This window comes from Talpa europaea, assembly GCF_964194135.1.
Source record: "Talpa europaea genome assembly, chromosome: 7".
Lineage (NCBI taxonomy): Eukaryota > Metazoa > Chordata > Mammalia > Eulipotyphla > Talpidae > Talpa > Talpa europaea.
Window position 1 is genome coordinate 134,801,415 of NC_140074.1, and position 128,254 is coordinate 134,929,668.

The 128,254-nt window shown below is 63.3% G+C and overlaps 6 protein-coding genes across 6 annotated transcripts; 5 read left to right on the forward strand and 1 right to left on the reverse strand.

Annotated features, from left to right (window-relative positions):
• Positions 1-1,982: 1,982 nt before the first annotated feature.
• Positions 1,983-8,473, forward strand: TMC8 (transmembrane channel like 8; the record flags this gene model as incomplete). Its single annotated transcript, XM_084238092.1, has 15 exons — positions 1,983-2,173; positions 2,256-2,377; positions 2,655-2,804; positions 2,994-3,076; positions 3,454-3,590; positions 3,765-3,912; positions 4,275-4,445; positions 4,698-4,828; positions 5,549-5,672; positions 5,931-6,028; positions 6,184-6,367; positions 6,494-6,624; positions 6,713-6,871; positions 7,231-7,309; positions 7,982-8,473. 15 exons carry the CDS (start codon positions 1,983-1,985, stop codon positions 8,237-8,239), a joined length of 2,166 nt encoding a protein of 721 aa, XP_084094218.1. The 3' UTR covers positions 8,240-8,473.
• A 3,112-nt stretch (positions 8,474-11,585) lies between these two features.
• Positions 11,586-20,164, forward strand: LOC311174009 (protein IL-40; the record flags this gene model as incomplete). Its single annotated transcript, XM_084238094.1, has 6 exons — positions 11,586-11,622; positions 11,927-11,959; positions 17,329-17,625; positions 18,796-19,065; positions 19,177-19,273; positions 20,138-20,164. The coding sequence occupies 6 exons, from the start codon at positions 11,586-11,588 to the stop codon at positions 20,142-20,144; spliced, it is 741 nt and encodes a 246-aa protein (XP_084094220.1). The 3' UTR covers positions 20,145-20,164.
• Positions 20,165-20,940: 776 nt separating this feature from the next.
• Positions 20,941-23,751, forward strand: SYNGR2 (synaptogyrin 2; the record flags this gene model as incomplete). Its single annotated transcript, XM_084239447.1, has 4 exons — positions 20,941-21,039; positions 22,659-22,896; positions 23,273-23,412; positions 23,497-23,751. 4 exons carry the CDS (start codon positions 20,941-20,943, stop codon positions 23,692-23,694), a joined length of 675 nt encoding a protein of 224 aa, XP_084095573.1. The 3' UTR covers positions 23,695-23,751.
• A 2,563-nt stretch (positions 23,752-26,314) lies between these two features.
• On the reverse strand, positions 26,315-33,911 carry TK1 (thymidine kinase 1; the record flags this gene model as incomplete). Its single annotated transcript, XM_084236229.1, has 7 exons — positions 26,315-26,515; positions 26,618-26,737; positions 26,947-27,036; positions 30,874-30,967; positions 33,035-33,145; positions 33,742-33,773; positions 33,846-33,911. The coding sequence occupies 7 exons, from the start codon at positions 33,909-33,911 to the stop codon at positions 26,315-26,317; spliced, it is 714 nt and encodes a 237-aa protein (XP_084092355.1).
• A 540-nt stretch (positions 33,912-34,451) lies between these two features.
• On the forward strand, positions 34,452-45,109 carry AFMID (arylformamidase; the record flags this gene model as incomplete). The annotated part of the gene is made up of 11 exons (XM_084238095.1): positions 34,452-34,691; positions 35,701-35,791; positions 38,424-38,528; positions 38,608-38,656; positions 40,885-40,970; positions 41,058-41,130; positions 41,334-41,431; positions 41,659-41,737; positions 41,810-41,951; positions 42,094-42,198; positions 45,077-45,109. 11 exons carry the CDS (start codon positions 34,452-34,454, stop codon positions 45,107-45,109), a joined length of 1,101 nt encoding a protein of 366 aa, XP_084094221.1.
• Positions 45,110-58,146: 13,037 nt separating this feature from the next.
• On the forward strand, positions 58,147-63,689 carry BIRC5 (baculoviral IAP repeat containing 5; the record flags this gene model as incomplete). The annotated part of the gene is made up of 4 exons (XM_084238544.1): positions 58,147-58,257; positions 58,663-58,772; positions 59,904-60,021; positions 63,600-63,689. 4 exons carry the CDS (start codon positions 58,147-58,149, stop codon positions 63,687-63,689), a joined length of 429 nt encoding a protein of 142 aa, XP_084094670.1.
• Between the last annotated feature and the right edge of the window lie 64,565 nt (positions 63,690-128,254).

Genomic DNA, 128,254 nt, shown 5'->3' on the forward strand with positions numbered 1-128,254 from the left:
CAGATGCTGTGAAATCCCATGATGCCTCGGCAGCACCCTGGGTGCCCCCCGCCTCCGCCCGGTGAAGGAAGGGCTCCCCACCCGGGGTGGTGGAACTGGGGTGCAACGTCTGCTGTTTATCAAGCACGCGTGCTGGGCCCACTTTGCGCCCGGAGCGGGGGGGCTGAGGGAGGGCGGCCTGTGCCTGCTCCGTCGTGCCCCAAGCCAGCGGTGGGGCCCCTGCTGGGGTCACAGGCCCCTCGGCCTCCTGGGCCCACCAGCCCCCTGCGAGTTTGGCCACCTGGGCAGGAAGGGGCGGGCCCGCCTGGAGGGGAGGGCATGTGGGCTAAGCCAGGAAACCAAATGAAGAAACAAATGCAAATGCAACCCAATGGAAAAGGGCCCCCCACAAGCTTGGGGACCAGGGGGGACAGGGCTGGGCCTTCCAGCAGCCACATGGTCCTCAGGCTGGACCCAGGTTGGTCCCGCCCCGCCGGGTGGCTCCCAGCCCCATTACACATCCAGGGGCTCAGACCCGACTTGAGGCTCACCTCCTCGGGGCCTCCCCAGATGGAACCCCGTGAACCCCCCCTTCCTACTGCTGCCCTCGCCTCTCGGGTCAAATAGATTTGCCAGACTGTCTCCACTCCCCAAGTCTGGGGGGACGCCCGCACCAGCTTGGGGCAGGCGTGGAGCAGAGGCTTGGAAGGCGGGGGGGGGGGGGGGGGAGCAAGCCGGGGCTCAGATCGAGATGAGGGACCCTGAGATACGGGGGGAGGAAGTGGGGGGAGAGGGGGGAGCAAGGCGACTCCACGGGCGGCTTGGGACGAGCCCCGGGCCTTGCTGTGGGCCAGGAGCTGGGCCCGGCCTTGGCGTCAGCGCTAAAGACAGAGGCGGGAAGTTGAGAAACAGCCCCCCCAGCTCTGGAAACTCAGCAGCACCCCGGGGTGATGGGGCCCAGCCCAGGTCACTATCGGCCCTCGGGGCCCAGCCAAGGCTCCTGCAACCGGCAGATAAGGACCCTGGCCCCACATACCCGGTGCTGCCCAAGTCAGCGCCCCCACTGGGGCCGGTCAGACCCGGGTCCCCAGGCGGGAGGGGGGCAGGGTGGCGCCCCGGCCACCGGCCAGGCCTGGGAGAGCGCGGGGCAGCCCCTGGGTCCAGCTCGGGAAGCCAGAGTGCGCCCCTGCCCGGGAAGGCAGCCTTTGCAGGGGCTGCGCCCCAACTCCCACACAGCTGCCCGCCCGGCGTGGAGGGGGCCCGACCCCAGCCCAGCGCCCCTGGGCTGCAGGCCAGGAGGCCGACCCACCCGCCACTCACCTGCCCATCTGCGCCCCGCAAGCCGCAGGAAGTGCAGGCCCGGCTGCGAGCAGAGGAAACTGGGGGAGGTGGGGGACCGAGCACAGCTGGAGGCAGCGGGGAGTTGGGGTTCCTGTCACGTGACCTCACTGGGCTCCCTTACTGCCCTGCCCGAGTGGCGGGAGCCCGAGGAGGGGGCTCCGCCGGGACTCAGCCCCCAGGTGAGCGGGTCGGGGGTGGGGGTGGCGCCCAGGCTGCGGGCCCGCAGAGCCCCGAGGAAGGGCAGAGGCCCCTGCCCGCCGGGCCGCGCCTCCCCCGCCGGGGTCCTGGGGCGCAGACCCGGTCCTGAAGGCCGGACATAGGGGCCAGAGGAGGGTCCCCGCCCTGCACGCCCGGGTGCCTCGGGACACAGGGTCCTGGGGTGCCGGGCGGGGGCCAGCGGAGCAGGTGGCCTCTCCGGAGGGCCAGGCCTGGCCGCAGGTGTGGAAAGGGCCGGCCTCGCGCCCCCGTGTCCGGGCCGGGCCTTGGCTGCGACCCGGGCGCTGTCCCGGGGCGGGGGGCGGGGGGTGGGGGGGCTGCAGCCGGCGCCCCCCACGACTCTCATTTCTGGGCACCGCAGGCCAAGACCTTGAGGCTCGCCCGACGGACCCCACTTCCTTCCCCGGGTGCGGCTGCCGCCGGGCCCAGCGCACCCCGCGGCGGAGATGCTGCGGCGGCGGGCGGCGGAGCCGGGCCCGGGGGAGCCGGACCCCGCGGCCGAGCCGGACCCCGCGGCCGAGCCGGACCCCGCGGCCGAGCCGGAGCCGCCGGGGGAGGCGGAGCTGCGGCGACTGTGCGCCTCGCGGGCCCCGGCGCGCGCGCTGCCCTACGCCCTGGCGGACCGGCGCCTGCTGCGGTGCGTGCGGCCGCGGGGCGCGAGGACAGCCGGGGGCGCGGGCGGGCGGGGGCGCGGGGTGACGGTGCCCTCTCCACCCCAGGCAGCTGCGGGCGCCCGCGGGCGCGGGGCGTCGGGGGGCCGCGGGCCGGCGGCTGCGGGAGGCGGCGCGCGCGCTGGCGCGGGGCTGCGGGCTCTGGGAGGCGGCGCTGGCCGAGATCGGGGGTAGGTCCGCGCCCCCCCCCGCCCCGCCCCGCCCCGCCGCCCCCTCTCCAGGCTGGGCCCAGGTCAGAACCTGGACGGGGGGCGAGGGGGGATCCGGTTTGCCACGGCCCGAGAGCCCCCCGAGAGCCCCCATCCTCACGCCCGCCCCGCCCCCCCAGGGCAGGGCCCGACGGGCGACAGCACCCCCTGCTGGCCGCCCCGGGTGGCGCCCCGGAGGCCGGGAGGGGGCCCTGGCCCCGCCCCCCGCCCCCGGCAGACCCCGCGCCTCCGCCCGCAGGCCTCTTCGGCACCGGGATCCAGTCCTACTTCACCTTCCTGCGCTTCCTGCTGCTGCTCAACCTGCTGACCCTGCTGCTGACCACCGGCGTCGTCCTGCTGCCCCTGCTCTGGCTCGGCCCCCCGGGCCCCCGCCCCGCCTTCAACCTGAGTGAGTGCTGGGCCCGGCAGGGAAGAGTGGCTGCGGCTCACCCGCACCCTGGGGTGCTGGTCCAGGCCCAGCGCCCCCGGGGCTCCTGCTCCGGCCCAGCCCTGGACTCTCCCAGCCCAGACGCGCCGGCCGACGCAGGCCCGCCCTGTGCCTCGGGAGCCCCCCGCATCGGCCCCTCTTCCCCGACAGCCGCCCAGTGCCCCGGCGGCCACCAGCCCCAGGCTGGAGCCCCGAAGTTCCACAACCCGCTCTGGAGCGTCTTCACTGGCAGGGTGAGTGGCTCGGTCCTGCACGGCGAGGGGCACTGGGGGACCCCAGCAGCTGGCCTCGGGGGACTCCAGTCTCCCAGGACACGGGGGACAGTCTCACGCAGATGGGCCCGCCGGGCCAGGGAGGGGTCAGAGAGCTGAGGCCGCAGCGCACAGCCTGGGGCCCTGGACAAACGCCCACGGCCCGAGGCGGGTGCTGAGGGGCCGGGGGACACGCGTGCAGACTCTGGGACAGACACCGCTGCCCCCGGCCTGGGCGAGCTGCCTGCCCCCCGAGCTGCTGTGAAACCAGGGCGCTCTGACTCCCTCCGCGAGGGCCGTGGGGAGAGCCGGGCCCTGAGAACGGGGCCCGCATGGACTCCTGCCGGCCGTGTCCCCAGGCCTTCAACGACACCTACCTCTTCTACGGCACCTACCGGGCAGGGCCCGAGGGCAGCTCGGCCTACAGCATCCGCCTGGCCTACCTGCTGAGCCCGCTGGCCTGCCTGCTCCTCTGCTTCTGCGGGACGCTCCAGCGGTGAGGTGCCCCCCGCCGGCCCGCATCACCCCTCCCTTGGGGTGCTGTGCCCCAATCTGTAGGGGAGGCCCTGAGCCCTGCTCCCCAGCTGCAGGGTTCCCGCCCCAGGGAGGCTGAGGCGGTGGGGAGGGGGCGGGGGTACCCCTCCTCCACAGCCCCCCTGCGACCCTCCAGGATGGTGAAGGGGCTGCCGCAGAAGCTGTTCCTGGGCCAGGACTACAGGTCGCCCCTCAGCGCCAAGGTCTTCTCCTCCTGGGACTTCTGCATCCACGGCCGGGAAGCGGCCGCCATCAAGAAGTACGAGATCAGCCACGAGCTAAGGGTGTGTGGGGCCCGGTGCTGGGGCCGGTGCAGGGGCCAGTGGGTGCGGGGGCCAGTGGGTGCAGATGCCAGTGTGGGGGCCAGTGGGTACGGGGGCCAGTGGGTGCAGATGCCAGTGTGGGGGCCAGTGGGTGCGGGGGCCAGAGGGTGCAGATGCCGGTGTGGGGGCCAGTGGGTACGGGGGCCAGTGGGTGCAGATGCCAGTGTGGGGGCCAGTGGGTGCGGGGGCCAGGGGGTGCGGGGGCCAGGGGGCAGGGTCCCGGCGCGGGGCGTGCGCACGCGGGGGCGAGCAGGGCGGTGGAGTGGGTGCCCGCTGCGGGCTGGTGCGTTGGTGCGGACACGCCCGCCGTCCCCGCCCCGCAGGTGGCCCTGCAGGAGCGGCGGCACTTGGCGCTGGTGCGGCAGCAGTCCCGGGCCCGGCGGGCCTGCCTCCTGCTCAGCTACCTGCGGGTCAACGTCCTCATCTTGGCCCTGGTGGCCGGGGCCATCAGCGCCATCTTCTGGGCCACCAAGTACTCGCAGGACAATAAGGAGGTGACGGGCCCTGGGTTCTGTCCGTCCCGGACAGCGTGGGCGGACACGGGCGGCCCCGCCGGGGAGGAAACCCGGCTCCGGACGCTAGAGCGGTTTGCCCGCGACCTGCGGTGCCCCGTCCCCGCGCCCGCTGCCACCGGGAGAGCCACGGCCGGCGGGGTCTGCGCCGCCCCAGTTTCCCCAGGTCCCCCAGGGCGCGTGGGCGTGGGGGGCGGCTCGAGGCCCTCCATGACCCCCACCCGCGTCCCGCAGGAGCCGCTGCTCCAGTACCTGCCCCCGGGGGTCATCGCCCTGGTTAACTTCCTGGGCCCCCGGCTGTTCGTGTTCCTGGTCCAGCTGGAGAAATATCCCCCCAACACCGAGGTCAACCTGGCCCTGGTCTGGTGAGGCTCACGGGGGCGGGCGGGCCAGGGCCAGGGGCCCCGAGCAAGGAAAGGCAGGGCCCCTCTGAGCAGCCCCGGCCCCTCCGAGGGGCCAGCGTTGCGGGGTGCGGGGCACCAGCTTCCCAAGTGGGGACACCGGTCCTCTTCAGCGCCCACCCCACGCTCCCGCCCGGCCTTCCTCCCCACCCCGGGGTGCAGACCGCCGGGTCTACGTGCCTCCCCAGGCTGCGGGCGGGCAGCGCGCTCAAGAGGGCGACAGATAGAAACTAAGTCCCACCGAGCTCCGCCGCCCCCCTCAACAGCAGCCCTGCCCCCGGCCCACCCCCGCCCCGGCCTCAGCTCTTAGGCGCGAGCTGCTCCGGCGGGTGTGCCCGCGCCCTCCAGGCGTGCGCGTCGGGGAGCACGTGCGCAGGTGGTCGCGATGAGGGACCTGGATAAAGGGGTGAAGAAAGGAGGGTGTCACCGCGTCCTGGGAGCGGGGAGCCCGGGGCTTCCCCGCGGGGGTTTTGCACGCCTGGGGAGGGGTCAGACCTCCCCCGAGCCTTGCTCCCCCACTGTCTACAAGCAGAACCGCTCCCCACGGGACCCCAGGGACCTGGGGGCCCGGGGAACACCCTTTGGGAAACCACGGAGCGGGGAGGAGGCTGGGCCCCCCTCGGCGGGGCTGGGTCGGGGAGCGGCCCTGCCTCCCGCGCCCGCCCGACGCCGCCCCGCCCGCAGGTGCGTGGTGCTGAAGCTGGCCAGCCTGGGCATGTTCTCCTTCTCGCTGGGCCAGACCGTGCTGTGCGTCGGCAGGAACGGGACCGGCTGCGAGCCCTTCGGCTACGACGCCTGCGAGTACCAGGTGGCCGCGTCGGGCCTCCCGCCCCCCTCCGAGAGCTGCCCCCCGGCCCTCGCGGAGCCGCGTCCACCCCGGCCTCTGTCCCTCTGCCGGCCCCTCCTGCGCGAGCGCTGCGGGCCCAGCGGCCCCTCACGCCCCACCCCCGACCGCGGGGTCCCGGCTCCACCCTGGCTGCAGCCTCACCGGGCAGTCGCGCCAGGCTCGGGCAGGGGCGGGCGGGTCGGTGGCGGGAGCCGCATGGTGATGCCCCCTCTGCCCCAGTGCTGGGAGAACGCGGTGGGGGAGGAGCTGTACAAGCTGAGCACCTTCAACTTCCTGCTCACCGTGGCCTTCACCTTCCTCGTCAGCCTGCCCAGGAGGTGAGCGCGCGGGCACCCCCGGGGGCCAGGGCTGGCTTCGGGCCGGTCGGCGGCCACGGCCCAGGGCGAGCGGTCCCGCGCCATCCGTGCGCGTGGTGGGGGGCCCGAGGCCTGGCTCTCCCTGGACACCCCGCTGCTGGACACCCCGCTCCCAGGCTGCTGGTGGAGCGGTTCTCGGGCCGGTTCTGGGTCTGGCTAGACCGGGAGGAGTTCTTGGTGCCCAAGAACGTGCTGGACATCGTGGCGGGACAGACGGTCACCTGGATGGGCCTCTTCTACTGCCCCCTGCTGCCGCTGCTCAACAGCGTCTTCATCTTCCTCACTTTCTACCTCAAGAAGGTGAGGGGGGCGGGCTGGAGGGAGCACGGCGGTGCCCTGAGCCCCATCTGCAGAGCTGGCATCCGCGCCCCACGTCCCTCCTTGCGTCCCGATGGGGCTGAGCACCCGTGTGTTCACTGTCCCCAGTACACGCTCCTCAGGAACTCCAGGGCGTCCTCCAGGCGATTCCGAGCCTCCAGCTCCACCTTCTTCTTCCAGCTGGTGCTCCTCCTAGGCCTGCTTCTGGCCGCCTTGCCCCTGGGCTACGTGGTCAGCAGGTGAGGGCGCGGTGGGCCGGGCGGCCGGCAGGCGGTGGCGCCTCGCCCAGGGCCCGGGCCCAGCCCCTCTCTGGCCGTCTCTCCCCAGCATCCACTCCTCCTGGGACTGCGGCCTCTTCACCAACTACTCGGCCCCCTGGCAGGTGGTCCCCGAGCTGGTGGCCCTCCGGCTGCCCCCCGCGGGCCAGCTCGTCCTCCACTACCTCAGCTCCCACGCCTTCAGCTTCCCCCTGCTCATCATGCTCAGGTGTCTCAGGGAGGGAGCCGGGTGGGTCCCTCCTCCCGTGGGCACCCCTGGGCAGTCCGGCGGGGGACGGGAGCCAGGCAAGAAGGGCCCCGGGAGGCCGCCCCAGGGACGGAGCGTGGCCCACAGAGGCCTGGGCCAGCCCCGGGGGCCTGCCCTGGGACACGAGACCACGGGGGAGCTCAGTGCCTGGCGGCGGGAGAGCAGCCGGTCACCCCTACTGCCTCGCAGACGGGCGAGCCTGGGCCGGGGAGGAAGCGGCGTCTACGCACCCCAGGAGAGATTGGGGTGCAGAGGGACGACGTAGCGGGCGGCGCCCGCCCTGCGCGGCGGGACTAACCGTGCCCCCGGCCCGCCCGCAGCCTCGTGCTGACCGCGAGCGTGTCCCAGGCCCGGGCCGGCGCGAGGGCCGTGCAGCAGCTCCGCAGGCAGCTGGCGTGGGTGAGCGTCCCCGACGGGCCTCGGGGTGCGGCCCGGGTTGGGGGTTACAGACGGGCAGGGGGCGGGGAGCCAGACTGGTAGGAGTATGACTCTGGGTTTGGGGCTCAGCAGGTGCGTGACCGGGCTGGGGGGGGCCAGTGCCCCGAGGTTACTCCTGGGCTGGGGCGGGGCTGAGAAGGGGCGTGGCCACTGGTGGGCGGGGCGACGAGCACAGCACCTAGGATGCGGGGGGCGTGGCCCCTGGCTGCCGGGGCGGGGCCTTGAGTGGGCGGGGACTTTGGCTGGGAGGGGCGGGGCCTCGTTTAGGGGGCGGGACTCTGGAGGGGCGGGGTCTATAGAGGGGCGGGGTATCGTGTAGGGGCGGGGCCTCTGGAGGGGCAGGGTCTAGTGCTGGCAGGGGCAGTGGCAGGAAGAGGGAGGGGCTCTGTAGGGGCGGGGCCTCGGGCTGCTGGGGTGGATCCAGGATGGGCGGGGCCTCCGGAGGGCGGGGCCTTGGGTGGGCGGGGCGGGTCCTCGGGGCGGGCGGGGCGGGGCAGAAGGGGCGGGGCCTCGGGCTGCGACGGCCACGTGCTTCCCACCGGGACAGCGGAGCTGCAGCTGCCCAGCGGCGCCGTCTCCATCCCGGCGGGCGGGAGGAAGCCCCGCCTGTAACGTGTCTCGCTCCCCCCGCAGCAGGTCCAGGAGAAGTGGCACCTGGTGGACGACCTGTCGCGGCTGCTGCCCGAGCAGTGTCCCGGCGACTCCCTGGGGCCCGGGTCCCCTCGCCGAGCTTCGCGCCCCCTGTCCCTCTGCCCCGGGTTCCCGTGCCCCGGCTCCCCAGGGCCCCGGCCCCCCAGCCCCGGACCTTCCCTGCGCTCCCCGGGCCCCGGGCCGCAGGATGCCCCTGAGCCCAGCTGGAGATTCCGCTTCCCCAGCGGCTCGGAGCGGTAGCTGTGGCCGGGCCTCGGCTCGCAGCGTCCGCGGGTCAGGCAGGCAGCCCCGCAGGTGCCCGTGGCCTCCCGCGCCTGCCCCCGGCGACCGCGCCCTCTCGGTGGGCCCGACCCGCTTCCCCCCGCGGGCGCGCACACCGAAGGGCTGCAGGAAGAGAGCGTGCGAACTTGTATTTTTGTTGTGTTCCTTTAAGTTTTCTATTTCTGTTGAATGTTTTATAAGATACATAAAATACTGATATAATAAGCCACGACTGCGTGTCCGCCTCTGCAGCCAGCGGGGGAGCTCTGACACTGCGTGCTGCGGGAGGAGGCCACATAAAGTCCAGGCTCCCGCCCCAGAAGGGGCAGGCCTGGCGGTCCGCAGACACCCTCCACGCCTCTGGCTCGGCTTCTGTGCCCAGGGCACCAGGCGGTCCTCACGCGGCCCCCGGGTGTTCCTGCGAGCAGACAACAGACACTCTCAGAGGGTGTGAGCAAGACGCAGAGCCGGACAGCCCAGGCACCCGCTCCACAGCCGCTGCACCAGCAGGCTCCGGGGCCCCTCCCAGCCCACCTGAGCTGGGAACGGGCCGTGATTGGTCTCTCCCGGTGGGACTCATTCCCAGTCAGCTGCCCCGCGCCGGCCGGAGGGAACGGGAAACCCGGACAGAGGACCCCTGGCCAGACCCGTCACAGAACCTGTTCTTCACTCTCCCCACGTGTCTCCCCTTCCTTGAACCGACCTTGAGGAAACCCTAGGAACCCTGGGGTGAGGTGCCCCGCAGAGCCACGAGGGCTGGGATGCCCCTGGGGCTGAGGTGATGAAGGACCACCTCCAAGCCTCCCACCTCTAACCCCATGGCTCTCAAGCTCAGGACACCCGAGGCTGCCAGAGCTGGTTGTGTGCCAGCGGCTCCCACGCGCTCAGCCAGGCTCAGCCAGCACCCGGCTGGGCCTTCTGCAGCCTCCTGGTGACAGCTGAGAGACTGTCGGGGGGGGTGTTCAGAAGCCTGGGGACGTGCTTTAAAAACTCTCCTGCCACAGGGGCCTCCCTGGTGGCGCAGCGGTTGAGCGCTGGGTTGCGAAGCTGCCCGCGGCCTCTGCGGCGCCGGTTCAATCCCCGGCAGCTCCCCGGCCACCAGAGGAGGGTCCCACATGGCGCGCAGACCTCTCCTGCCTCCCGCTGCTCCCCTCAGCAGTGTACCTCGGTCCTTCTGCCTGCTCTGCTCCCCGCTCTGGCTCTGGTGAATCTGTTATAGGACAGGGAGAGGGGCAGCCCAAACCCCGCAAACCTGCCTATTCTAAATGGGTTCTGCCATCCGCCGCATCAACACAAAACATATGACACTTTAATGGGAAGGAACTTTAATAAAAACTAGGAAACAATACAGGTAAGGCAAAGAGTCTAGTTTCTAAATGAAGCACCCAAAGTTACCCATCCCCTCGTGGGTAAAACTCCATCCATATGGGGTCGGCCCAGAGCAAGGCCCCAAAGCCTGCCACAAGTCTAAAACATCTTCCAGTGGGGACCCACAGCAAAGGGTCAGAAATAACCAGACAAGCCCGGAAGGAAAAGAGCAAAATCAACATCAAGATAAAAACTGCCATTGTCACCTCCCCACGGGTCTCACCCACATCTGTGTCACCCAGTCCACGACCAAAAGACAAGCACAGTTTCTTTACGTGTCTCTAGGCTCCATGGGCCTCCTCCAGGTCTCCTGGCTCCATCTTGCTCCTTCCTTCCTCAGTCTCTTCTGCAGCTTCTCTTCTTCCTGCTCAGCTCCACCCTCCCTTGGGTGGGGCAGGGAACCTCCCCCTTTCCTGGGGACCACCCTGTTGCAAATCCTCTCACCCTCCCGCGCTTCTGACTCTACCCAGTGCATGTATAAACAGAACAAACAAACAAAACAAATAAAGAAAGAAATAAACATGCCTCTATAAAAAAAAAAAAATATATATATATATATATATATATAAAAAACTCTCCTGCCACAGGGGTGGAGGGGCAGGAGGGCACGGGCAGTGCGGCTGGAGACAGGGCAGGAGGCTTCATGGAGTCATCAGAGGATTGACTGGTTCCTCCTGTCCCTTCCGGACGCAGAGAAGTGGGCAGGGCCACAGGTGAGTCCGGGAGAGCGGGTGGAGGCTGACTCGCTGGCGGGGAGAAAGGCCACTGGGCCGGCAGGCGGCAAAGCTGGTCTCCAGGAGCTCTGGGATGTGGCACTTGGTTCTGCCCATGGAGCTTCCTGCTGCTCCCGGGCAGGGTCACTCCAGCTTCCCCGCACACCCAGACAGCAGGTGCCCATGAGGGGGCAGAGGCAGGGAGGGAGGAAGGCACAGGGTGGGAACCGGCCTAGTGTGCTGTCCCGGACTGCGGGTCCCTTGGCTAGCAGGGGGCAGACAGCCCCCCGGGGAAGGCAGCCATAAAAGGATGTCTCCTCACAGGCTAACTGAGCCTGGCCAGAAAGGGACCAGGGGTCCGGCAGCCCCAGGCCTGGGCTGGAGTGAGGGGCCCAACTGGCAGGGCAGGAAGGTGCCGGCGGCCAGCCGTGGGCTGCTGGGTCCTGGCGCCACCTCACCTGCTTTGCATTCTGCGTGCAGAGGCGCCTGCTGCCGAGCCCCCGCTGGCCTGGCCTAACTGCGGTTTCCGGTTCCGGAAGGCCAAGCTCATCTCCAGCTTCCCTCCAGATCTGGGGTGCTCTGCTGCAGCTGCTGGCCAGGCCGGGCCACCGTCCGTGTTGTGGCCGCACCTCCTTTTAGACCGACTGGCATCGGATCCAGGCCCCTGGGGAGTCAGTCACCCATTGTCTGTGGGCCCAGGGGAGGGCCCCTCCTGCTCCTGAGCGCAAGGCCGCAGCACTCCAGGACGGCCAGTGTCCAGCACCAGCCCCTAGCGGGTGCCCGACAGGTGGCACTAATCCTCGCGTGAGAGGGGTGCGTTGTCTCCTCCCTGCTTCTTTATTAGGGGTCTGGAGGCCAGCTCACTGGGGGGGCCAGACTCCCCACAGAGCTTTGAAAAGACCCCCGTGCTTCCATGAGGCCCACCCGAATAAAGAGCATACTCGACCGTCATAGAGCCGGCAGGACCTCCTCACCAGGCAGCACCCTGGGTGAGGACCGGAGGCTCCCCTGCAGCTCCACGGGGGGCCGGAGGTAAGCACTGGTCGCTCCAGGGCCCAGGGGCCTCCTAATGCCCTGAGAGTTGCGCAGAGAGAGGTGTTGTTCTGGGCCTGCTGGGCCCCAGGGTGCTGTGGCTTCCAGGTTATCTCCTGGCTGCAGGCACCCACCCAGGAGCTCCCCAGGGGCCCCAGGGTGGGGGTGGCCAGAAGACGCTCTCCCAGCCTGGCAGGACCCGCGCTGCAGACATGAGCCCGCTGCTGCTGCTTCTCTTGGCTGTGCTGGGTGAGCCCACGCTGGGGTCCTGGGTGGGGCCGCTGCCGGGCCCGGGGGTGCCAGGGGACGCAGGGGTGGGGGCAGAGGCCTGGACGCCTCCAGTGGCACAGGACAGAGAGGGAAAGACTAGGCCTGAGTCCCAGACCAGCCGCACTGCCACGTAGCCCGGTCACCGCTACTTCACTCCTCTGCAGAAGGGGCTGGTGACGCTAAGCGTGGTCGCCGAAAGCGCCTCCGTGCGTGACCGTCTGGCTAAGCCCCGGCCTCCCGGCGGCCCCTACTCCTCCTGCCACCACCCTCTCCTGTCTTACAGCTCCCAGCAGCCTCTCCACGGAACCGGAGATAGGTGAGTGCCCAGCAAGCTGGAGGGAGACCATGGGGTCAGAGCCCCCCACCCCATGGTGGGCGCCTGGGCTGGAGGGAGGTGGCGGTTGGGGGAGTCTGCTGGGGGAATTGGACGATTCTGGGACTGGCCTCAACCCCTGCAGGGCCCTGGGGTGAGAGGAAAGGGGGGGACTCCACACTCTGCTTCCCCTTGGCCTGGGGGACAGTGGAGATGATGGGCGTCCTGGAGGGTGTATCCGGCCACTTGCCCCATCCCAGGCCCCTGACCTGCCGCAGTCACCCCATAGCTCCCCTGGGTGGGCGTCACCCCAGAGAGGGCTGGAGACAAGCCGGTGGGTGGAGCGAAAATGGGGAAGTTTCGGCTCCCTCCGAGGCCAGTGGAGGGGGGGCATCAAGGTCCTTGAGACCAGCAGCCCCGGGGGGTGGGGAGACAGAGCCAGGGAGGGAAGCTCTTGGTTCCCCCAATTTTGTCCCCTCCCCTTTGCTGCATCGACCCCCTCCCTCGCCCTGTCCTCTCCCACCCTCCCAGCCCGTGTCTCCAAGGTGAAGGTGACCATCGCCTCCTCCTGGGCCGGCTCCCGTGGGGGCTGCTCCCCTCCTGCGTGGTCCTCACCCTGCTCACGGTCCCCAGGTCTGTCCCAGGGGGCATCCGCCTGGATTCCTCCGCAGGGCGGGCCTCTCTTGAATGCGCACAGGCTGAACTGCCATTTCCTCATTTGCTTTAAAAACAAACACCTCCGGTGTTTCTGCTGAAGAGGAGCAGAGCCAGGCAGGGCCGGCCCTCCCCTCAGGCCCCGACTTCTGCTCCGACTGCGGGCCAAGGCCTGCTGGGCCAACTCCCAAGGGCTGACGATCAGTCCTTCATTCACTCGCGCATTCATTCAACAAACACGGCTGAACACTGGTCAGTGCCAGCAGTGTCCTAGGCCCGGAGGGCGGACACGCGAGATGCAGACACAGAACTGAGGTCCCTGCCCTCCTGTGGGCGCTTCCTAAGGTGGGGCGCATGATCAAGGCAAGCCCGTGCCCCCCCCCCCCCCCCGTGGTGCTACAGGTCCTGGAGGGGAGCAAGCAGGGAAGGGGGGTGGGGACAGAGGGCGGCCTGCTCAGATTTACCCTGTGTTGAGACGAGGCGGGAGGAGGTCAGGGGTGGAACCCAGTGAGCCATTAGCGGGTCCCGGGATCCTCGGAGGGAAGAGCTCAAGGACAGCCGCAGGGAGGGAGCGCGCGGGCGCCGTGGCAGAGGCCGGGTCTTCGGCCTGAGCCGCTGGGGGGGCTCCCGTCTACCACGGACCATGACACGAGAGGAGAGCACACGCGAGGGCACTGCGGGATGAGGACGGTGGGCTGGTCTTGGGGTGTCTTGAGATCCCCAAGACTCTGGCCAGCGTGGGCGTGATGGGAGTGAAGGGCGCCAGGGGCCAGGGTCTTGGGGGGCGGCCGCTCCTCGCTGCCTGTGGCTGGGGGGGCAGGTACCTGAGGGGCAGGTGACCTCTGCTGGAGTCTAGGGGTGGGAGGGAGGCCCAGAACATCAGGAGCTGTCTACCCCGTCGCCTTGGGTCGGGGGAGCTGTGGGGACCCGCCGGAGCCCCGAAGGCGTGCCGTGCGAGGGCGGCTGGTTTCCGTTCACTGGCAGAGCTTGAAGGGGTGTGAGTGCCACGACCCTCCGCTCCTCGGGGCGCACGGGGAAGGGTCAGGATTGGGAAGGGGGGGATCTAGGGGGCCGGGAGCTGCAGCACCGTAGGGGCTGGGGCAGGAGGATGGGGTGGCCCAGGAGCTGGGGGGCCCAGCTCAGAGGGGTGGAAGGACAGATTCAGACTCATGTCCCCCTGAGAGAGCAAAGGAACGCGAGGGACTGCCCTGTTTTCTCCTAAACTCCGTCCGGGATTTCCGAGGGAGGCCTTCAGCCACCTGGAGGGGCCCCAGATGAGTGTCCCGGGGCGGCCCTAGCAGAGCACCCCAAACCGGGCAGTCAAACAGCAGAAAGGGAATCTCTCGAGTGTGGAGGCCGGAAGTCAGAAGTCAGGTGTCGATGGCTTGTCCCGGCAGGAGGCCCCCGGGTGTCGCCCGGGCTAGCCCCCTGGGACCGCTCTGTGTGCCGGGGTAAAGGCGCACCCCCCACCCCCTGCCCTCAGCCCCGACGTCAGCAGCCTTCTGTGCGGACGCCTGTCTGTGTGTCTCCCCCCACGGGCACGCCTCGTCCAGTGGGAACGGCCGGGGAACTTCCGTAAGGGCCACTTCCACGAGGCCCCAGGCGCAGGCCAACCCGGGGCTTGAGTCCCTCTCTCTGGAGAGCACAGTCCCTCCAACAGGAGGCTGCTCCCGGGTATCAGAGACAGGTCTGGAGAGTGGGGGGGCCCCACAGGGCCTGGACACCCGCCGCTCTCAGAGAGGCCCAGCCTGCGTGGTCTCGGCGGCCAGCCTCCATTATAAGCATGTCCTTGTCGCACCTCCAAATCTGGAGGGTGCCACCCCATCATTCAAATAATCTGAGACAGTTGATGCCTTTTAAATGCGGTGGCAACCCCTCCTTCCTGGAGGGCCGGATGCACAGGCAACCAAAAGGGGAAGCCACAGGCCTCTAGGCAGACCAACCCGAGCCGCCCACTGCCCAGCACAAACCCAGCCGCTGCCCCCTGCATACATCAGGCGCCGGTGCACGGCCGTTGGCAGGAGCTGAAGGCAGATCAGCCTCTGGTTCCACTTCTATTTTTTTTTAATATTTATTTATGCATACAGGGACTGGGGTGCAGCCAGAGGTGTGGGGGTGAGAGGACTCACCAGAGACAGAGCGGGGAGCAGAACAGGCAGACGGACTGAAATCCACTGCTGAGGGGAGCAGCGGGGAGGCAGGAGAGGTCTGCTGCGCCATGTGGGTGGCTCCCTGGCGGAGGCTGCCGACAGCTTCATAGTGCTGCGTCTTAACCCCTTGCGCCACCCGGGAGGCCCTGGTTCCACTTTTATAAGTCAAGATCATTTCCCTTCATGAAGGTCGCAAAAAGAAAACCTCTTGGACCCCAGTCTTTCCCAGGGAGGCAGGATTTTGGCCTCCAGGCGTCTGTGGGCAGCGAGGAGGAGACCCCTGAGTCCAGGCCGCGCTGCAGTATTGGGGGGTCTGCGATGGCTCCTGCAGCCTGCGCTGGACTCTGGGCAGAGCTCGCGTCAGAGACGGCGCCGCGGTGTGTTTGAAAAGAGCATTTCACGAAGGTGGGGCTGCGCGTGACGTTTACAAAGAGCCCAGATGAGGGAATATTTGAGGTGTCTGGGCAGCACTGGCAGGGAGGATGGCCCGTTCTAGAAGGCTCTGCCTGGTGTTGGGGCACAGTTCTCACTACTATTGGTTACAGGGCAGAGAGGGGCACCCCGGGGCCCCCAAACCTGCCTGCTCTAAGTGGGTTCTGCCATCCGCTGCATCAAGACAAAACATTCTAGGGCGTAAGACCTTTCATGGAAAAGAACTTTAATATAATCCGTGTTCAGTAATTGGTGTGCAACAGAGAGAGAGAGAGAGAGAGAGAGACTGAAGTCCCAGAGCCAGCACCGGGCGCCCCCCCTCGTGGGCAAACACCCAGCCGAGCAGGGTGGGTGCAAAGCGGGGCCACTGGGGCCTGCAAACTTGCCACCAGGCTAAGGCTCCTTCTGGGGGAACCCCCTGGGAAAGGCGCAGGGGGGCAGGCAAGTCTGGGAGGAAAAGAGCAAAGTCAAAGCCGCCATTGTCAGCCTCCCCCGGCCACCCACGTGTTTCCAGGGTCTCCGTGTCCCCAGCTCCCCGCGAGTCCCAGACCGGGCGGCCAGCGTGGCTTCCTCACGGGCCTCCGCGCCCTGCGCCCCCTCCAGGCTCCTCCCCGCTCTCCTGCCTCCCCCCCCCCACCCCGTCTGTCCTCCCTGCCCTGGCCGCTCCAACTTCCTCGGGTGGAGCCAGGAACCTGGGGGTCACCCTGCTACCGACTGACATCTGGGGTGGAAGAACAGAGTCTCTTGGGGGCCTGTCTTGTGCGTTACGGGGCACGCACTGGTCTGGAAAGCGCAGCTCTCGGCACCCTGGTCACACCCGGCGCCCAGAGGCCAGCACGTCTGGCCGCGGCGGGCTCGGAGGACCCCGTGTGGCCGCGCCAGGCCCGGCTGGGAGACTTGAGAGCTTCTCGGGCTCAAAATCCACCCCCGGGCCTCCTACAAGGCACAGAGATCCTTCCGAGCAGAGGTGGCCGGAGGCGTGAGCCCTGCTGGGGCAGTGAGGGGGCTTGCTGCAGGCTCTCGGGGTCTCCCGTTCCTGTTCTTGGGACGTCCCGCTTTGCTTTGTGAGGGCCCCTACCTCGGTGAGCCCGCCCTCCACGCCTGGGCCCCCAGCGGCGCGTCCCGGGGGTTAGGTCCTCTCTCTGCTGCGGCCTGCTCGCTGTCCCTTCAGCCCAGGCCTTGGCCTCTCTGGGCACCGGGCACCGGCACCCGCTGCCCCCTGGCTCCTTAGCAGGGCCTGGCCTGAGGCGGCCCCAGTGGTGAGGGTGGACAGGCATGCACACGCGGCCAGCTCCCCAGGGCCCGGCTGGCTCACTCTGCCTTTCGTGTCCCCACTGCTGTGAGGCGCCGGCGGCTCTGCCGTCCCCCCGTAATGGTTGGCCGGACTCAAGGCCACACCCCATCAGGCATCAGAGCCCCAGGGGGGGCGAGCGGGCCCCTTGGCCTTGCAACTTGCCAGCCTCCCACCCAGGGCCTCAGGTCATGTTGTGGTAACAGTAACATATTCTGCACAGAAAGAGCCTAACCCCAGGTGGGAGACCCTTCTCCAGCAGTTTCTTTTTCTTTTCTTTTCTTTTCTTTTTTTTTAATATTTATTTTAATTTATGTATGCATCCAGAGCTGGGGTGCAGGCCAGAGGTACAGGGGGTGAGAGGATTCACCACCGAGTGGGGAGCAGAAAAGGCAGATCCACTGAAATCCACTGCTGAGGGGAGCAGTGGGGGGACAGGAGAGGTCTGCTGCATCATGTGGGTAGCTCCCTGGCCGGGGATCAAACTCAGGCCGCAGTGGTGAGAGCCTGAAATTGACCCCCAGGCCACAGGGAGGCCCCTCAGAGTTCTGACAACTTTATGGCTGGGTGTCAGTCCACGGTATGGGAGGCCACAGTCTCCCTTTGTGGTGACGGATGTGTGGGTGGTTCCACCTTCTGGTGGCTGTGCCCGGCGCTGCTATAAACACTTGCAGACGCATCTGAAGAGCCCCCGTTTTCCGTCCTCCGGGGCGCCGTCTTGGAGTGGAATGGAATCACTGGGTCACATGGTAACTGATTTTTGAGGAACCGCCAAACCAGCCTTTACTTAAGCTGCTTGATAAATGTTGGTTTCCTTCTTCCTCCTCCACCTGGCCACCCCCCAGAAACCACTCCTGATGTCTTCATTGCCTACAAAGTCCTGGAGGTTTTCCCCAAAAGCCGCCGAGTCCAAATAATGTGCCACTCACCCCAGGCGCCCCCACCCATCACCTACTCGCTCTGGGGGAGCCAGGACATTGAGGTGGCCAAGAAGGTGGTGAAGACGCAAGTCCCGGCCTCCTTCAGTATCAACATCACACTCAAGTCCAGAGCCGACCTGCTCACCTACTCCTGCCAGGCCTCCGCCGGGGACAGGCGCGTGGCCAGCACCAAGCTGCAGATGTACTGGGAGCTGTGGACCAGTGAGTGCCCAGGGGCGGGGTGCAGGGCCTAGAAGACAAGTGGGCACCTCTGGGGAGGGCATCATGGGGTCAGGGGTTAGAGGGCAGGGACAGGACTGCTGTCTCCAAGGCCACTCTGAGTCCCTGGGGACCTGGTCACAGGGCAGGGTGGCTCTGACTGGGCCCTGTGGCACAGTCTCCTGGCAAGGCCCTGCAGAGGCTGAAGGGAGAGGCCACAGAGCTGGAGGGCAGACGTGAGGCCTGGGCCTCATCTGCGGAGTTCTGGCCTCGGTCCAGTACAGCAGCTCCTTGCGCAACTTGCTTCACCGGCAGCTGCAGGGGGATGTCTGGGGAACCACAGCTCTTGGCTGTTGCCCCTGGGCCACCAGGCTAGCAACTGGCGAAGGCCGGTCTCAACCCCCACTCCCACCCTACCACCCTGCCTTCTCCCCATTTCTATCCTGATCTAAGCTCAGCAGTCCTTCCTGGGGACAGCACAGGAGTGTGGCCGCGGCAGTGGTGGGCCTGAGGGCCCCTGCACCGCCAGGGGAGACGGCCTAGGGGCAGGGTCTGGAGCACCCTCTCCCAGTGTGGCATAACAGGCCCTGTGGTCTTGGGCTAGTCACACCACCTCTCCGGACCTCAGCTGTTTCATCTGCGAAGCAAGGGTAAGAGTACCTACCCCAGAGGTGGAGAAAGGACGGCATGGAAGCCTCCAGTAGGTCACACGTATGCTTCAAAGGTAACTCAGCACAGCTGTTTAAAATCTAAGATTGAAGACCCTGGGGCTTCTAGAATCTAGGATCTCTGACAGTTCTCGTCCCGAAGGCACAAGTATTCCAGTAAAAGAATACAAATTGGGGTGCCAGATAAATTCTGCACAGGACATACTTACACTGAACAATTTTTCATCATTTACCCGAAGTTCAAATTTAACTGTGTTTTCTATACTTCTGCTTGCTAAGCCTGACAACCCAAGTACACGTCACAAGAATAAAAACAAAGGTAAAATTGTGTGTTATACGCTGCAAAGAGGGCAGAAGCCCAGACAGGAGGCAGAGTGGGTCATCCAGAAGGCTGCCTGGAGGAGGCAGCAATCACAGTTAAGCCTCCAGGTGCAAGAAGGGAATGGCGCGGGAGAGGGTGTTATAGACTCCCAGTCATGCCTGTGCCACCCTTTCACCCTGCCAGAGCCCGTGTCCCAAGTGCAGGCTGACTTCACCCTGCTGGGCAGCGTGTCACCGCCCAGGGTGCAGATCTCCTGCCAGGCGTCCTCGGGCAGCCCACCCATCACCTACAGCCTGGTTGGAAAAGATGGGCACGTCCACATGCAGCAGAACCCCGACTACGGGCAGCCGGCCAACTTCTCCTTCCCCCTGACCCAGACATCAAACTGGCTCCAGTGCCAGGCTGCCAATGACATCAGTGTCCAGCGCAGCCCCCCCACACTGGTGCCCCCAGGTGAGAGGCCTTCTTGGGTGTTTGGGAAGCGGGGGCTTCTGGGTAGGCCGGTGGGAGGGCCCACCCTGGCCGAGGACAGAAGCCCAGCGCGGCCACCACGCCTCCCCGCAGGACAGCTGCCCCAGGGGGCCGCCGTGGTGCTGGCCGGCAGCCTCTCGTCCATCGCAGCAGTCACCTCCGGGATGCTGGGCTGGAGCACGTGGGCCAGGTAGGGAGGGTGCCGGGCATGGAGGGATGACGACAGCTGACTGTGCGTGACTGCCAGGGACCCTGGCTGGGGAGCGGGCAGGGCTTGGGCTTGGAGGGCAGGGCTGCCAGCGGGGCAAAGCGCTGTGGGCTGACACGGGTCATGGACGCGGACTCAGGACGTTTACTCGGCTGCTGCTGTGGCGACGCCGGGAGGACCTGCACGTGGGCGGCCAAGGCCGCGTAGCCAGCCAGGCCCTGGGGGAGGAGGCACGCTCCCAGGCCTCCCGGGTCTCGGAAGGGACACTGGGTGGGGGACGATGCCCTCGGGGGCCCGCGTGGGCCAGGGGCTTCTGTCCTCTGTGGGAACCCAGGGGTCCCTCTGTCCCCACTGGCGACAGGAGGCAGATCTCCTGGGGCCTCTGCCCAATGCCGTCACTTTATTGGCTTGGAAAGTGACCAGGGTCTTGGTGTGGCCTGCCTTGCCCGTCTGGCCTCCGTGGTGCCACCCCAATTGGCTCCTGTCCCCAGGTCCTCCACTGGAAAGTGTCCAGGAGTCTGTCCTTAGCAGCTCCTTGTCTTACCGCTAGTCCCTTCCCCCCGTCCTGCCCTTTCCAGGCGCAGGGGTGAGCCCTGGGCCCCTGAGCCTCGGTTTCCTTCCTGTGACCTGGGTGGACAGACCAGGCCCCCCTCGCCGCCGGGTGGCCAGGGGCAGCACGTGCCCTCAGGTGACTCAGTGCCTCCTTCATTTAGTGGGGTGATTCAGCCTAACCCCCTCCTCCTGCCTGGGGCACCGATGCGCTGGGCACCATAAAATCCTCGGAGGCCTCGGGAGGGGCGGCTGGGAGCGCTGACCTCACCTGGAGCCTCGCCCCTCTGCCCGCAGGCTGTGACGAGACCCCCTCAGCGCGCCCGAGAGTCCCGAGAGTCCCGGCCCCGCAGAATTCGAATAAAGAACAACCTGCCGCCCACCCTGGAGGCGCGGGGTCCGCCCGCAACACTGGCCGAGTCTGGGGTCTCAGGTCGGGTGGGCGATGGAAGGGGGTGTCTGTGCCCGGCGCCCAGCGGAGCCCGGGGAGCAGGGGGGAGCCTGACACGGCCCAGCTGCGCCCACCCCAGGGCCGCTGCCCAGCGACGCCCCCCTTCCCCGAGAGAAGCCCCGGGACGGGGCCCCGGGCGGCACCGCTCGCCCCAACCGCCCAGCTCGGAGGACTCTGCGCCCCGGGGCGCGCCCCGCCCCCCTGCCCAGCCCGGGCGCCGGCGCGCGGCCTCCTCGGGGGAAGAGCCGGGGGCGCCGCCGCCCCTGCCGGTGCCCGGGGAGCCCCGTTTCTGCCTGCGGCCACTGGAGCGGGGCGCGCCGCCCCCGGCCCGGCTGGGGTGGGGTGGGCGGAGGGGCCGGGCCGGGCCGGGGTGGGGTGGGCGGCGGGGGCGCCGGGCCGGCTTCCCGGGGGCGCGGCGGGTCCTGCCTCCCCTCCGGGCGCGCGGCCGCGGCCGCACTTTGCCCTCGGTCCCTGGGGCGGCCCCGCCCGGGGCCGGGGCGGGGCTCTGGGGGCGGGGCCGGGCTCTGGGGGCGGGGCCGGGTCTCGGGGGCGGGGCCGGGTCTCGGGGGCGGGGGCGGGGCGGGGCGCGGGGCGGGGCGGGCAGGGCGGCGGCGGCTCCCGGCGGTGCGCGGCGCGGCGCGGCGGCTACATGGAGAGCGGGGCCTACGGCGCGGCCAAGGCGGGCGGCTCCTTCGACCTGCGGCGCTTCCTGACGCAGCCGCAGGTGATGGCGCGCGCCGTGAGCCTGGTGAGCGCGGCGGGCGGCGCGGGGCCGGGGCCGGGGCCGGGGCCGGGGCCGGGCGGGGCGCGACAGGTGCGCGCGGGCGGGCGGGCGGCGGGCCCCGGGGGCCGGGCGGGCGCCGGGTGCGGGCGGGGGGCCGGGCGCGGGGGGCCGGGCGCGGGCGAGGGCGCCCCGCCGGCCTGGAGGCGCCCGGGCCGCTCCGGGCAGGTGGCGGCCGCGCCGCGACTCCGCGGGGCAGCACCCGAGGGGCTTTCCGCAGCCTCTTGGGGAGGCGGGGGGGAGGGGCGGGGGGGAGGGGCGGGGGGCCGACCCGGCGCCCGAGGCGGGGCCCCCCCGTCGCCCGGGCGAGGGCGCGCCGGGCCCGCTCTCCCGCCCCCATCTGGCGGCCCGGGCGGGGTGCGCTCCTCCCGGGCGGGCGGCCCTCGGCGCGGGGGGCGCGGGGGGCGCGGGGCCGGGTCTCGCTCCTGGACACCCGGCGCTGGAGGCCGGAGGGGGGCCAGAGGCTGCGCCCGCGGAGCCCACACCCTGCCCCCCGGGGCTCAGGCCTTCGGGGTGCCCGAGTGGCACCCGCGCCCCCTCCCTCTGACCCCGGGGTCCGACCGGGCCGGTGATGCGGGGAGCGCGGGGCTGGCAGTGCCAGGACGCCGCCGGGCGTTGCTCCGCATCCTGGAGTTCCGGCTCCGGCTCCTTGGGGGTGGGGCTTGGGCTGCCAACCCCAGGCCTGGTCGGGGCCATGTGCCACCTGGGCAGGGCAGGGAGCGGCCAGGGCTGTCCTAGAAGGAGCCAGGTGTCCCGACTGCCTGGCATCTGCTGGCATCGCCGGGTGGCGGCCCGGAAGTCTGGGGAGGAGACAGGTGACCTGAGCTGTTCCCAGAGGCCGAGCCCCCCCCCAAGTTGTGGCTGGCAGACCCCACACCCACCCTGGGACCTCACACCTCCTGGCTGTGCCCACTGTCTGCCCGCCAGACCCGCCTGGAGAGTCTCGCTGGCCGGCCGGGTGCCAGGCAGGAGGCAGACGGGGCTCCCCGGAGGGGAGGGGCCAGGCTCCGGAGGCCGGAAGTCCCTGTGGGGAGAAAGCTGCTCAAACTGGGGGTGCCGGCCTGGAGCAGGGAAGAGTGGGAGCAGACTCAAGGGGGTGGGAGCCCCGCGGCAAGGTTTCAGCCCAGTGCACAGTGGCATGGCTTTCCCGGGGCGGGGAGTCCAACACCGGGGGCTCGGGGCGCGACAGGCCAGGCCTGGGTGTCTGTCGGTCTCATTGGTGTTGAAAGTGGGGGTGAGTGGATTGCCCTTGACCCTCATCCTGTGCCTAGACTCCATGACACCCCCCCCCAGGCTGCTGGGGCGGGGCAGTCCCCTCCCAGGAGATCCCCGTCCACTCCCCACACCCTCCCCCACATCCCCATAGTCCAGAAACCACCCCCCCCCACCCCGTCCTGGCCCGGCCATGCGCAGCGCACCAGGAAGCCGCTTGCGCATCAGCTCGCCCCCCCAGTTCACAAGGGGCGGCAGTTCCCCCTCCCAAAGGGCACCAGCAGCCATGGAGGGGCCAGGGCCTGCCCCCTGCCGCCCGAGGGCACCCGTGGGCCCCGGGGGCTTTCCTGGCCACTCACCCCCCGCCCCCCCAGGTCTTCGCCCTGATCGTCTTCTGCTGCATCTTCGGCGAGGGCTACAGCAACACCCACGACTCCAGGCAGAAGTACTGCGTGTTCAACCGCAACGAGGACGCCTGCCGCTACGGCAGCGCCATTGGGGTGCTGGCCTTCCTGGCCTGCACCTTCTTCCTGGTGGTGGACGTCTACTTCCCGCAGATCAGCAACGCCACCGACCGCAAGTACCTGGTCATTGGCGACCTGCTCTTCTCAGGTAGCCCTGCCGCCCGCCTCTGAGCCCAGGAGGGGCAGGGAGCCCGCGGCCTTCCCAAAAGCTCTAGGGGTCGGCAGTCCCGGGCCCGTGGGGCTCTCTGGAGGGGCGGGGGCGGCCTGGGGTCCCACCCCCATGCGGCCAGACTGACCTCCCCTTCAGAGCCGGCTCTCTGGCGGTCTGCGGGGGTGCCGCCTGACCGGGCGGCCCCAGATGCCATCCCCTCCCCACCCCGCTTCCGCCCGGGGCCTCTCTGCTCCTGGAGGCTTCTGGGACACCCAGCCCCAGGCCTCCCTCCCCTCCCAGAGAAGGGTCCGGTTCTGGAAAAGCCCCAGCCTCCTCCGCGGAGCTGACCCTGCCTTTCCCGCCGCCTCCCCAGCTCTCTGGACCTTCCTGTGGTTCGTTGGCTTCTGCTTCCTCACCAACCAGTGGGTCGCCACCAACCCGTCAGACGTGCTGGTGGGAGGCGACTCGCCCCGGGCCGCCATCACCTTCAGCTTCTTCTCCATCTTCTCCTGGGTAGGTGCGCCTGGCTGGGGGGCCCGGGCGTCGCTGGTGAAGAGGGCGGAGGGCTGAGGAAAGCCCATCTCTGGCTCCCCACAGGGTGTGCTGGCCTTCCTAGCCTACCAGCGCTACAAGGCCGGTGTGGACGACTTCATCCAGAACTACGTGGACCCCACTCCGGACCCCAGCACGGTCTACGCCTCCTACCCGGGCGCGTCTGTGGACAACTACCAGCAGCCCCCCTTCACGCAGAACGCGGAGACCGCGGAGGGCTACCAGCCGCCCCCCGTGTACTGAGCTGGTCGGCTCGGGGAGCAGGGAGGGCGCGGGGGGAGGGACCCCCCCTCCCTAGACTCCTCTCATGACACCTGCCTCCTGGAGCTGCCAGCCCCCTCCTGCAGCCCGGGGACCCCAGCCTTCCCCACCTTGGCTGCTGCCCAGAGCCTCACCCCAAGTGCCTATGTCCGAGACGCTTCCCCCACCCCCGCGAGATGGTTTTTAGGAAAGGGTTTTAGCCAGATGCGCTGCTCACCACTTTATGATCCCCCACCCGCCCCCGGCCCCCTGGGTCGCCAGAGCCAACATGCTGTTAACAAGCGCCTTCGCTTCTCCTAGCCCCCGGGGGCCAGCCAGCCCGCCCGGGCCAGGGTGGCTGCTGTTCTTGGGGGTTCTCTGCCAAAGATGAGGCCCAGGGGGCCTTCCTCCTCCCTGTAGCTGGTGCTGGGGGCCCGCTCCTCCTCACTCAGGGTTGCGCCGGCTGCTGTGCCCCTGCGCTCACTGCTGCGCTCGCTGCTCGCTCTCAGGCCCGGGGTCACCACCCTGCCAATGGCCCTGCGCTGCCTCAGAACAGCCTGGGGTGGGGCTGGGCTGGTTGCCCACCCAGGGGCTGGCAGCACTGCCTTTCTGCTCCTGCCTGTGGCGGCAGGAGGGGCTCTGCCTGAATACAGCACCCGGCTTTATGATGTGCATATTCTGCCAGGGTCAGCTGGAGAGCGGGGCTGCCCAGCCCCTCGCTGTCTGGAGTGTATTGAAAAGCTCGGGGGTTGGGGGAGACACGGGCACCCTCGATTCTGTTGAACTGGTTTGCAGATGAATAAACATTTTTTTCTCATTCTTAACTCCCCCTTGTCATAGGTCAGGCCCCGGCCAAGGGTAGGAGAAATTCCAGTCTGGGGACAGCCCTGGCAGCTTGCCCTCCAACGTGCGTAGCCACCAAGCCCCCCCCTTTGGGGTCTCATGCCTTGCACTGCCCTGTCTCCATCAGCATCCCAAAATAGCAGCCGTGCTCAGCTTGTAAACAAGAAGTCTTTCTGGACTGCCTCACCACTGCGCCTGGTGCTGGAGTTGGCGCAGGGCACCTGGGAGCTGCCCATCGAATGCCCCTTCCTGGTAACCTGCTCCTTCCTGCCCCTCAAAGCAGAGCGAGGGGCACCCTCGCTCCCTCCTGCAGACAGGGCTCCGCATGGCCAGGGATGTGACGGGCACGGGGGAGTGAGCGCCATCTCTAGGGGGGAGGCCACCCCTGGCACCACCTTCTGAGGGAGCTGTCAAAGTGGCCTTGAGTAAAAGCCCAAGGGGCATTGCGAATTAATGTCCCGTGGCTAGACTGGAGGGGGGGCATGCCCAACCGGAGCACGGGGGACAGGGAAGCCGAGGGGGTGGCAGGGCGACCTGGAGCCACAACCCCATCAGCCGGGCTCGATGCAGTCCGGCCACCCCGTCCCCGCAGGCTCCAGGCTGCCACGAGCTGCCCACGGCCACTCCAGGCGGTGGTGCCGAGCAGGGCTTTGTGGCTCCCAAGTCACCAAGTGTCTGTTCCACAAGCAAAACCTGACCTCACAGCCCCGGCCGAGGCCCCGCCTTTCCAGCCTGAGCCTGGCTCAGCCGCCGTGCTTCCCGGACCCTCCCCGGGCGGGAGGGCCTGTGATGCGCCTCCGAGGACGGGCTTCATGGGCTCGGTGAAAAAGAGATGTGGCTACGAGGTCAGCAGCTCAGAAAAAGATCTGGAAAGAAATCCCCACCCAAATCACACCAGAGCGGTGAGACCCGGGGAATCCCAGGCAGTTGAAGAGAACTGGATTTTAACATTAGATACAAATTTCACACATTGCAGCAATCACGTCCTGCCCCCCGCCCCCTTTAATGACTTTTTTTAAATATTTATGCACACAAGAACTGGGGTGCAGCCAGAGGTACGGGGGGTGCAAGGATTCACCAGAGGCAGAGCGGGGAACAGAACAGGCAGACGGGCTGAAATCCACTGCTGAGGGGAGCCGCGGGGACACAGGAGGTCTGCCGTGCCGTGTGGGCAGCTCCCTGGTCAGGGATTGAACTCTGCCGCAGTGGCTGCGGACAGCTTCACAGGGCTGCGTCTTAACCCCTGCTCCCCAAGAGAGGCCCCCGGGATCCGAGCCCCACCAGGTGGACCGTCCTGGAGGGGACGGCAGAGCAGGAAGGCTTCAGTGTGCAGGGAAGTGGCGGGCACAGGTGCAGCCGTCCGCTGGCGGGGAGTCGCTGGGGCAGAAGGACGGGAGCCCTCGCCGGATGAGGCTGGGCGCTGAGCAGAAGTGCTGGTGCGTGGACTTCCCAGTGAGAACAGAAACTTGCAGCGAAAGCCACAAGGGGGAAGCAGCCGGGCGCCCGCATCACTGCAGCCCCCGGCTCTGCCCCTCACCCGGGGGAGGAGGGGGCTGTCGGCGGCCAGACCCCAGCCACTGGCTGGCAGCTCTGCGCAGGGTGCAGGGTGAGGGGAGCAGCAGCTGGGAAGTGAGCAAGGCCGGGGAGGCGGAAGCCGTAAGTCGCGTGTGGACCTCATCCCCGGACTTCCTCTTTGACGGGGGGTAGGGGTGGGGTGGGGGGGGCACAGCCAGGGGCGGCCACAGGAAGGGAAGCTGGTGCGCTGGGGTCCGCTGCCGCCTCAGTGGGCAGGGCCACACTGCAGGATCTGGTGGGCGGCGAACAGCTTTCTGGCCCCAGTGGCCTCCCCTGGCCTCCCCAGCACGGGGCAGTTCTCTTTGTTGTCGCCACTGTCCAGCGCGGCGGGCGGGGCCGAGGGCTTCTTGAAGTAGCAGAGGCGGCACACGGAGTGGTACTTGTCTGCCCCGCCGATCACCTCAACCTGGCCAAGGGACAGGGCGGCATTGGCCACAGGGCAGAGCAGCAGGGGACAGAGCCGGGTCGAGCACAGCCCCCCAACCCCCCAGCAGGCCGGGGGCGCTACCTCCTTCTCGGTGCCCAGCCGCTTGGTGTAGGCGGCCTCCCGGAAGCACTCCATGCACACGGCCGTCAGCTTCACCACGCTCTCGGCCAGCGGCACCAGGCTCAGGATGCTCCCGAAGGCCTGCGCACCGGTGGAGACAGCAGGTGTGTGGTGACCCCGCAGGCGAGACCCCGGCTCTCGGGCACTGAAGCCAGGACACTGCCTGACCTGGCCTGTCCCGAGCGTCAGCGAGGCTGGGACAGACGCTCCCGAGGTGACGCGGTACGGATGCGTCTCTGCCGAGCCCCGAGGCCTCGCCCCCCTCCTGGACCCAGGGCCAGACGCCTTACCTTCCGCTGGAAGGTGCCATCCAGCGCGGCCACGATCACCGTCTTCCCGGCGTTGGCCATGGCCTCGCTGAACTCCACGATGTCAGGGAACTGGGGGGGCGGTAAGAGCAGCTCAGACAACCCCAGACCAGTGCAGGGTGACCCTACTCAACCCAGCCCGACCGCAGAGTCTGTCTCACTCCCTGCCGCCCATGGGCGCATCCACAGCTGCCCCGGGGCCCGTCCCTGTGCCACGTGGGTTGCACCATGTCCACAGCAGGACGGGGTCCACTCGGGCAAGCACCGAGGCTCCAAGGCAGGCCGGCCGGCTCCCAGGCGTGGCCTCTGCTCTGGGTGGGCCTGTTGGCTGTGCGCCATTGGCTGTCACTGCACACTCGGAAGCCGTGTCTCCCCCACCCCCACCTGAGAGTGGCAGGGAGGCCCTCGGGTTGTTGGAGACTGCAGGCACCCAAATGCCCGGGAATGTGCCACAAGGGGCCTCGGGGTCGGCTTCCACGGCCACGTCCTGGGTGGCCGGGCTAAGGACAGGGCCCGTGTGTCTTTGGGTTGGTGAGGGGCAGGGCCCTTTGCTTTGGATGCAGGGTCTCCCCGTGCCCTGCTTGGCTCATTGGCAGAAGGCTGAGCGCTTGGCAAGACCAGGATCAAGAAAGGACCAAAAAACCCAGGGTGAATCCCCTGGGGCTTGGCAGAAGCTGGGTGGACCCCGCCATGACCCACACAAGACAAGGAAGAGCCGCCAGCAGTGCTCCAAGGCAGAGAAGCCGGGAGAAACAGTCATAGCCCGAGACAAAGGCCCCCATCAGTTCATGTCCCCCAGAAAAATATGCTCCCCCCCAAATAGGTAGAAGCCCTTTCAATGCAACTTACAAAAGGGGAAATTAAGAACAGTCGCCAAAGAACGTAGAAGAGGCAGCTGCAGCAGAAACGAGGGAGACAGCGGGGTGTGGCTGTGTGCCCAGCATCCTGGTTCTCCTGGGGATCTAAGGTTGGGGCTCCACACACCTCTGCCCCCTGCTGGCCACTCTCCAGTCCCCTTGCAGTCTCTGCAGTCTTCACACACATACCCCGCCACCTTCAAGCTGGCGCCCCCTCCACCAGGGCTGGCTGGCTCGCTCCCCACTCTCCTGCACCCCCTTCCCCCATCCCCACAAGCATCCCCACATCCTCTCCCCCCACTAGGATGTGAGCCCAAGCGTGGAGAACCTGGGTGTATTCCCAGCACCTTGAACTTACTGCATGAGTGACACTGGCCCCTGTCCAGCAATTCCACTGAGCAGAGGAACCCCAACACCCCGTCAGCAGGTGCCACGGCAGCCGTAAGTGCCACACCCACCCCGTCTGTCCACAAGGACACGTGCTGGCGTGGATTGGCACCGCCCAGACAGACGCCCGCTGGGAGAGGCGCACACACGCTGCAGGTGGCCAAGATGTAGCAGCACCCCTGGTTTGGCTGCTTCTCTGGGGCGGCCGGAGAAGAGCAGCCCAGGGTGGGAGCCGGCCTGGCCTCACAAGCCCTGGTGGGCAGTCAGCACCCAGAACACGGGCCTCAGACCCGGCCACCCCGTGTCTGTGGCAGTCAAGATAGAAACAAGTCCCCTTCCCAAAGAGTCCGAGCAGACGGACGGAGCGCTGGCGCACCGGTGCCCCTCAGTGGCTACCGCAGGGCCCACAGCACCTGCCCCCAGGTGAGTGTGAGATTGGCGATGGCGCCGCCCCTTCCTGAGGGCGCCAAATCAGGAGCCAAGCTGGCCTCCGAAGCTCCCCCAGCAAGAGCCAGCACAAGCCCCCACCCCACTAGCAGCGTCCTCCGAGCCCGCCCCACGTCCCCAGCGCTCAGTCCTAGCCCCTCTGACTGAACACGTCACCCCTGTGGCATAGAACACAAGAGCCTTTAAATCATGGTCCGGCCACCCCCAGCCCACAGGCCTCTGCACACCGCTGTGGAGCTGTTGACCAACACCAGGGTCCCCGCGGGGCATCGGCCTGGGGAGCTGGGGCGCCACCCACCGCCGTCATCCTCAGCCTGGGCCTGGGGGCTCAGAGGCCTCTCTCCCAGTGCCAACAACCTCCACAGCGCGCCCGGCACACCCAGCCGCAGGCCCTCTCCCAGGAAGGCTGACAGGGCGGCCCTGTTCATGTGTGTGTTGGGAGGCCGCCTCCTGCCAGAGCGCGGCCCCGGGGCGGGCAGACGGAGGACGCCGAGCACGAGACTCGCTTGGCACAGAGCGGAAGATTTACGTGTCGCCAGGAAGGAGGGAGACACAGACCGGGGCAGGACAGAGGCTCCTCACTGGGGACGTGGATGTCAACCAAGCAGAAGCCCGAGACAGTTCCCACTGCGGGGCTGGCCCAGCCCTGCAACCAGTTTTACAGCCAGGCTGGGGAGCTGAGCTGTTACTAAGGCCCTGAGGTAAGTCTGGAGGGAGGGCGCTCAGTTCCCTGGCTGCGGGCATGGAGCCTGGGGCTGCGACTGGACAGGGCGTGAGGGCCCAAGCCTCCTGTTCTGGGCACCGGGGGCAGCTGCACCCCTCAGCAAACCAAGCGCGCATCTGTTTGATTTCCAGTGTCCTCTAACCCCAGGCGTGGGGCGGGGCTACGCAGGACAGGCACCCTAACTCCAGGGAGGTCGGCGTCTTGCTGGACTCGCGGAAACTGGCACGGGGTCCAGCCACCACGGGCGGCCTCTAAAGCCACCTGGACAGTGGGTGAGGCTGGCTGGCAGGTGTTTCTGCCAGAAGCCGGAACGTTGGGGTTATCGGGTGCATTTCTTTCATTCAAGACTTTGCCCTTGTGGGAACGAAAACCCCCAAAGCCCAGCAGGGAGACTTAGCCCACAAAAGTCAACCTGCAAACTCAGTTGGGGACACGCTTCTGAGGACACAGAGGGGATTCCATGAGAAGGCAAAGCAGGAACAGCATCGTGAACAGCAAACTGTTCAACAAGAAGGGCAGATGTGACTTCCAGTAGCAGATATTAAAAAAGGAACCAGTGGGCCTCCCCAGTGGCGCAGTGGTTGAGCGCTGGGTTGCGAAGCTGCCCGCAGCCTCTGCAGCGCCGGTTCGATCCCCGGCTGCTCCCCAGCCACTGGAGGAGGGTCCCACATGGCGTGCAGACCTCTCCTGCCGCCCGCTGCTCCCCTCAGCAGTGTCCTTTGGTCCTTCTGCCTGCTCTGCTCCCTGCTCTGGCTCTGGTGAAGTCTCTCACCCTCCCACGCTTCTGACTGTACCCGGAATAAAGATTTAAATAAATCTTTAAAAAAAAAATTAAAAAAAAAAAATAAAAAAGGAACCAGAAATCCCAGACATGAGAAACAGTCGTCAAAACGGAACACACTGGAACAGCACCCAGGACACCTCAGAGACAGCCAGGGACATCGGGGTGACAGCGGCTTCCCCACCACACCAGGAAGGAAGGCAAGACGCCACATTTAAAAGGCACACCAGATGCAAAGAAGGATAAGTAAAAATAAACACTCCTGGCACATACTGTCCTGAGAGCCGACCACTCACCTGCCCGGGGAACTAGCGCTGGAACAACAGCAGCCTTCTTACAGGCCGCGAGGAGCACAGCTGCTTTTCCAAAGCAACAAGGAAAAATAAGAATCCTCCTACCACGGAGGCACCTGGCACCTCCTCTGGCGCCTCCTCTGCCAGAGAACACAACAAAGACCTTTTCCTACCGAACCGGGAGAGCACTCCCTCCACACACCCTGTCTGCAAGAGCTACTGCAGGAGGTCCCTGACCAAGAAGAAAATTAAACCCGTAAGGAATGAGCAAGAAGCAACCATGAACTACAGTCCCTTATACACCATTGTGGAGGAATCTGATTTCTTTTTCGTTCACTGTACTGTAAATACTGTGCCGTTTGAAAAAGGGGGTCAGTGAGGGGCTCCTAGGAAGAGTGATACCCCGACAAGCCAACTCACAAACTGGCCTTCATCGATGCCTATGACAGCCACGGCCTGGGATTCCTGGGCCACATCCCGGAGCAGGCAGGCTGGCAGCGCCTCCATGGTGTTCCTGGGGAGAAAGCCAGGGCATGAGCAAGGGCAGGGAGGCAGGCAGGGACCAGCCCTCATCACCACCCCTACCTGCAAAGCAGGCCGCGCTGTTTGCCTAGAGCTCTGGAGCGCTGAGAGGTTAGCAGGGGTGGGAAGGCTCTGAGGAAAACAGAGGCCCTTGTTCAGAAAACCAGTTATTCCACACCAGTCATTTCACTTGACGCTCTGGACTAGAAATTAGCCATGCCTGATCTGAAGCTCCGCCAGGCCTCAGAAGAGCCTCAACACCGTGGCGGGGACGAGGTGGCGTCCCGGGGCACAGCACCCAGGGCTCACGATGTGTTTCCATTTCTTTTAAAAATCAGCAGAACGACTAAGCGTACATAACTCAGACTGCATTGTATTTGCCTTTATATCCATGTAAACTGAAGATGCAATTTAAAATTTTTGCCCTTTTATGGAGGCAGGGGCTCGTGAGCCCTAACATGCCCGGGCTGAGCGCCAGCCCCGGATTCAAGACCCTGAGCCCCGAGGCTCCTCCGGAGAGTCCTCCCGAGACTCTGGCACGCCCCCCAGCAGCCGCGTGGCCTGGGCGTGCCCCAGTCACTCAGCTTCTCCGGCAGATGAAAGGATTTCTCCAAGGTCACCCAGCAACTCACTGGCAAGGCTGGGATAGGCCACTGGGGCCTCCCGTATCCCGCGGGAGATTCCCGCCCAGCAGAGCTTGACCAGAAATTGTGTGCCTGAATGTTCCAGTGCTTTTAAATGATACCGTGGCCCACAGCCAGGGCCCTTTGAAAGAGGCCTGTCCCAAAGTTCTGTCTTTCTACAATGTTTCCTTCCCCTGAACTGGCCCTCAGGGGAGCCTTAGCTTCTTGAAGTTTCAGCAGTTTGTAGGCACATTTATTTAAAAACAAACCTTTACCACCACTGCTTAGTGATCACCTTGCTGCAGTCCCACCTCAGGACCCGGGAAGAGCATGAGACAGTATTCCATGGATCCTAAATTCCCTCCCTCAAGAGGGGGAAGTGGAGGCAGGCGGGCAGGCAGCCAGCCAGCAGCGCCAGCTTAGCCAGGGCAGCATCCTGGGCTCACGGCCAAGGGTGGTCACAGCCGCAGCAGCCCAGGCCACCTGGCCTCTCAGCCCACTAGGGCGCTGGTGACCCTCGGCAGAGCGTGGACTGAAGCCCCTCTGACCGACCCCGGCGGCGCTTCTAATCACTGCAGCGTCCCCTCTTCTGCCTGTCCTGTGCAGTGGACATGATGTTTTTAGGCTCGAGGACGCAAACTGGGAGACCGCAATGACCAGCAGCAGCCAGCACAGCCAAGCGTCACTCCCATCCCGGCACCTCTCACCTGCCATCTCTGGAATCTGGGCCCCACCCTGAAGCCACCCCTGTGGCTGAGGTCACAAGCCCTGGCGTGGCACAGCGTGGCTTTGCTGCCGGAGGCCCAGGTGGTCAGTCTAGAGGACATGGTGTCAGGAGCTTAGAAACATCAGGCCCTGACCCCAGTTTAACCTCTGACCCACGGCAGACGAACTTCCACAGGGCGCGGGCAGATCCCACCGAAGAGGAGGCGTGGCGGCCACAGGCCAGGAAGAATCCACAAGGAGCGGCCATTTAAAATGAAATTAAATGAAAACCAATGCACAGGCCGAACAAAACCTCTGCGTCTGGGAAGTCGGGGCTCCCTCACCCCGGCACAGGCACTCTCGACATTTGAGGTCAGACTATTCTTTGTCAGAAGAGACCACCCACCATGCTGGGCAGCATCCCTGGCCTCTGCCCACTAGAGACCAGTGGCACCTCCCCCGCTCCAGTTGTGACAGCTAAAAACCTCTCCAGCCAATGGACTCTGGGGTGGAGGGATCGCACCCCGTTAAGAACCGCCCTGCTAGAGTCGCATGAAAGGCCAAGTCCTAGGCCATCTTGCCAAGCAGCCTGGGGAGCGCTGGGGCTTGGCAGCTTCCGTGCCAGGGATCGGCACTAGAAACCCCTCCCGGCCGCCAGGAAGGACGCCAGCTCTCCAAGGCCTTGGGGCGGGCCAGGGCAGGGCCAGGGCAGGGCCAAGGCGGGGACTGACCGGTCATGGGTGGAGAAGTTGCTGCTGTAGCGCGTGTCTTTGGCGTACTTGATCACCAGGCACTTGTACTGGGCGATCTGGAAGCGGCGGACCCGCCTCATCAGCTCCGTGCTGCGGGAGTGGGCAAGGAAGACCCCGTGAGGCCCCCTGGCCTTCTCCTGGGGCGCAGCGGGAGGCCCTGGTGGAGACCAGGGTCCCGCTGGGGCAAGCCCAGTGAGGGCCCGCGCCACAGAGAGGGGCCCAGAGACAGGGGGGGCAGGTTTGGGGTTCGCGTGGGGCCTCCCCCCTCCACCCCGGGGGGAGCTGACCCCACTAACAGTGGGCAGAGAGTGCTGCTCCGGGCGGGGCAGGCGGGGCCACCCAGGAATGGGGGCCACGAGCCCCGCCTCAGCCCCGGGAAGTCTGCAGCACACAGGCGCCAGCTCCCGGCTGCTGGCGGGGAGGGGGGCGGCCGAGCTGGGCGGCAGCTGCGGCGACCCATTGGGCATGTGGGGGCGCCGAAGGCGGGGTGCACAGAGCCGCGGAGACGCGGCCTGGGGGGGCTCGGGTGCCGGGCGGGAGGGCTCCAAGGGGGCGGCTCCGGGAGGGGCGCGGGCCCTTCCGGGGGGCCGAGGGGGGGCGGCGGCCGGGGGCGCGGGGAGGGGCGCCCCGACGCTGGAGGGAGGGGCGCAGAGCAGGACGGGCCCAGCCCCCCACGAGCCCCTCACCTCTTCCCTGAGAACATGGGTCCGAGGATGACCTGCGGGAGAAGGGGAGGTCAGCCGGGCCGCCCCGCCGCCCCCCCGGCCCGGCCCGGCCCGGCCGCGCCCACCTGGATCTGCCCCCGCGTCTTGCTGGGGGAGCTGGGCAGCACGGTGGGCAGGTTGATGCAGCTCATGGCGCGGCAGGAAGCTCTCGCGCCGGAGACCCCGAAGCTCCCGCGGCCGCGCCAGCGCGGGCTCCGGGCCGGCCAATCAGCGGCCGGCGCCGCCCCGAGCAGGCCGCGCCCGCCGGCGGGCGGGAGATTCGACCGCGCGGGCCCCTGGCGCGCGGGTCCCGGGCGGGGCGGGGCCTCGGACCCGGGGCGGGGCGGGGCCTGGGGCGGGGCGGGGCCTGGGCGGGTATGGGGCGGGGCCTCTCTTGGCCCCGCCCACCACCCACTCCCATAAAAGCGCGGGCGCCACGCGGGCGCGGCGGGGCAGGATGGAGGCCCCGGGCAGCGGCGGCCGCCGGGCCTTGGCTCCCTGGCAGCAGATGCCTAAAGAGGTAGGTGGGCCGCTGCGGGCCCGGGGCTGCGGGCCGGCTCAGGGGCCACAGCGACCTCTTGGAAGGAGATCGCGAAGCCGCCAGATCCCCGCCCGCGGCCCCAGGGTGCCGGCTCCCCGCGGCTGCCTCTCCGGCCCGGCCTCTGCGGGCCAGGGGCTTAGGGGTCGCGAGAATGCACGGCCCGGCTCTGAATAGCCGTAAACCCCCCGGAGCTGCGGCGAGTCCCCGACCCGAATCTCGGATTTCAGGCCTCGCTGCTCCGCTTTCCGAGGCTGAAGAATGTGGCCGGGCGGGGCTGGCGGCTGAGGAGCAGCCTGCCCCAGCCCTGGTGGCTGTCGCTCGGGTTGCCTTTCCTAGCTGGCTTTCCCGCGCCTTCGCCAGTGGTCCTGGCACATCTGAGAATCCGATCAAAGTTAGGAAATGACCCCCAAGAAATGCCACCCTGTGAGTGTCTGTGCCTGTCTGTCCCCCACACACTGGCCAGGCCATCGGAGGACACTCCGGTCCTGCTGCGCTGCGGTGCCGTGGTCACCAGTGCCGTGGCGGTGGCCGTGGCGGGCAGCCCATGGCGCAAGGTCCCCACGGTGGACTGTGTGGATGCCCGGCCCCCTGGGCGGCAGGAAGAGAGGTGACCGCATGTGCAGGGGCAGCTTTATTTCATGAACTTGCCTGGCCCTTTATCCTTGTGAGGCCATCTGATTACTGACACCCCCCACGGAGGGAGCTGAGCCCCGGAGTCAGTGAGTGACCCCAGTTAAAGCTTCCAGGACTCTTAGCCCATCTGGCTCCAGCACCCAAACCCTCCAGGAGGCCCCGGCCAGCCTTCGCCCTTTCTCCTTTGCCTTTTTTTCCTCCCGAACCCGGGTCCGTGTTGCTTTTGCATTAAGCCTGAACACCGCAGCCTGATAGCCCCACGCTCCGGCCCCAGCTTCCCTGCTCTCCTCTGTGGTTAGTAATCTGGACAGTCAGCATTTCCCAACTGACCTTGTCCCTCCCCCTCACCTCTGCACTTTGCCCTCTGTCCGGCAGCCAGTGACCTCTCCAGGAAGGCCAGCTGCGCATCACCTGCACATCCCTGCCATGGCTGCCCCAGCTCCCGGCCCCCAGGGAGGACACCTTATGTGACCCCATCTCCCCTCCCCGCTTCAGAGCTCTCTGTGGGTTAAAGGTGTGACAGTCGCTGATGTGCCCCAGGGGCTGGGGCTGTGGATCACAGATCACGTGCTGCAGCAGCGTATCCCAGGCACCTGATTCTTTAGCTGGCAACAGTCGGTTGGGGCTTGAAGGAAGCCGAGGGCCCCTGGGGAAGCTGACATGTCAGGGAAGGAGCTCTAAGGCAGAGAGTTGCCTCAGCCAGGACGCACTGGGGGTGCCCTGTGTTGAAACAAATGCCTCCCGGAGCCTGGTGCTTGTCCCCGCAGGAGCTGGAGAAGCAGTACAGCCCCAGCCGCTGGGCTGTCAGGCGCGGCGCAGAGGAGACCTTGAGGACCTACACACAGAAAGGAGTCCAAGGTACTGGGGGACAGCGGCCACGTGGGTGGACTTTAGCACGCGGCATGTCCAGCTGTCCAGAGATGTCCCCAACCCCAGGCTCTGTGCGCGCCTCCTCTGCCCAGGCCGGGTGCCAGGAGCCCTGGCTGCCAGATGGCAGAAGGCACGAGAGACTGAGGCCTCCTTGTTTCTCCTGCTCGGCCAACCATGCCCGGGCCCTCGGGGTGCAAAGTCACGGGTGGTGGAGTAGACAACAGAAGGCCTCCTCCCCCTTGGCTGCTGAGGGCGGGACTTTACTATTGATGAAAAAGCCATGACACTTTATTTAGTGATTTATTGTATTCCCACGGCGTGGCAACCGGTGAACTAGAAGTCTTGGCGTTCATTGCCATTTCTGTCCTGTGTCTCCCGTGTGTGAGCTGAACGCCTGCCGGTGTTGCACGGCGCTGGGGGATCCAGCTCTGAGAGGGTGTGGGGGCCAGGGACAGAGGCCGGCCTCGCCGCTCGCTCGGGAAACTGCATGTTGGCAAATCTGCTTTGTTTCCGCAGAGTGAGTGGAACTCCCGGGGCAGGTATGTCTCTACAATGACGTGGCCCAGCGGGGGCTGTTTCGGCAGGTTTCGCTACCGTCCCTGGCCCGACAGATGTGGCTAGTGGCCTGGTGGGCATCCCTGCCGTGCCAGCGCCCGGCCGCGTGTGCCTCTGTTTGCTCAGTAAACACTGCAGTATCCCAGCGGGCTGTTAGAATCAATGCTGTTGGGACAGCCAAGGCTGCACGAGCTTCTAGAAGACCTGCTTGTCAATTTCAATCTAGAGAGGGACGAGCTGATGCCAGGGGAAGGAGTGAGGCCTAAGACACTGGACTTTGGGGATCGGGCGCATGTCCTCAGATGCCCTCCGAAGCAGTTGCCTTCCATCTGCCCTGTGGCCAGCCCGAGCTTCACATTCGCCCCTCCCCTGCCCTCTCTCCCATTGGCCCAGAGGTGGTGCCGGCGCCACTAACCACCCTCATAGATAAAGAGCAGGGCCAGGTAGCGGGGTCGGGGCCCGGTCGGGACCAGGTGAGGAAAGGAGCTCTGCGCGCGGTTGGGACCCGCCTCCGCTGACAGTGTTTGTATTTTGTTCATCAGGGGCTTTTATGGCATTAATTTTGATTTTTTTTAAATATCACATTAAAATGGCATTTGTATTTGTATTAGTCTGCTCTGGGGGGCTTGACAAGATGCCGTAGATGGACAGCGTAGTCATCAGGACTTTATTCTCACAGTTGCCAAGGCTGGAAAGTCCAAGGTCAGGCGCAGCCAACGGCTTCCCTCTTACATCCCTTTTTGTGGCTTGTGGATTTGCCAACACACAGCTGCCCCGGCTGAGAAGCAGTGGAGAGGATAGAGCGAGGCCTCTTACGCGACGGCTGATCCCGCCCCAGCCCACCTGTGAGGCTCTCCGTCTACAACTGCATCTAAACCCGACCACCCCCAAGCCATCACGTTAGGCTTGGGACTCAACCTGGGACTTGGGGGAGGACAAGTCTGCAGCCATGACAGTCATTTCAGAGCCTGGGTCCTCCTCCCCGTGTTGTGCCCCCTCCACCTCCCCCCAGCCTGGCTCCTGCTTCCTGAGGTGAGGTCACCCCAAGCTCACTCAGCTGGGGACGGAGCAGAGCGCCCATCTGGGAGCTGAGCTTCTGGGTCAGAGCTGGGCAGCCTGACCAGTCCGTGGGTGTCACGTGAGACCCCTGGGGGCGTACCCAGGCCTCCTCGGTGCCGGCTCTGGCGGACCATGGACTCAGAGGCGCCCTTGGGAATCAAACTGGCAGAAGATGGCAAAGGACCATAAAGCAAAAATAATGACAACGTCTCCTGCTGCCCCAGAAAACCTTTCCACAAAAGCAGGAGAGACAGCAGGCTTTATTCTTGATGTGATGTGCCTCACAGGCCACCCGCCCAAGCGGTCGCGGTGTTAGAGCAACAGCCCCTCCCGCAGACCAGGCAGGTGTGCGCCACGGCCTGCCTGTCCTCGAGACCGTCATGCCCGACTGCAAGGACTGCAAGGCAGAGCCTTGGGGCGCATTCGCCGCACCTGCCCTGACCCTCCGCATGGCCAGCAGGGTGCCGGCTGTGCGCCCAAGGGCTGCTTTGCCCTTTGCCATGGCTGCAGGAATAAGGGGCCTCGGGCCTCGGGCTTACATAGCAGGAATTTATTCTCTGACAGTTCTGGAAGCTGCAAGTCCAACATCAAGGTGTCTGCAGGGCTGTGCTCCCCCGTCACGTGCTGGGCAAGGGCCTGTCCAGGTTGTGCCCTGACCTCTGGTAGTTCACTGTCTGGTGCCAGCATAACTCTGTGTGCGTGTGTGTGTGTGTCTGGGGGTGTTCTTTTTGTAAGAGCACTAGTCATATTGGACCAGAGGCCCATGCTAATGACCTCGTCTTGCACCCCAAGGTGCCTGCTGGGGCCCCAGGCTGGCGTAGGAGCCACAGGTCGTGGCCCCTGCAGCCCGGCAGGTCAGCAGGAGGACGGGCCGCCATCTCTCCTGGGCGGGACTGGCGGTGGACTTGGCTGGTCACCCAAGGGGCTTTCAGCAGAAAGATATCCCCCAGAAATGAACAGACTGTGGGGGGCCGTCCTGACAGCGACCTGTCTGTTTCCGACACAGCCACCGAGAGGGCCCGGGCCACCAGGAGGAGCCTTCTGAGTGTCCCCTACGGAGCCAGGGAAGGGGAGAAGCTGGACATCTACCTTCCTGAGGAAGAGTCTGAGGGTGAGGGGGACTCGGGGGGTTTGGGGGGCTCGCCCACACCTGCCCGCTCCCCTGCACTCACCCCTGTTCTGCCTCACAGCCTACCCGCTCCTGGTGTTTTTTCACGGAGGATACTGGCAGAGCGGCAGGTGAGGGGGAGTTGGGTGGGTGGAGGGAAGGGGGGAGCACTGTACCTGTCTGCTCCTTTCCAGGGCTGCTATGCCCAGCGTCACGCCCAGGGGCACCGGGGGCTCCCATGTGAAGCTGATGGTCTCCCCATCCCAGGGAGCCGGGGGCTCCCCAGACTCCGGGGGACGCTGCTCTTCTGGGGGCTTCAGGATCCCTTGGCTTGTGGCCCCGACACCCCAATCTCAGCGACCTCCCCACTTGGTCTTTGTGTGTCTACGTGTGACACGTGTACATGCCGAGAAGTGATGACACCCCTCGTCTAGTTTCCACCTTTCAACGGACCCCCTGGCCCCCGCCCCCCGCCGTGATCACCAGCCTGTTCTCTGCATGTGCGAGTTCATTTTTGTTTCATTTTGTGGGTTCATTTGCTTTGCTTCTCTGTCTTCCATACATGAGTGTCTCCCTTAGCCCAGGCCCTCAGGGCCACCCGTGTTCTCCAAATGACAGTTGTCACCTTTGTTTAGAGTTGAGTGGTGTTCCACAGGGAAAAAAATATATATATGTATTTATGTATGCACACACACACACACACACACACGCCATGTCTTTATCCACTCATTTGTCAAAGAGCACGTGGGCTGTGGACCGGTCTTGGCTGTTGTAAACATCGCCGTGGTGATTAGGGGAGCAGCTGCCTTTTCAAATTTGTGCTCTGTAGTCTTCAAATCAGTGCTCCGGAGTGGGCAGCTGGAGCATTTTTTTTTTTTAAGATTTATTTATTTATGCATCCAAGAGTTGGGGTGCAGGCCAGAGGTACAGGGGTGAGAGGATTCACCAGAGATAGAGTGGGGAGCAGAACAGGCAGATTTACTGAAACACACTGCTGAGGGGAGCAGCGGGGAGACAGGAGAGGTCTGCTGCACCCTGTGGGTAGCTCCCTGGCCGGCCTGGTATGAACTGTGCTGCAGAGGCTGCCGATAGCTTGTTAGCGCTGTCTTTAGCCCCTGCGCCACCAGGGAGCTCTCTGGCCTCCTCAGGCCCAGTTCTGCTCCTGGTCTCTGGAGGAATCTTCTGCTTTCCAGAGGGACCAGTTTCCATTCCCACCAGCGGGTGCAGAGGCCCTTCTCTCCCACATCCTCTCCAGCACCCCCTGGCTCATGGCTCTGACAGAGCCGGTCTCTGGCCAGGCGCGGTGGGTGTGGCCCAGGCTGGCGTTTCCCTGGTGGCGAGTGGTCTGGGACCTTGCCTGGCACCATCTGCGCGTCTTCTACAGGGAAGGGTCTGCTCAGAGCCTCTGAACGAGGTGGTTGGTTATCGTCTGTTGTGGAGGAGCACGAACTCTTCAGACGTATGTTGGATGCTAATCCACCGTCAGGCGCACAGGCCTCCTCCCTGGGCAGCAGGCTTCCTGCCTATTCTCTGTCGTCCCACTTGCTGATTTTCGCTCCTGTTTGCCCCGTGGGAGAGCGGGCCGCACACGCTCGAGATGGCCTTGGAGCTGACCGCTGCGCCTGCCCCCAAACTCTGTCCACTCTCAGTTCGCTTCTGTGTGCGGTGTCCTCTCCTGTCTCTCGTGACGTCGCCGCCCTTAGGCTTAGGGGTCATCCTAAATCCAGGCCATCTCATCTCAAGATTCTTCATTACATCTGCATGGACGTAATTCCAAGAAAGTCGCTTCCACTGGAACTGGGGGTTAGGGTTTGGGGGCATTGGGCGGGGGCATGGCTGAAGGTCATGGCTGAAGGTCATGTTTAGTTTGCTCTCTGTTCAGAAGCAAGGCCACAGGGACCAACCGGCTGGGGCGTTGCCCAGGAAACCTTTTTATGGCTTTCAGTAATGAAAGAGAGCCCTGGGCAAACGGGGCGGCTGGCCTGAGATAAGCAGAGGGCGGTTGGGACCTTCCAGGACATTCCCTAGATCTTACCAAAGTGTTGCTTGTGATAGGTTTGTGCACCTTCACCTCGGCAGGTACATTTACGCACCTTTACCTTCACCGTGCAAAGCTCTCTGGCCTCCTCAGCTCCCCAGAGCAGCATCCCAGAGAGAGACACAACATCTATTCTAGGCGAGAAACCCACTTAGAGGTGAAGGCAAGGCCCCAGAGCCCCACGGCAGCACATGACGTGGCAAGGGGCGAGCCGCCTTCCTCCCCACGCGCGGGGGCCAGCAACGTGGCCTCTGGTGGACAGGGCTCTGGGGCGGCCAGCGGCCAGGCTGCCTCTCTGGTCGTGTCCTCGTCTCTCTGCAGTAAAGACCAGTCTGCCTTCATGGTCCAGCCGCTCACGGCTCGGGGCGTGGCCGTGGTGATCGTGGGCTACGACATTGCCCCCAGAGGTAAGGAGCGTGGTCTGGCGGGTCGAGGGCCAGGGGGCTCTAGGGGAAAGCACGCTGAGGGCCCTGACCCGGCCGTGTGTCCCACAGGCACCCTGGACTTGATGGTGGACCAGGCGGCCCGGAGCATTGTCTTTGTCCAGGAGCGGTTTCCGTCCAACAAGTGGGCATCGCTGCAGCTTCCCCGTGTCAACGGTGCCAGGGGGAGGACGGTGCTGGGGGAGGACGGTGGACTGAGCCCGTGGAGGAAGCCAGTCCGCCTCCACTGGCCTGTGATGTACCAGGCGACTTGGGACTCCCTGGTCCTGGCCTGACGCCTTTTGGGAGACTGAGCGCAAATCCCGCTTTCTGCTCTGATCCATTCAGGGGTGTTTACCTGTGTGGACACTCAGCTGGGGCCCACCTGGTCTCCATGATGCTCCTGGCTGACTGGACCAAGCACGGGGTCACCCCCAACATCAAAGGTTTCTGTGGGAACCACAGTCCCCCCACCCCCCCGTCTTTGTGGGTTTGCACCAGCTGCTGGAAATCCCAGCAGCCATGAGCAGCCCGACCTGGGAGCTGGGAACCCTAGAGGCAAAGCTTCTTTGCTCCTTCTCTGGCCCCGGAGGCTGGGCCTGCTCCACCTTGCCCTGCCTGGTGCCTGCCCGAGGGGTGGGGGGCGCTGGCTACCTGCTCTTCCCCTTCCCAGGCCTCTTCCTGGTGAGCGGGCTCTACGACCTGGAGCCGGTCCTGCACACCTCTGAGAACGATGCTCTCGGGATGACCCTGTGAGTCCCCTCCCCGCCCCCCAGGCCAGGGGCCAAGGCTCCCTCCATCCTGACTCGCCTGCCCCACACCAGGGAGGATGCCCGGAGGAACAGCCCGCAGCGGCTCCTGGAGGCGTCCCCGGTGCCACCGGGAGACCCGGCCCTCCGCATCCTGGTGCTTGTCGGCCAGCACGACTCCCCCGAGTTCCACCGGCAGTCCAGGGAGTTCTATCAGGTAGCCCCAGCGCCCGCCTCGGGCTGGAGGTTGCGGGCCCCCAGGTCTCATGATCTGCCTCTTCATTCACCCAGTGGACGCCAGGCGCGGATACAGACACAGGCTGGCCTGCAGCCGCGCCTCCTCTTGCCTCCCCCGCCAGCTGCTGCACCGGAGGGGCTGGAAAGCCTTGTTTGTGGAGATCCACGACGTGGATCACTTTGAAATCATTTGGAACCTAACGCAGACGGACTACGTGCTCACGCAGGTTCGCCCTTCCCTTCCCTCACCTGCGCGGTTACAGTTGCAAGGTGGAGACGCCTTGAAAAGTCAGAGGGTAATTTGGGGAAAATATTTGCCACGACTTGGGAGATTGTCGTTTCTGGTTTTTTTCTGGGAAAAGTGTGCACTTGGTTAGTTTCGCTTTTTCATCAGCTGCCACTCAGGGGGCCTTTTCTAGCATTCAACCGTCACCTGCCTGGTGATATCCTTACTACATAAAGAGCTCACTCAAATCAATGAGTTCTTCTCTTTAAGAACAGAAATAGGGCCTCCCCGGTGGCGCAGCGGTTGAGCGCTGGGTTGCGAAGCTGCCCGCAGCCTCTGCAGCGCTGGTTCGATCCCTGGCTGCTCCCCAGTCACCGGAGGAGGGTCCCACATGGCGCGCAGACCTCTCCTGCCGCCCGCTGCTCCCCTCAGCAGTGACCTTCGGTCCTTCTGCCTGCTCTGCTCCCCGCTCTGGCTCTGGTGGATTCTCTCACCCTCCCGCGCTTCTGACTGTACCCAGGGCTTGGATAAATCAATAAATAAATAAATCTTAAAAAAAAAAAAAAAAAGGACAGAAATAAATAGAAAAAAGTGGACAGAGAATAAGAGAGAAATTAAAAGAAATAGAAATAGCCAGTAAACATGGGGAAATCCAGCTGTAGTAGTAATCAGAGAAATGTGACCATCCACCTTCACCCCAGAAAAGCCCTCGTGCTGGTGTGGGGGAGGGGCAAGGAAGGGGAAGTACACGCTGGCCCCGTGTTTGGGGAGCACAGTCTGGTTGACATTTCAGATCCAAATCCACTGATCTAGCAATTCTGCTGCTTGGTGTTTTGTCTTTTTTTTTTTTTTTTTAAAGATTTATTTATTTATTTACACAAGCACTGGGTACAGTCAGAAGCACGGGAGGGTGAGAGAATTCACCAGAGCCAGAGCGGGGAGCAGAGCAGGCAGAAGGACCGAAGGACACTGCTGAGGGGAGCCGCGGGCGGCAGGGGAGGTCTGCGCGCCATGCGGGACCCTCACCCGGTGGCCGGGGAGCAGCCGGGGATCGAACCGGTGCTGCAGAGGCTGCGGGCAGCTCAACCGCTGCGCCACCAGGGGAGGCCCTTGGTGTTTGTCTTAAGGGTAATCAAAGAAACACACCAAGACGGTCTTTGCAGCTTTATTAATGTTAAAAACTTGGGAGCACCTTGAATGCCCAAGGAGGTTAAATGATGATATGACCAAGTAACAAAATGAAGTTTATGAAAATGCGTTATGCGGTATCAGATTCAGGTGTGAGAGCAGATGCAGGAGAAACCATTGACACGGAGGCCCTGGTTTCCTAAGGCAGCCAGCTGGGCTGAGCCTGTGACAGAGCAATTTTCCAGATATTAACAAGTGTGTTTGTTTTGTTTTGTTTTGTTTTTTTTCAAAGATTTATTCATTTATGCACACAAGAGCTGGGGTGCAGGCCAGAGGTGTGGGGGTGAGAGGAGTCACCAGAGACAGAGTGGGGAGCAGAACAGGCAGATTGACTGAAACACACTGCTGAGGGGAGCAGCGGGGAGACAGGAGAGGTCTGCCTCACCATGTGGGCTGCTCCCTGGCCAGCGATCGAACTCACGCTGCAGTGGCTGCGGACAGCTTCACAGTGCTGAGACTTAACCCCTTGCGCCATAAGGGAGGCCCAACAAGTGTGTTTTTAAAACCCATTTCCACCTTGTTTAGCTATGGCCATTTGTTACTTTTTTAACCGGGGAGAAAAGCAATCACCCATATATGCCATCTCTTGAAAAACCTAAGAAGTCAATGTTTTAGGTTCTGAGGGGCCATATGACTGCACAGCCAGACACAGCTCCCCAACTCTGCCATCTGGAGCAAAACTCACCTTAGACAATTCACGAATGAATGAACGTGGCTGTGTGACAATAAAGCTATACTTATGGATGCTGAAATTAGTATTTGAGATCATTTTTACATGTCACACAATAATACTTATGAGTTTTTTCTTTTTAAAAATATTTTTTATTATTTTTTATTGAGCTACCGTTGGCTTACAGCACTGTATATGGGTCTATGTACACATTTATTATTTTTTTTTTAAATGCCTGTGGACTTTTTTTTTTTTAATAGAGGCATGTTTTATTTATTTATTTATTTATTTATTTATTTTGCTTATACAAGCACTGGGTACAGTCAGAAGCACGGGAGGGTGAGAGAATTCACCAGAGCCAGAGCGGGGAGCAGAGCAGGCAGAAAGACCGAAGTACACTGCTGAGGGGAGCAGCGGGCGGCAGGGGAGGTCTGCGCGCCATGTGGGACCCTCCTCCGGTGGCCGGGGAGCAGCCGGGGATCGAACCGGCGCCACAGAGGCCGCGGGCAGCTTCGCAACCCAGCGCTCTACCGCTGCACCACCGGGGAGACCCCTATGTACACATTTAGGTACATACATTCACACCCCCAGATGCTGCTACCATGGCACATCCAACACCCCAGTCCCATAATCCTTCACCATAGTCCATGGGTTCGCCATCCCTGCCCCCCACTTTCCAAGGGATCTCAACCTCCCCCCATCAGATTTCAAGGGTTTGCTTTAGTTTTGTCTGTTCCTTTGCTTTGTTTCTTTATTTTCCACGTATGAACGAGTGACATTTTCCAGCTCTTTAACCATGTGAAGCCAGCCGGGGCTCTGGGGCAGCGAGGCCCAGCAGGCAGCCAGAGCGAATCCCCGAGGCTCTAAGCCGTGTTGGGACATTTCCAAGGAGAACTCCTGGGCACGTTAATTTCCACGGCACCATCACTATCGCAGCCTGTTCCTCCCCGCCAGTCCCTCCCGAGAGCCTCGCAGGGCCTCTCCAATGCTGGGCTTTTCTTGTCTTTTCTTCCTGCTACAGATGATTTTGGACACAATCTTCCAGGAGTTCTGATGGCACCTGAGCCCCAGCAGTGGCACCCTGACTGAGTGGCTCCCGGCAGCCTGACCGCACCCCATCCCAGCCCCCCAGCTGCGTGCTGTTCCTCGCACGGAGCTCACCACCTACCCCACGCTGCCGCCTCTTTCCCCAGTTAAGAATCCTTGATTATGGCCGAAATAGGAAAGAGCTGAACCATCTATTTCTTGGGAAAAAGTACGTAAGAGCCATCAGGAAGAGACCTGCCTTCACCACTGGGGAAACCTAGACATATGGTCACACTACAAAAGATAAGGTGCTGGAGGATACAATATACCGACGAGAGGTGCTCACGGAGACCGTCTATACTTGCGAGTCAGTGGGTGGGGGTACAGAGACCGCGTCTCCCTCTGGGGAGGGAAGTGGAGTTGGCTTTATCTGGTTCTTTCTATCTTTCGGGATCAGAATGTACTGAGTGTCTAAATGAACTGTGTATATGAGGTATTAAAATGGTCAAAGCCCTTTCAGGGTGCAGGCAAATAAGAATGCTCTCGTAGAATCCACTCTAGATTTTGCAGGTGGACTTGTGAGCACGTCACGTGCTTAACATTTGGACTCATTATTTGTGACGAATCCCTGTGAGGCAGACAGCTCACAGCTGCCGGCTGTCCCTCCATGCCCCCCCCCCCCGCCCCTTTGAGGATTGCTCCCTCGGATTGTGAAAAGGACAGTTTAACAAGGAAGCACGGACACCTGCATGGGGTGATCTAGTAGCCCTGGAGACCTAAAGACAGGAAAAAAGGCTGGAAGGAACCTGGTCCCAGCGGTTAACCCGCAGGGTGAAATGGTGGCAACTTGAACTTCCCTTGTGCTGATGGGAAGTTGTATCACCATCAGCACTTTAATGGGATGCCAGCGAAACATCTGATCGCCTGTAACAGGCAACATCCGTGTAAGGTGCTGATTTTGACGGCTGTGCTGAGGCCGGGAGCGGGAAGGCCGCTGGGGGTGAGAGGCGTAGGGCCTTCCCGTTACTCTTGGGCGGTTCAGGTAAAACATACGCACAGAGAGGTCGTGTGTGTGTGAGTGTGTAACCTGCGTGTGGAGGAGGAGGAGTGGAATGTGGGAGCGATGGGGCAGGTGGGCCAAGGTGAAACCCGGGGAAAGGAGAGAGGGTTGCTGAGGATGGCGCATCCCGGCCTTGCGGTTTTTACTTACAAGGGGAAAATAAAAAATTACTTTAAGTCATAATGTGCAGGACTGAGGGTCAGCAGCCACCGGGTCTAGAGGACAAAGCGGCTGGAAGGCGCCCCTCCAGCTGCCCCTCCGTTCTGCGAGCCCCCGGGGGGGCGCAGACCCTGTAGCTGCAGGGCTGACCCCATCAGGTGCTGCCATGAGCAGGGGAGCGGGATTCTGGCGCCGCCTGCCCCAGCTCCCTGCCCCGCCACCCCCTTCACCCCCAGCCTGGTCTCCGTGGCTCTCCTGGGGGTTCCTCCTGCGGTGGCTTTGCCCCAGCCTGCTGGCAGGCGGTCCCCTGGACACCGGGGCTGGGGGGTCAGGCCTGCCTCGGACCTTTAGTGCCCCTTCCCCTCCCTGGCCCTTGGCTCTTCCGCGCATTGGGAGTTTTCCATGAGGTCTGGGAGTCCTGTAAAACTCTCTCATTTCGGGGAGCAGGGTGGGCAGCCGGGGTGCTCTTGAAGCTACTTGTCCATTTCTCCCTGGAGCCAGATTTCCCCTCCTGCCTCCCTGTTGTTCCCAGACTCTTGCTAGTGTTACGGAGCAGCCCCGATATAGAACGGGGTGCCTGGCTGTGGGTCCTCACCTGCGCGCTTCAGAGGGACTTATGAATACTCCACTGCAGGCGCACACAAGGTTCATAACAGGCTTATTTACAAGGGAAGGGCAAATGAGGAAATGGACAACTCAGGGCGAAAAGAGGGAAATAAAGTCTTTACTGCGTCCTACCCGATCCGCGGACCTGGGAACCCAATGGCACTCCAAGAGCTGGCCGAGCGCTGGCGGGGAGCCAAAAGGGAACCCCCCCAAAGCCCACGTGTCTGGTTTTATACCAAACCTGGCTGCTTAACCCCACCCTTACGTTCCAGCAACCTCCCCTCTGGTGACGATGGGATTTGTCTTTCCCAATGTCCTGACGGCTGTGGTCAGGAGTGGGGGTGGGGTCCACAAAGCCTGAATGGAATTAGCTCAGGACATCCTCTCCCCCTAACACTAGCAGCCCTGGGTCTCCATGTTCACCCATAGGCTCTTCTGACCAGAGAAGGGACAGGCAGGCAGACACCACCCCCCCTCACCACCCCGGGCTGAAGCGAGGCAAGAGCAGGTCCCCCACACCAGGCCAGTCAGTGGGTGATAAAGGTGTATTTCAAAGCGCAGAGCTGACAGCTGAGGACCTGTGTGTTGGGGGAGTGGGGGGTGGGCAACGGCTGGACAAGCTTAAGCCCTGTGGGCGCCTGCCGCAGGCCTGCTTCTGAGGGGCCAAGACTGCGACTTAAACTCCAAACCAGAGCAATCTTCAAGGACCATTGTTTGTTAATCCCACTAGAACAAGCCTTCCAGGTATGGCAGAAACAAAGAACTGGGGCCTCCCTGGTGGCACAAGGGTAAGAGACAACCTACAACCTACGAAGCAATCCGCAGCCACTGCAGCAGGAGTTTGATCCCCTGGCTGGCCAGGGAGCTACCCACGGCGCAGCAGCCCTCTCCTGTCTCCCCGCTGCTCCCCTCCGCAGCGGATCTCAGTCAACCTGCCTGTTCTGCTCCCCACTCTTCTCTGGTGAATCCTCTCATCCCCCGCATCTCTGGCCTGCACCCCAGCTCTTGTATGCATAAATAAATAAATCTTTTAAAAAACAAAGAACCACCTAAACTGGAAAACAAAAACCAGAAAGAAAAAGTGGTAGAAAGTGATACCGGAATTGTCAGGCCTAGTCGCTGAGCCAGGAACGGATCCCAGGCTGCAGGGGCAGCGCTGAGTCCCAGCCACGAGACCCCACGGGTTGGTGTCTCACGAAACCGCAGCAGGAACTTCGCAGACGCTCAGGCCAGCAAGCGAGAAGAGGCAGGTTTGTTTAGAGAAAGAAAAAGTTTATTGAGGAGAAAAGGAACAGAAATAAAGTGGGACACCCGGGCCGGTAGAACCGGCCTGGGAGGGGCCAGGAAGCCAAAGTGGAGTCAGTGTCCCAGGGAATGTAGACCTGCTTTCCCTCATTATCCTACAGCTCCACCCGTCTCTCTGTGATGGGTTAGTTCTTGGCCGTTTCACTTAATTTGCTACTGAGCGGGGATCTTCACATTCCTTATCTAACAGCTTTCTCTTTCCCCATTTGTTACTTCTTTATCTTTATGGCCCAGTCCTCAGAGGAGCATCTGCATTGAAGTTAAACAGCTGCCCTTCTAAGTTGTCCATCAATTAAACCACTCTCCATTTCTCCAATTTCTGCCTCCCTTTACCACCTGAAGGAAACCAAGGCCCTTGTTAACAGTGTATTCCTTGGTTCTGGGATGTTTGTTTTTCCAGGTGGAATTAGTTACACTCCTCTTGCTGCCCTTATCTCTGAAGCCTTCCTCAATTCTCCGAGGTCCCCTCCTGCAGTGTCCCTAAAACTGCCTAATTACCCTAACTTGCCCTGGGTCTCAAAAGGATCCCTCAACAATCTAAAACTTCTGCCAGAAAAAAAAATCACATCACAAAGTCAAGAGACAAAAACAAACTCAGAAGAAAGGGCTGGAGGGAGACGACCAGCGAGGTTAAGTCTCTGGCGTATAACCTGCCCCCCAAGCAGTAGCAGGAATGCTAGCCACGCAGCAGAAAAGTGACAAGGACAAAAGGAAAATCCCCTTTCCCTTTCCAATGAAGAGACACCACTGAAAACAGGGCTCGCTATTTCAGATTCTCAGATTGTCAGGGGGAAAAGGCTGTCCTAAAGCTCATTCCACAAAGGCTTCGTGGACTCCACCCCCACCCCAGGCCAAAGCCAAAGACACTGGGAACTCCACATCCCATCCCCACCCAAGGGAAGGTGGCTGGGACCTGAGGGTGGGGTTCAGTAGCCAGGTGGGTATAAAGGCAGACACGTGGGCTTTGGGGGGGTCCCCCATTTTGGCTCCCCGCCTGCTCGCAGCGTCCGGCCAGCGCTGAGAGTGACTTTGGGTTTCCAGGTCGGCGGATCGGGTAGGACACATGAAAGACTTTATTTCCCTATTTTCTCCCTGAGTTGTCCATTTTCCTTATTTCCTTTTCCCTTGTCAATAAACCTTTTATGAACCTTTTGTGTGTCCTGCCGTGGAGTATTCATAAGTCCCTTGTAAGCGCGCGGGTGAGGACCCACAGCCAGGCACCCGTTCAGTATCGGGGCTGTCCTATAACAAGATGAAGACCAAAAAGCTGGGAGCTCGCAGTGTGGGAGGCCAACTCCCGGGGCGGCAGAGAGAGGGGGCTTTCTTTTTCCACCTTGACCCTGAGAACCCCGCCCCTCGCCTTCCCTCCCGGAGGTTCTCTGTTCAGCTGGCCTGTTTTTCCCTTGCTGTTTCACAGAATTGCTCAAGAGTTTCCTCTTTTTTTTTTTTTTAAGATTCATTTTTATCTGGGGCTCCCTGGTGGCTCAAGGGGTTAAGTCTCAGCACTATGACACTATCCGCAGCCACTGCAGCACGAGTGCTACCCCCGGCCAGGGAGCTACCCACATGGCGCAAAGACCTCTCCTGTCTCCCGTCTGCTCCCCTCAGCAGTGTGTTTTTATTTCTTTATGCATACAAGAGCTGGGGTACAGCTAGAGGTACAGGGGACGGGGGAGAGGATTCACCAGAGACAGAGCGGGGAGCAAAACAGGCAGACTGACTGAAACACACTGCTGAGGGGAGCAGCGGGGAGGCAGGAGAGGTCTGCTGCACCATGTGGGTAGCTCCCTGGCTGCGGATCAAACACATGCTGCAGAGGCTGTGGTTAGATTGATGACAATGTCATCAACCTTCTTCCACCCCCACGCCTCCAGCGTCCCCCAATGTTAGACGCCAACCCAATGTTAGTCCTTCCGCCTGGCCACCAGGGAGGCCCCTGAGATGTGCTCTTGTTACAGAGCAGAATGAGGGGCACCCCAGGACCCCCAAACCTGCCTGCTCTAAATAGGTTCTGCCATCTACCACATCAAGATACAACATACTCTAGTGTGTAAACCTTCAGTAGAAAAGAACTTAAATACAATCAGTGTGCGATTAGTGTGCGATTAGTGTGCAAATTCAAGACAAAGGCAGCCATTGTCAGCCTCCCCCAGTCCTCACCCACGTCTGTTTCAAGTGTCTCGGCATGTCGCAGGCCGAGCAGCCAGCGTGGCTTCCTCACGTCTCTGCACCCCATGCCCCCTCCAGCCGTCTTCTCCCCAGCTGTCTGCTTCTCCTTCAGCTGCTTCTCTGGGTCCTCGTCCTGCCTCCTTTCTAGCGCCCCTCCATCCTTCCTTACAGCAGGCGGGGGGGGACTACACTGCGCACGCTTACATGCCAGGATGTCATCATTTAACAGAGTTAAAACCTAGTCTCTGCATGTTGCTCAGCTAACAATGCTGGAGACACAAAGTAGATAAGAAAGGGAGAGAGATAGTGTTGCCATGGGAACTTGGCCGCCACATGACTGCTGCGGGCCTATCAAGAGTCCAGGAATGTGGAAACAGAACAAGCAGAACCAGACAGGACACCTCCTGTGGGGAAAGCCCCCCAAACCTGATGTCCCAGCAGAGAGCAACCCGCAGAGGCTGACTCCCCCAGTCATGAAAAGCCCACGAGAGCAGGTATAAGAGGGAGTCCCAAGTCCTTCTGTTAGGGGGAAATGATGTCCTGAGCTAATCCCATACAGGCTTTGTGGACCCCACCCCCACTCCAGACTAAAGCCATCAGGACATTGGGAAAGACAAATCCCATCACCACCAAAGGGAGGGTGGCTGGGACCTGAGGGTGGAGTTGGGCAGCCAGGTTGGGTATAAAAACCAAACACGTGGGGCCTCCCCGGTGGCGCAGCGGTTGGGCGCTGTGTTGCGAAGCTGCCCGCTGCCTCTGCAGCGCTGGTTCGATCCCCGGCTGCTCCCTGGCCACCGGGGGAGGGTCCCACATGGTGCGCAGACCTCTCCTGCCGCCCGCTGCTCCCCTCAGCAGTGTACTTGGGTCCTTCTGCCTGCTCTGCTCCCCGCTCTGGCTCTGGTGAATTCTCTCACCCTCTCGCGCTTCTGACTGTACCCAGTGCTTGTATAAACAAATAAATAAAACTGCCGCGGACCAGCCCAGTGGTGGCGGGAGATCGAGACATTCTCAGGAATTGAGTGAGAACGAGCAAAAGGTGGTCGAAGGAATTATGGCGAGGGACAAGAAAGAATGACACACAGACACACTCAAGGGAGAGTGAAAATCTGAGTGCAAATTTATTGAAAGCATCATGCTCTTTTTATACATTTTCATAGACATTGTACATTATGTGGTTAATCATACACCAAATCATTACATAACGAAGACAATATGCACTAAATCTAGATTCTGATCCCAAGCGCCGATAAATCAGGTACTGACCGAGACCTCTGCAAGAGGTCCCATTTTTCTCTACACTGGTCATGACCTTTTGGCTTTTGTAATTAGCCCTAGCTTACCCATTGACCCAATTATTCAGAATTCCCCTGTACTTAGGATCTATGTCAACCTACATATTTTTGTTATTACTATCACTGTTTATACAGCACAACCTAATTCCATTATTGTAGGCTCCCCACACCCACCAGATTCCTAATGCATTTTCCGTAAGCAGTCAAACTAGTTTTACAGTAATAGTTTAATAGAGCTAACACTTATTATTGAGGAGCGAGTGTGACCTCAGCAAATTGAGCAGGTTATTGAAACTCAATGCTATTGTCTTCTAGCGGTCATTTTCCATAAAGTTAAAAGGGGGGACACTTATAAATCCCCTCGGGGACTGCGCCTGTCTTAGGTCGTCAGGAGTCACAAACCGAAGGTCTGTTCCTGATCTTACCCGTCATTGGCTGACCAGTCCAGTGCACAGGGGAAGAGGGTCTTACGTACTCTATTTGTGATCATCCACAGTACAGCCACTCTTTATTTCATTCAATTACTGGCGATCAATGGTGGCAACAGTGGCATTGCCAAGCATGGAGGCAGGAGCTGCCACATAAAACATGACACAAAAAAAAAACCAAACACGTGGGCCTTGGGGGGCTCGCTATCGCTCGCCTCCCTGCTTCATGGCTCCTGGCTGGCGGCCAACTCTCAGGGTGCCATTTTGGGTTTCCAGATCGGTGGGTCGGGTAAGACTCATTTAAAACTTTGTCTCCCACTTTTCTCCCTGAGCTGTACATTTCCTCATTTCCCCTTCCCTTGTAAATAAACCTTTTTTATTAACCTTTCACGTGCGCCTGCAGTAGAGCATTGATAAGTCCTTTTAAGCGCGCGGGTGAGGCCCCACAGTCAGGCACCCCGTTTTGTATCGGGGTTGCTCTACAACAGTTCCTGCACAGGCTTGTACCTCCCGCCTGGCCCCTGCTCTCTCGCAGGGTGTTTCACTTCCTCCACTCTGCCTCTGGTGAATTCTTCCGCCCCCAGGCGTCCGGCCTCACCCAATGTTAGACGCCAGACAGGACACACACACACATCTGGAAGCCTGTATGCGACCGTTTCCTCCTGGGGAGTAAGCCAGAGGTTTGGGTGAGGGAGAGACCTTATTTCACGAGTTTTGTTTCACAGTATTGACGTGGTGCTGTCGAATGGAGGAGGATCTGGGTGGGTCCTGTATGGAATTAGCTTTAGGACATCCTTTCCCCCTAACAGAGAGATGGCCTGGGAGGTAGTGTCCAGCATTCACATTTTAAGATCTTAAATCCATTTTGTTTGCTTGATCAGAATGTGCTGCTGTTAGGGGGAAAAGGCTGTCCTAAAGCTAATTCCATACAGGCTTTGTGGACTCCACCCCCACCCCAGGCCAAAGCCAAAGACACTGGGAACTCCACATCCCATCCCCACCAAAGGGAAGGTAGCTGGGACCTGAGGGTGGGGTTCAGCAGCCAGGTAGGTATAAAGGCAGACACGTGGGCTTTGGGGGGTCCCCCCATTTTGGCTCCCCGCCAGCTCGCAGCTCCGGCCAGCTCGGAGAGTGCCTTTGGGTTTCCAGGTTGGCGGATCGGGTAGGACGCATTAAAGACTTTATTTCCCTATTTTCTCCCTGAGTTGTCCATTTTCCTTATTTCCTTTTCCCTTGTAAATAAACCTTTTATGAACCTTTTGTGTGTGTCTGCAGTGGAGTATTCATAAGTCCCTTTTAAGCGCGCGGGTGAGGACCCACAGCCAGGAACCCGTTCAGTATCGGGGCTGCCCTATAACACTGCCTCTGGGACCCCAGCCCTCCCTGTCCTCAGGGCTACTGTCTCGGTGCCCAGAGCTCCTGCCCACCAGCCAGGTGTCAGGCCAGGCAGGCGCCTCTCACTGGGGGGCGAGTCCTGGGGCCAGGGACACACCGGAAGTAGGTGTCTGCTGCAAACAGCGGGCAGATGTCAGGATGAGCTCATGTGCTTCGAGTGGGGGAACAGCGGAGCCCCCCAGGCAACAGCCCTGCCACCGCCCTAGCTGACAAGCCGATGAGGACAGCACCCCTCACCTTCTCTGAACCCGGCTCTAAATAAATAGGGGACTGCCCCAGCTGGGCCTGCAGCTCAGGTGTGCGCACTCCAGGCCCTCACAGACGCGAGCATCCTTTCTCTCACCCCAAGCATCCTTTTTTCACCCCAAGCATCCTTTCTCACCCCGCCCGCACAGGCACAGCCTACTCTGAAACTCCAGGGAGTCCCCATAAAAATGCAGCTTTGCCTCTGTGTAAGCAGCAGCTGCTCTTTCCCCTGGTTCCTGGCCTCGCGGTCTCTGGAGTGAGAAGGGCGCCTTCTGTCCTAGCGAGGCGGGGTGTCCCTGCCCCGGGGTGCGGGGTCCTAGGTGAGGGCGCGCGGGGAGGCCCCAGGGAGGCTGGAAATTAAATAGGGAAACCTCAGGGGCCTCGCCGCGGGGCGACCCCTAGAGGGCGCTCGCGGAACCACCCGCCTCATTTGCATGTTCCCGCCCACAGGCCAGTCCCAAGAGGAAGCCGCGCCCCTTGCACTTCAACTGGAGGAAGCGTTGCCCCGCCTAGCAACAGCTCCACCAATGAGAAGCACCGCAGTCCAGCCAATGAGACGCCGGCACCGCCTGCTCTCCTCCAATGAGCTCGGTCAGAACAGCCCCGCCCCCCTGCTGCCTATATAAGCAGCTCCTCTCGCTTTGGCGCGCGCGTGGGGCGGTTCCTCTGGGCATTGGGGCGAACTCGCTTTGCTGGCAATTTAGCCGTTTGTGTTTTTGAGAAGGCGACTTTTTATTTATGCTTTGGCCGAGCAGCTGGTTCCTTCTCGACAGTTAAACGGAAGTCATTGACGTCAAAGATTAAAGCAGACATTCCCAGGCCAAAGCCAGGCGGCCAGAACCCTTGGGCCAGAACCTGCCTGGGTGGCAAAGGGCCTGGAAGGCTCCGCAGTTTGACTCCACCCGAGAGGAAACGCCCCTAGACACCATCAGAAGTTTGGTGAGTGAACATTTTGCAGAGATTCTTTCATTTCCCCAAATGCCTTCGTAAGTCACCACGTGCACACGGCGGGGCGCAGGGGCAGGCGGCCTCGTCGGGAGGGTTTGCGGCCATCAGAGCGTCTGGGAGCCCAGCCTGGCGACTGGCCATACAGCACAGGCGACGGCCAGCGGCTGAGGTCAGAGGCTGTTCTTCGAGGACTCTAGCAACTGAAGCAGCAGCTGCGCCCAAGCGTGACTCTCCCTCCGCTACAGGCTGTCTTTCATTGACAGCTGACAAGGCCAAGCCTTGATCAGAACCTTAGAGCCTCAGCCCCAGTCATCAACCTCCGGGCAGGGGGAGGGGCTGGAGCTGCTGCTAACCCCTGTGGTCACCGATTTAACCAGCCACGCCTGTGAAACCACCACAAGATGGTAAAGGGGGAAGTTGGGAGGGCTTGGGGTTGGTGAACAGGTCGGGGGACAGGGAGGTGGTGTGCCCCGTGAGGGACAGAAGTGCCTCGCCCACCACCCCCCCCCAGGGCGTTCTCTTAGCCGGTTTATAGTTTGCTGTAAACTTAAGCTGTTATAGGGCACCCCAGAACTCCCAAATCTGCCTGCTCTAAATATGTTCTGCCACCTGCTGCATCAAGGCAAACATACTCTAGTGTGTAAGACCTTTAATGGAAAAGAACTTTAATTAGTGTGCAACAAAAAAAGGACAAAGAATAGTTTCCAAATCAAGCCCCCGAAGTTACCTACCACTCATGGGCAAATGTCCAGCCAAACACTGTTGGCCCAAATTAGGGCCACTGAGGCCCGAAAGCCTGCCACAGCCTAAGGCACCTCCCCGCGGGGGCCCACAGGAAGGGGCAGAAGGGGCCCAGCATGTACGGGACAAAAGGAGCAAAGTCAACATAAAAGCTGCCGTTGTTAGCCCCACCCGCAGGTCTCATCCATGCCTGTTTCAACCGTTCCAGGACCAAGAAGCAACTGCAGCTTCTTCACATGTCTCTCTCTCCACGTGCCTCGTCCAGGTCTCCTGGCTTGCCATCCTGCTTCCTTCCTCCCTCAGTCTCCCCTCCACCTTCTCTTCTTCCCTGGTCAGCTCCGCCATGAGTGGGGGACCTGGAACCTCCCCTTTTCCTGGGGACCACACTGTTACAAACAACAACTTGTTTCTCACCTTCTGGAGGATCCCTGGTGGGAGGCGGACAGGCCTCGTGTTAAATCTGCAGAGATTCAACAAGTGAGATCTGTGGGCATCACTTACACTGCACAGACCTCAATGTTCTCATTTGTTAAATTGGTAAGTTGCAATACATCACAGATGGATGAGGATCATTTCTATGAATTGCAAAAAAACTGATAAGAAAACAGAAATGACTCAGTAGATAAGGATGCCAAAAAATACACATTTGCAAAAAGGTAAATATCTAGTGCTGGGAAGTAAACTGGCCAGTAGGTAGGTTCAGCTGTATCTTTTTGCAAAATAATTGAACACCAGGTGTTCAATTTTTTTAAAGTTTTTTTTTAAGTATTTATTTTAGTTATGCATACAAGATCTGGGGTGTAGGCCAGAGGTGTGGGGGCGGGTGAGAGGATTCACCTGAGATGGAGTGGGGAGCAGAACAGGCAGATCTACTGAAATCCACTGTTGAAGGGGAGCAGCCAGGAGACAGCAGCCGGGAGACAGGAGAGGTCTGCTACACAGTGTAGGTCACTCCCTGGCCTGGGATCAAACTCTTGCTGCAGCACATAGCTTGATAGTGCTGAGACTTAACCCCTCCCTTGCACCACCAGGGAGGCCCCCATAGGTGTTTTTTTTTTTTTTTGGTGGGACCCTTGCCGGCGGCCGGGGATCGAACTGGCACTGCAGAGGCTGCGGGCAGCCTTGCAACCCAGCGCTCAACCACTGCGCCACCAGGGAGGCCCAGGTGTTAATGTTTTAAAGGCACAGTCTGCCTAGAATTCACTTTCAGAAATCTAGCTCATGAAAGCAAAAGTACCAGTGTTATAGGGCAGCCCCGATACAAAACGGGTTGCCTGACTGTGGGTCCTCACCCGTGCGCTTAAAGGACTTATCAATACTCTACTGCAGGCACACACGAAAGGTTAATAAAAGGTTTATTTACAAGGGAAGGGCAAATGAGGAAATGTACAACTCAGGGAGAAAAGTGGGAGACAAAGTTTTAAATGCGTCCTACCCTATCCACCGATCAGGAATCCCAAAATGGCGCTCCGAGAACTGGCTGCAAGCCAGGAGCCGTGAAGCCAGGAGGCGAGCAAGAGAGTGAGTGACCCCAAGGCCCAAGTGTCTGGTTTTTATACCCAACCTGGCTGGGACTGCGCCTGCACCCCGGAACGGGTGAGGCCACGGGAGCTCCCGGGCCCCGGGGCGACCCCCGCGCCCGACCCGAGCTCCGTGAAGCCAGGAGCCGTGAAGCCAGGAGGCGAGCAAGAGAGTGAGAGACCCCAAGGCCCACGTGTCTGGTTTTTATACCCAACCTGGCTGCTTAAGTCCACCCTCAGGTCCCAGCCACCTTCCCTTTGGTGGTGACGGGATTTGTCTTTCCCAGTGTCCTGATGGCTTTGGTCTGGAGTGGGAGTGGCGTCCACAAAGCCTGCATGGAATTAGCTCAGGACATTGTTTCCCCCTAACACCAGGACATTAGGATCTTCATGCCAAGGACTTGCTGTAGGTATGTTACGTGTATGGCCCGAGACTGGAGACCTGAAGGCGGGGAAGGCGCCCCAAAAGGGGCCTGCCTGCCTCAGGCAGGAGTCTGTTGATACTTCAAGCTCCCCTCCTTTGGTGACCTACTTAGAGCTCCAGGTATTGATCCCAGGATGGCTAATTCCTGGGAAATCTGCTGCAAAGGGAAGAACTATGCTCCAAGGTCATTTCTGGACTTTCACGAAGCTTCAGTAAAAAACCTTGATAAGAAGCAAGTTCAATAGCCTCTCTGGATGAGGGTGGAGGCTCAGCTGTGTTTTTCATCTGTGACATTTCCCCCCCCCCCCCCCGCGGATGCGGGCCCTCCAGGGGGATGTGCCAGGACCAGCATTTTAACCTGGCCGGTCCAGGGGCAGCTGGCCCTTTCGGGGTTCAAAGAATGGGGCGTCCACAAAAATGAGGGCTTGCAAGCTGACAGGGCCTAATACATAAGTGCGCCGAAAGGGGCCACTCCTTGAACCCATCACGGAGCTTCCGTCCATGCTCAGCTCCCCGTCCCCCAACTCTTCGAAGGCAGTGGGAACAGCGCCGAGTGTGGGAAGGGGCGAGCGGAGAGCGCTCCCCAAGGGCCCCAGGAGCAGAGAAGCAGGGCCCGCGCGGCGGGAGGACTACAACTCCCAGCACGCCCCGCGCCGCCCGGCAGCGCTTTCCCATGAGGCCGCGGGCGGCGCCTCCACACGGGCGTTCCCGACAAGCCCCGCGCGACAACCGCGGCTTTTGAATCGCGGCAGCGGCCGGCGGCGGCGGCGGGATGGGAGCCCAGTCGCTGCCCCCCGCCTGGCGGCTCTACCTCAAGCACCACCGCATCGCTACCTTCACGAACTGGCCCTTCTTGGAGGACTGCGCCTGCACCCCGGAACGGGTGAGGCCACGGGGGCTCCCGGGCCCCGGGGCGACCCCCGCGCCCGACCCGAGCTCCGGCCCTGCGTGGGCGCCGGGCCCCGGGGGGCCCCGCCCCGAGCCCCCCGCGTCCCCGGGGACCCCGCCCCGAGCCCCCTGCGTCCCCGGGGGGCCCCGCCCCGAGCCCCCCGCGTCCCCGGGGGACCCCGCCCCGAGCCCCCCGCGCCCCCGGGGAGCCCCAGCCCCGAGCCCCCCCGCGTCCCCGGGGGACCCCGCCCCGAGCCCCCCCGCGCCCCCGGGGGGCCCCGCCCCGAGCCCCCTGCGTCCCAGGGGGGCCCCGCCCAGGGGCCACGACCCCTCAGGCCGGCCGGGCCCCGAGGCCCTCCCCGCCCTCCCCGCCGGGGCCTAAGCTGTCCCTCCCTTGCAGATGGCCGCGGCCGGCTTCATCCACTGCCCCACGGAGAACGAACCCGACTTGGCCCAGTGTTTCTTCTGCCTCAAGGAGCTGGAAGGCTGGGAGCCAGACGACGACCCCATGTAAGTCCCCCGCCAGCCTCCCAGCACCCCAGGGTGTCTGTCCTCAGTGCAAGCTTTCCTTCTGACCAGGGCGCCCCCAAATCACCTGCATTTCCAAGGCGCCTGTGATAGAGCAGCTGCAGGGGGGCGAGTCCCTGCAGGCAGCCGCTTTGGCGCTGCTGGTCCAGCTCATCGAACCTGATTTGGCCACACACCCTTCAGGGTGGATGTTGAACATTTGTGTAGGTGCCGGGCGCCCTCGGGGAGCTCAGGACACGGGATCAGCCTGCCTCTCGCCTCCTGGGATGTCCAGGTGCTTTTCTCTTTGAGAGTTTAAAGACTAGCCTTGTGGAGCTGTGATCCAGCCCTGCCAAAACGCCCCTTGAAAGAGGCACACTCTCTCGTTGCTCTGGGTCTTGTCCTCTGAAATGTTAGTTATTAGAAAAGATCCCGCATGTGTTTGGTCAGGCCGGAGGATCTGTCTGTCATGTGACACCCCTTTTCCCTCGCCACGCTGACCCTGTCATAATGGTTTGTCCCCACAATCTAAAACCCCCTCCCCAGAGAATCACCGAGTTGTTTCTTCTGGCCAGCAGAGTCTTGCTGCTTTTCCTAACGTGTCTGCTGTTACTCAGATTTAACAGGGAGGGTCTGGTGACCGGGCCGGCGGTCACTGGGAAATCCTGGGGTAGGACCTGTGGAGTGAATTATGTGTCTGATGTGTCATTATTGAATGTCTTTGTGGACACTGGTGACTGTCTTCCGCCCCACGCGGCCCAAGGAGCACTGAGACACCTGGCTAGTGGCGCCTTTGTCAAGCCAGTGGGTGACCTGACGCTCCCAGGGGCATGAGATTGCTTCAAACGGTTCCCCAGGGTGTCAGAGGGATTTGACGCGTGACATCTTAGACCGTGTGACGTCGCAGATAACGTGCACCGGCCACGAGCACGTGGTGGGCGGTGTCCACAGAGCAAGGGTGCCGGGACAGCTGTGTGGCTGGTGACCCGGCGCTAATCCTGTCCACTCTACACCCTGCACTTGCCGCCGAGCGAGGCTGCGTGTGGGTGGTGGGGAGTGGCCCGTGAGTTAAGAAACGTGCTTCCCCGGACCTGGCTTTTCTCTGTTGACACTGTCGTGCGTTGATTTTTCTAGAGAGGAACATAAGAGGCATTCGTCTCGCTGTGCTTTCCTTTCTGTCAAGAAGCAGTTCGAAGAATTAACCCTCAGTGAATTTTTGAAACTGGACAAAGAAAGAGCCAAGAACAAAATCGTATGTATGCTTGGGAGGCAGAACCGCGTCAAACCGCCCCGCCTTGAACACTGAGCTCCCGGCCTCACGCGCGCGGCGCGCTGTTCTCTTCAGACAGCGTTTCCAAGCCCCTCCGTGTGTGTGTGAGGATGGAGAAGAGCAGGAAAGCTTCTGTCCTGGAGCGGGTCTTGGGTCTGTGCAGAGAGATGGGAGGCCCCCGCAGGGAAGGTATGGTTGGCCCTGCACAGCGGTGGTTGTGCTGCCCTCCTGTCTTCGGTGATGATGGGGGAGGCCCTTTACATGGTCTTGCGTTCTCATGTCAGTGCTGGCGGCAGGGTTTGGGGTCATGGCGTGTTTCAGGATGGGCACTGCGTGAACTGGGGGCAAGAGCTGACAGCGCAACCCTCAGGGGAGTTCTACAGTTTCTGCCTGAATGGAGGCGCTGGGCTATTGGAAGTAGAAGCATGGAGAATTAGAGAAAACCTGGACACTGGGTCCACCTGGATTCTAGATGTGCGGTGTGGCCTTAGTGTAGCTCCCGTTTGGGTGGGCACTTCCTGGGAGGTGACTCGTAGCCTGAAGCTGGAGGTCGGCCGGGCAACCTGTCTGTGCTCGCCTACCCGCAGCGGGACAGGGAGCGGGCCTGTCCTGTGGACTGTTCTGGGCAGAGCTCTGGGCGGGGTGGGGCAGCCTGGTTCTCTGCTACTCCCCCACCTGCCGTTCAGGTCAGTCTTGGCCGCACAGTCCTTGCTGCGGCTCAACGGCTGCAGCCCAAGGGTTCGGCTGAAACTTCCTTTCTAGAGACTGAGAGGAAATCATTCTGCCCAACACAGTGACTCTCACATGCTCTTACATACACTCACATACTCTTACATACCTTTTTGCCAGAAAGGGGAAGAAATTGGTGGTCAGTAAAGCAAGTTGTGGAAGAGCCAGGCTGGAGGGGAGATTTGAAGACAGTGTTGTACTTTCATTTTGTAACTGTTTTGTTCTCCCCAGATCAAAATACAGAAAATGTTTATGTTTTTATTTTTATTACTTTAATTTACAAAAATGATATAAGCCCCTGCACCCTTCACTGGTGTGTCCCCTCCCAGAACATCTTCAGCGTATACATTTTACACAGAGACTAAAAATAAATATTAGAAATCAGGACTAGAGGCCTCCCTGGTGGCGCAAGGGGTTAAGGCACAGCACTGTGAAGCAATCATGGCTACTGCAGCACGAGCCGATCCCCGGCCAGGGAGCTGACCCACAGGACGCAGCAGACCTCTCCTGTCTCCCCGCTGCTCCCCTCGGCAGTGTATTTCAGTAGATCCGTCTCTTCTGCTCCCCACTCTGTCTCTGGTGAGTCCTTTCACCCCCTCCACACCTCTGGCCTGCACCCCAACTCTTGTGTGTATAAATAAATAAATCTTTTTAAAAATTAATTTATTCTTCTAAAAAGAAACGCAGCCCCCACCTCTCCTGCCCCGAGCCCCAAGCCCCGTCCTGTGGGATGGATGGTGAGGGCTGGGTGGGAGCTGGGTGTGGAGAACGGGCGCAGCCTGAGGCCTGTCTGTCACACTGGGGCCACCTGGGTGGGCACTGGAGGGCGCTGGCCTGCAAGCCTGGGCTGTTTTGTAGAAAGAAGGTTGGAAGCCGCTATTTTAAAGGACAGATGAGGTCAGTTCCGTGGCCGCAGTGCATTGTGGAGGACTGGCATGGTCAGGTGTTCCGTGGAAGTTGGTCGGTGAAATAACTGGCTGTAGGTAGCGTGAACCGGGACGCTGCTGACACGCTGTGAGCCTCCGAGGCCCAGATCTCCATCGGGTGCGACTGCTGCTGCTTTGCTGACAGGGCCCTGAGCTGAGGGGTGCGCTGCAGGCTGGGGGGCTGACCTGGAGAGCCCCGGGGCCAGGCCCGTCCCTGCTCCTGTGCTGCTGCATCGAGGCCCGTTTTTACAAAAGATGGAATGTGTTAGAGTCAGTGTGAAAATAAATCCTTTCAGGAGCTGGACTTATTCCCCCGGCCCCCCATTTTGGGAGCCAACAGACTTCCCATGTGTCTGGCCTGTTGGCCAGAAGGACAGTCATGTCGCTGAGCTGGGGTCCTCCTTTAATCTCCTTGATTTCTCAAACACATGGAAAAACAAAAGACTTATTGGGTTAAACTTGTCTTTCTAGCAAGACAAACAGCTTAACTCAAAAACTGACTTTTCAATACGTACAATTAGGTGTATCTTAAATTTGATCCCATTACTTTAACTGCTTTAGAATTATTAATTAAAAGACACATGTATAAACCAAACAAATAATAAATAAATAAATAAGACATGCCTCTAGAAAATTAAAAAAAAAAAAAGATTTATTTATTTATACAAGCACTGGGTACAGTCAGAAGCACAGGAGGGTGAGAGAATTCACCAGAGCCAGAGCGGGGAGCAGAGCAGGCAGAAGGACCGAAGGACACTGCTGAGGGGAGCAGCGGGCGGCAGGAGAGGTCTGCGCGCCATGTGGGACCCTCCTCTGGTGGCCGGGGAGCAGCCGGGGATCGAACCGGCGCTGCAGAGGCCGCGGGCAGCTTCGCAACCCAGCGCTCAACCACTGTGCCACCGGGAGGCCCAGTTGCCGTGTCTTGATAGAGTGGGGGTGGAACTCCACAAAGCCTGTATGGAGTGTGCTCGGGACAGCCCTTCCCTCTGACAGGAGCACCTGGAGGCTGGAGAGTTTTCTGTTTCAGGAAAAAGCGGCTCTTTTTAATTGGGCATGAGGAGGGGACTTTCCCCACAGGAGCTACAGAAGCGGGGGTGGGCGGGGGTACAGGCAGGGGTGGGTGTGGGTGTGTGTGTGTGTTACAGGGCAACCCCGATATAAAACGGGTTGCCTGACGGTGGGTCCTCACCCGCAGGCCCACACCAAAGGTTAACAAAGGTTTCTTGGCAAGGGAAGGGAAGGAGGAAATGTAGCCTCAGGGAGAAAAGAGGGAGATAAAGTCTTCAATGCGTCCTACCCGTTCAGCCCGCCTGGATTCCCCAGTGACCTGGGAGACCAAGCCGGCCTGGCCAAGAGCAGAGCCAAGTGCCCGAGACCCCCCAGCGTGGCTGGTTTTATTTACACACAGAGAAAATGCTGCTTAGCTCCGCCCTCAGGGCCTCGCAACCTCCCGGTCATGGGATCTGTAGTTCCCAGAGTCAGGGTGGCGCGGGGGTGGCGTGGGGGTGGCGTCCACAGAGCCTGCAGGGAGCCTGTCCCGTGTCTTGATAGAGGGGGGGTGGCGTCCACAGAGCCTGCATGGGGTTTGCTCAGGGCAGCCTTTCCCCCCACATGTGGACTAGCTGGTGACCCTGAGCTGGGTCCTGGCTCTGGACCTCAGCTTCCTGTCCGTTCCGGGGCCGCGCCCACCCCAGGGCCCCGAGCGGTCGCCTGGCCAGTGTGAGTGGCGCAGGCCGAGCAGCGTCACCCTCTCGGGAGTGCGGGGGGCGGTGGGGCGAATGGGCACTTGCCCACAGAGCCCAGCGCCTCCCCAGGGGCCCCCAGCAAACGTTCCCTTTCTTGTTTTTACCCCTCCCCGAGTGACAGCGCCCTTGCTCCTGTTCACACGCTGCGCTTCATTTCCAGGCGAAGGAAACCACCAGCAAGCAGAGGGAGTTTAAAGAAGAGGCCAAGAAAGTGCGCGCCGCCATCGAGAAGCTGGCCTCCGGGGAGTGACGCGTCGCGGGTCCCGGCCCCGTGGGCGGGTCCCCAAGGCGCACCCCGTGTCACCACCGGTCCTGGGGCCCCACAGCGCCTTGCAGAGGAGAACTGTGCTTCGTGAAACTGGCTTTAAACTTTGTTTTGTCTTGGAAGTGGCTCCAGAGGCAGCCTGAGGCCTGCTGTGCTGCAGGGGCAGCGGCCACTCCTTGTCCTCCGGGGTGCTTGCTTTGTTATTCCCGGGCTGCGGGGATGCAGAGGTGCGGGGCGCATGCGAGGGAGGCCCTTCCACCGGCCACGTCCAGCCTGAGAGGGGTGGGGGGGGGCAGACAATTGTGGGGGCCATTTTCAGTCGCACCGCAGTGCGCGTGGGCCTGCCAGTGCGGCGCGCGTCTCCTGGCCACCTCGCGTGCTGCCTTTGGCGGCCCCTCCGTGCAACGCGCTAGCCTCCCTCTACTCCGAAGTGGCTGCTGGGGGGTCACGTCCCTGCCCGACGTCTGCAGGCGCGGCGAGGCCAGGGGTTCCCGCGCCTGTTTCTTCCTCCTGCCAGCCCCACGTTGGGGAGCGGGGTACCGGAGGCCGAAGCCCTGGCTGCAGTCAGGGCCCTTTCCACCCGCGGCCGGCCGAGCGCGCTTCTCTGCCCGCCTGCCCGCCTGCCGCCAGGGGCCTCACGGTGCCCGTCCTCGCCTAGAGCATGCGGTCGGCTGGGCATCGGCCTGGCGAGCCTCGCCCGCACGGGTGGCGGGAGAGGCCCCGGGAGGCGATGTGTCGCCGCGCCCCGCGGGCTGTGGGTCTGGAGCCCGGCGCCCGCCAGCCTCTGTCCTGGTCTTCGGAGACCTTTTTGGGAAACTTTTAAAAAGTAGATAAACTTGTTTATGTTGTTTGTCGTCCGACGAGATGTTCGAGCTTCAGCGCAGCGGGCCTGGGCAGCGTCTGGGTGGTCGTGCTACGACAGCGGCCCGACCCTCTGGTCCCGGGCGCCTGCCCACGCGCGCCCCGCCCCACCCTCGGCTCCATACCTGGCGGCGCGGCTCTGTGTGCGGCGGGGAGGGCAGCCCTGGGCCCTGAGGTTCTGCGAGGTCCGCTCGCGCTGTTGCTCCATAGAGCGGCCGAGGCCGCGCTGGCAGGGGAGCCCCAAGCCGGTCCTGGTCTTCGGGGAGCAGCGTGAGCTGCTTTGGGGTTGGGGGACAAAGCCAGGCCGCAGGAGACACCAGCCCCGGAGGCCCAGGCCCTCTCCCCACCGCAGCCCGTTCCCCACTCCCAGAGCCGGGTGCTGTGGGGTGATGGATGGGGCGCCCGCACCCCTCGGGCGCAGCAGCGCTGCGGGGCCTGCCCCGGCTCTGGCGGGATCTCTGCAGTCCTGTTGGTTGGTCCTGAAAAATAAAGCCATTTCATTTCAAACTGCGGCCCCCGCTGCAGGGCTTTAAATACCTGCCGTGCCCCGTGGGCCCTTGGCCTGCGGGCTGGTCCTCCCGCCCCGGCCGCGGGGGGAGCCCCTGCACGGAGAGCACCACACTTCTTGAGGGGTGCGCTTGGGGCCACGGGAGCCGCAGGCCGGGAGAATAGGGCGCTGCGTGTCCTGCCACCTGCCCCTGCTTCCTCCTGGGCCCAGCGGGGGATGCGCTGTGACGGGAACATGGGGCCTTTCCAGGGCAGGCCGGAGTTCTGGCTGTCATTCCCCCACACACACCCCCCGCCGGGGCAGGAGGGGCCCCAGGGGTGAGGCCCAGGTCTGGGAGGGGGAGATGGGCAGTGGGGGACGGCTCTTCCCTGCCCTCTGCCTTGTTCCAGACTGCTGGTGGGAGGAGCGAGGGCAGGCAGGGGGTTGGCCGGGCTGAGATGGGGCCCTGACTCCGGCCCTGGACTGACAGTGACAGTGGCAGAGCCCCATGAGGCTTTGCTGGGCGCTGGGCCCAGCTCTGCCCACGCTGCTGTCCCGGCACGTTGCGCCTGGGGGATGTGCCAAGGTCAGCGGGAGTCATCCTGGGTTCCCTGGTCTTTTGGTGCTACTGTCCCACCCAGCCAGCCACCAAGCGCCCCAGGCTGGCTGTTATCCCTGCGGTCCTGGCCGGTGCACCTGTCCCAGCCAGCATGGCACTCAGGACCGATCCCCACGACACAGCCCAGGGCTTCCCCCAGGGACGCTGGGCTCTTTGGGAGGCCCAGAGAGGGAGGGAGGCAGCAGTGGACCAGCAGCTCCGGGAGGGACGTGGGGGGTTCTGGTCCAGGCACCTTTGGCCAATCTAGGTGTTCCGATGGCCCCCCGGCAGCGCCTCCTGGGCATTGGCTGGTTCCACCAGGGCAGGTGCGGCCAGCACCTTGCCAGGCACCCGCCCCGCCCCGGGCTTCCCGGAGATGCCAGGCTTCTTGGATGAAGTCCTTGGGCCCCCCACTGGGGCACCCAGGCCCTGGGAGGAAAAGGAGTCCCTGCCTGCCCTCCCCACCCCCATGTGTGACTGTTGGGGAGAAGGTTGGAGGATGGGGAAGGGCTGGTGTGGCTCACTGGGGAGGTGTTAAAGGTCCAGGGGCAGTGGCTGCCTGGTCTGGGGCGTGGGACTCAACCCCACCCCTCTGCAGGTGCCGGGAGGAAGCTGGGGCTTGGCTGTCTTGGGGGGTGTGGGTCTCTCTGCTCTTGGGAAGCAGCTTTGGGGATGCCCAACTAACCTTGTGCAGCCCCTAAAGCGGCCCTAGCCATTGATGGGCACCCACAGTGTGTCAGAGGGGACTAAACCCCAGGGTGGGGCTCAAGGGGGTAGGAAGCTGGTTCATGGCGGGGGTCAGCCTACCTGGTGAGGGTGGTCAATGGGAGGATCCGACCCCCCCAACTTCTATGGGTGTTCTTCAGGCAGCTGAGCTTGAAGACCAGGTCCTAGGGGTGCCCAAGGCTCCGTGTGACAGTCTCCTCCAGCTCGCAGAGGTCCAGGGTGCTGTGGGCAGGCCTGGGAGGGGTTGCGATTGCACCCCTGGGCTCTGCAGGTATCATGGGGTGAAGGATCAGGTCCAGAGTTCAGCAGTACCTGCTCCGTCTGCTCCTCCCCAGCTCTGGGCCCTGGAGCTCGCGCTGTGGACGGAGCAGCTATCCCTGCTGAGGGCGGGGTGGAAGGGACAGCGCCCCGAATTCGGGAAGTGCTCTGGGTGCCCACAAGGGGGCAGCAGGGTGCTGAGCAGGGCCCAGTGTCCAGGAGGCTGCAGCTGCCCCCAGGTGGTCAACCTGGGGACTGGTCCTGCCTTCCTGGGGAGGCCACCACCCCGCGGTCCCTGCAGGCCCCTCCTGGCGCTGGGAAGCTGGTTTCCACTAGGCGAGCAGAGCCCTGTGCTGGCCAGAGGACGCCCAGGGCCCACGTGCGGATGTGGGTCCTTACCTGGGCTGCCCTGCCCTGCTCGTAGACATGGAGGGGGCCCCTGCCTCAGGGAGCTGGGAGCCCTGGCAGTGACACATCAGAGACAGGTGGGGGAGGGGGCAGTGTTGGCACCAAGTCCATTGCACCCGTCTGCCCCAGCCCCTTCAAGACGCCTTACTGCCACGGGTTGGGAAACCCTCCCGCTCGCAAGCCAGGTCTAGGACAGCAAACCTGTGCCTCACCGGGCCTGGCACAGCCATCCCCATGCCCCGTGGTTTTTGCAGAGCATCTTCTGCCTGAGGTCGTGACCTCGGTGCTGCCCCTTGGGGGACAAGCAGCCCAGGGCATGCACCTGTCTGGCAGGCAGGGATGGGCACACCAGGAAGCAGAGTTCAGGAAAGGGGCGCTGCGGAGGTGTGGCAGTGTGTGGGGGACGAGGACAGTGCAGGACCCCCAGCTGGAGAGGGGGGGCGGCTGCAGAACCCAGAGATGGGGGTGAGGTGTGGAGCGTGCAGGGAGGAGGCCGCCCTCGGGGAGGGAACTGGCATGTGCTGCTCACTCCCTTGTTTCCTGCCAGGGGAGGGTCTGGGGCTCCACTGATGTCCACGAAAGTCAGCCCCCCAGCAGAGAGGGGAGACTTGTGCAGAGAATCTGGATAAAGTCCCCGCGCTCACGGCCATGGTGAGGCTGGCCGAGGTGCTGGTGGGCGCAGGCGAAGTCCGCCCCGCCCCGGCAAGCCCTCGTCCGCCCCTGCAGCTCCGAGGGGGCGGGGGCCGAGGCGCCTTTCCACAGGGGCTCTCCCTGGATACTCGAGCCCGAGCCCCCGCCGGGGTTGCAGTGAGTGTCGGAGCGGGATGGGAGCCCCGTCTGCCAGCTGCAGTCTGTGGTCTCGGTGACCGCATATGTGGGTCCAGAGGTCCCTCATTCAACCCTCTGCACCCCACCTCCTCCTGGGCCACATTGAAGCTCTGTGGTTTGAACCCTCTGTCCCACCCAGACCTCACACCTGTCTCACTTCCTTTCCCATCAGTCCCCCTGCAGGTGGGGCCCTGCGGTTTCTCTGCTGACTTCCTCTCACGGAAAGGAAGGACAGGAGACTTGGGGGGGAGGGCTGGGGGAGCTGTGGGGCTCTGGCCCCTGCTTTAAAGCTGCTGTGGCTCCCTGTGGCCCGTGGCATCAAATCCAAAGCCTTTAGCATGACATTCAAGGCTGGTGGGATCTGACCTCTGACCCCTCCGGGAACAGGGGTGCCCCTCTGCACCCTACACTCCAGTCCCCCCACCCCCGCCTGTATCCTGGACTCCTTCTCAGCGCTGATTGCATATGCAGTTGCCCTAACCCTGCCCAGGGGTCTCCCTTCCCTGCCCAGGGGTCTCCACTCAATCTTTAGGAAGTCGCCTTCCCTGTCAGTCACCCCCACCCCAGGGTTCCAAGGCGCTTGGCCAGCACCTCCCCCACCCAGAGGCTCTGCTTGTTTACACTCAGGGCGCCTGCTGAGCACTGGGCTCGGCATCTGAAGTTCCGGGCAACGTGGGCGTCTGCTGGACCCTGATCAGCCCGGCAGTCACCTGACCCCGACAGCCCTCGGCACTCACGTGGTGGCCCCGTGGCTTGCGCCTGGCACGGCTGGCTCGCCGCGGAGGCAGCCCTCAACCAGGGTGAGGGCATCACCGAGCTTCGGAGACGCTCCCCAGGTTTTAGAACCCGGTCCTGGGAAGGCGGCCCCCCCTTTCTAGATTCGTTTCTGCTATTCCTCACGGGGGCAGGCGGGGCAGGACGATGGCCGCAGGACAGTGCAGAGGCCTGGCTTGAGCCCTGACTCTGCCATGCGCTAGGCCGGCGGCCTGAGCGCCTGCTGGGCCTGCCAGGGGCGCGGTCTGGCTCGGAAGAGCGCCCGTCGCGTTGGGCCGTCGGGCGACCCTTGGGTGCGCACGGCCGCCACCTGACCGCTGAGATGCGGACTCTGCTTCTGGGCCCGAGAACCTGCATTCGCAGAGCTCCTCGGGCGGTGGGGCGGGCCGAGCGGCCGGGACCGCGCCCGCTCCCGCCAGCACCACGGACAGCGCCCCCGGCGCCCCCGCGAACCCCTCCCGGCCTCCAGCCCGGCTCGGCCCTCGCCACGGCTGCTCCTCACGACCGCCTCGGCCGTGGCGCGCCCCAGCCGGCCCGGGCCGGGTCACCCCGTGGCCGCGCGGGTCCACACGCGCGCCGGACCCCCGCGCGCCCCCCGCCCCCGCCCCCAGACCGCTGCCCCTGGGCCGCGGCCCGGCCAGTCCGCGAGTATAGAGGGGTCAGCGCCCGGCCCCCCACCCCGGCCCCCGCCCCCCGCCCCCCGCCCCCGGGCACGACCCGGAGCTGCGGGTCAGCGAGGCGCACTGCCCGGACCTCGGCCGCTGACCGGCCGCGCGGCATGCCGGGAGTTGTAGTTCGGGCTTCCACTCGCGAGCATCCCCCAGCCCAGGCTCGGCGGGCCCCGCGGCATGCCGGGAGTTGTAGTTCGGGCTTCGTCGCCCCGGGCTCTGCGCGAGCCGGGGGTGCGGGAGAGGGAGGGGGTGCGGGGGCGCTGCTTCCCCAGCATGAAACGGGCAAACTCTGTGGAGCAGGCGCCCTGTGGCTCTTCCCTCGTCCCAGGCGCTCCAAGCGCTTCACAGATGTTAGCGCAGTGAAGCCCCACCGGCTCCAGGGGGCTAGCGGGGTGCTTCTCTCAGGCGGGGGCCTCTGAGGGGAGCAGAAGTGAGTGGCGGCCCTGGGGCAGGGCCCCCAAGGGCAGCCCCCCTCTGTGGGGGGGCGTGACAGAGGCCAGGTAGACAGTCAGGCGGATGATGGCCGCGTCCTAATGTCCCTCTTCCTTCCGGGGGCCTGATGGGGAGCAGAGTTAAAGGGGTTCATGGAGCATCACCCCTTCCCACCCCTGCCTTTGAACTCTAACCCTTTGGGAGCCATTCAGCCTTTCCGTGCCTGCCTCTTTGCTGCAAAAGGGACCCTTTGGAGGATTCCATGACAAGGTGCGGGGTGCTGACCCCAGGGCCCGGCTAGTGGTCAGCCCTGCGCTGTCGGGTTCACTGCCTGGCCCCTGCTGTCCTGGTTATTGGTTGCAGCTGAGGGGCGCCCCCCAGCACTGGGCTTGGCGCTGTGTGTGGGGTGCCCCTGATTCAGGCCTGGCTGGGCTTCTACTAGGGGACCCTCCCTACAGAGGGAGAAGAGGCCTCCCCAGTGCGCCCTCCTGGTTGCGGGCCACAGGCGTCGGCCCCTCACTGGAGGAAGTTGAGGCGCCCACAGCTCTGGCCCCGGCCCCGCTCATCCCACTGGACCGTCATCAGAGCTCTGCCGTTGCCAGCCCCGGTCGGGTCTGGGAGGCAGCATGCACTCACACACGCGCACACGCCCTCACGCCTGTGCACATGCATCCCGTCCCAGGGCACGCTGGGCTGGTTCGTGTGTGTCCGTGTGTGTTTCTGTGTGTGATGTGTTGCACACGTGTGCGTGTGTGTGCATGTGCACAGGCATGAGGGTGGTGTGTGGGCGTGTGTGAGTGCATGCTCAGGCGTGTGCACTGTAAGTGCTGCATGCACGGGCATATGCTCGGGTGTGTGAGGGAGTGGGTGTGTGTGCGCGTGCCTGTGCCTATGAGTGTCAGTGATCATGTGCTCCTGCGTGTCCCGGGCTGCAGCTGAGGCGCGAGTGTTCCTGTTGAGAAGTGGGGCGCGGCTGAGCTGAGGAGTCAGAGCCCCTCGTGCAGCCCCCACTGGACAGACCCCCTCCCTCCTCCTCTTCCCAGAAGGAGAGCCCCGCCCTGGACAGCTGCCTTTCCCGGAGGTCATAGGTCCTGGGTCATGGTGTGGTCTTCCACGTGCACACAGACCTGCCGCCCACTATGTACCGGTGGCCTCCTGCGCCCAAGCCACTGCTCTTGGCCAGGACTTGGCTCCTGTCCACCCAGTGGTGGGGTCCCTCCCGCCCCCTCGGCCCCCCCACGGCCGGGCCCAGCCCCTGCCGCATCTCTGTTCCCCCCTGTGCTGGCCTCTCCCACCGGCTGCGCCTGCCCTTCCTTCTGCCCAGACCCAGCCACCAGCACGTGTCCCTGGGCGCCAGGTCTCCCCAGAGACACCCTTCCTCCGGGAAGCCCCCTGAGCCAGTGGGGGGAGGCCCTCCTTTTGGGGTCCTGGCAGCATCCCTCTCCCCCACCATGGGCGCCAGCAGGGACCTCAGAAGTTTCCTTTGCGCCCAGGGTGCCTGGCCACAGCCCTCAGCAGACACGGGCCACCTTCCCTGGCCCCGGCCCCGGGGAGGCCCCGGGGAGACCCTGGGGAGCGGGGTGGACGCTGCTCCTGCTCCTGCCTGGGTCTTTGCACAGGGTCCTCAAGATAGCCCCCGCCCCCGCTTTCCTGAGCTGCCAACTGGCGGCTCCCCAGCGCAGTGAGGAGACCCGGGGGGGCTCGTGTGGGGGTTGGAACGGAGGCAAGTCCGGGCTGGCTGCACATGGCACCCCGGTTCCTGGCGCCCCTGCAGGTGCAGCTCTGGGGGCACAGTGTGCGGATTCCTGTAAGGCGGGGCCTCTGGCAGGAAGCGAGCGAGCGCAGCCGCTGCTGGGAAGCCGGCTGGCCCCGCTGAGATAAAGGAGGCAGCAGATGGAGCTGGAGATAGCGCGGGGGCTGGGAGCCGCTCGGGGAAATGTCCTTTCCACCCCGGCCTCCTGGCCCGGCGCCCGTGGGATGCACAGGGCGCCGGCCTGGGTCCGACCCACGGCCTGGTGTCCAGGGGGGGATGTTTGCGCCTCCACAGCCACCTCAGACTTGGGGGGACTACGGGCAGAGTGGCGGCCCGGGGACCCCGGCAGGGCCGTGGGCGCGCACCACATCAAGGCCACGTCATGAAGGAAGGAGGGCTGCTGGGGGGCTCCTCCAAGCCCCTGTGCCCCCAGCCGGGCGGCGAGCCGCAGCAGCACAGCGGAAGGTCCCCTGCAGAGCCGTGCCGGGGCGGGGACAGCGGGGACGGCGGGGGAGGCCCTCAGTGGGACGTGGCCCAGCAGGAGCCCACCGTGGGCTGCACGTCCTGGCAGCCGGGAGGCCCTGCACGCGCGGGCCAGGCCAGCCCCAGAAGGTGGCCGGTGCCCCCTCAGCCTCTGGCCCCGGGTCTGGGTGCTCCCCGCTGGGACCTCAGAGACACCCGTGTTTTCCAAGTTATGAGTGTCACACGGCCCGGCCCGCGGGGGCGCGGGGAGCGTATTCGCCCCCTTTACAGACACCTGTGAACGCGCAGCGAACTCTGTCGGCTCTGCGGGCCCGGCCCGGGCGCGTCCAGCGTTTTGCTCCGCGTCCCCCGCGCTTTGCTCACGCCGTCCCCGGGCTCCCCCCCGGCTGACAGCGCGGCCTCTGTCCTTCCTCACGGCCGGGCCGTGTCCCACGGTGTGACAGCCAGGCCCTGGCCCTGACCCCGGCCCGGCCCGTCCTCCAGCCCCTCCTGCCGCGGCCGGGCGGGTGTCCGCGTGAGCGCGCCGCGGGGCAGCTGGAGGGCGCCAGGTTTGGAGTTGGAAGATTGATGCTCTTTGGGGAGAGGCCCAAGGGGGGGCACTGCCGGCCCCGCGGTGTTCCCCTCTTTAGCCCTTAGAGTAAACCTGGCTCTTCCCAGAGTGGCCGCGCGGTTGCGCCCGCAGGGCACCTGCTTCTGTCGCGCGGGCCGACCAGGCCGGTCTCCCTGCGAGTCGAGGACAGCCGGGCTTCGAACTTGGGGATGGTGCCCCCGGGGTGGCCCCTGGTCTGCGGCGGGTCCGAGCGGCTCTGGGCCCCAGGTCCCTGCCCGGCGCTGCCAGGGGCGGGCAGCCACTTCCTGGGGCGCAGCATGGATGCCTCGGCGAGGTCCCCGGGGCGGGGCTGCCGAGGCCTATCGGGGCTGCTGAGCCCGCCCGACGCCTGGACACCCTCGGCCCCCCCGCGGCGGCCGCCCGCGCAGCCCGCAGACCTCGCAGCATCCCGGCCGCGTGTGGGCCGCTCCTGGCTTCCGGCCGCCCCTTCGGGTAACGGAGGACGCTGCCCGCTTTCCTCCTCTCGGCCCTGAGCTCCCGCCCCGAGGAGCCTGGCGGCCTCGCGCAGTGCTCTGGGCTTGTCCACCCGCCCATCGCGGAGCGTGCCCAGCTGCGGCTGGTCTCGCTGCTGCCAGCGCTTGACGGGTGACCGGGTCCTCCGCGTTCCTGCTTGAACTCACGGCCCTTCCCCTACGACGGGCGCCTTCTCGTCCCCCGGGCCAGTGGGGTCCTCACTTCCTGCCACGGTCTTGCCTTGGCGTGGCCGCTGGCTGGGGTGCTACCTGGCGGTCGCTGCGCCCAGGCTCAGACCAGGCCAATGCGGGGCATGGCTCGGGGAGCACCGGCTTGGGGAGGGGCAGTCCAGGCGGGGCTGGGGAGGTCTTGGCCGGGGGCGGGCGGAGGACGCGAGCCCACCCGACCTTGGCTTTGGGCGTGAAAGGCGGCCCTGGGCAGGGGAGCCCCGTGGCGCCTGGTGCCAAGCAGGCCCTGCGATGACCCCTGGCTGCTCCTCTCTGGGGGGCTGGGGGCCCTTCCTGCACCCAGCACTGCCCCTTCATCCCTCTGGCCACAGTGGGGGGGGAGGCTCTGCTGCCCCTCAGGACCCTCCCAGACTGCCAGGCAGAGGGGGCTCAGCCTGCTGGGAGTGGGGTGCTCGGCAGGGCTGGATCCCTCCCACAGAGACACCTGCGCATGGGGCCAGTGGGCTCCAGGAGACTCTGGATCTTAAGGGCTCCTCGGGAGCCTCGGGGGACTCGAGAACTTGCGGGTGAGGAGCCAGGTGTGGGGCTGGCACCCGGGGGTGGGTGGAGCAGCTGGAATCCCGGGAAATCCGCTGGGACAGCAGCCCCAGGGCTCCCTCTGCTCTGCTGGGAAGCTGCCAGCCTTCCAGGAATCAGCTTGGGGGTGGGGATGGGGAAGTCTGTGGGGAGCAAGCAAGTCCGGGGGTGGCCCCCCCTTGGAGGTCTCCCTGGGGTGGGGCTGAGGTGGGACAGGCAGTAGGGGCAGGAGGTGTGGGGACTGGCCCACGGGGCCCTCTGCAGAGCTGGGAGAACGCCTACATTTGGGGCTCCTGCCCGCTGAGCCCAGGAGACCCCCTGGCTCCTGCCTTCCCAGCCCCCCAGCTCTGGCTGCAGCCCGCACTTACCCCCAGCCCTTCCGCCCCCCCAGCCCCCTCTGGGACCCCGGCCCGCACGCGCTGCTGGGCCCCTGCCGGCTAGAGGCAGGCACCGGGGTCTGGCGCTACTTGCTGCAGCAGCTTCCGCCTCCTTCCAGTAACTTGTCAGAGTCCAGGAGGCTTCTGAGCAGGCGGCCGACCTCTAATCTCTCGCATCTCACTCGCTTACCGGCATCGGCCACTCGCTTCCTGTTACCCCGCCTGGGCCGAGGCGCGGGGTCAGCTCCACGCTGGCTGGCCTGCTCCCGGGCCTCTGTCCTGCCCCTCTGCCTGCCGGGCAGGGAGGACGGAGGGGCCAGACGCTGGGCATGGGCAGGCTGGCCCATCTGGGGGCGGGGCAGTTCCACGGACACCCACCCGGTCCTGGGCGTGGAGGACCCAAGGAAGTGGGCCACAGCCTCGGGGCCCGGGGGGCTTGGCAGAGCAGGAGGGCCCACCCTCTCAGACACTCCCGTCGCCGTAGGGCAAGGCCTATGCGGGAGAACGGGCGAGGAAGGTTCCGGACAGTGGACATGGACAGGACACCTCTGAAGGGCTGGGGCTTTGGGGTCTGTCGCCCGAGAGCTCCGCGAGCCCTCACCCCCTGCAGGCCAGCGTGGGGCGGGCTCCAGTGCAGAATCCCAGTGCCCTCCCGCGCACCCTGGCGGGCTCCCCAGGGGCCCCGGGGGAGCCACCGGGTTACCAGAGGTGTGGGCAGTCAGTCTGCCCAGCCCCACCAGGGCCTGAATGCAGGGACAGATGGAGGTTATTGGGGGGCTCCCTGGGCATCCCAAACTTGGATCCCCAGCTGCCGACAGGCTGACTGGGGCCAGCAAAACCTCGGGCTTCACGGTGGCAGAGTCGGGGTGCTATGGGAAGAAGGAGGTTGCAGCTTGAGGCTGGAAATGGGCCAAGGTAAGGGAGGTGCCGGGAACCTACAGCAGTTGGGGAGTCCAAGGGGCCTCCCCTTGACAATGTGGGGTAAACATTGACCCACTGGGGTGAGGAGGAGAAGTTTATGCTTTGCATTTAAAGCTCATCCTTTAAAAATGTCTTTCTTTTGTGAGTGTTTCATAATGCAAGTAGCACGGGCGCACCGTCGCGGGGCCTCGCCCCTATAAATAACTGCACTCGCAGAGTCGTGAGCTCACCCAGCACCCCGAGCCCGGCCTTCCCGCTGGTAGGGGCATGACCCCAAGTGTGGGATGGTTTGCAGGTCGCTGTCTTAGGTCTTACCACTTCTTACCCCCTGCACCTGCCCGACAGGCGTGAGGCCCGGGCCGAGGGGGCGAGGGCTGGCGCGGGCAGTCGCGGGCGGCTTCTGGGACGCGGCGCGGCGCAGGCACCGGGCTCGGCCTCCCCCGGCGGGGCTGTGGCAGAGCTGACCCCGCCAGCACACCCTCCTTGGTCCTAAGAGGGCGCCGTGCCGGAGAGCTGGCGTCCACACACAGGCCTTGGTCACCCTCCGGAGCCCGGGGCAGGGGCGAGTGCCAGGGCTGGTGGCGCCAGCCGCTCTGAGCTTCAGGCAGCTTCCCAGAGCCCGGAGGGAGCGCAGGCTGCCAGGCTTTGTTGCTGCTGAGGAAGGAATATCAGGAAAGAAAACTCCAGGTCCCTCGATCCGGCCACCAGTCAATATCTCCGGGGCACCCACGAGGCTGGTGGCCTGTGCCGGGTGCTGGGGGCGGCGGGGCGGGGGGTTTGTCTCCCGCCCTGGACAGAGGCTGAGGATGGACAGGCAGGAGCGCTGCCTGTCAGGGACCATCCCCGTTTTAAAGATGAGGAAGTTGATGTCTGCGAGGCAGAGAGCCCTGCTGGAAAGTAGTAGCGTCAGAACCGAGGCCTCCAGGGCCTCTTCTGAGAGCACCTGCCGCCGTGGGCTGTGGGTGCCACGGGCACAGGTGTGTGCGCGGGCACAGGTGTGTACACAGGCACAGGTGTGCGCGCCCCCAGAGGCCCCTTCTGCCCGCTCTCCTCTCCTGCACTCGGAGGACTCCAATCCAGACTAGGCTCAGCCTGCCTCCTCCAGGAAGCCTTCCATGACGGCCTCTAGTGCTCTTCCCAAAACACACCCTCTTTCATGGTCTGGGGAGCCCTGGCAGGGCCCGGAGCATAACGGCGTTTGGGAAACACCTGGATAGATGCGGATGAGGACGCTGGGAGCGAGGCTCCTGTCCGGGATGGGAAACAAAGCCTGGGAGAGGAGCAGAGTTGGGGGGCGTGGCCCTGGGGGACAGTTCCCGCCTGGCCAGGAGCTTGGTGTGCACAAGGAGGTTTAGGGACCAGGCCCAATGGCCTGGTGGAAAGCGGAGGCATGTGATCAGACACCCCTCCAGAGGGAGCCCCCACAGCATGAGGTGGGGGGCAGGAGGCAGCTCCACGGCCAGGCCCAGGCCGGGTCCTGCTGGGAGTTCTTCCAGACTCCCCCGCCCCGGGCCCCCCAGCTGTACCTGCACAAGGGTCCGCCAGCAGCTGGTGGGGTGCGGGCTGGCTGCCCTGGGGCAGAGGGACAGATGCTGCCTGGACCTGTCCAGGCCTGGGGGACAGATGCTGCCTGGACCCTGTGCTGGCCTGGGGGGACCCTGCTGGGGCTCGGCCTCCGAGGGCGTTCGGGCCACCCCGGCCAGCTAGCCCTGGTGGCCGCACGGCGCCGCCGCTGCCACCCTCTCGGGCGTCTGGGGCGGCGGGGCGGGCGGGGGAGGAGCCCCGGGATCCTCTGGGGAGGAGCGAGAGGGGTGGGGGTGGGCCCCGCCGCCCCGCCCGGCCCCACACAGGCGGCTGTTCCCGGAATGGGGGTTTGAAACTTTTTTTTTGTTGGCGAATATGCATGTGGTCTTAATTATTTATACGCAGCACTTATCTCCCCCAAATGTTTTATCGGGATTCGGCAGATCCGAGAGCGCGAGATGGAAGCCCCGGGCGGCGCGGGCGCGGGCGGGAGGGGACCGCAGGGGAGCCGGGGCGCTGGCTTAAGGGTCCCCAAACCCGCGGGGGAGGGCAGGGCCGGATCCGCGCTTAACCCTTCCAGGCCCTGCTGGGCGCCCCGAGGCCGCTGGGGGGCCGCGGTGGCAGGTGTGGGGACCTCACCGAGCTCTGGCCGCGCACCCGGCTCAGGAGGCTCCCTCGCCCGCCACCTCGGGAGCCTCGCGTGTCAGGAGCGACCCAGGAGGCCTCACGGAGGGTCGGGCCCTTCTCTGGCGGGCGGGCAGGAGAGACGTGGCTGGCCTTGGCTCCCCTCTGCGCCCCGCCGGCCGCCCTGGGGCGGGAGCGGCTCCCTGTGCCCGCGGGACAGCGAGGCGGCGGGGTCAGTGTCCAGCGCCGTGGGCAGAGTGGAGCTGGAGGCCGGGGCGGCCTTCCTGGACCAGGGGAGGGCAGCGGGAGGGCCCGCTGATGGCCCCCTCCCCTCCCATGGGCCCGCTCGCGGCCCTCTGTTGCTGGCTTTTGGGCAGCGACACTGGAGATTCCTGGAAGCGCCTCCTGGCACTCGCCCCTGGCACCAGCCCACTCTGTGCCTGCGGGATCTGCAGGGGGCTTTGAGGCCAACACCCCCTCCCTCCCTCCCTCCCTCCCTCCCTCCCAGGAGCCTGACCCTGGAAGCCCAGGACCCGCAGCTCTGCCCTGGCAATGCCCAGCCTGCCTCCACCGGACCAGGCTCCTGCTGGTGGCCCGTGACTGAGTGGGCCGGCCAGGCAGGCCAGGGCAGAGAGTCCCGATGGGAGGCCAGGCTGGGGATGCCAGTGATGGGGGCAGCACTGGGCAGGGTGGTCCCAGCTGCCTGGAATTCCTGGGTCAGGGGCAGGCGGGGGTGTTTGGAGGTGCCCCCCAGGAGCCCACTGTGCCTCTGGGCACTGCCCCCACCCCGGAAGGGGGGCTGAGGCTTTGGGGGTGTCTGTATTGGGGTGGGAGGACTTCCTTGAACTCGCCTCTTGGGCCAGAACCTTCCCAGGTGTGGGCCGGGGTGGGGAGCTCTCGGTCCCGGAGCCCCGGACGCCTGGGCTGGGCCTGCCGGCCTGGGGCTTCCCTGAATTTCACCCAGGCCGCGGAGGCGCTCCCGATGCTGAGCTCTCCCAGGAGAGCCGTCGGGGGCGCCTGGGGTGGGTGCAGAGTCAGGGACCCAGCCCTGGGGAGAAGTTGCCGGAGGAGGCGGGGAAATGAGTAATTCCAGGTTGGGGCGGGTCTCTGGGCCTCCCCACCCTAGAGAGGACCCCTGGGAGGCAACGGAGGGGCCCCCGGGTGCCAACTGGAGCCGCATGCCCCCTTGGGCCCCTGGAAGAATTGGTTCCCACCAGCCAACCTGTTCCCATAGCCAGAAGTTGCCATGGTGACCCCCTCCCACCTTCAGCTACAGCTTTTCCAGTAAAACCACTGCAGAAATCCATACTTCCCGACAGGCACGCCCCCTCCGGCCCCCCACCCCCCACTCGCGCGGAGCGGCTGGGAGTTAACCCTCTGCTTGCCAGCTGATGCTGTTTGGGGGAGTCTGGGGAGCGCGTGCGGGCAGGGGGCTGAGCTGGGGAAGAGCAGGGCAGCCCTGGGCCTCAGGCCGGGAGTGACTTGCGCAGTTGCAGGGAAGAAGGGGAGCTGGCTAGGGACTTCATGCCCCGCGCGGACGGCCCTGCTGGAGCCAGGGCATCTGCGGTGGCAGCTGGGATCCCGGGGCACCCCTGTAGTGGGGTATCAGATGCACCCAGCCTGGCCTGCAGCTGCTGCCCCTCAGAACTCACTCCCCCCCCCCCCAACACACACACTCTGTCCACCAGTGCAATCCTCTTTCCTAGAGGCAGAGAGGCCTCAGCTCGGGGAGCCTGGCAGCCCCCCAAAGGAGGCGGTTTGCCCACAGCCTGACTGAGTGTCCAGGTCTGGGGGAAAGAAGTCACCCACGGCCTGGGCTCCTGCCTTTCTCCCCGGGGAAGTGGGTGGTGCAGGCTCTTGCAAGCGTGAGGAAGAGGGCTCAGTCCTGCAGGACCTGGGGGAGGGCGTGGGCGGGCCAGCCCAGGGGGCTCGCTGCTGCCCAGCCTCACTTCCGCTTCCAGAACCCTTAGCGGAGAGGCTCTAATTGTTCTCTCTGCAGCCCGGGATGAATAATTGAGAGGTCTTTGAAGAGAATTAATTAGCCCGTTTATTGACTGTAAATGCTTTGCTGAGATGGTAAAGGAGGGCAGCTGCCTCTGCGGCCTCCTGCCCGCTGGGCCCTCGGTAGACACTCAGCTTGCCCCCAGCGCCCCACCGGACCAGGGCGCAGCCTCGGCCAGAGGGGGGGGCTGCTGTGTCCCTGCACCCGCCCGGGGCTCTGCTTTGACTTCTGGCTTGGGGGTCACTGCCCTTTAGCCGTTGTTCTGCTTCACCTTCCAAGAGGCAGTTGAGGGCCCCTCCCTGCTCTTGGGAACACCCACCCGGCATGCTTGACCCCTGCCCTGGCCCTGGGCAGGATCCGTGACCTTAGGGGAGAGGCTGTCCTCTGCAAGGGACACAGGCTGCCCTGGGTCCCCGAGGTCTTTCCATACAGTCCTGCACAGCTGCTGCCACCCCCCGCAAAAAAATCCCTGTAAGACAGAGCTCGTGCCCTCCAGGCTGCGCTGGGGAGTCAGGCAAAACATCCCTGGGGAGGGAAGGGCCTGGCTCTGCTGGCAGGGACGAGGCTGGCTTGCCACGGGCCCACCCGTGACTGACCGCCCCCCAGCTCTCCGGAGCCTGAGCTGCACCAGGCCCGGTTTCGGGGCAGCACAGGTGCCTCGTTTCTCGCAGATGCCGCGTTTTTTCCAAACTGGAGATCTGGCCCCTCGACATACAGCGTCGGAAACTGTCACTTCAACAAACATAATTTTTTAAAAAGCGAAGGTTTGGGCATCCCTGCTTGTGCGAGTCCATCAGGGACCCCTTCCCCGGCTGGGGGGCCACAGCCAAGTCAACAGAGCAGTCAAACAACGAAGTCCCTTTAAGTCAAGGCGTGCAGGCTGCTTTACTTCAGACACAACTGCTGCACCCTGGAGAGGCCACGGGTGACGTTTATGTGACACTTACGTGCACCGGGCCCCACAGGCCTGCGGACTCCCGTCCCGGCAGCGCTCGTGTCTCTGCGGCCGTCTGTCTGAACCCAGGACCTGCACCCCGACCTGCCACGTGGCCAAGGTGTTGGGCACAGGCACTGACCTATGAGCTCCTCTGCCTGTGCGGGCCCCAGGAGGGGAGGGAGTGGCCCCACCTGGCCTGCAGGGTCTGCAGAGCCCAGAGAGGGCTTCCTGCAAGAATGAATAAATGAGTGAATGAATAAGAGGAATCAAACTGCAAAGCTGGGCTCCCACACCCCTTTGATTGGCTCGGGGAGAGCAGGCGCGAGGGGCCTGGAATAGGGACCCCAGGTCTGCAGCTGCGGCACACAGGCTTTGGAGGGAGCCCTGACCTGCCTGAGGTGAGCCTGCGCAAGGCTGTGATAGCTGTGCTAGGTCGAGGCTGGCATGGACCTGGGGACGACCATACAGAGTCCTCCGGGGTACCAGGGTCACCCCAGTGAGGAGCCCAGTGAATCGGCTCTTCGGGGGCAGCCCTGGCCCAGCCAGGCTGGATGTCTCCCTACATCCATCCTCACGCCCTGCCTGCTCTGCACCCCAGAGGCTGCCCTGTGAGGGCCACAGCAGAGCGCCCCTCTTCCTGTTGGGTTTAATTAGTGGGAGGTGCAGGCAAAGTTGGGGGCATGAAGGACAGTGTGTGGGGGTGCTTGATCCCTGTGTCCCCAGCCTGCTGCTCCGTGGGCCAGTCGGCCCTCCCTCCTCCAGCTGTGCTTCGGGGCTGCTTGTTGGTTTTCTTGAGCATCTGCCAAACCTGCATGTGCAGCTGCTCAGCCGACTTTGATGTCCGGGCTGCTGAGACGAGCACCCCAGGTGCCACCTACCCCAGGTGCCCATTAGAAAGTGTCAGCCAAGACTGGAAACCACGCCCCGCAGACTCCACACGGGTGATGCCTACTGCTCGCCTGCCTCTCCTCTTCCCTCTCCCTGCCCTGGGGTGGTAACAGGTGGTTGTGGCGGGCATCCAGGGGTCCCCACCAAGGGCTTGTTTGGCTGGGAAGGAGTAGCTGGTCTCCCTGGGGGTACAGTCAGGCACACAGGGCTGGGATTGGTTGGCAGCTGTGCTGAGCACACCCGGGGCTGGAGACAGCACTCCTGCCTGCATGTCCGAGGAGGGGCAGAGGCAGAGCCACGACCCCCCAGCCTCAGTGCCCTCCTCTGCCCTTCAGCCCACGCTGGGCTCTCGTCTCTTCTGTGGCTCCGTGGCTCCACCCGCTTCCTCCTCTCCCAGACCTGAAAACCGACGTGTGTTTGTGACCAATCAGATGCTTCCCCTGGATCTTTGAAGCTTGAGGGTGACTCGCCAAGGTGAGGAGTAACTTAGGGACATGCACAGGGCCGTGGGGGTCAGCTGGCGTGGGGAGGACCCTGCAGGCCTGTGCTCTGCTGGCGTTCCGTGCTGACCCTGCACACCCACAGACGCCTTTCCCATCCAAGGGAACCAGAGAGCGGCCCTGTCCACCACAGTCCTGCCCAGGGGCTCCCCTAGGCTCCCGGCATCAGTCAGTACTTAGGTGGTAATGCTGCGTGACAAACAGTCCCGTGGCCTCGGGTGTTTTTTGCACACATCTCTGGGGGCTTGGGGCCCTGGGCTGGCCTGTGCTGGGACTAGCTAGGTTCAGTTCCAGGCTCTCATTCTCCTTGGGCCGCCCTCCATGCTTTTCCCTGGCAATTTCAGACGTGCGAGAGGGCAAGTGTGCAGCACAGCGCATTTCAAGTCACAGCTGGCGGCGCGTGGCCGACCCCTTTGCTCAGAGCAAGGGGCTCTGGCCCGCATCCCTGTGACCCCCTCAAGCCCCTGTGTTGAAATCTAACCTGCCAAGATAATGGTGGTGGAGGCCAGCCCTCTGGGAGGTGTTCAGGTCACCAGGGTGGCACCCATGATGGCATCGGTGGGTGCTCTTGCAAATGCGCCCCGGAGGCTTTCCCGCCCCTTCCAGGACGAGAGCAGGGGGGGGCCAGCAGCCGGCCGCTCCAGAGCCCTCCCCGCTGTGTCTCCACCTGGGACGTCCAGTCTCCAAGCCCGTGAGAAACAAGTGGCTGCTGCTCACGAGCCCCAACCCTGCCCCCGGGGTGCACTGCGGTCCAGCCTGAGGACCCGAGAGAGAGGCCAGGCCAGGGCCAGGGCCAAGGCCGCGCCGTCCCACCAGAAGCGGGGGAAGAAGCGGAAGTGACAACTCAACCTCCCTTTTATTTCTAAATTTTATTATGAAAATATTTGAGCAAGTCAAAGGAAGGCAGAAGGGCACGACGATCCCCAAGATTCCAGGTTGCAGGTCCTCAGTATCTCCTCTGTGTGTCTGCTCCGTCTTTTCTTCTTGGTAGGAGGTTTTCTCATTTTTATTGTGGTAAAATATACGGAACGGAAAATCTATCTTTTTAGGTGTGCGGGGCGGGGGCGGGGGGGGCGCTAATGGCACCCATGATGGCATCGGTGGGGCAGGTGTGGCCCACCTCACTGTGCGGACCTCACCCCTGTGTCCCGGGGAAACAAGTTCCCACTGGACCCGCCCCCGCCCGCCGCCTGCTCCGGCTCCGCAGCTGTCGGGCCTCCTGTAGGAGTAACCGGCCGCTGTTTGTCCCTCTTCTGGTTCATCTCACTAGAATGGCGTCGAGGTTTGGCCACGCACGTGGCAGCCACTGAGGATTTGCTTCCTGCCTGAAACCGAAACGAGGACAGCGTGACCCACCACGTTCCGCATCCTCGGCCTTGGCGCCTCTGCCTTCTCCCTGCTGTGAAGGGACGTGGCGGGCACCGACGCCCAGGGGCCTGCGTTGCTGCTCCAGGTGCTGGTGGCATCAGATTCTGCATTTAGCTTTTGGAGGAGCTGGCGAGCAGCTGCAGTGGCTCTGACAGGGCTTGCTGGGGCTGGGGGAGCAGGGGCTTCCTGTGCCAGCCCAGGAGGGTGCTCCCAGCCTGGGCAGGCGCTCCTCCCCGGGCACAGGTGGGCTCCGTTCTGTCATTTCAACCAGAGCTCCCATGGGAACCCCCCCCACCTCTGGAAGGAGGAAGGAGCTCAGGGTCTCAGGTTATGGGGGGTTGATAGCAGGGCCACACCTGCCGGGGCAGCAGCTGGGAGCCAGCTCGCAGCTGGCAGAGGAGGAGACTGCGTCCACTCACAGCCCTTCCTGCTGCGTGTCCTCAAGAAGCCCCAGGAGGCCTCAGGGAGGACGTGCCTGAGCTGCTGATAGAGACAGAAGATCTTGGGGGCCGGAGGCTCAGTCAGTGTGCAGAGGGAGCCCCTCAGAGACCACCATGGCCCCCCTCCAGGCTCCTGGGTGAACTGGGGTGAATGGCAGTCTCCAGATCCGTGAGTGGGGCCTCGTTTGGAAGTAGGGTCTCTGCAGCTACAATTGCATGAGGGGACCCCGCCGAGTTCCTCCTGGATGGGCCCTAAGTTTTTGACTGGATTATTTTCTTTGTTGTTGTTGAGTCTCATCAGCTCTTTTTTTTTTTTTTTTTTTTTTTTTTTTTATAGAGGCATGCTTTATTTATTTGTTTGCTGGTTTGTTTTGTTTTGTTTATACATGCACTGGGTACAGTCAGAAGCGCGGGAGGGTGAGAGAATTCACCAGAGCCAGAGCGGGGAGCAGAGCAGGCAGAAGGACCGAAGGACACTGCTGAGGGGAGCAGCGGGCGGCAGGAGAGGTCTGCGCGCCATGTGGGACCCTCCTCTGGTGGCCGGGGAGCAGCCGGGGATCGAACCGGCCACGGGCAGCTTCGCAACCCAGCGCTCAACCGCTGCGCCACCGGGGAGGCCCATTCTCATCAGCTCTTTGCAGATTTTTGTGATCAGTCCTTTCTCATTAGTGTTGGGTGCAAAAATGTTCTCCCAGTTGGAGGAAATGCAAATGGCCAGCAGGCATATGAAAAAATGTTCAACATCACTTGTCATCAGGGAAATGCAAATCAAAACTACCATGAGATACCATCTTTTTTTTTTTTTTTAAGATTTATTTATTTATTTATTTATTTATTTATCATTTATACAAGCACTGGGTACAGTCAGAAGCACAGGAGGGTGAGAGAATTCACCAGAGCCAGAGCGGGGAGCAGAGCAGGCAGAAGGACCGAAGGACACTGCTGAGGGGAGCCGCGGGCGGCAGGAGAGGTCTGTGCGCCATGTGGGACCCTCCTCCGGTGGCCGGGGAGCAGCCGGGGATTGAACCAGCGCTGCAGAGGCTGCGGGCAGCTTCGCAACCCAGCGCTCAACCGCTGCGCCACCGGGGAGGCCCGAGATACCATCTTACACCAGTGAGAATGGCACATATTAAAAAAACTAGCAACAACAAATGCTGGCGAGGGTGTGGAGAAAAAGGAACTCTCCTGCACTGCTGGTGGGAGTGCAACCTGGACCCACCACTATGGAGAGCTGTGTGGAGATTTCTGGACCTACTAAACATAGAGCTTCCACAGGATCCAGCAATTCCACTCCTAGGTATTTACCCAAAGGACACAGAAACATCCATTCCAAAGAGCACCTGCACCCCTATGTTTATAGCAGCACCATTTACAATAACTAAGCTTTGGAAACAGCCCAAATGCCCAAAAATAGATGACTGGATCAAGAAGATGTGGTCCATAGACACCATGGAATATTACTCAGCATTCAAAAAAGATAAACACATGCAACTGGCAGCAGCATGGATGGCGCTGGAAGGGATCATGCTCAGCGAAATAAGCCAGAAAGAAAGAGAAAAATCCCGGATGGTCTCACTCATAGCAGGAATCTAGAAAACCTAAATAAGGGACCAGGAAAAAGACTAACTATAAGAAAGTGAAAATCAAAATCAACAAAAAACTATGAACCAGAGACACTTTATGGGGTAGGGGGCGGGAGGGGAGGGATTGGGGTCAAAATAAGGGGGTTGCAATCGTATGGGGAATATAAAAATAAAATTTATTATTTAAAAAAAAAAAAAGAAAGAAAGAAAGCCCCTGCAGAGATCCCAGGCAGCAGGCAGGCTGAGAGGGAGGGGCTGCGCTTATTGGGCAGGGTGCTCACCCCTGCCCACCCCAGGCCTCAGGGCCACGGGAGACCACCAGAGTGGGGTGGCAGGCACAGCTGGGCCTGCGGGAGGGGACTTACTGGCAGGCAGCTCTGCAGGGACCCCAGGAGTCTCTCTTTGACTCCAGTAATGACAGAACTCCAGGTGGGGAGCCAGCTCTGCCTCCTGTGCCCTGGCCGCTGTTGGGCTGTCTCCCACCCGAACCACCTCCCACACCCCCTCCCTGCAAGTCTATCCCCTGACCGGCCCCTCCCCCCGGGGGACTAGATCCAGCCCATAGTCACAACAGGGTGGCTCCGAGTGACGGCTGGGGTGGGGGGCAAGGAGGCTCCCACCAGCTGGTCCAGCCTGCTGAGGGTTCAGGGGATGCCCAGTGTCCCCCAGCCAGGCCAAAGCACATACCTGCAGCTGCGCACCCACCCTGGTGTGGGGCGGGGGGCTGCTAGGCTCCGGGAAGCTGCTCCTTTCCTGTTGGGGTGGGCCCGTGCTCCTCGGGAGGCTGCCTCCAAGGGCCCCCAGGCCTGAAAGGGCTGGGCCCTTTGCCTCCCTCCAAAGCTCCATGGGGTCCTGCTGGGGCTCCAGCCTGGAGGAAGCAGAGGGGGCAGGGCTGCCCTCCGAGTGGACACTCCCTCCTCTGCTCCCTCCCCTGCTCCCTCCCCTTCCCCTGGCTGTCTCTCCTGGGGCCTGGGGCTCACCAGAGGGGTGGGTGAGACCTGCTCTAGACCCCCAGTCACTCAGGTGCAGGCCATGGCCCCTGAGCTGGGGGGAGCCCCTGGGCGGGTTCCCAGGGGCCGACAGAGCGGCCCTCCTTTCCCAGAAGAGGAAGGAAGGAGTCACATCTGGGGAGTGGAGCCTCCTGCTCCACCCTGTGAGCTCAGGAGACAAGCCACACAGGGAAGGTGCTCTGACTTCAAGGCTTTGGGTCAGCCTGGGGATCCCCGGGCCACTCCCCTCTGGGCCCATCTTCTCTGGCCCACTGTGGCCATGGAGGGGTCTGGGCTCGCCCACTTCTCTGGGGGTCCCCTAGTGGCCCTCTGCCCTTGGCTCCTGGACAGCTTGCTCTGAAGACCCTCATCTTGGCCCGAGTCCCACCTGCCCCTGCCTGGGGGTGCAGGAAAGGCCCTGCCTCTGAGTGGCTGAGTCCCAGACTCCTGCAGGGCAGAAGAGCAAGCTGGGCAGTGGGCTGGGGGCAGTGTTCATGCAGAGCACAGGTAGTGCCCAGTCGCCCCGGCCCAGACCCCGTCTCTGCAGTGCTGGCCTGTGGCCACCAGCAGGGATGCGGGGGCACCTGTGTGTTTGGGGGCTCTAGGCTGGACTGTGAAGCACACAGGGGGCCGAGGCCTAACAAAGGGGACACAGGAGTAGTCAGAGTGTCCGTGGCGGGGTATGTGGGGAGGCCACCCTTGCAGCCTGCTCCACCGAGCCTGCTCTGGGGGCAGGAGGGGCAGCACGGCAGGAAGTGAGGTCACCAAGTTCAATTCAGCAGGCGGCCTTGCAGGTCGCCCTGGAGTCAGGGGAGGTCCTGCTGGGAATGGGGGGACCACCGAGATGGAGTGGGCAGCCCCCCAGATAGCAGGAGAGGGGTGAGGGGGGTGTTGGCCAGCTTCTCTATTTATTACGGGAAACCTATTGTATTTTCACCTTATTTGCATTGTGAAAAAAAAAAAAGCAGAAACAAAGACCTGTGTATTGGGGAATGTGGGTGCCCATAGAAGCACCCCCTGAAATGGGTGGGTGGGTTGGGAGTTTCCAGGGGCATCTTCATGGTGTTTGGGGGAACTCTTTCCACATGACTGTGCCTGTGTCCCCATGGCCTCCCCCAAGCTCGGGGCAGTGGAGGGGGCTGAGACCTGGGTAAGGCCCTGAGGCTGATGCTCTGCAGTTTTAAAGCCTGAAGGTGTAGCCCCCACCCCATGCTAATAGAAACGCCCACTGGAAACCCCTTTCTGAGGAGGGTGCAGGCAGAGCAAGTCTGGGGTCCGCCTTAGCCTGGGAGGGGCATCAGGGCCAGATCTCCTGTTGTGAGGCAGCCCCCCTCCGTGAGAGGCATGAGACGTGTGATAAACCCCTATCAGACTCACACCTGTCTCCTCACTCAGCTGTGTACCTAAACAGTCATTGCCCAAGCCATGGTAACACCCCCAACCCCCTCACCTGGCCTGACTCAAAGCCTTGGGGGCATGGTTAAACCAACTGCCACTCAGACAGCCCTGCCTGCCAACCTCGGGGGCGCACCTGCACCCACACCTGTCCCAGGTGCTCCATTCTTCAGGCTTGCGGGGGCGGGGCTCCACCTTGCTCTTCAGTGCCACCTACAGTGGCCAAATGGAGTCAAACTAACAAACAAACCAGAAAAGCCAGGCGCCTAGTGAAACCAGAAGGTCAGGCAGTGAAGGACGACTTTGTAGCGTAAGTATATCCCATGCCTGCGTGGGCCAGACTTACACCAAAATGATTCTTTGTTTACAGTTTAACTGAGCGTCTTGTCCGTTCTTGGGTGACCCTGGTCCGCCCGCCCCCAGTTTCCCATCCGTCAGAACCAACTCGGTGCCCCAGCCAAAGATTTCTTGTTGATGAAGCTGCATTTTATCATTCCGACTTTCCCGAAGCTGAAATGGCTTCTTCTTTTTGCGTTTTATAGCTCTACAATTGCAGCAGTAAAACATCCTTGTCAGCAAGATGATCGAAAATTTAACTACAAAGGGACTTTAACTACAAAGGGATCTGTTTTGTGTGTTGTCAGAGGCCTCTTTGAATTCCCAACCACACCTTACAGTTCTGGAAAGTTCTGGGCCGTGGAGTTTCAGACTTGCCTACCCAGCGTGTTTTTTGTTCAATGCGTAGTGGTCACGGGTGGACTTGCAGCCCCCAGCGGAATGACCACCTGTGTTGAGTCCCGTTCATTGCCCTGAATCCTTCCTCCACGGCTCTCAGTAATTTTCCAGTAGTTATGGCAATAAAATTTATATTCTACAGAATGATGACAATATTCAAATACTAATGAGATTATTATTATTTTCGTTTGTGTCTTAAAGTCACAGAAAAAAATTGACTCCCAACAATGCAGCTGCAATTTTATGTCCTTAAAAGTGACCATAAATAATAAACATCACAGCAGAATGCCTGTAAAACACGTGGAACATCCTTCTGGGAAAAAGTGGGCTTTCTGTGGCCTCCTGATGGGACTGGGGGCACGGGGAGCCCGGCCTAGCAGCCAGGGTTCCTGGGCAGACTTCAAAAGGATGAGGCAACTTCCTCGCAGGCTGCCTGGGGAGCAAGTTACTTACTTAACAGCCCAGAGCCCCAGTAGCCTGTGAAAATGGTCCTGGGCCGAGCAGTGACCTCCCACCCATGGTCCCCGTGGAAATCCACAAGCTGGGGCTGACGACAACAGAAATGGATGCCCCCCCAGGCTCCAGGGGAGACTCCTGGGGCCCCAGCATTCCTTGGCTTGTGGCCGCATCCCGCCCACCTCTGGGAGCTTGGCCGCTTCTCCGTGTCTGTCTTCTCTTCCGGCTCATTCAAGGACAATGGCCTCTCGACACCTTTGATGGCCAGAGACCACACATCAGAGTGTCCACTCCCACGAAATGCCCGGAGTGGGGAAATGGGTGGGGACAGAGAGTGGGGCGGCAGCAGAGAGGTTGGGGGCACAGAGCTGGGGTGCCTGTGTCTGGACCGATACGATGACCCCATCCCGGGGCCCCATCCCCCTGCTGGTGGCTGCACTGCGCTGTCTGTGAAAAGGCTAGAACCAGGCTGAGTGGGGCCTTATGTGAATGAGCTCGCAAGAAAGCTGTTAAAATTTGAAAAAGAGAGAAAACATGCTCTCGCTGCTCTTTCTCCTCCCCTGGGGCTTTGAGCTAAAGAGAACACTTAGAAGTGGCGACTGGGAAATTGAATGCAATCCCACCGGTTCTCTCCTTTTTTTTCTTTAAGATTTATTTATTTATGCATACAAGAGCTGGGGTACAGGCCAGAGGTGCGGGGGGTGAGAGGATTCACCAGAGACAGAGTGGGGAGCAGAGCAGGCAGACGGACTGAAACCCACTGCTGAGGGGAGCAGCGGGTGAGGCAGGCGAGGTCTGCTGAGCCATGTGGGTATCTCCCTGGCCAGGGATCGAACTCGTGCTGCACTGTCGCGTCGGACAACACTGAAAAAGACATGGGCGTTGTGGAGCAGGCTGCACAAGGCAGGATGCTGCTGAGGGCAAGATCCTGGCCGTTATTATTGACAGAATAATCATAGGTGGAGAAAGGGATGGTGACACTCAGGACTGTCACCTAGGGCTTGGGGGACACGAGTCTGCTGACCACGTTATCAGCTTGATGACCAAGTGTTGTCATCAAAACCGGGCCCCAGACCCCGGCCACCGTCCTAATCTCACCAACAAGGCGTCCACTGATCAGCTTCTGGGGTCCCTTGTCATACATCGGCCCTCGGCCCCCGGGTGTTCCCGGTCATACCTCATCGTGTATGAGTCGGGAGTGAGTTTATGCATCTGTCCTCAGCCCCCCGGGCATCCCCGGTCACGCCTCATGATGCACGCCCTTCCCAGGGGGATCCAGCTTTCTGGCCTTCACTGGTTTGAAAGGCGCTTGCAAGGTTTGGCTCCTGTGACTGTTTGACGGGGCAGTTCTGACCTTTGTATGAGAACGCGGAGCTGCAGGTGACCATCATGGTGGCTGAACAGGCCGCTTAGGTCCGGCAGACCCACACTGCAGTGCCTGCGGACAGCTTCACGGATTGCATCTGTTAAGAGGCCCCGGCTCACTCCTTGTGGGTTATTAGGGCTGCCCCTTCCTCCATCATGCAAGGAAAGCACCATAACCCTCAGCCCCTGACGGGACCATGGACGGGAATTTTAAGAGAGTAAACTGCAGGAGACAGAGCAGCTTTGGGGACTAAGGGGTAGACAGTGGTCAGGGCTACCTGGAAGGACAGGGCTACCCCCACTTGTCATTCACCCACCAGAGGTAGAGCTGTCTTGTCCTGTGATCATCCCCATTTTATGGTTGGGGAAACTGAGGCAGAAGCTGTGTCCCAGCTACAGTGAATGGTCCCTGGCACCATACAAAGACCAGTGATTCATTCTTCACAACCAAATACACAGATGTTCAAAGCGGGGCTCGGGGGCTCAGAGCAGCCGGGAGTCTGGACCCAGGGCGGAGGTGCAGCTGACGAGTGCTCAGCTGGGGCTTGAACCCGGAGTCCACCCTCTTGGTCACTCATGCGCTGGGTCTTTGAGTCACGTAGTAGGTGCTCAGTTAACACTCAGGGAGAAGACCTTGTTGCTTGCTTGGGTCTGTCTCTGCTCCCAGCTCTGTGACTGCGGGGGCTCAGTGTGTCCCCTAAATCCGTGTGGCTCAGCCCTGGCCCCCGTGGGATGGAGTCCGAAGGTGGGGCCTTGAGGAACTGATTAGGGTGAGATGCGGTCCCGAGGATGGGGCCCAAGGACGGGTCGGCGTCCTCGCAGTGAGAGCCGCAGAGCCGCGCTCCCTGCCTCCTGAGCACGCGGGCCCGCCCGCCTCGGACCGCCCGCCTTGGGGGCTGTGTGCGGGTCAGTGCCCAGCCCGCGGGGTTTCATGGGACATGACCTCGGGTGACCCCATCTTGTTGTGACCCCAGAAGCCCACCCCCAAGTGGGTGAAGCCCGCCCAGGGCGGCCCAGGGGCAGGAAGGACGCGGGGAGGCTGCTGTCTGGGGTGTCCTCAGGGCGAAACGCCAACCCCGAGAGCAGAGCCGCTTGGGGCTTGGGCCTACAAGAGAGGTGTCCACAGCAGCGCGACTCACGGCTGCAAGAAGGGGGAGCACCCCCAGTGCCTCGGAAGATGAGTGGATGCGGGGGGTCCTCCCCACTTCCTGTGCAGCCCGCGGGAAGGAACCTGGGACACGTGTCTCCCAAGAGAGGAGCCTCAAAGGCGCTGCGCTCATGAAGGACAAGCCCCGCCTGCCTCTCTCTCCCCAGGCCGGAGCGGTCAGCTCCACGGCCGGGGGGGCCGGGCTGGGGACCCCACGGGGACAGAGCCTCCCGTGGGAGGGCGAGATGGAGGGGAGACACCCACAGTCACGGACGTGTGCTCAGTGCCCCGGAATCAAAACACTCACAGGTGCTGAGAAGGACACATCATGTCATTCTCACAATTTGGGGGGAAATCAGGGGAAAAGGAAACTTACAAGGGACCCACGGACTTTTCATCTTTTTTATTTTTATTTCTATTTCCCCAGGGGCTTTAATGGGCCCATTGGAGGTGCAGAAACTGGTCTCAGGGAAGCGAAGTGGCTGTTCCCCAAACGGCCCAGCACGCGGCTGGGAAGCGAGGGCTGCGGTCACCCTGTGGTCAGGCCCTCCGAGCAGCAGGGAGAGGGAGGCCCGAGAGCGTGGGATCGCAAGGTCCCCCTCACCCCCACCCCTCACTCAGATGTCTGAGAATGCGGCCTGGCCTCCCGCCTGGGAATCTGGGGCCCCCCCAGACCTCCCGGCTGCCGTCTCTGGGCCAAGGCCTGCCCGGGCAGTTCCGTGCTGCCCGGAGCCCAGGAGGTTTCCAGCCTTGATCGCAGAAGCACCTGGGCTGCGCGTCCACATCCGGGCTTTCTGGCTCCTGCCCTGCCCTGCCCAGGCCAGCAGGAGCGTGTGGTCAGCACTTGGCCCTTGAGCCAAGTGCTCTGCGTGGGGGGACGCAGCCTCCAGCCCCATGTCTTCCTGCCCTCGCCCCGCACCCTTACATTCGGGCACAGCAGTCCCCCTAGAATGAGCCGTTTCGCGCAGTCAGGCCTCGGGGCTCGGGGCCCCTCTCTCTCTTTCCGCCTGCGCTGCCTGTCTTCTCTCCTGCGCCCCAACATCCGGGACGAGGACCCCCTCCCGCCCTGCTCATGCCCCTGCCAGCTCTGTGCATGCCGGAGCCCTGGTGCAGCCCGTCTCGCCCCACCCCACCCAGCCCGGGGCGCCCTGTGCCGTCTGCTCCGAGATTCCAGCCTCCGCGTGGCCCGTTGCGGCGAGTGTATGCACGGAAGCAGGTGCCCGGGCCTGGGGGCGCTGGGAGGGCGCTGGGAGGGCGCTGGGAGGGTGAGATGCCAGGGCCTGGCCAGCCGCCGCCGTGTCTGGCCGCTAGGGGGAGACCTTCGCAGCCCAGCCTCGCCAGGCTGCAGGGGCCGCTCAGCCCGCCTGGACCTGCCGGCTGAAGGTGGGGGGCCCTACCTGGGCGTGAACCCTGACCTGGTGCCCTGCAGACAGACAAGTCTGTTTACTGGACGGTGGGTGAGACTTAGAAATTGGGGGTGGGTGCAGCTCAGCCGGGCACAGACAACAGCAAATAAGAACTGCAGTGGCCCCAAAAGAGGAGGCGTCCTTGGGGGGCCTTCCGCACCCTGTGCAGCCACGCAGTCTGTGCGCTTCTCAGAAACAACCGGCAGGCGAAGGCTCTGCTGACACCACATCCATCTTACGGAGGAGGAAACGCAACCCCAAGCCCCAGAGACTCGGGGCGGACCCAGGGAGCAGGAGCCGGGCCCGGGCCCCCCGGTGCCAGGAGGGAGCCGCCTCGTGGCCCGACCTTGCGCGGAGCCGGCCCTTTGGGTTCCGGCCGAGCATCCCTGGACAAGTCCCTTCCTCCGCGCTTGGCCTCCTCGCTGCAAGCTGAGCCGGGGGCCGTGGCGGGGCGTCACTAGAGGCTGACTGAACGCTGAGGCTGGGGTGCAGGTCCCCAGACTCCCGGCAGGAGCCGAGGCTCACGGCCGCAAGGCCTTTGCACATGTCGCGTGCATGAGGAGCCTGTGGCACGCGCTCCCCGCCTGTCTCCGCTGGCTGCTGGGGCCCCACCTGCTCCCCTAGGCCTCCTCCTCCTTTGTGCTCCCCCCTTCCCTTTCCTGCTCCCTCCCTCTGCACAGTCAGCTGTTCCGCACTGGTGAAGGGGTGCCCGCTGCTCTGGATACTCTCCCAGAGCTAGCAACGGGGACCAGGTTTGCTGGCTCCCCTCTCAGAGTGGACACACGTCTTTCCGCCCACCACCCCCTGCCCCCCCCCCCCCGCCCCACGCCAGCTACAAGCGAGCCCCGCCCGGTCTGAATCCGTCTGGCTGCCCCAGTCCCTGGACAGGGCACCCCCACTCCTGCCAGCCGGGCCCCTCGGCGGAGAGCCGGGCCTTTGCTCCGGCCAGAGTAGCTCGCGCGTGTCAGGGGGATTTGGACCCACAGCCCTGGGTCTGCGCCCGGGCGTCTGGCGTCCCCGGGGAGAAGCTGCGCGGATGGCTGGCCTCTCGCGGCCCCGGTGGTGGGCCGCCCGCCCACCACCCCCGATGCCCGGGTGGGCCCTTGAAGCCGCTCGGTGGCTGCGCTGGTGGGACGAGGGCGCTGTTCATTCAGGACCGAAAGCGTCCGGCAGACAGAGCCCCAGGAGGTCAGCCCCCCGGGAGTGCCCTGCTGGGTGACAGCCGCTTGATTTCTGGAACGTTCTGCCGCAAGAGAGAGTTAACATGGACCCCGCATCTGTCGTTTTACTTTTATGGCCTTTCTACCCGTGTCCTTGGGTCCCAATTCCTTGGGCAGAGTCCAACCCGAGGCCCCTCCGTCGCCGCTGGGGAGCTCCCCAGGCTGCACGCACACCGGCCCCCGCGAGGCTCGTCCGGCCCGGCCAGGTGCTGGGGCCACCGAGCAGTGCTCCCCTTCCTGCTCACCCGCACAGCCCCGGCCTGGGTGGGCCCCTGCGCCGGTGCCCGTGCCTCTGCCAGTCCAGTGACGGGTCTCGAGTGAGCGTGAGCCCAGGCCTGCCAGTGAACGGGAAGGGGCGGCTCTGAGGACTCCGAGCTGTTCAGGGAGAAATCTGTTTCGCTCGCCCCCGCTTCTCACCCACAGGGGTGCCCTGCAGGGCGTGATGCTTGGAGCTGTGGCAGCTATTTTGTGCCCACAAGGGCCACCATCCCCAACACCAGGGTGGCTAGAAGTCTGGATTTGCTCTCCTGGGATGCAAGGCTTTCGGCACTGAAACGGGAAATTGTGAGCAACAGGGAGGTTGCTATTGCTTGGTGACATGGGAAGGTAGAAACACTTGGGCCCTTGCCAACAGCCTTGAGCTGCCAACCAGCTCTTGTAGTTTTTGACGTCAACAACAGATATCTTTGTGGTTGAAGCCTCCGCTTAGTTACCTGCAGCTGGAGCCACAGGCCGGAGCACCGGCCCCCACCCCTCCGGCTTTTGTATTGTTCTGCCATCTGTGCTCACTCTGCGGCACTGGTGCCCCCTCCTCCTGAACGGCTTCCTGGGCTCCTGGCCCCGCAGCAAGTTCCCCTTTGCATGTGACCCCCCTTCTCTGTGTCTGCTGCTCTCTGCCCCAGCTCCCTGGGGGCCACGGCCTCTCTTCCCCTCCCCACCAACTTCCACAGAGGGCAGCCACCTGACTCCCCGCCTGCCTGCCAGGCCCTCCTGGCACGGAGAGTGCATGGGGGTGCTTTCAGGATCCAGACTGAGGGGCTTCTAGGGGCCTGGAAATGAGGCCAGGCCCCACCTGACCGTCTTCATCCTGCCAGGGGCCCACGGTGCCCTCATGCCCCAGAGGCCCTGGGGCCACCCTGGCCCGGAGGCTCAGCCTGTCTGCCCCCGCCTGCTGCTGGCTCAGCTCCTGTCACCTGCGCCAGGGCCTCTTCTTGGGCGAAGCCCTGCAGGGGCTGTTCCTTCTCGCCTGTCTTGTCCCCTCCCGGCCTCACCCTTCGGCCCTGGCTGCTCCAGCTCCACGGCCATGTCAGGAGACCTGCTCTCTCTCCTTCAGTGCTCAAGACTGACTTGTTCAAGCCACACACCCGCCGTGACCTCGGCCATCCCCACATGTCCACCGTGACCTTGGCCATCTTACACCCACCATGACCTTGGCCACCCTACACCCACTCTGACCTTGACATCCCACACCTACCGTGACCTTGGCCACCCTACACCCACTCTGACCTTGACATCCCACACCCACCGTGACCTTGGCCACCCTACACCCACTCTGACCTTGACATCCCACACCCACCATGACCTTGGCCATCCCACACCAGGAGGCTGTGATTCAGAAACACCCCGTGCCCCTCCCATGCCCTCCCTGGAGTTCAGCTTCCTCCCCTGGCAAAGTTGCTCTAATTATTGGGGGGAGTGTGTTGGCCAGCACCCCCATGATTGGGGGAGGGTGGGGTGATGTGCAGAGTGGGGCTGGCGGTCTCAGATCCTGGCTGGACATGGGGTCCTGAGCTGGGTGGGCGTCGAGCCAGGGGAGGAAACCCCCCTGGGGGGGCTGCTCTTCGAGGGAATGGGTGCTGGGGCGGTGGCCCAGCGGAGGCACCGCAGCTGGCCCGGAGGGATGAGCGCCAGTGGGTTCCAGGAAGGGAAGCTAAAGATACCCCCTTCCCGGCAGGGCTGGAGGCCCGAGAGGACAGGGATCTAGTTCCCGTCCTCTTGTCGCCGGGCCGGGGGTGGGGGGGTGACCGGGAGGTCCCGCTGCAGCTGTGGGGCTGGGTGCTGCTGGGGGCCGGAGCCCGGCACGGGCATCTATTGGCTGAGGTGGGGCGGGTGGGCGAGGTCAGGGCAGGGCCAGCATGTTACTGGAAGCCCAGTCGGCTGTCTCCCTGCCAAGCTGCCCACTGCATTCTTTGGCCTCCTATTTCCAGGCAGGCTGGGTATAGGTCCAGGCCCCAGCCTGCCCTGCGCCTGTGCCGTGGTACCCATGTCGGGGTCACTTGAGCTGCTGTTTGGGCCAGCAGTTGAGGCGGGCGGGGCACAATGTCCCCAGGGGCCAGGCTGGTGGGCAGCAGGGGCCATCTCCCCTGCCCAGGTCTGGGACGCCGACGCCCCGGGGGCCCGTGCCTGTGCGTGTGCACACGTGTATTCGCGTGCGTGCACGTGTAGGTGGTTGTCTTGAGAGCAGGGCTCAGAGGTCTCCTCTTGCCCCAGTATCCTAGGGTGCGTGGGAGCCCCCAGAGGTGCTGGGGGCTGCGGCAAGGCCGGCCAGAGCCACCCCAGGCGGGTGTACACGGGGCTTGCGCCGGCAAGGCCAGGACTGGGGCTCCTGGACCCGGGCTCCGGGTTCCAGGGGGGCTGTGCGCGCCCCACCCCCGCGGAGGACTGTGGGACAGCACGCAGCAGGCCTCAGCCCCCGCCCAGGGCCTGCAGTCGGCTGTTGCACCAGACACCGAGGTCAAGGCCTGAGGTTTTTTATTCTTATTAAATATTTTTTTATTGTGGTAAAACACGCACAACACAAAATCTACCACTTAACCACCCCTAAGTGGGCACGTCAGTGGCACTAAGAGCACCCGGGTTGTGCAGCTGTGGCCCTCCATCCCCAGAGCGCCCGTCCCCCACTGAGTCTCTGTCGCCACAGGACCCCACTCCTCAGCCCCAAGACCCCCCACCCCAGCTCTCTGACAGGCTTCGCGGAGTGTGAGTGTTTCCAGGCTTAGCCATGGGGCAGCAGGTGGAGGACACCCCGGCCTGGACACCAGGCAGCGGCGGCGCCCCAGGTCCAGGACTTGGCGCCCGCCCCCCGGCCCCACTGGTCCCAGCCTCGGGTCTATGGCACGGGGCTGCTGCAGCCCAGCCTCGGGGCACTTGTGTTCCGGTGGGTCACACTCGGGCAACCCCCAGGGGCACCTCCATATGAGGAAGTAGATTTGGGATCCGCCACTGCTAGGGAGGCTATCTGGGGGCCAGTGGGGGTGAACTGGGCAAGTGACCCCACCTCTCACGGCGGGGAGCAGGCGAAGGGCTGCCCTAGGGGCCACAGCGAGAATAGGAGCTGGGCACCCCCAGGTGACAGGGAGATGCGATTGTCCAGCCGGCTCTAGGGTACCTGCCACACAGCTCCTCCCATCCAGGGGTCTCCCTATGGAGCAGGTTGGGGTCCCCAAGGAGAGAGCAGGGTGGCCCAGGAAGTCAGTGCCGCCAGACGAGCCTGGGCTCCCGCGTCGCAGGGACAGCTGGTGCCGCCGGCCGCGCCTCAGCCGGGGCCTCAGGTCACAGGGGCAGCGTCCAGGCTCGCGCAGCCTCACGTCCCCCTCCCTGCCAGGCACGGCCCCAGCCCGAGACTGCTGCCCAGCGCTGTCCGGGAGGCTGCTGTGAGGGGCAGGTGGACCCTGGCCACACCTCCCCGGTCTAGGCCGTTCCCCTGGACGACGTCCATGCGGGAAACACCTGGGGACACGCTGCTCGGGACAAGCCCGCATCCTGAAGTGGCCAGACCCAGGCGACTGGAGCACCCCGTGCTCGCAAAGTGCCCACTGAAGGGCCTCGACTCCTGGCCCTGTTTAACCGCCACCTGCATTGTGCAAACAGGGACCCTTGTTTCCACCGAATATTCCTTCTGAGGCCCAGACCACACCAGGTCCCTCAGCAGGTCTGGGCAGTTTGAAGCCAATTTAAACCGGAGCGCACAACTAGAAGCGCCTATCTGCTGACTCACGGGGCAGAGCCCCACAGGCGGGGCCGGCCTCAGGCACGGCTGGATCCAGGCGCCCCAGCCTCACCTGGAGGCAGGCTCCTCTCTTGTCCCCGCCCCCACGGCGGGGGGGCAGCAGCTGCGGGCGGGAGGCGGGGGGCGTGTCTGTCCTGGGTGGGCTTTCCTGAGTCCGTGGCCTCTCTCGGGGAGGGAGGCAAGTCAGTCCCTTCCTGGAGCCACAGAGACTAAGGATGGGGGGTACAAGCTGGGGTGCTCATGTCAGGAAAAAGGAAAGGGGTGCTGGGGAGGCACAGGTGATGGGTGGCCAGTCTGGGGACAGAACTGGGCTCCAAGCCAGATTCTTCTGCCTCCGGGGTGATCAGCCCTGGAGCCTCCGGCGCCCCAGCACTGGGGAGCAGAGCTAGGGCTCTCCTGTGCTGGGGTGTCCCTGCCTCGCAGACCTCTCCCACGCAGCTGTAGGGGTCCCGGATGCCACGGGGGCCCCGGGAGGACACGCGGCCTTCAGAGGGGTGTGGCGTGGGCGGGAGCACGGCAGGTAACACACGCGCTGAGCCGCGCAGGCCTCCGTCTCCTCCCCCCACGACGTCAGTCACCTCCGGCGTGCATCTCGGATGACCCGTGGCAGGTCCTTCCATCCTCAGGCAGCCGGGGAGGACAGGAATGATCACCGTCTCCTTAAAAAAAGGAGAAGCCGAGGCCCTGGGAGATCGAACCAGCAGCTGGTGATTCCACAGTCCCCCCATTTCCTCACTTTGAGGGGCGACTAGGCCAGGAGTGGGGCTCCTGGTGGTTCCTCCCCCATCCTGGTCATCTCTGACCTCATCTTGGCTCTCCTCTTTGGTTTTATAGTATTTTTTGAATATGGCTCAAACTTCGGAGGCAGAGGGGCCGACTGAGAAATGTCAGCCCTGTGGGGAGCAGCGACACAAACACACCCCCCTCCCCGCTGTCTCCCACCTGGGGCTCTGCTGGCCAGGATGTGGGGCTAAGGTTTTTTAAAATGTGAAGGTAGGGAGCTCCTGAGCACAGTGCCCGCGCGCTCTCTGCGCTGTCCCTTACGGATGCGGATGCGCGTGGACCGACCGTCACCTCAACACAGTCAAAGAAAGGAATTTACTTCCAGGGCCAAAGCTTCTTGGGCCCCCCTGGTGGCCCAGGGGTTGAGTCTCAGCGCGGTCACCATGAAGGCCTGAGTTCGATCCCCGGCCTGGGAGTGACCCACACTGTGTGGCAGACCACTCCTCTCTCCCCGCTGCTCCCCTCAGCAGTGTGTTTCAGTAGATCCACCTGTTTGGCTCCCCCTGTGTCTCTGGTGAATCCTCTCACCCCCTGCACCCCTGGCCTGCACCCCAGCTCTTTTATGCATAAATAAGTAAATCTTTTTTAAAAAAAAATAGCTTCTGTAGATTACTGGATTTTTATTTATTTATTTATTTGTTAGAGATTTATTTATTTATTTATACAAGCACTGGGTACAGTCAGAAGCGCGGGAGGGTGAGAGAATTCACCAGAGCCAGAGCGGGGAGCAGAGCAGGCAGAAGGACCTGCTGAGGGGAGCAGCGGGCGGCAGGAGAGGTCTGCGCGCCATGCGGGACCCTCCTCCGGTGGCCGGGGATCAAATCGGCACTGCAGAGGCTGCGGGCAGCTTCACAACCCAGCACTCAACCGCTGCGCCACCGGGGAGGCCCAGATTACTGGATTTAAAAAAAAAAAAAAAAAACACTTCTTCCCTGGGGCCTCCCTGGTGGCGCAGCGGTTGAGCGCTGGGTTGTGAAGCTGCCCGCAGCCTCTGCAGCGCCGGTTCGATCCCCGGCTGCTCCCCGGCCACCGGCGAGGGTCCCACATGGTGCGCAGACCTCTCCTGCCGCCCGCTGCTCCCCTCAGCAGTGTCCTTCGGTCCTTCTGCCTGCTCTGCTCCCCGCTCTGGCTCTGGTGAATCCTCTCACCCTCCCGCGCTTCTGACTGTACCCAGTGCTTGTATGAATAAATAAATAAATCTTTAAAAAAAAAAAAAAGCTTCTTCCCTGGGCTCATAGCACCTGGGGTGTCCCCCTCCCCGAAACAGTGTCCCCTCTCCAGGCTCCCGGGTTTCTGAGCTGTAAGTGGGTGAGTGGTGAGTGGGTGAGTGGGTGAGTGGGTGAGTGGTGAGTGGTGAGTGGTGAGTGAGCGCAGGAATGAGTCTGTGGGTGAGCGATGCGTGAATGGCGGGCGGTGCGTGAAGGGACGTGCGCCGGCCACATGCGCGGTGAGTGAATCTGTGGATAAATGTGGGAATGGACATGCGTGAGCACGGGCACGGGGTGTGCATGGGCACCCTCCGGGGCACACCTTCACCTCTGGCCTCCGGTTGGGTGGAGAGGGGAGCAGGTGTGGGGCAGGCGGTTAACCAAGAATCCCCCCAAACACCGCCTGCCGCCTACACCATGAAGGAGCCTCCTGCCGTGTTCAGATGGCGAGTGCCCATCTGTGGTCAGTGCCCAGCACCCCAAAACTTCCCCAGGCCCAGCACCTGATCCTGCCTGAGGCTGGCACCCTGGAGTCCACCCTCTAGCAACCACCCAGGGGAGCAGGACCCTGAGACCGGGGTCTGGTGCAGCAGTTGGGCCCCTCTGCAGGAACAGGCTGCTCGCGGGGCCTCCCCTCGCTCTTGCTGCTCTCTGCTCCCAGGGAAGGGCTGGGATGCGTGACCCCAGAGAGCGGGAACGCCCCACAGCCCCTCCATCTGCCCCGCAGGCCTCGCTGCACAGGGGGCACCATCCCTGCACCCCCAAAGCCCAGTCTCCTCCTGTCTCTACCCCATCTCGTTCCCCCTCCTCCTTCCCTCACCCCAGCAACCCCCAGATCAGGAGTGGGGGCCAAGAGCCGAGAGCAAGGCCCTGCCGCCTCCCCGCAGGCCGGCCGCCTCCACCCCAAAACTAGGGAGCAAAGCAGGGGTCCTGAGTCCCCGGAGAGACCAAGCTCCAGGCCTTCCTTGGGGCTTCATAAAGGGAGACTTTGTGGACCCCCCAAGCCCCTTTACACAGCGCGGGCGGGCGGGGAGAAGAGCTCCGGTGAAGGGGACCAGCCTGCGGGCCCCACCTCAGGCCCTTGCCAGGCGTCCCCGGGGCCTGGGGGGTCCTGTCCCTGGTGGCGCTCACGCAGCGCGAGCTCCGGGCCCCTGGGCTCCGGGCAGGGCGGGCTGGGCAGCCCCTGGGCGGGAGTCGGGCGCTCGGGCCCCGCGGGGCGCCCCGGGGCCGCGGCTCCACAGGCGGGTGGGGAGCCGGGCGCATTGATCGCTGGTGTAGACGCAGCCCAGGCCCCGCGCCGCCCCGGCCGCGCTGTCGGGAACTCGCCGCCCGCCCGGCTTACGGGAAGCCGCTCGGGGCAGGGGCGGCTCGATGGAGGCGCCCGGGGCGCCCTGGCTCGCGGGCCCGGCCGGGCCGGACCGGGCCGGGCCGGGGTCACCCGCGGCGGCTTCCACGGCGCGGCCCCCACCCCTCGCGGGGCGCACAGGCCCTCGCGGCACCGCACCGCGCGCTCCGGGGAGGCGGGAGGCGGGAGGCGGGACGGGGGAGGAGCAGGCGCAACGGGCCGGCCGGGGTCCCGGGAGCACCCAAGGGCGGGGAGGCAGCTGCTGCTCATACCCGCGGCCTCCCGGTGGAAGGTGCCCAGCTCCTGGAGGGTCAGCAGCCGCTGCACGGCCATGGCCTGCCCTGCCGGGGTGCAGGTGGGTCAGCACCCCCAGAGGGCCTGGGGGTTCTTTCTCCTGACCCAGGAAGGACCCCCTCTCGGATCCTGCCTCCCCTACCAGGGGCACCAGTTGTCTTGTTCGCAGATGCATTTCATAAGCAGCTACTTAGCTGGGGTCCCCGGAGCTGGGGGCGATTTTCTCCCTCCTAGGAAGATAATCCGCAGCGTGGATTTATTTATGAACCCCGGGCACTTTATCCCCAGGTTTATACATTATGCACCCACCAAAGCTGGAATTTGAAAAGGATGAATGCAAAACAGAAGTAGAGGGTTTCCTGTCTGTGCGCCAGCGGCGGCCTCTGCAGACCCCGCTCAGGGGCTGCACCCAGCTGGCCTGGGTGGAAGAGGAGGCCCTCACCCCACCCTGTGGCTCAGGTCACCCCACCAGGCCCCCGTGGCAGCTGCCTCTGCCAGGGCCCAGCTCCTGCTCTGTAGCACTCAGTGGAGAGCCGCAGATGGCAGGCCAAGGTCCTGGCAGTGCTCTGCTGCCAGGTGGGCCTGGGCAGGCTGTGAGATGGACCCTTCAGAGTGACCCAGTGGCAGAGCATCCCGAGGGGCCGTAAGACCTGTGGCCCTCAGGCAGATCCAGAGAGAAGGCGTTTGTTGTGTCTGGCTTAGGGTGTGGTTCCGGTGGAGGGGAGTGATTAGTAAAAGCCATGGCATGGAACTGGGGGGCAGGGGAGAGGGGGTGTTCATGGAGGAGCTGGTGGGAGAGAATGAAGACCAAAGAGTCCGTCAGTCAGTCAGTCAACAAACATTAGGTGAGTCCTGGCTCCCTGCCAGGCACTGTTCTCGGCAGTAGACAGTCCAGGGACACACTCAGCTGCCTGGGATCCCCTGCAGCCCCGCTGACCCATCGGGCAGAGCCCAGGGGCTTCCTCAGACCAGAGCCCACAGCCCCCAGGAGCTGGGGGAGGCCCAAGCCCAGAGTCGGGTGTGGCCCCCCCTGGGCGGGGAGTGACTCAGGCCCCGCCCAGCCTCCCCACTGCCTGGGTTTGGTTTGTTTAAGAACAAATTAGTCACAGAGCAGGCAGCTTTCCCGAAAATAAAATGAGAATCCCCAGGAAACAGGGAAATTGAAGGCAGGCGGGTGAGTCAGCACGTGCTGGCCCCGGGGCTCCGCTTTCCAAAAGGCTGTGCCGGCTGCCCCCCATCCTCCCTTCCCCGCCCCCCCCTCCCTGCCCTGGGAGCCCCCACTCTCCCCTCCCGGCGGGCTCTCTGGCGCCCCCATCAGCTCTTCTCCCCTCCTGTCCTCTCCCTGCTCCTGACCTGACCCTCCGCTGCAGACCCCGCCTCATGCTCCCGCGGGCCCATCTCTGACCCCGCGCTCCTCTGTCTCTGCCCCACCTCGTTCCGACCCGCAGGTCCGGGCTGTGGCCCCAGGAAGCACGTCTCCCCCCACAGGCCGGCCTTGGTGGGAAGACGCCGCCCCAGAGGAGACCTCAAAGGCCAGCGCCCTGAGCCACCCTCTCCCCGGATCACTCCCTCTGCTGGGGCCGGCAGAGCGGGGGGGGGGGGTGCCCCCAACGCAAGGGACAGAAGGACGAAGCCCGAGGGCTTATCTGGAGCTCTCTCTTGCTGCCCCGGGCCCCAGAGCAGGGCCGCAGGCAGGACAGGGGCGCTCGGGGCTTTGTCCCCGCCCCCTCCCTGTGCCCGGAGCAGGGGTGCGGGCAGCGGGGCTGGGCTGCTTGGAATTGGAGGGACAAGCTCTGATGTCCACCTTCTCCCTGCCTCCTGTGGGCGGAGGCCAGGCCTCAACCGGGGGCCAGACCTGAGCACACCCCTTGCGCTCAGCACCTGAGGTCGGCACGGCGGGCGCCGGGCTGCAGGAGCGGCGGCGGCACCTGGGGACACCTGGCCTGGCAGGACAGTGCCAAGCTGCTGGGACCCGGGTCCCCTGGCCAGAGCCTGTGGACCCTCAACTCAGGACAAGTGCCTGAGGGGCCGGACCCCCTCTCTGTGGCTCCCCACACCCAGGGCCCTCTAGCTCCTTCCTCCACCCCCAGCTCCCAGCTGAAAGCGGTTCTCTTCCACTGGACCCCCAGGGCCTTTGACTTCCAGAGCCCCCTGACTGGGCAGGAACTCGGTGCTGGCCCATCAGGAGCAGGGGGAGAGGCCTGGGCGGGGGTCACGAGGCCGGGCTGGGGTCCCTGCCTCTCCGGCCACTGTCCAATCTCTGTCTGCCTCTCGATGAATAATTTACTTGTTGGAATTACAGTAAAGAGCTATTCAGCTTCCCTTCCCAAATCGTTAAGAGCTGGTGCTGATACAAGACGCCTCGGTTCCTTCTAAGGAAAGTCCCTTTCCCAGTGAAACAGCCGCGGGCGGGGACTCCTGCCCCCCTCGTTCGCCGCTATCTCTGAACGGTCACAGGGAACTGTTTCCATCCGGGCAGTAGAGAGGGGACTGATGCATGGGCTGCCAGGTCTCCGGAGCAGGGAAGTCAGCCCTGCAGCGCGGGGTGGGCACTGCTCTGGAAAGTGCCTTGGGGAGCTAATGGTGACCCCCAAGTCACCACAGCAGGCCCACAGGGAAGCTGGAGATGGGGTCGGAAGCCTGACGGTGCAAGAGTACACGTGTGTGTGCACAGACATGCCTGGGTCCGTGTGTGCACGGTGCACACCTGGGTGTGCTTTGCGTGCAGGTGCATGCATATCTTCGTGTGCACAGGTGAAAGTGTGCGCAGGCGTACTGTGCATGCACATGCATGTGAGCTCATAGGTGCCCTGGTGGCAGTGGGAGGTGTGGCTGGGACTGGGTGGGGGTAGCAGCGGGGGCGGGGGGAGGGGTCTCCAGCCACGGGGCTCTCAGGCTCCTCAAGTTCTCCGAGTTTCCAGAACTGGGAGAGCTGGGCTGGGGAACCGGGTGGGGCTTGGCCTCCCAGTCAGGTGACTTTCAGGCAGGCCGGGGAGGGACTTTAGGAGCTCAGAGAGAGGGAGGGAGGCATGGGAAGGGCCAGGGTGAGACCTCGGCTGGGAGATCCCTGAGAGTGAGGCAGCTGCCAGGGCTTGAGATTCCAGAGCCCAGCTTGGCTGGCAGGTGGGGACTGCTGGGAGCTAGGCTCCCAGCGCCAGAGCCCAGGTGGGTGTGGGGGGTGGCGCGCACCAGAAGCCCAGGCAGGGGGAGACTGAGCAGGAAGATTGGGGAGCAGGGAGGGCTGAAGGAGCTGGTGGCTGCTCGGCAGCTGTGGGGAGAGGAGGCGGGAGCAGGCAAGCCTCCTGCTCTCCTGCAGCACTGGAGGAGTCTGTACCTGCTCCCAGGGGTGAGGGTGGAACTCAGGCCCTGGCCACACCCCCACCCCGTACCATCTCCCTTGATTCACTGACATTATACCTGAGCAACCCCAGCTGGCCCGGGCACCCCTGGCCAGACACAGGCCTGCCCTATTCCAGAGCTGACCCTCACCTGCCCTGTCAGCATCCGCTGAGCAGAAGGCCCAAGTGACTGTGAGCACCCTCAGAACTTCCTGGGGCTCCCCTAGAGTCAGGGCTGCAGCCCCCACCCACCAACCCCAAAGCCCAATCTGAGTCCTGGGGCCTAGGCAGGTCTAGGCCTTGGAAGGGTCAAGCGGGCCTTGGAGGGTGCTTGGAAGGGTCAAGTGGGGGGCCCTGGGCTGCTCCTCCATTCTAGGTGACAAAAAGCAGCAGTTCCCAATGCCCCTCCACCCCTCCGCCTCCCGGGGGTACCTGTACAGGCAGCACCTGACTGTGGCAGCCGAGCAGAGCCCCCCAACCCTCAGCTCCTTGTCACCTGCGATGGAACCCAGAAAGTTCGTGGGCACGAGGGGTGGGTCTGAGGCCCCGGCCCTCCATGCCAGCCTGCTCCTTCCCATCGTCTGCCCTACCACCCGAGTTTCCCCCAGTGCCCAGAAAGTTCTCTCCCTGACCCCTGGCTTAAACACGCTCCCCCAGGCCAGGGCCAGCACCCTCTCTGGGAAGGACCAGGCAGGAGGCTCTTGAGTCTCTGCTGCTGCAGCTGAAGCAGCTGATTCACGAACTGCTGAGCTCCAGTGAAGCTTTGTTCATGGACACCGGACCCTAGAGTTCCTAGAATTTTCAGGTGTATGAAATAGTATTTTTTGATTTGCTTTTCAACCATGGAAAACTGCAAAAGCAATAAACATTGTTTACAGCAGCATGTGAACAATCGCCAGGGGCCGTCCTGGCGGCCGAGGGGTTGAGTCTCCCCGGCCAGGGAGCTACCCACATGGCGCGCAGACCTCTCCTGTCTCCCCGCTGCGCCCCTCAGCAATGGATTTCAGTGGATCCGCCTGTTCTGCTCCCCGCTCTGTCTCTGGTGAATCCTCTCACACCCCGCCCCCTGCACCTCTAGCCTGCACCCTTGTTCTTCTACTATTTTTATTATATATATATTTTTTTAATGACAACAAAAGCCAGGACAAGGAGGGACCTCAGTGCCATGGCTGGAGGATGGGTCAGGGGGATGGGACCAGGGGACAGGGTCAGGGGGACGGGGTCCGGGGGATGGAGTTGGGGGGACAGGCCGGCACACCAGGAAGGAGCTTAGGGGACGTGAGCAAAGCGGGTGGGGAAGCAGAGGCCACCGCTGGACGTTCACGTGGCAGATGGTTCCACGGAGCCAGACTCGTATAAAAACCAGTGGCCACTAATAAAGTGAGGCTGCCGAGGTTAAGAGGGCTGGGGAGAGCAGGGATGTAAGGGATGGTGGGGGATGAAAAGTCATATTTGCGGGCAAAACCAGGCAGCAGGCCCCAGTCAGGCTTGGGCTGCCCCCTTGGCTAACTCCTAGCCCGGAACCCACCGGTACGACCCTCCCTGCCCAGGTCAGTGCCCAGCAGGCAGCCTGGCACAGGGCCTGGCACAGTTTGAGCTCATTGGGTGTCCCTAGATGTGCTTCTGACACATCGTCACATCTCACCAAAGCATGGCCATTAGCTCCATTTTATGATGGGGCAATGAAGGCCCAGAGAGGCTACGTCACTGGCCCAGGGTCACCCAGCAGAGGCAGGAACTGAGCCTGCACACTGTTTCCTGGGCCTGGGCCTGGGCCTGGGGGGCGGGGATGGGGGGAATGGCCTCCAGGGGGGTGTGGCCAGGCTGCTCCAGGGGTCAGGGAACCCAGCCTGACTTTCGTCCACTGAGTCAGCCTGCCTGGGAGCGGATGAGGCCTCACCTCAGGCCCCTGGCCTCCCCTGGGGGTGGGGGCGTTCTTCATGACTCAATTCTAGGCCGGCCTCCTTGTCCTGAGGGCCAGGCCCAGCGATTGTAGGTCGGTGGTTCTGCAGCCCCGGCTCCTCCCCAGCCTCCCCTGCAGCCTCTCTCAGCCCTGCAGCTGCCCTCCTCTCCCGCGGTGCACATGTCCCCACTGGCCACGGCCTCCACTCGGCCTCTAGCCCAGTCCTCCTGTGCCAAGTGCTAATCTCCCCAATGTCAGCGGAGGACGGACACCGGGACACCTTCCCACTTCCAGCCTCACACCAGCCTGGAATTGGGGTGCACTCCTGGCCGGGCCAGCCTGGGTGACCATGGTCCAGCTGTGGCCTGCCTTCCCATCATGGGGTGTCCCAGACGGCCGGCCCCTCCTTCGGACCTGCAGGCCCTGACCCCGAGACCAGCGCGGCTGCTGCAGCTCAGCTCTCCCTTCTAGCCCTTTCCCACAGAACATCCTGGCCTCAGGGGCTCTCATTACCTCAGCCAGAGTTCATCGGAAGTTCCCTCCCGCCTCCCCGGCCCCTGGAGGGAGGCAGGAGGAGAAGGACCAGCACTGAAGGCAGCTGAGTGGAGGAGCAGAAAGTGGAGTCCCGCGCTGGCATCAGCACCAGCGGGGGCTTGTGGGTGGGCTGGCAGGGCCCACAGGGCCTTGGGGCTGGCATCAGGGCCAGTGAGATGACGGGTCATCACCGTCGGAGCTGAGCAACCGTCACCCTGGCTCATCTGTGGGGGCCAGAAAGGCCGCTGGCTCTGCCCAGGGAGCCAGGCCCAGGAGCCCAAGGAGCCAGAACGTTTCTTGGAGAGAAAGCTCTGGTCCCTGTCTCCCCAGTCTCTGGAGCTGCCGCCTGCAGTGGGGGGTCCTCAGCCTGAGGGAACAGTAAGCCTGCGGCACCCCACCCCGGCCCACTCCCCGGCAGTGCAGCCTCTGGGCCGCCAGGGCGAGAGCTGTCTGCTCGCTGGCACGGAGAAGACATAGCCAGGTCCATGGTGCCCAGGCTTGGGGGGTGGGGGAAGCCGGGAGAGAGGGAGAGAGTGGGGAGCTAGGAAGGGAGGGAGGACTCAGGGCAGATGGAGAAAGGAAGGAGAGACAGGGCAGGGAGAGAGACAGGGAAAGAGGGAGAGCGGGCGGTGGACAGACAGAGCAGAGCGGGGAGGTCAGGAGAAGGCCTGGGGGGAGCGGGCGAGGGGAGGGGTCGCAGCGCCCAGGTTTGGGAGAGGCCCTGGGCGTGTGGGGCCACTGCTCTGCCCCCCTGTGGGGTTTCCGCCTCCCGCCCCTCCGGGCCTGGGCCCCAGGTCCACCTGGGATGGGCAGCTCCGTGCCCACAGGCCGGTCGCCTTGGCAACGCCCCTTTGTTAGGCACCAGTTTCTGAAAATGTCAAACCATTTTCTGTGGGTCGATCTGGTTCCTCCCTTTCCCTTCTCCTTTTTCAATTCCAGTCGCCTCTGCCCAAGTTGCAAACTTCCTCTGTCTCCATGGGGATGGAGGAGGGCTGCCTCTTTTTTTCCGTCCCAAACATCTGTCTCTATAAACAGTTGTGCTCGGCACCTCCTCCTCCTGGGCCGCTGGCTCCGGGAGGAAGTGCTTTGTTTATCTGGAGGGGGTGGGTTTCCTCCTCTGCTCCTGGGGTGGCAGCTACGGGATGACTGGCCGGGCCCTGGGAGTGTGGAGCCTGCAGCCAGCGCCTGCCACTCCCCTGGGGCCAGCGCCAGCGGGAAGGCCCGCTGCACGCTGTCCTGTCACGGGCCTGGCTCCGCTCGGCCGGCTGGCTCCTCAGACAGGTTCCCTGACCTCTCTGAGCCTCCGCGTCCCCCTCTGTCCCGCGGAATGCTAGGCGCGCCTCCCTCACAGACCTGCCCAGAGGGTAATGCCGCGGTCTCCTGGGTGCCAGGCACAGCCAGCCCGTGCAGGGCCCTTGGGGGAGCTCTGGGGTGTCCCGCTCCTGGGATTCTCTTCGGAAGTTACTCTTCCCAAGTCGCAGCCCGTTGGCGCACTGTTGCTACGTGGAGAGGTGAACTCGCCCCGGGCTCCGCAGGAACTTGGCAGGCAGGACAGGATTCCACCCAGGCGCGAGCCCGGGCACCTCCCGTCGTCAGGACCTCTACCCGAACCCAGGCCTCCTTTGCAGACCCAAGAGCCGGATTAAGCGACCTCCTCCCCACTTTGAAACTCCTTTGATTTATTTCAGGGAAGAGGGTGCGGTGAGCAGAGCAGTTAGAGGATTTGCCAAGAGCCAGGGCGGGAATGCGTGATGCGAGGGCGAGGACCAGGGACGGGGCTCCCGGGATTGACCGCTGCCCTGGCTGGCAGAAATGAGAATTTGGTCCAGGCCAGGACACAGGACCGGCCAGGACCGGTCCAGACTCGGCCACTTCAGAGGCCTTGTTCCCATCTGCCTTTTGGACCTGGCTCCCGCTGCCAGGCCAGTGCCTCTTCCTGTGTCCACGGGCCCAGGTGGGGCAGAGCCAAGGCAGTCGCGGTGGTCACGCCATATCCGGTCATCATGGACAGACTGACAATGTCCAAATCGACCGCCCAGTGCCAACTTGGGCACCAGCGCAGAACGGGGGCTGAATCCAGCTGGTTAATCTCCTGCTGACAAGGCATCTTGAGCCTCAGGGCCCCTGTCTGTGAGGTGGGTCACCCGCTGAAAGGCCAGGGGCTGGGGCTGGGGCCCAGCTGAGGCCGGCCCCTCTGCCACTGGGCTCGCACCCTTGCCCGCGCTCCAGGGCCCCGCGGGGCTTCACTCGGAAAATTCAAACTGAAAGATAAAATGATTAAGAATTTCTTCTTCTAAAAAAAAAGATTTATTTTTTTATACAAGCACTGGGTACAGTCAGAAACGCGGGAGGGTGAGAGAATCCACCAGAGCCAGAGCGGGGAGCAGAGCAGGCAGAAGGACCGAAGGACACTGCTGAGGGGAGCAGCGGGCGGCAGGAGAGGTCTGCGCGCCATGTAGGACCCCCACCCGTGGCCGGGGATCGAACCAGCGCTGCAGAGGCTGCGGGCAGCTTTGCAGCCGAGTGCTCAACCGCTGCACCACTGGGTGGCCCTGATTAAGAATTTCAAGGGGATGGCAGAACCCTGAACCCCAAGCATGGGGTTCCTTCCTGAGTGCGGGGCCCCGGTAACAGGCAGCCCCGGACGGTCTGTGGGATGGATCTGGAAGTCTGTCTCCCACGACCCGAATGACTGCTGAGGAAGGAAGGAACCATGCCGGGAGGAAGCATGGGTCCCATTGCCCAGAATCAGGCTCCCCTGTGGTACAGGGGTACCCCTACGCTCAATGCCGGGAGTTCCATGGGTGCTCAGGCCAGCGGGTGGAGGTGCCAGCAGTGCTGGGGCGCCGACCGGTGCAGTCAAGAGGGCCCTGGACTGGCCCTAAAGCCAGGCCAGGCATCGAGGTGCTGCTGGGCTGAGGGTGACCTTGGGCTCCAGCTCTGCAGGAAGGGCCCTTGTTTTCAGAAAACACAAGAGTTTTGGGGGGAATTGACCCCATGTGGGCAACTTACTCTCAAACAGCTGAGAAAAAGTGGGGCAAGAAGGAGGAAGAAGATAAAGGAAACGCTGCAGAGAGTGAGCGCAGGGCTCTGGGGTGGAGGATCCGGGAATCTTTTGCAGTATTTTTGCAATTTTTCCATAAGCCTGAAATTATTTCAAAATAAAGAGCCGGGTGGCTCGCTCTGGCCTGGGTCGGTTTTGAAGGGCGCAAAGCCGTGGTTGTTCCTGGGGAATCTGCTCGCCAGAGATTCCAGCTTCTGCCCGGGGCGCCTTGGCTACGGGGAGGGCAGTGGCACCCCCTCTCCCGCCACCATCGGGCTCCCGCTTTCCGGCCTTGTGGCCAGTCTGTCCCTTTGGGGGGCCGGTGACTCAGCCCCGGGTTCCGTGTGGCAGGAAGTGGGCGCAGTGACTCACGGGGAGGCTCTGCAGTCTCCCTCCTGGAGGTTGGGATCTCAGCTAAGGCCCCAAGCCAGACAGGGCCCCCAAAAATATGCCCACAGGAGTAGTCCCAGGGAGGGCTGCTCTGGGGCCTGGCACCTGGCGCCTGCCACTACAGGGCCTTCCTCCTCTGGGGGCGGGCCGCCTCTGCCCTCTGCCCGCCTGCCTACACCACACGACGTGGAGGTCCCCAGACATCTCTGGACATGTGCTGGACACAGGGCGCTCCCTCAGACTCCCCAGCCTGCACAGCCAAGTCCCCCAAGGCCCTGACCCTGCTGGGCCCCCGGCCACGTGCTTTCACATCATCCTTTGGACACCAGGGGCCTTGCTCCCTGGCCCCAGAGATGTCCGGCCCGTGCAGGATCACAGTCCAGGGCATTTGTTGAGCCAGGGCTTAGGACAGTTGGTGACGGATGCTGCTTTGGGGCCACCTGCGCCCCCTCCCTGACCCCCGTCTTTCTTCTCTCAGGGGCCTGGGGCTGCTCACTTCAAAGTCAGGGCGCGCTGACACTTCTGAGGGGGGGCCCAGTGCTGACACACGCACTGTCTCATTTATCCTCACAGCAGAGAGGGGATCTGTGCTGCCTGAGGCCGCACAGCCCCAAGTTCAACGTTAAACTCGGATCTGCCAGCGCCCAGCGGCACACCTGGTGAGGGGCTCTGCACCCTTCTTTGGGGTTCTCAGTCCCACGCCTTGTCTTCCCAGCTCGAGGGCCCCCTCAGGAAGGCCAGTTGCAATTCCGGACACAACGGAGGTACTGGGCGGGGGCAACTGCAGGGGCAAGCATTGGCGGGGGGCTCAGGCCAGCACCCCACTGAAGCAGATGCTTAGGAGCCCAGCAGTCTCCCGGCACGGCTCTTACCTGCCCCTCCACACCTCACTGGGGAAGGTCTGGGGTTCCCGCCTCCCCCGGCCGCAGGGTGCTGGCCCCCACCCCGGGGCTCTGCTTTTTCCCGGCTCCTCTCACTTCCTGATCTGCCCCGGCTTTCCGCTCCTGTGTTTCCCGGCCTTCCTCTTTCTCTCGCTGGACTTCCCCTCTGCCCTCGCTGTCTGTCCTTGGCCCCTCCTCCTCTGTGCTGTCATCCCTCTGATGGCTCGAGGTGGGGGCTCTGCACTGTCCCAGCTTTGCCGGGTCACTTCCCAGGACGAACACAGACCCAGCCAGCAGGAAGGGGCCCTGGGGGTATCTGGTCCAGGAAGGGGGCTCTGGGAGTGTCTGGCCAAGGAAGGGGTGCTGGGGGCATCTGGCCCAGGTCAGGCTCTGCTGAGCACTTCCGTCTGGCGGCTCTCAGCCCCAACAGACCAGGATGCAGGGCCAGGGCGCAGGGGGCGGCTCTTGGCAGAGGGCTGTCTGGCACTCAGACCAGCCTTGTTTTCCCTTTCTTTGTGCTGACTTGACACCAGGCTCCTGGAAACTTCCCTTGTCCTTTGGTCTGGGTGAGCTGCCTCCCGACCATTGATTCCGTCAAACATGTCACCCTGGAACTGGCCACAGCCCTGGAAGTCACATCTGACTGATGAGGCCCAGAGGCTTGGCGGCTTCCTGGCGTCCTCATGTGCCGCTGGCCATGTGACCCGGCGCCTTGTCCTCCCCGTGCGGTTCTGGGGCGTCCGATTCAGGACCCACAATCCAAGCCTATTCCAATTCATCTGGGCCTTTCAGCCTATTGTCCTTGTCTGTCATCATTTTTTAATTTTATTTTATTTATTTATTTATTTATTTTTTGTGGGACCCTCGCCGGTGGCCAGGGATCAAACTGGCGCTGCAGAGGCTGCAACCACCAGGGGAGGCCCTGTCATCATTTTTTTAAAGATTTATTTATTTATTTATGCATAGGACTGGGGTGCAGGCCAGAGGTGCAGGGGTGAGAGGATTCACCAGCAGCAGAGTGGGGAGCAGAACAAGCGGATCCACTGAAATCCACTGCTGAGGGGAGCAGCAGGAAGATGGGAGAGGTCTACTGCGCCATGTGGGTAGCTCCCTGGCTGGGAATTGAACTCGTGCTGTGGTGGCTACGGATAGCTTCATAGTGCTGACACTTTAACCCCTGTGCCACCGGGGAGGCCCCGCCTGTCATTATTTTGAATTCAAATGAGTTGGGTGACCCCAGGCCCCAGTTTTGCTGACCACATGCTCCACGGTCTTCATTCCAGTCACTGATAAAATGTGGGAGAGGCCAGAGCCTCCCGCTCAGCTCAGCCCCCCAGACTTGTCCCAGTTCACCAATCGACAGCTTTCTGGTTTTTGTTCTTAAGATTTGTTTATTTATTTATGCAAACAATAGGTACAGTCAGGAGGGTGAGAGAATTCACCAGAGCGGGGAGCAGAGCAGGCAGAGGGACCGAAGTACACTGCTGAGGGAGCAGCGGGCGGCAGGAGGGGTCTGCGCGCCATGTGGGACCCTCGCCGGTGGCCGGGGATTGAACCGGTGCTGCAGAGGCTGTGGGCAGATTTGCAGCCCAGCGCTCAACCATTGTGCCAGCGCTCAACCGCTGTGGTCCAGCCACGTGCCCGGGAGGCCTGACAGCTTTCTGTTTTGACGTGACCCGCATGCTCGCACTGCCTTCTAGAAGGCCTTCCCCGCAGCTCTCCTGCCCCCGCGCTCCTAGGGGCTCACAATCCCATGCGCGGAGGGAGGCACTGGCTGAGCTGTGGATAGTGAAATCTCAATTTTTTTACCTTTGGGAAGAAAAGATAATGTGTATTTGTTGTATTCGAATTTCAAACTACAGGTCAATGGCTTTTTTCCTGGGAGATCCCGGCTAGTCTGAGGGTGTTGTCCTGTGCTCCCAGCCCTGGAGCAACTAGGGCTTGACCCCCCAACACACACCCACCAGGGAAATGGAAAATGAATGCCTCAGCCTTCTAATGCCCACGCAGAGACGAGCATGGCAGACCTCTTGGTGGTCCAGCCACGTGCCGGGGACCACACTTTGGTGGGCATGGACCATGCGCCTGAGGGTGGTCCCGAGGGGCTCCCTCCCGGTGCGTCAGAGGCTGCGCCCCTGGTTTGTGTCCTGACACTCGCACAGCGATAAAATCGCTTGGGATGCATTTCTCTGGACGTCTCCCTGTCGCGACACGTGACTATTTCTAGATGTTTCCAAAAACATCCAAAGTAGAGACACCCCGAACACTGACAACAACGCAGCGGGCCCGAGACCCCTCTGGCCTGCTCTCTCTGGGGCTGGCCTTGCAGGGGGTGTCGTGTCCGGTGCGCCCCTTCCCCAGGTGCGGCTCGTTAATTCCGATGTTTTCACCTTATGGATTTTCCTGGGACACGAGGCTTCTTACCATAACCACGCGCTCTCACTTCCCTGCTGGCAGCTGCTGCAATCTTTTAGGGAAGAGCGGACCCCGCGTTCAGGTTTCCTCCCCAAAGCTGGATCCGCTCGCGGGACCGGCCGACTGCAACGGGCCTAAATGAACTGTGCGGTGATTCATCGGGGCTCGCTGGTGATTAACAGCAAGGACTGGTTTCCAGTTTCTCCAGTCTGGTTTCTGCCCCACAGGGCTTGGTTTGCGCATCTCCCTGGCCCTCTCCCGTCTCAGAGGCCAGAAAGCACACCACTCCCCGCCAGGGGTGCAAGCTCCCTCCTGCCCCAGGACGGCTCCCTGGGGCTGATTCAGAGCCTGCTGCCCCTCACCAGCTGCCTCTGGACGTCCCGCCCTGCTTGCCTTCTGAGTCTGATGGAGAAGCGGGCACAGCCAGGAGCGGGCCTTGGAGAGGCCCCTACTTGGAGAAGTGCCCAGGGCGTGGCTCCCTTTCCCCAGAGGAGGGCACCGTCCCTGACCGGCCACCGGGCGGCCCAGGGCACAATGGGTGCGCAGCAGGGACCTGCTCCTGCTCTTTCCTCTTCCCGCCTGTGTTATTTGCCAAAGTCCTGACTTCTCACCTGAGGCCTCACTCTGCCCTTTGCTCCTGTGCATTTGCTTTTACTTGGAGGCCCCTCCTGCCTCCTCCCGCCCTCTCACCGTCCTCCCCCAGCTCCCTCCTCCCTCTTCTCTCGCCACCCTTATGGCGTATGCCCCTTGCGCCCCAGAAGGTCCCCTTCCAGGTACCCCCACCTTCTTCAGTACCCCCACCCACCTCTGTCCCTTCTCAGAGGTCTTTTGAGGTTGGATTGAACTGTGGGTTCCCACCCCCTCCCCCAATTTATCACTTTCCTTGCTCCATTTTCACTGCTCCAGAACCTACAGCTTCTTTGAACCTAAACTTTTTCAACTGTTTGAAAACATGTCCCTGAAGCTGGGAGCCCTGCCTGCCAACGCCTACCTCTCTCTCCTCTGTGAGCACAAACCCGCAGGAATCGGCACGTGTGCGGGGAGACCCCGCGGTCAGATCCCTTTACCGGAGCTCAGACGTCCAAGTCAAGTCTTCCCTGGGGCAAAGCCGGTCCTCCCCCTGGGGGGCCGTCAGCACAGGCTGGGGCCCAGCCCTGGGGACTTGGTGCCCTGACGTGAAGGGGCCTGAAGACGGGGGGCTCAGGCTACATGGAAACCGCGTCCTCCTGCTGCTTGCGGTGTCATTTCCCGCCCCTCCGTCCACTCAAGGAGCGGGTGTTAAGGGAGAACGAGGCGGCCAGCAGGGCACAGCTGGGTGGACAAGGGCCTCCTTGGAAGCCGGTGCCAAGATAGGGGCACCAGGTCGGAGGACAAACGCCACCCTGGCCTGTGGGCGATACCCCGAGCCCCACTTGGGGGGCCCAGGGTTGGGTCATCGAGAGTGGAAATCTCTGGAAAAACCCTAATAGACCCCATTGGAACATTCTAAGAAAATGACCTGTCCCTCAAACCAGGGTGAATCAGCCGGGGGAAGGTTTGCGGCAGTCCGTCCCGTCCCCCGGTCACCCGTCGGTTCCCCCGTGATGCTCAGCCACCCTCTGGGGGCTGCGGGGAGGAGAGTGACGCCCCGATCCGGAATTTCAGTGAGACACACGCAAATGGCCAGCGGAGGAAGTCCTGAGCCCGGGGGTGAGGGCAGCTCCCTGTTACAACCCGCAAAGCAGAAGTGAGACTGGTCGGATTTCCCAGATCCCCCGCCTTCCCCTCCGCACCCCGCCCCGCCCCCGCGTCCCCTGGGGGGCTGCTCCTGTCCTCTCAGAAATGAGGCCTTTGACTTTCACCCAATTACCCAAGTGAGGGAAACATCCATCTTTGTAGGAAACCAGACTTGTCAGGCCCCTTTCAGCCTGAGAATCGAGGCACAGATTGGGGGGCACCCTGTGGGCAGGCGAGAGCACCTTCCATTCATCGCCCATTGATTACCTGCCCGCCGATTGATTACCCGGCCGCCTGGAGACCCGAGGCCCGGCCTCTCCCCGGCGGCAAGTAAACTCGTCACTGACAAGTGATCGAGCCTGTCACTACCCACCCACCAGGGCGTGCTGACCCGGGCTCCCCGCGCAGGCCCCAACCCGCCCTGGAAAATGGAAGCCCTGGGAGAAAGTGTGTCCTGACCGCCCTGGGCCTGCCAAACCACACGTGCTCCTCTCCTCTCCCACACCCTCCCCCCTCCCCCTCCCCCTCCCTTCCCTCTCAGCCTCCCCCCTCCCTCCCCCCTTCTCCCCTCTCCCTGTCTTCCAGGCTCCTCCTACCCGATTCCCATCCCAGGTCTTGGTGACTCCTGTCTCACCTTTTACACATCTCCTCTGAGCCAACCTGACCGCCCCAAGGGGTAAACAAAACTGGGCCTTGTCAATGAAAAGATGGGGAGCCAGCTGCAGACTCTGCTTTTTCTGGGGAGCGAGCTGAAAGGAGCTGGGCGGCTGCCGGTCCCTTCTCTTCACCTGTGACTTCACGCTGACGTCCTTGAGGGCAGGCGACATTTGAGCCGCACTTGCTTCACGCCTCCCGGGCATCAGTGTGATGGTTTGAAAGAAAAAGAAGGGAAGGTGGCTGGTAGGAATTGGGAGGTGGGGCATGTGGGGCAAAGAGGGGAGGGTCTGGAGGACCCCCTTGAGGTCCTTGAGCGGCGGAAGTGGAGGGAAGGGGCGCTCTTCGGGCCAGGGGCCCTGGACGTTGGTCTCGCCCTGCTAAGCAAGAGACTCTCTCCAAACCTCAGTCTCCTTTAAAATCGGGCTGGGCCGTGCTCTCTCCCTCCTCCCTGCCTGCCAGGTGGGGCAGGCTGGGGACCCCCTGGGCCGCATCTCAGCCCCCACCCCAGACCTGATGAATCAGAGCCGGAATTGTAACAAGAGCCAAGCGCTTGCGTGGACATTAAAGTTTGAGCAGCACTGGGCTGAGTGACAGGAGTGCTTTAGCTTCCTGGCCAGCAGTGGGCCTGGAGAAACGTCAGCTCCATCCTCTTCCTCCCCTGCGCCTTCTCAGACTCCCGGGACACCCTTGCTCTGGAGGGGGGGCCTGGTCAGGCAGCCGCTGCATTCTGGGGGCCTCCTTGTCTTTTGTGCCCTTCCGGTCACCGTGGGGGGGCAGCCTGCAAATCCTGGACCTGGTTCCCAGATGGAAGCGTGCGCCCCGAGGATTCCGGCCAGCGGCCCCTGGGTCACAGACCCAGTCAAGGGCACGAGGCTGCTTCTGCTGATACCCACAGCTGCAGCCAGCCAGCCCCGACACCATGGAGCGGTCACTCGCTCTGGGCGGAAGGGCCGGGGCTGCTGCAGCCTGCGGTCGTAACGCTGTGCAGGGCAGGATGCAAAAAGGCCCCATGGAGCTGGAGCCGAATCCTAAATGTGACAGTTTTACAACGTTGGGGGCACCGGTCCTGTGTCGGGCACTGGAGATTCAACCTTCAACCACAGGCCTTGGCGGCTGGGCTGGCAGGAGGCAGGGAGGCAGAGGGAAACGTGGGGCTCAGGCTGTGCCCCCGCAGGCACAGGGGCTGGGAAGCCCACCCCGTCAGAGAAGTGGACAGAGGCCAGAGAGACCCACCACCCAGCTGCAAGTGGCGGGCGCTGGAGGTGGGACCATGGCGTGGTCTCCGGCTCCGCACACTGTCCCCCACCTGGCACCGGAGACCGCAGCTGCAGGGAAGGCCCTGGCCAAAGGGGAGGGCGCTGGGCGCCGACTGGGCGGAAGGTGGGGCGGTGGGAAGGGAGGGGAGCCCTGCCCTAGCGTGCCCTCTGTCTGGGGCGCGCACCCTGCCGGGAAGCCCTGGGGCCGCAGCTGCTGGGCCGGCCTGGCCCAGAATAGCCTCCTTTCCGGGCAGGGCTGCCCCGGCCGGCCCGCAGCGCCAGCGCCTGAAATAGGGCTCGGCGGGCGGGGAGGCCGCGCGGGGCCTGGGCACGAGGGGCCGCCCAGTGCCAGGGGGAGCGCAGGGGCCTCGGCCGGCCGGGGAGGGGAGAAACTTGGAGCCAGGATCCGGTGGGGCAGGTTGGGGCCTGGAAGGGGGGCGCGCTGGGGGGCGGGGCGGGGTGGCACGGAGGGGGAGACGCCCGGGGCGGGAGGGGAGCGGGTTGGGGATCCCGGCGGGGGCGGGCAGGGGGCGGGGCGCTGACCTCACCGCGGGCCGAGGAAGCCCGAGGGGGCCTGATGGAAGGACTGAGGAATGCGCAGCTGGCGGCTGGGGCGTGTGCCGGTGTCCCTTCCCCTTCCCCGTTGCCAGGAGAGGGAGCAACAGCGCAGCGGTTGCCATGGGCACGGCCGGCTGGGGGACCAGGCCCGGCTGGTTCTCGGTTGGGGTCCCCTCTGCTGGCCTCCTGCCTCAGTAGAGGCAGAGGGGAAGTCGGGGGTGGCCTCCAGGGTCCCCGCCCGCCTCTACCTCCTTGGCTGTCAGCGGTGGGCGCTGCCTGGGGGCGGTGGTCCCGGGAGCCTGAGAGCGTCCACCCTCACGCAAGCAGGCGCTGGGAAGTGCCTGACCTCTGCCAGGCGCTGTCCTCCACACCGCCCAAGCTCCCCAACCGCTCCCAGCCTCAGTTTCCCCATCTGGTCACCAAGGATTAGCCGCGTCCTCCACAACAGGGTCTCTGAGGGAACGAGAGTGATTATGTAACGCGAGGGGCCATCTGTTCCCTCCCTCCCTCTCTCCCCCACCCGTCCCGGGGTCAGTGAGGCCTTCCCAGGTCGCTGTCCTGTCCCCAGGCCCGGAACCCTGCAGCCTCAGTGCCCTTGCCCGGGCGCTCTCCCCCTCCGGCTCCGTCCCCCCCGCCACGGGCTTACCTTGGCACCCCCTTCTGCAAGAGGATGGTCCAACTTGTTGTCGGAATCTGCAGGAATCCCAGGCTGAGGGCCAAGAATCCCGCGGAGGCCCAGCCTGGCCGCAGTGAGTCAGCCTGGTGTTAGCCGCCGCTCCAGCTGCCCAGGCCTGCTTGGGCCGAGTGGGCAGCTGCCAATACCAGGCCTCTGGACACCGCTGGGGAGACCGGAGTGTCCTGGGAGTGAGGTGGAGCGCGACCACGCTCCCGGGGGGACGGGACACCCCATGCCGCCCTCCCCTCCTCTCTGGGGAGCGAGGCTGGGGGGCAGGGAACAGCGAACAGCAGTACCCCATGTGAGGAAGGGCGGGCCTGGCTTACTGTAACTGCCTGGCCGAGAGTCTGCTTGTCCTGTGGTTAGGCAGGCTGAGCAAAGAGGGGCCCTGGTTTAGGGCAAGAAGGGGAGGGGGCCCCTAGCCGGCCAGGTGGGGTTGCTCGAAGGCGTCTCCCCCCGGCGGGACAGGCCTCTGCTGAAACCCAGGCTGGTTGTAGCAAATCAAGCCTGTCCGTGGGCTCAGTCCCTTGTCAAGGGCATTGGGGCAGCCAGTGTTGAGTGACCACTCACTCCCTGCTAGGAAGAGTGTTCGCTCACTGAACTACCATGACCACCGAGGAAATGGGGTGACACTCCCCCAGTGGGGGGCAGAGTTAGAGACCCACGCAGGCCCCTTCTAACCTCAAAGAGTCGAAGGACCTGGGAGGAAAACCCGGGCAGGGTCCTCAGCCCCATGCCCCCTGGCCTCCTCCCACGTGGGAATCGGGAGAGCTGGGGTGCAGCTGACCTGGGCCGGCCCCTCCCCAGCAGACTGTGCTCGGCACTCAGCTGACTTCCTGTCCCGGGAGCTGCGGGTCTGCAGGAGCAGGGCGGCCCCTTCCTGTGGTTCAGGTAAGAGCTCACACGGGCCTTCTTGGGCTCCACCCTCTTGCTTCTCCTGGGCTCCATAAGGCAGACCTGGGTCCCCTGGGTCCCCCAGAGAGCCTGGCAGGGCCAGAGTCTGTCCAGAGGCCCCAGCTGCGCGGGAGGGGAGGGGCGGAGGGAAGGGGCTGCAGGCCCTGGGGGAGGAGGACTTGGGAGGGCCTCAGAACTTCCCTTCTGTGCTGGGCTGGGGGTGGGGTGGGGCTGGAGGCTTTACCATCCCACACCTGTCTGCAAAAGGGCAAAGGGGGAGCTTCGGGGGGCCATGGAAGCTCCCCATGGGGGCCATGGAAGCTCCCCAGCCACCCTAGTCTGGATTCTGTGGGGACATCTTCAGGACAGAGGCTGCACGTACCCGTGTCCCTCACCTTCAGACACCGGGCTCTGCGAGGAGCTGGCTGTCGCTCGTGCCTGGCCTTCCTCGGCCAGGTTGCCAAGGACCTGTCCAGGCCAGCTGTGCAGCCCCTTCTCCCTCCCAGCATCAGTTTGCTAGAGGCTGCTGTCTCTTGGGTGGGGGTCATCAGAGGCTACCAGACTGAGGCTGTCCCCCAGGAAGCACCCCTGCAGCTGGATGAGGCAATGCCTGTGAAGGCCCGGGTCATGCCAGGCATCTGCAGACCATGCCTCCCCCCGGGCGGCTCTGCCGTGGCCCACGCAGCATATCTCAGCCTTGGCCAGGCCCTGAGTGCTTTCTCAGCTTCCCCTTTGTCGGGGGTCTAATGAGCACAAGAGGTCTCCCCCCACCCTCTGCCCAGAAGCGAAGAAGCTGCATGTTTCAGCCTCTTCCTAGAAGATGCGAGGAAAAATGGTTTTAATAGATCCAGCAGGACCAGCCAGCGGCACTGGGCTGAAGTGTCCCCCACAAATTCATGTCCAGGTGAAACCTGGGAAAGTGGCCTCATGTGGGAGTAGGGTCTGTGCAGAGGTGGTCACGGTTGGTGAGGACACACCGAAGTAGGGCGCGTCCTGGGCCCCGTGGCCTATGTGCTAATAAGAGGCGAGAGCAGGCTGCAGGCCACACCAGGGAGAGGCCATGCCAAGACAGGATAGAGGCTGGAGCGACGTGGCTCCAGCCCAGGACACTGAGGATGGCGTGCCCCCAACAAAAGCTGGGACAAGGCCAGGAAAGACCCCCCCCCCCGTAGGTTTCAGGGGGCTAGGGGCCTGCTGACACCTTGGTTTTGGACTCTGGCCTCCAGAACTGTGAGAACATCAATGTCTGTTGTTTCAAACACCCGCCCTGGTTCTTTGTGACGGCCGCCCTGGGAAATTCCTGTAAGCCCAAATGTCAAGCAGAGGGCAGCTGAGGAAAACAAGAAGGAAATACACAGAAAGCAAGACTTGGAAGAGACCGAGGAGGCAGGAAGGAAGCTTCCTCCACGTCTTCCTCTCCCCTGGACGGGAGCCGCTGGATGAGTGACCGAGACTGGCCAGGCCATGCTCCTCCCAGCCAGAGCGTGTGAGGTTGGGTGTCCGGGGCACGGGGCAGGGAGACCCCGCTGATAATAATAAACCCTGACGTGTCTCAACCTCACACCCCATGAAGCAGGTTTTATTGAGGTCCCGCATGGAGATGAGGAACCCCGGGCAGGCCAGGAACAAAGCGCCAGAGGTCACCGGCCAGGCAGCAGTGACCTGGGACACGCCCCAGATCCGCGTCCAGCGCCTGGGCTAGGCAGAAGCGGGCCACGGGCGAGCACGCCGCAGCCAGAGTGCTCTGCTCCTGGCTGGCTGTGTGACCTTGGGTCGGTCCCACAACACCCCTGATCTGCAGAAAATGTGGCGACAATAATAAGACCCAGCTCATGGGTCGCTGGGGACTGCGTGGGTGGACTCGCTTCGAGCGCTCGGCCCGTGCTGGGCACAGCAGAAGCGCTTCAGCAAAAGTGTTTGTGAACAAACAAAACGAGCTGGGTGAGGGTTCTTTCCTCCAGGGTCGGGGCAAGGGGCTGGGAGTGCTTCTGGATGGTGAACGCAGCTATTCGTACTCCACAGACCAGGGAGAGAGACGCAAGGACCTCCTCGTGCACCCCTCACGCACCCCGCACACCAGCCGGGGGTGGGGTGGTGGTCAGGGAGCAGAGCCTGGCCTTCACCCTGGGCAGGTGGGTCCAGCGAGCTGAGTCCTGCCTCCCTGGCCCAGAACACCTGTTGGGCCCGGCCCCATCAGTGTCCCCCTCCTGGAGGGACGCCAGCCCCCCGTCATCACTGGCACTCTCAATCCTGCTCCGTCTCCCGGTGAGAGGTGTGGCCCACAAAGGGAATCCACATGGGGTGACTCACCGTCACACATCCCCCCACAGAAAGCTGGTCCCCCGTGACCCGCTGGGACGCCTGCGCAGAGCTCCGAACATGCTGCGCAGCAGGTGCCTGCAGCCCCATACCCCCCCCCCAAGCCTCCAGGAAGCCCCGCGGTCATCTCTGCACCTTTCCCCTCTTTCTGTCAGGCCTGCCACCACCATCCCACCGGGCGGGCATCCGGCTCCTGGACTGCCTCCTCTCCGGAGTCTCCCCTGGCAGCTGCAGGGCCCGCCCGAGCGCCCCAGGGGCCAGATACTCGCTGGGGTCAAGCGCCCCCCCTCCCCCCGCGGGGCTGACCAGCTCGGTCTCCATCCTGGTGCGGGCCCAAAGACTCTTGCTGCAGCTGGGCCCCTTGGCTGACCTTCTCAGTGACTTCTCTCAGACTGGAGAGGCCTGGCGGCGTGCCTGCCGAGGGCCAGGCTGCTCTCCGGGGCTCCTCCCCTCCATCCAGCGTTGCGGCCAGACTCTGGTCAGGGTCCTCGCTGAGTTTGCAGCCAAATCCCAGCGTGCCGGCCTGAGGAGTTCCACGGGGAAGCCCCAAGGTGCGGGGAATGGTCCACAGCTGCTGACTGTCCCCACTGGACAGTGCTGGCTGGTCTCTGAATATCCTGTGGGTGGCCTTCCTGCCAGACCCCTTGCCTAGTTCACCAGGCGCCAAGGGGCATGAGAAGCAGCCAGGAGCCTCCCCCCGGTGCTGGCTCCCCTCCAGCCTCCTCTTCCTTGACTTCTGCAACAGAAGGAGACCGAAGCCACCTCAGCCACCCCCGGCTCCCACAGAGCATAGTTCGGAGCAATGTCAGGGTTCTTCGAGGCCTCGAGCCAAAACCTGCACATCTGGTGGACCTGAGTCTCCTGGACCTTCCATGGAAACTCCATCCATGGAGAGCGCCAGCCTGGACATCTGGGGCTGCCAGCCACTGAGAGACACAAGGACCCTGGCACTCCCTGCAACTGCCCAAGGGCTAGGTGGATGGCATGGCATGGCCCCCCAGGACAGTCCCCTGGGCTGACTGAGCTGGCCTCTGGCGGGAGCCAGGTGTGGACCTAGCACCATCCGGGTCCCCTGGAGACAGCACAGGAGCTGCCGAGTGGAGGTCGTGGTGGGGGCGCTGCATGCCTTGGGGGGGCGCCAGTGGAAGGGGGTCTGGGCTTGAAGTCAGCCGGCCAGGGCTCTAATTCCGCTGCCACCACTGAGGTCTGTGTGACTTCGGTCGTGCCTAAGCCCCTTCTCTGAGTTTGGCGCCGTTGCATTTTCCAGGAGAGCACCTCAGGTATAGAAAGGGAAAGAGAGGAGCCAGCGTGGGCACAGGCAGACCGAGCGCTGCACCTTACCAATGCAGAAATGGTAACGAGAGCCACAATTTTATTTCAAAACCATTCCTGGTTAGGCTACTTTTGGCTTTCACGTCGCGTTCTCCTTCCACACTGTAAGCCCTTGAAGACCCAGCGTTTTTGCTTGGCACTGATCCCAGCCCGGGTCACCATGCCAGGGCGGGGGTCCCCGCCTGCATGGGGGTTCCCTGGGGTGCTGGCCAGGCAGGCACTGGTCACTGCGGCCCCATCACACAATTCGTGGGCACCATCCCTAAGATCACACCATGCACGTGCCCTGCAGCTGTCTGCCTAGTGGGTTTCCTCCTCACGCCCATCGAGCCCGGCCTGGGGTGGGTTCCCACCACGGCGGTGAAGCCCATGGGGCAATCAAGTGAGCCACATGATGAACACCAGGGCTCCCCAGGACACGCAACGTTATGTTTACACCATACTGTGGCCACTCGGTGTACAACAGTTTCATGCCTGAAAACACACCCAGTGCCTTAATTAAAGAGGACCCAGGGACAGGCAGCCAGCACGTGCTCTTGGGAAAATGGCCGAGCGGGCTTGCACAGGGCAGGGCTTCCACTCATGAAAAACCCAACGTCTGCAGGGCACAAAAGAGGCAGGTGCGAGCCAGGTAGGCCCGTGCCTCCGACATCCTGTGCATCACAGACACCAGCAGCATTTTCTGTATGCAAAGACTCGAGATTTGGGGGCGGGGAGGTGAAAGAGCGGAAACCCATTTTCTCCTGTTGTCGGTGACCTTGTGTCTGTGTCTGAGCTCGGCCCTTTCCAGCCGGGGCCTGCCAGCTGCTGCGGGAGGTGGCGAGGATGGGCGGAGGGCATGGCTGCAGTTTTAGCATTTGGAGCCCTGGCTCCTTTTCAGCAGAGAGCAGGGGCCTCTGGTTCTCTCTGCAGCCCAACCTTCCAGGCTCTGCTGTTGCTTAAGGCTGTGCTGCAATCCCGAGCGCTCGGGAGTGGGAAGTCCAGAGTTCTCCCCGTTTCTGGGAACAGCCCCCCTCCCCCTCCCTGCACCAGCCTCCTCATGACAGCGGATCAGGCTCACCCGAGGATTTCACAAAAGCCTGGCCTGTTCCCAGCACAGCACAGCTGGGAGGGCTCAGTCCTGGGGGGGAAGGAGCCTCGTCGTCGTCGTCCTCTCAGGGCCGACACTGTCCTCTGCCCGGGGCCTGGGGCTGGAGCCCAGGCGAGGGAGGGCTGCGCTTGTCTGAGCTTGCCGAAGCAGGCGGCAAACCCCGGCAAACCCGGGCCTTCCCTCCCTGCTGATTTCCCAGCTCTGGCTTAGTCAAGTTCAAGGAGGAAATTCCCTGTCCCAGGAGGAGAGAGGATGCAGGCTCATCTCCCCCAAAGTTGGGGCACGGGTCTCAGGGCCACCTGGGAGGTGTTGTTTACTCAGATTCCCGCCTGTCCTCAGGGCTTCCCATTCACAACAGCTGGGATTGGGATCCCGGAATCGTGATTTTACCCACTCCCTGGGGGTCTGCTCTGGGTGATTCTTCCAGGGGCTTCAGGATTGCGGGGTTCTGGGTGGTGAAAAGACTGGATGCAGTCTGGATTCAGTCAGGGCCTCCAAAGTGCGGCCCCACCCCTGTCACTAGCGCCAAGACCCTGGAAGGCTGCCCTTGGGTTTCAGGCCTCAGTTTCTCCATCTCTGAAATGGGTGTGTCCTGACCTGAGGTAGCGACCAAGGTTCTGGTTCCCTGGACTTTAGGGCTCAACCCTACAGCAGTGCCGGGCAACCCAGGACAAGCTGGGCGCTCTGCTGCGGGTCAGAGGATGGTGGATGTGACACGGGACAGAAGTGGCCCTGGAAGAGGCGTCTTTGGGGCACAAGTGCTCTCGGTGTTTATTCTGGGTCATGCCTGCAGTTTTCGCCTACGGCCCTGCTCAGGAGCAGGCAGGATGGGGGGCTGCTCTCGGCGGGCACAGGCCCCCTGACAGTGAGCGCTGTGCAGTAGGTGCCTGCTGAGCGGATGGGGGGCGGCGCGCGGGCAGGAGGCGGGTGCTGCAGGGTCGGGGCCAGGACCCCTGGATAGAGAGCGCGTGCTGGGGCGCGGCGGGGGCTCCGCCGCCTTGGGGGGGATCTCCGCTCCCCCGGGACGTGCAAACTTGATCCACTTGTGGCCGGGAAATTCAGGGCTTTCTAAGCAGCGTGCTCTCGGAGGGGCCAGGGACCCCCAGGGACCACGGCGCCCCCTCCCGCGCCCTCCCCCTGGAGCGCCGGGCGGGCTGGTCCCCCGCCGTCCCTCCGCCCCCCGCCCCAGGGAGGTGAGCCTGGCAGCCTCCCGGCCGAATTTCCTGGCACTCGGCTGAGAATAAACAGCTCTCTGCGCCTGTCATCCCGTTGCCATGGCGACCTGCTCCGCGGGCGGCGGGGCGTGGCGGGGGCGGGGCGGGGCGGGGCCGTGGCCGTGGCCCCGCGCGCTCGGCTGGCGGCGGCGCGGCCCGGGAGGTGCCACCCGCGGCCGGGCGCGGACATTCCTCGCATAGCTCGGCCGGGGCTCCGCGGGGGCCGGGAAGTGGCTCTTCCTGGCAGGGGGCGGCCTCGGAGCGACGCGCCCCGATGGGAGGGGGCGGACCCCGACTCCGGGTGGCCCCCGGGCACGTGCGCGCTGCACCCGGCACGCAGACACCCCTCTGCTCCTCGCCCTCCCGCCGCCCCGCGGGGTGCCCCCCCCAAGCCACCTCACTCCTTCCTTGAAGTGGGGCTCGCTGTGCGGGCTCATTTCCACCCCATCCCTCCGCGCCCTGCCTCCCCGCACCCCCCCCAAGCAGGCCTTAGGTTTCCCGCTCCTGAGGCACCACCTGAGATGACGGCCTCTTGGGGTGGACTCTTGCCGCTAGAGGCAGGATAGGCAGGGCCCGGGACCCCAGCTGTGTTCCTCAGCCCCGTGGAGGCGCCTGCCTGCTCTGGCCCCAGGAAACTGTCCCCCAGTCCTGCAGGACCCCACCAGCAAATCTTGGACACGGGCACACACACCCCTGCCCTGCAGACCAGGACAGAGGAGGCCCCCCTAAGTGCTCTGGAAGAGGGGTGTCTTTCCTTGAAAGGATCAAGTACAGAAAGGCTTGGGTATGGGGGTGTGGGGGGCCTCTGGGAGGGGGTGCTGAGAAGAGAAAGGAAGGAGCACCGGGCGGCAGAACAGTCGGGGACTTTCTCGCCCGCCGATGCCCAGGGCTGGCTAGCTGCGCAGTGCTGGGTAAGCTGCTTTACGTCTCTGGGACTCAGTTTCCTCGTCTGCAAAATCAGAGGTTTGGCCCAGTCCATGGAAATGCAGAGACAGAAAAAGGTGTGGGAAGGAGGCTGCAGCGGGCAGCAGGGGAGCCAGGGGTCTTCCTGCTGGTGTGGGCACCCTTGGGGGACGGGAAGGGCAGCGTCCCTCTGGCCAGCGCCCCGAGAAGCCAAACCCCAGGAACACTGACACCATGGCTGAACAGCAGGCGGGACTTGGCCAGGCCAGGCCCCAAGGTTAAGTCAAGGCTGCTGCAGCAGCTGTGGCTCCTGAGAGGCAGCCCTGCAGCCCTGGGGTGGGGAGGGGCTGCCGAGCCTGCCAGGCTGTCACCCTGGGGGAGTCACTGGGGAGCCAGGCCCCGCCCGGCCCCCCACCTAACCCCGTGTTCCTCAAAGGGCTGAGTGGAGTGTGCATCCCCTGGCATGCTCCCCGATGCCCTGGCCACGCACGTGTGGCCGCTTCTCTCCATTTTAGGTTCCTTCCCCCAAGAGTCTGGGAAATAGGAAATTAAAACTATTTACTCTCTGCTGCCTGGAGCTGGGGGGCCTGGGGGGCTAGAGTCTGAGGCTGTGGGGAAGAAAGGCAAGAGGGAGCACGGGAGGAAAATGCCACCGAGCAGGTCTTTTTAGTTTGTTTTAGGAGGACCCCAGTGCTGAAGCCCCCCCCCCCCGCGTAGTTCATGGGGGGCAATAACTTGGCTTCGCTGGGGGCCCCCACGGAGGACCAAACCCTGGGGCATCCCCAGCTGTGCTCCTGGTTCCCACCCTCTTTCCCACATTCCCAAGTGGCATGGCCTTGGGGCCGGTTGCTCCACCTCCATGACCTGAGAGGCCCCCCTCGGTCTCAATCAAATATTTACCAAGCACGTTCTAGGCTGCAGAGGCCAACCCGCTGGTGAGCGGCCACGGCGGGGCTGACACGAGGGGCTGACACCTGCCCCCGGCGAGGGTGGGGTGGGAAAAGGGCGCAGGCACCTCCAAGTGTGGGGCAGGAGGGTGGCTAAAAATAGACCGAGCTGGGCGCTCTTTGTGGGGACTCAGCTGTCAGCTGCCCGGCCCCGGGGCTCCTAGGGATGGGGCGAAGCTGAGGTATGGGAGCAAACGGTGCCAGGGGACTGCCTGCGTGTGTCCCCCGGGCCGCCCCTCCCCCGCCTCCCTGAACCCGGCTGAGCCGAGGTCACGGGTCACCACCAGGACCCTGAAGTGGGGCTTTCTCGGAACACCTCCCTGCCAGGAGCAGAGCGCGCCCGCCCGTAATAGCTCGGAGCCTCTAAAAGCTTTGACCACAGCTCCCCGCTCCCTGCAAGCCCTTTGAAGGCTTCCTTCGAACTTGCTTTGCATATTCTGGTCAGATCTGAATCAGACTGGCAGGAATTACCCCTCTCCGTGCAGTCTCGGTGGCTGCCCAGCGCGTCAGTGCCAGCGCCGTGACGCCGGGGGGCGCGGGCGCGTGGGGCAGGGCTGCCCCCCTGCCTCCCTCCTGGGTGCGCCGCGTGGGCGGCGGTGAAAGAGAAAGCAAGAGGGGAAGGGAGGGGATCAAGGCTCGAGTCATGTTTTTCATTAAAAAATAGTGCTCTTTTATTATAAATTACTGAAATGTTCCTTTTCTGAATATAAATATAAATATGTGCAAAGTTTGACTTGGATTGGTTTTTCCTTGAGTTCTTCAAGCATCTCCTAACAGCCTCGAAGGCCCGGGTGGGGGAGGGAGGGCTGGAGGTGGGATCTTTATAAAAGACAGAGTGATTGAGGCAGATTGTAAACATTAT